At 34.5% G+C, this 136,670-nt stretch overlaps 4 protein-coding genes across 5 annotated transcripts; all 4 read left to right on the forward strand.

Annotated features, from left to right (window-relative positions):
* Positions 1–26,924: 26,924 nt before the first annotated feature.
* Positions 26,925–66,636, forward strand: Rbp (RIMS binding protein). Of its 2 annotated transcripts, none has more exons than XM_089588587.1 (17): positions 26,925–26,984; positions 29,637–29,980; positions 32,084–32,249; positions 34,806–35,417; positions 37,416–37,764; positions 39,399–39,970; positions 40,381–40,504; positions 41,480–41,688; positions 41,771–42,175; positions 48,248–48,509; positions 50,535–50,924; positions 52,878–53,396; positions 55,541–55,746; positions 57,991–58,236; positions 58,312–58,552; positions 63,125–63,390; positions 65,155–66,636. In XM_089588587.1, exons 1-17 carry the CDS (start codon positions 26,952–26,954, stop codon positions 65,815–65,817), a joined length of 5,607 nt encoding a protein of 1,868 aa, XP_089444713.1. In that variant the 5' UTR covers positions 26,925–26,951; the 3' UTR covers positions 65,818–66,636. The 2 variants fall into 2 exon arrangements, with proteins under 2 accessions (XP_089444713.1, XP_014213549.2); XM_014358063.3 differs by having other exon boundaries at positions 41,504–41,688; positions 48,230–48,509.
* Positions 66,637–73,308: 6,672 nt separating this feature from the next.
* LOC106643079 (uncharacterized) lies at positions 73,309–76,497 on the forward strand. Its single transcript, XM_014358056.2, has 6 exons — positions 73,309–73,349; positions 73,418–73,568; positions 74,291–74,594; positions 74,895–75,056; positions 75,735–76,140; positions 76,218–76,497. Exons 2-6 carry the CDS (start codon positions 73,453–73,455, stop codon positions 76,316–76,318), a joined length of 1,089 nt encoding a protein of 362 aa, XP_014213542.2. The 5' UTR covers positions 73,309–73,349; positions 73,418–73,452; the 3' UTR covers positions 76,319–76,497.
* A 31,557-nt stretch (positions 76,498–108,054) lies between these two features.
* On the forward strand, positions 108,055–109,311 carry LOC149375431 (uncharacterized). Its single transcript, XM_089589107.1, has one exon. The coding sequence runs from the start codon at positions 108,055–108,057 to the stop codon at positions 109,309–109,311; it is 1,257 nt and encodes a 418-aa protein (XP_089445233.1).
* A 54-nt stretch (positions 109,312–109,365) lies between these two features.
* Positions 109,366–112,959, forward strand: LOC149375432 (uncharacterized). The gene is made up of 2 exons (XM_089589109.1): positions 109,366–111,684; positions 111,865–112,959. Exons 1-2 carry the CDS (start codon positions 109,366–109,368, stop codon positions 112,957–112,959), a joined length of 3,414 nt encoding a protein of 1,137 aa, XP_089445235.1.
* Positions 112,960–136,670: the final 23,711 nt, after the last annotated feature.

A 136,670-nucleotide genomic window follows, 5' to 3' on the forward strand; every position in this document is an offset into this window, starting at 1 on the left:
ATGAAAATCCATAAAGTGCACACCTTTTTTATTGCTCCTCTCCTCTGGTTTAAAAAAGTATAAAACTTCTTGGAATGGTTTGTCGCGCTGCTAATAGATTCTCGAACCGATACTTTGCGCCGACGCGCGACGATTTTGTTGAATATCGAGCCAAACTGTATACGGTGTAAGCGGCAAGTTATAGCAATATACGTAATGGATAAAAAAAAAAGCCAAGACGAAGCGGGTAGAGGAATAAAGTGTATTTAGTGTACCCAAGGGGGCCCAAAAACGTAGCATAGAGAATTTCCTGGGGACAGCCGGTGCGGATTACGCCACACGCGTTGTACAGCGAGCCCCGTGTAGCCACCGCCGCTGTCGGTGTTGCGTCATTTCAGAAACTATGGGAGAGCGGTAAGTTGTACCGACCCGTGTGCATTACACGTATACATACAAACCCGATCTGTCGCAACTGGGAAGCTGATGTGGTTTTTCGCGCGCGCGCGCGTGTGTGTGTGTGTATGGGTACACATCTAATGGAGATGAGTATCGGCGAGTACTTACAAGAGGGAGAAAGAGAAATAAGATGGACATATTGTGTAAGCTCGTGAGAAAACTATCTTTGTCTAGAATCCTTGGCTATTTTCGTTATTTTTTTCTCCAATTACACATTTTTAGCACTTTTAGCCGTTTGGCAATAAAGTCAAGATTATCGAGACTGGCATTTGTTTTATGTGAGTTTTTTTGCTAAAGAGTAGCCCAAAAATGGATTTCATGACAAACATGCGGATACGTCTATGATAAAGGATGTAGTCAATTATGAAGATGCTATGAAAAAAAGTTTACGTTGAGATTTTCCACCATATCAGTGACATAAATTCCAAGTTACTTTATTTTTGTATCAATAAAATATAAGAATTTCATGCGTAAAAATAATTTTATCACCTATGCAGCATACGTATGGACTAAGAAGTAGCCAAAAATTTCAAGGGTATCTGTTATAGCGATTTTTTATTAAAAAATTCACATACACTTTATAGGTCCAAATATTATGCAGACTAAACAAACGTCAAATTCTAGATCTCAAAAAGTTATTAAAGAGAAAAAAAAACGATTGCTTCAATGAAAAATGTTTAGATAATCACGAGTTTCATCCATGAGGTTAAAGCAGTTACAACGAAAAAATATGGCTGTACAATTTTTCAGACGTGGAAAAAAAATGAGTAGAGCAATCGTATGAATACAATTACAAGATGATTAATAAAATTAATTCAATATTATTGAAGTCAGTTGTTAAATATAATAACATGAATTACTTATGGAATCACGTCAGTATTGAAGTGAAATGTCCCATCACTTCGAAATATTTCAAATGACCGAACTTTCCCTTTTCTCGAAAATGATAATGTGCAATTTGTAAAAGCTCCTGTCTACGCATCAAAACTAGACAATGCTGTGCACAGTCATTCACCCAGAGCTTTTGGAAGTTCCAAACAATCCACACAAGTTTGTACATTAATTTTCAAACTCATCGTGTAGTCAAGAAACGATGCACGTGCGTGGCTTGAGAAAAACCGCGGGGTAGTTGTACAGGTAGGTAGTGTTATAATATATACTAGCAGGTAAAGTGAGACACCTAACGAGCTAAGTAGATGCACTTAGTATAAACTCGTTTCGTACGTAGATCGAAAAAAGTGGTGGTCGATAAACTACACCGTGAAATAATACGATAAACATAGGACTGTTACATTTCCTATAGGACATTGCAAATAACAACAAAACACTAGTACTGCTCTCAGTTCACCTTTTTATTGTGTATCATCATATGAATATTTTTTTTTTTTTTTTTATAATAAATAAATTGATGTGACGCACTTTAATGATTTTTCACAATACAAAATAAATATTAAAAAATTACTTCATATATTATTAAAAACAAACTTTCAGAAGAATTTGTAATTGCCTAATCCAGGCAAAAAAATTTTTTTTTTCATAAATAACTCACTGTGAACTCTACAACTTGACATAGGTTTCACCACTATAACAAATGGAAGTTAAAATTATGTAAACTTTGCTACAAAAACTTCATGAACTTTTATCATTTTTTATTTAGTGAATAATTTTTTTGATCCATAAAATTTTTAATTCCACAGTTTGACGTAGGTTATCACTATGACATAAGCAGACTTGGGGTTTCTTAATTTTTTAAACAATTTTCTTTGTTTTTGTTAAAAATTTAGTGCATTATTTGTACTAAAAAAGTTTTTTCGTCACCTCTTATTAAATGGTACCTCACAAAATTTTGCCTAGTCAAATCAATCCATTAAAATTTAAGAGAAACAACAATATAGACCAAGAAAATAGTCAAAGTAGTTGGAAAAGGAATTAAATATTTAATCTGATTGGAAAATTTTTTTCTGTATCTTATTGTAAAAAGGAATTTATAAGTAAATAATTAATCAAGCAAACACAAATCATTTTATCTCACAGAAAATTTTTTTTTTTAACTGTTCAGAAATCGATAAAATAATAGTGCCCAAGCCTTGAACATATGGATCTACACAATGTATTGGAATAAAAAATAAAGTTTAGAAATTTGCTCCTCTCTGGTGATACAGAATCCAGGTAATCATAACAAAAAATAACACAAAAATTACTTCTTTAGATAAGTAAGTAGTATACCATGATTTCAAATATTTCAAATAAAAAAATTTTTCAATATTATTTGTAAACATGTATTTACCTTCAGTAACTGAATAAAATACACTGTGTTCGTTTTTCGTTCAATCGTTTTTTTTTTCTTTTCAATTTTGTTTTCAATTTTTTAATAAATTTTTAATTCTAATTGTACCTATTGAGAGTTATAAAAGTTATATATTACTATTATCCATGACAATATAAAAACTGACTACTAGAGAATATACATTATAATATAATCGTACTATTATCTAATGTACATATATAATTATATTATTAAATATTGTAACATTAGACCTTTCAATTCTCATACCAACATTTATTACGTTAATTTGACATTGAATTCATCAGTTTATTGACACACGTTTACAAGAGAAACGTCAATTATAGTGAATTTATAATACTCCTTTGTTTGACATTATTGTACACTGCGTAACATATTGACCTTTGAATAAAGCTGTGGTGGAATTCGTTGGTATGTTTTTTATATTAGCAACCCAATTTTTCTTGTACCCAAGCTTCATATAAGTACATTATGGAGCAAAAAACGTGTAATTCTAAAACTCATCATTCGGATTGTAGTACCAGGAAGTAATTCGGGGAAAGAAGGAGAGATATGGGCTATGCAAAAAAAAAGAGGCAAAAGCAGCGGTTGAAACTGCTATACTTACTGACCGTGGCGTTGCAGTCGTCGTGAGAGTACGTTCATTGATAAGCGCTCATACGTACGTACCAATACCACGAGTACGCGTTTTCATTTGTATACCTATAGCAGGCATTATGGGTATATAGGCAGTGGACTGGAGAGGAAGATATATATATATATATATATAGAGACTACCTTCATGAACGCGCATGACGTCATTTGCGACCAGCGGCTCCTCCTCCTTTTTTCCCAACTCAGACCTGACACATGCAGCATATCGGGGAGGGAAGAGAGATACGCGAGGACGACAATGGGCACGTATAGGTACGTATGGACGTTTGTCTGCTACTGTATTACCGCTTCCGTTTAACCCGTTTGTTTGCTCGACTTTTACCGATAGTTTTTGCCGGCGAGAGATCGGGTTTTTCCAGAGATCGACTCTTTCCGATTCGATTTCTTTTTTTAGTGGCACTTTTTTTTCTTAAACGTTTACTTTTTCAATTTCGTATGAGTTTTTCCTTCAGAATTAAATGATCCCTGGGAAATAATGTTGGGGGCTTACGTGTACATTTCCCGAATGCATTTTTATTGGCTTTTAGCGCATAGTACGTGACGCACATCAAATTGATGGAGTTTGATCTCATTTGGATCACCTGTCTCTCGGCTCGTAGCAAAAAGTCTGTTACAGTCTCTTACTGTCCGTACACTCACGAGGAAATGTACGGGTTGTACCGTCATACCTACCTACGAGCCAATTGGACTCATGTTTGCTCACAACTTTGTGATCCAAACTAAAAATTAAGGGAGTAAATTTGTTTCGAGATCACGGATTACTCACGTAAATTTTCTTACAAAACAAGTTTTTTCTAATATCTCCATCGAAGGGTGCAATCGATGTTTATTTATTTATGATATTGGTACACAAAAATCTTTCATGAACTTCCAAAAGGCTGAGGTTGTGTTAAATCCCCCGTATCGACTTAAAACTCTACCTAAAGAAAAAGGAAAACAAATTAAGAGCTCAAAGGAAGAAAAAAGGGACTACATAATATTTACGAAGTCAATTTAAAAATCTGTATGGAAGGGATTTGGTTACGACAGTGATACACAAAAACAAAACCTATTGTAGCAAATATACGTGGTGGATAACACAGATAAAAAAATCCTAATTTATTTTTTGGCGACTCTTAAATTTCTTTACCGTATAAAATCTCGAAAGGATAATTCTCGTTGCTTTCATAAAGAGACTCAAATTCAAGACTCTGTGAGTCTTACAAACTAACATGCGTTTATCCAATAAACGTCGATTACCCCTTTTATACTCAAAAGTATTTCAGACTATGGGATTGGTGTAAATTAAAACAATCACAATTTATGCAACACTTTTTCAAATTCGGAAAAAAAATTTGGAAAAAAAATTGTTTTATTAATTAAATAAGTAACTACTTGAAATTTTAACAACAGTATTTCAAATTGTTTTAACAAATACTGATGGGGTTTTAATTGAAAAATTTCAAATAAATTAAACAAAATTTTAGAAATATAAATACTTTATTTCAAGTATAATGTTTTAAACATAAAAAACTTGAAATACAATTATATTTAGTCAATGAATTTTAAATAATGTATTTGAAGAAAGTATTTGAAGTTAATCAAATACACATGTATTTCAAAGAATTCACTCCAGATACAATTGTATTTACAATTTTTTATTTCAAATACTTAATTAGTTAATTATAATTCACATATTTTATACTAAATACTGACTAAATGCATTTGTATTTGATTAAGTAATGGAAATAATTGAGTTAAATATAAAAAATAATTTCAATTGAAAACATAACTGTCCACGACAAAAAACGTTATCATGAAATTCAAAGTTTACATTTTTTGTCTTATTCCACGGCCATATCTAAACGTAATACTTATAAAATTTTTCAAAGCAAAGTCAGCACTATTATGTCATGTCTATTATAGTGTTATCACAAGATATATGTTGTATATGTGTGCCGTGTGTAGTTTTTCTGTACTCGTCATTATGATTTCATACATTCGTATTTGAAATACAATATTTCAATACATTTTTAAATACAATTGTATTTTATCAAGGTATTTGAAATAATTTAGTGATATAAAAATATATTTAAGCAAATTATTTCAAATACCGCATCAAATACAATTGCACCTGAAACAATGTATTTCAATAAAAATGCATTTTGTATAATTTATTTGAAATAAAGTATTTGAACTACTTTCTATTTAAATATCGTATTTAATATTCATCGTATACAACAAAATACAAATCCGTTTAAAATACATAGTATTTTAAATAAAAATAATAAATATTCTTTTAAACAATATTTAATGATTGAAATATTTTATTTCAAACAAAATATTCATTTAAGTATTTTATTTGAATTACTATTTTAAATATAATAATAAATACAGTATTTAGTAGTTAAGATATTTAATTTAAATAAAGTAATTAAGTATTTCGATAGCTTGAAATAAAGCTGAAATAAAGTATTTCATTGTATTTTAACTCTGTCAAATACTGCCCATCTCAGCCTGCAGATGAATCTTCCAAAAAGGGTGCGTACTATAGAAGTTTGTGAAAAAGTACTATGAAAGTATTTAAAAAAATACTTGAAAAGTTCCATGAAGTTCACACAAATGATTTAGAGTCTTTTGAAGTCGACATTAATGTCACACAAATATCTTGTATTCCAAGGAATCTGAAGCCATTAAAAGTGATGAAATGCTTTTAAAGTCCTTTGAAACCCTTCCAACCCTTTGGAGATGTGTTCGAGACTTTCGATGAGTTCAAAGTACTTCTAAATCTCTCGACCGCTTTAAAAGTCTTTAATTCCCTCGGAGTCTCAAAACGACTATGCAACTTTCATCGAGATTTCCAAAAGCTCCTTGGAATATTTTGTCCCAGTAAATGAAAATTAAAGAGAAAAACCTCTCAAAGTGATGGACTAGTCTCTATCTCTTTCTCTCCTCACTCCATTCAACGAAATACTCAAGTACAGCACCACGGAGCAAAGACTTTCTCACGCTTTGAGGGATTTCCGTCTAGTTCGCGGCCAGGGGGGAAGGGGCGCCTTTTCATTCAGTAAGAAAAAAGTGAGTAAATTCCCATCCACGTACTCAGAAAGTGTCACTGTACGATTCTTCAAGTCCTAATCCAATACGTTCCCTTTGACGGTGCTAATGATGATGAAACATCAGCCAAGCGTAACCGTGGATGGAGACAACAATGTAATTGTTCTCGCGATCTTTTGACCCTTGCACCCAACGTTTCGACCCTCTTAGCGCACCAAACAACCCATTGATAGGATGCGAAGAAAAAAAAAAAAAAAAAAAAAGAAAAAAGGTCCACACCAAAAGAGATACTATATACATATTTCCGTAGGTGGTTCAGATTAAACGCGACAAAGCATTTGAATTCCGTGAAAGGCGAGCTCGCAAACTGGTCGGGAAGTGCGTTTGGGGGTGGGTGGCGAGAAAAATACGCAGACAGGGAAGCAACGCTGGATAAATAGGTACACCTGAGGGAGGGGTGGTCAAAGTTATGTATACACACACATACACACACAAAGTTCGGGGAGGAAAGAGAGAGAGAGAGAGATATCGGAGATTCGCCTGTGCGCATATTGATTGGTCTTTCGCTCGAGCGGTACACAAAATCCTCCTCCTCTTGGCTGGCCGCGTGAGAGTCACCGTCCCGAAAAGAGAGACACAAACGCTTCACACTCGACGCGTACACACACCCATGCACGTGTAATATATATGTATACATTATACACCCAGGCCGAGGAAAAGCGGAGATACCGAAGCTCGCCGATATAACAGTGGGGGAGGGGGGGGGTGAGCCTCACGCCCATACAGGTACATACACATCCGTCAAAACGGCGAGCGTGCGAAATTCGAGAGGCTATACGAGGGTATAGGTTAGAGGGGCGAAAAAGCGAGCCGTAGGGTAGGGGGAGGGTGGCAGAGCCCCCGCGCGCTCCTATCGATCGCGGACTGACCCACATCCAGAGACAGTCACAGGCAGGGGCGCCTCCTCCTCCCCCGGCCCCTATATACTATTACTACAACTACTACTCGCTATCAGCGAGCCAGCCGGCCAGTCCCTCCACCCCCTGTTGGTATACATATATACACACACGCAGGGGGGAGTAAGAGGGCGAGCTCGGGTGCTGGGCTAGGGCGTCCCCTCGCGGGAAAACGACCGAACCACCCCGCCAGGCTCTTTTCCCCCTTTTTGAGCTTGCGCGTGCGAGTGAGAGGGAGCTCGGCTTGCGGGTGCTCACCAGTCGGTCCCGAGGCAGAGCAACGACACGGACTGATTGTCGAACGAGGGGGAGAGAGAAAGGGGAAAAAAAAAAAAAAAAAAAAAAAGAAAAAGGGGAGAGGAGGTAAAAGGTCGTGCACGTACCCAGGAACAACAAGCTCTCCCGTGTGTCCCTTCGAGACCTCCTCCTCGTTGATCAGAGTGCGTGTATCGCGACGACGTCCGAGTGCGGGTGGATGGGGTCGAGTCGAGTCGTGTTCGGCTCATCAGGCGGGATGGTGACGCCGTTCCCTGGGTGAGCTACCCTCGGCCCCCCGTTGGCCGTATATTTGGATCTTTGGTGGTAAATCTGTCGAGGCGATGATCCGTGCAGGTGTTGGCAGTGCCGGTATGAGTGCTCTCGGTGGTGGTGCTACTGGTGGTGCCCACAGTTGAGAATAAAGGGCGAGTTGGGGGGGGGGCGCACGCGCGCCCTCTCTCCGGTGTTCCTTCGAGCGGGCGAGCGTCGGCGGCAGCATTGGCACTGAGAGGACCCGGAGGCGGTGGGGTAGGAGGGGGAGCGCTTCTTCGCCTTTCGCACACACGCACCCGCAACCCTGGCCTGCCACAATCCCTTCGACTCGGTCACCGTAAGTTGATTTCTTTTTTTTTTTTTTTTTTTTTTTTTGTTGTGTGAATGAATACCTTACTGTAACATTTGCTAGCGTCTGACCAATATCGTCCGTTTCTACTTGCCTGTCTTCTAGCCAGTGGACCAAACTCACCCCGTAGGTTCTCGATCCCAGGTTGACCAACTCGTGGGGGTACGTCCATCTCGGATTCGTGATGCTTTTTTTTCCTCGTTTTTCCGTCTACTCTCTCTCTCTCTCGCACACGCCTCATCGATTTCCCCGACCGAGCCGTACGGCCGCGTTCCTCCATACATTTTCCCTCCCTCGCAGTGTATACGCGGCAGCGGTACAAAAGCAGCTCCGCTTCCGGCCCCCCCCCCCTTGTTTTCAGCCGTGAGGTATACGCGCGTGACTTTTTACTAGCTTCCGCGTAATCAGAAGGGGGGAGGGGCGTAGCGTGTACAATTGTCAGTGGTACAACAACGGGGTATGCCGTCCGGCGCAAAATGCTCCAAAGAGCCGGTGCGGATGGTTCGCTCGAATGAGAAAAACGAGAGGAAGAAAAGGAAATGCCCTCGCGCGTGCCATTCGAGCCAAAGTAGATACGGCCGAGTGTTGGTCGGGCACCGCTCGTAGTATGGTTATGTAGTATCAGTAGCGTAGGCGAGTCGGCGGGGCGCCCCCCGGGGCTGAAAAATCGGTGTCTCTCGATTGACTTTTTACTCTTGCTCGTCCCCGACGACCAAACAACTATTTCTCTCGTTGGCCAGGCTTGTGGTTGTCCACGGGTTATTCCGTCAAAACTAGCAATAAATCACGTACAGGTTGTTGGTGGGTGGCTCAACTACTCAACAGCTTTTCCTTGCATTCGACGATAAATTTTGTGATCCATCTAAAAGTGCTCGCGAAACACGCGGATCCAACGCCGTAACATAACCTCAAAGAACAACTGAGATCCACCCCTCAGCCCTGCGTAGAAGTGTTTGGTTGTTTGAACTTTGTTGAACTACTTTGTTTTACAATTCTATCAATCGTTACCTAAAAATACTCAACGATTGATTCGAAAGGACGGGCACATTGGGCTGAAAAACCACATGATTCACATTGGTGGTGCTTCACCACCACCAGTATAGTACGAACGAGCATATAAATATACAGCTATAGCGTACATACGTAACAATCATCAAGTGAAGTAATCGCGACCGACCGACGTGACGTGCCGTATCTCCCTCTATGTATAGTTGCACAGACTTATCGAACGCTCGCGTAGGTGTACGAATTCACGTATCGTGTTTGTATATTAAAATATACACACATGCCTTACCCCTCTAGCAGCGGTGACGTGTTCGGGTGCCTACGTGTATAGGTGAATGCATACCTCGAGCGTGTGGCGAGACTCATCGTAAGGGGGGGATCAATAAGCAGTGCCGTATACACGTCGTCGCGCGCCGGCCGCGAGAGGAAGAGCCCCAAGTGATGCACAGCAAGCGGAGCGGGGCAGTACACTACCACCGCCTCCTCGTTGGGGTGCCTCGACTACCCTCCCCCTTCCGCTCTCTGTCTCTTGCTCCCGTGGTGGATGATACTCTGCACGCGTATGGCGAATTCCACGCTACTCCTCGTACTTACCCCTTTTTCTTATTTCTTCGTCTTTATCATGCACTGGCTTTCTTGCTCCCGCGTGTGACGGCGCGACAGACTTTACACTACTGTCTGTACTCCCGAGGGGCCAATTGTACTTCGCGCAGACGAGTTATGCATCCACGAAGCGTGCCCTATAGTGTTTTATAAGGATAAAAGTCAAGTGCGCCACGATTAGGATCATCAAAGTGAAAGTGAAGTGGCACTTAACGAGTGAAGTGAAATTTTTTTTTTTTTTTTTTACTATAGCTAAAGTGAAGTTGCTTTCGTAGCCATGTTTGAATAAAGCGCCAGCAGCTGAGCAACAACTGCTGAAGGATGAATGTAAGTGTAATGGGTGGTGCTGGTGGGTTTGGCCCTTTAATCATTGGGGATTAAAAGGAATTTCATCAATTAATATCCTTGAGAAGCTGCAAATTTAAAAATAGTGTCAATACAAAAGATCGCAGTTGTATTAAAATAAAATCAGTTTTCCTACAAAAATTTTACTTGTCAAGTTACGATTGTTTTGTTGATTACAATTTACCGAAATGCAAGAATCTCATTTTGAAAAATCCACACACGAAGTTTAAATATTACGGTGCATCCAAAAATCATCGAAACTTCCGCGTTTACGCGATCCTCCTTCTCCGTTTCGTCGGAGAAAACACCCCAAAGTTCACCACCGGCGAAATTCCAATCCAACCCCCTCCTGCCAGTCTAAATGCGTGAAAATCACAGTCAAGTCAATGTCCGCGCTGGTCGACTGATTGAAACAATATTTGGCAGTCTCAACATCCGAAAGATCAGCACATCCTTTATACATATATATATATATATACCAATGAGGCGAGGTCACGAGTAGTTCACCTATAGGTCGTTCTCACTTCCCCCGTCCGATTCCGCGCCGCAATCTCGGGCGCGCACTCGGGCAAGAAAGGGCTATTAAGACAAAAGGAGGCCAGAAATTAAACTCCCTCCGCCTTGCTCCTTCGTCCTGGTGATTTTACCTTGTCCTATAGGATATCGCCTCCTTTTATTAGTCGCGAAATTTCGATGAGAAACTCCAGGAGAGGAGATTCGATTGGACGCTTTGGATTTTCGAGTGGTGGTCCTCGAGTCGAATCTCGAGACTATAAGTCTCTTTTTTGTTTTTCCCGTGCTCCTCCTTTTTTTTTTTCGATGATCCATAAGGGCATTATTAGGTGGTGAGGGTTGAAGTAATCAGGGAAGACAGGCAGGATCGATCTACTGTGTACTATATAGTTAAAAAAAAAAAAAGTCAATTATCTGTTTGCCGATGGTGTTTATTGATGGTCACGTGTGTGACATTCTTTTTCGAGTCTCTTGTGATCGATATCGAGCTTATTTATAATCGCTTTGGATGGCTTTTCTGATATGAATTTTATGTACTTTAGGTATCGACGTAATTAATTATCATCTTTTACGTTTTTTTTTTTTGCGGTAAAAAGTTTCATCCAACAAAAATATGTACGCATGAGTAATAAAATGATGAAATTCTGATTAAATAGTTAAACAATAAAATTTGGTATTGCGCAGATGAAAAAAAAAAATTTATCTAAGGTGATACTTGTTATTTACGGGTGAAAAAATACCTACTATCGCAAAAAATTAATGCTTAAGCCCAGTATTACTGGATGACACACCCGTTTTTCTACAACTTGCCTTTCCGGACGGATTATACGAAATTATCAGCAAAAAACGAAATGTCTTTAGGTGATAAAATGTGTGACTTTCTTTTCTATTACTATCATAATTTTTTTTTTTTTTTTTTTAAATATTTTTATTATTATATTTCACACTGCGCGTGATGCCATATTCTCTTTTCCGCATACCTTTTATTACCGATACCATATAATTGTCTCTGACCAAAGTTATTCTACTTCCATTTAAGTTTACAAATGTGCTGAGTAATAATTAAAGGACTGCATAGTTATTAGAAACTTGAATATTACTTTAATAAAATCCCAGCCGTTATTATTAATAGGACGTGTAAAAGTATGGATGATTGTCTGTTTTATTCTATGCAAATCAATAAAATTTAACCCCTATTGATTAAACATTACTTCACCAACTGAAATACTAAAAAAAAGAAATTTGTGAACAACAGTAGATTTTTCCAATATTATCGTACCTTTATTTTTCACTTTTAATTTAAAAAACACAATAAATAGTGTCAACGTGTTTATTTTGGCGTAGAGATCATTTTGGTATAGTATCTCTATATCGGCTTGAGATAGTACTAAAAAATCATGACATAAACATCTTTTTTATTTTAATTAGGGGCTTATAATTTTATTTTATTTTTTTTGATTACTAGTCATTTTCAACGGGCTTTGATTGATTTCATTACTGTGATCACATTTATCATTTAAAAATTTGTTTCATGATATAATTATTTATTTACTTAGGAAAAAAAATAAATAGCAAAACTTGAGATTATTTTTACATTATCAACTTATTTCATTTCAAAATATCAAATATGACGGCAATGGAACTGGATGAAACCGCCTTACAATATATACGATATACATGAATAATCTAAACAACGGAAATCATTTCAAAATGTCCAGAAAATTCTTTCAAAGAATCTTGATTTTTTATCAAAAATTTTGAATTATGTTTTTACATGATTTAATATCAAAATTATCATGTGATTTGATTATCTTCATTAAATTTACATTAATTACGTAAAAAATGTTTTTTTTTTAAATTCCGTATATTTAGTATTTGTTGAGCAACGAATATTTTAATGCTGACCGCACATGTACGGCCTCACAATGAAAGTTTATGATTATTCAGGAAATCGGGAGCATTAACATTTTTGGCTTCCTTTCAAATTCTCGGAGTACTTATGAAAAGAAGTCCATGACTGTTTCCTTAATATTCTTTTTTTTGCTGCCTGCCATATTGATCATTTGGATTGAAAACTACTGCACGCTATCTTTTCATTTACGTTTTATTTGTATAAAAATAAAATTCATAATAATACGATGTCATGTACTGAGAGAAGGATTTGTTTATTATCAACTATAATTACGTTAACAGAAAATTAGTTTACGTGTTCTTTGTAACTTTTTAAATTTTAACTGACGCAGACGGCATGTTAATAGTTAACATGCCATATTTACGTTGAACACGTCACCACGTGGAATATATATTATACGTGAGTTAATAGGTAACATATGAAGTCAACTACTAACTAGTCCTTTTCTCTGTGTGGATTTGTAATATTACACACGTATTGTGAGTTATAAATTAAATATGTTAAGAATAAGGTGGATAATTTTAATCTAACATTTACAACTGATGACAATTATTAATAAAGCTGATTTTTTGGCACTGAACTACTCACCCATGGTTAACGTAGGCATATAATTCTTACTACTAATGACAATAATATTAATTAATAAGAATTATTGTAGTCATTCATTAAAATTAAAAGAAAAAAAGAGTCATGTTGTAAAACAGTTGTTTTTAGAAATATAATCCTTTATTTTTATTTTAGGATTTAGTAAAGCTTCCAAGCACTTATTTGTAGTACGGTAGAAATAACACTAAATTATTTCGAAACAACATTCCAATTAAAATAAAAATATTTAAACAACACAATAGACTTGTATACAATTACTTTGTTTTACTTATGGACGCATTATTGAATCCAACAAGAAAACTGAACATTCATTGTACGTAACATTAGATCTTAATATTGATAAGATTCCGTTTCTCTCTATACTATGACGACAATGGCTTACTCTGTCGTTTGCCCATCTCACTCTCTTTTGAAAATATGACTCTTTGAATAGTTTCTATTTGTTTATTCATTTATTTCTCATTCCACAAACAACCTTGCCATCCTTTATGAAGGTGACGGGTATTTTGTTACAACTTGTAAATAAGATTAACTCAATAAAAGTACTCAAAAGTACTATACCTTAAAAACTGACTAGTGAAATCCAGCTATATACTAGTTAATCGGCTTTTTACTCCGCATGTCAGTATCTTGGAGGTTTTGCTCATAGCCTTTTCTCGAGGTTTCCAGTAATCCTTAACTGGTTTTAAAAGATAGGCATGGTCAATAGCTAACTTTTTAGTACTGTCAATTATTATTATTATTGATATTAACCATCGAAATTTGTCATGGAAAATACTAAATTAAAAAAAAAACTCATGCTAACAATTTTTTTATACTTTAACTAGAGTCTGAACGAGTTACAAATTATTTATAGCTACTATGTAGGACCTTACAGTCAATTATAAATCATATTAAATTTTGGTTCACCAAAAAAAAAGGTTTCATTTTCGTGTTGATGTTACTATTAAGGGCAAATGTCGAGTTGTGTCATATGTAGATGAAAAGAGTAAAGTTACGTCCACGTTTAATTTAGACTATTTTTATTACGAATAATTGAAAGAAACAAATTTTCATCCAGATATCATCCTTATTAAAACAACTTCAAACAATTAAAAATACAAGTCCATAATTACGATGGTCTATCAAATGAAAAAAAAAATAAAAAAACGTTGCATCTCAGCAATGAAACTGCGTCCTGAGCGACAGCGCATTACGCCAATCGACATCTTTTTTTAAAACCCATCGCCAGAAAATTGCTCGATCCACACGACACAGCCAACCCAAACAGTGGCTCAAATAGCGACAACTTGACACATGCACTTTTACTTCCGATGGGAACAGAGACAGATCCGAAACACATACAGGCCAGAGAAAAATAGAGAAACACGAGGGGTGAGAAGCCCCCACGCGCGCCCGAACGCATCTGCAAACGCAAAATCGCAAATCATCCGAGGGAATCCACACACCTATCGACCCCCTGTTCCGGCTCCTACCCTCAAAAATTGAAATTCATCTCTCCACCCATCAACTCCTCCCGCAAACGATCGCGCCAGTGTTTTTTCACCCTCGCCCCTGTACAACGTATTCTAACACACATGCACACTGATCGAGTCCTATATACACGTGATAGGTGGGTACGCTATACGGCACACACATGGGGGGTAAATCGATCGGAATAATCGCGTGCCTCGCGCTCGTCAATGCATTTCTGGGTATGTGTCTCTGTTTCTCGGGAAAAACATTTATACACACGTGCACGTACATAATACACCTGAGCTCGGCCCGGCTCCCGGCGTAACTACACCCTTGTACTGAAAAAAAAAAAAAAAAAAAAAAAGACACACTAGCGTGCATTACCCAGAAAGGAGGTATATACGTGGAGGGGGGTGTGCAACGTACGTGTGCAACATATAGGGGGGCGCTCCATGTGTTGGTACGGTATCGCGTGTATATATGTAATGTATATAGTTTCTCTTCGTCGTCACGAGCTATTCTTAGAAGAGTCTCCCGGGGCGCTTTTGCTGCCGCTCGCGATGCTCTCTGTGCTCTGTTGAGGTATACCTATATATGTATGTATATTCTCCGCTATGTATTTAGGGGTAGCCACCCAAAGCAAAGGCCCTTCCTATGTGTGTCGGTATTCCTCGAGCCTCGGTCGAAAAAAAAACTGTCTTGAACCCTTTTTCTCGGCTGTATTTTTGTACTTTTCAGTTGAAACACATACGCCGAACTTGGGTGGGTAATCAAATTTTGTAAATAGTATACAATGGGTACAATTACAATTAGATCTCAATCCAGAGGTACGGGTATTATTAGTTTATTTGTCGGGCTGTTGAGCTAATAAGGCAGGAGAGAGAGAGAGAGAGAGAGAGAGAGAGAGAGAGAGAGAGAGAGAGACAGACAGAGACAAGAACAATATAAATATAAAGGCTTTAGGACAAAGCAAGTATTTGCTAGAGAAAGTTGGAAATTCATGTACAATTGGGAAAGCTGTACCACTAGATGACATGTAGTATTAACCCTTTTTGACACACGTATCACAAATTCTTAATTATACCATCATTTGTACAGAGACTTCGAAGCCTTATCTCTGGGTCGTAACTAATCTCATACATATGTACATAGTGACTTAGTATAAAAAAAGTTTAAATACCTTTGAAAATTATTTAACCATGAAACTGGACTGTGACCGTTATTTTCAAGTAATGATTTGTCAAAGAATATCCTAATAGCTTTTTCTAAGTAAAAAAAGTCGGTACCATTTGGAATGGTTAAAAAAAAATTAAAAACATTTTCATGCTCCATAAATAGAAATTATATTGTAAATCAATTTAAAAAAACTTATTTACACAACTTACGAGGAATTACATTTTAAAAATCGAAAAATCGTTACCATATCCATAATAAGGTACAAAAGTACATTTTGAATTACTACAAAAATAAAAAAAAAAGCTGAAATTCCTTGATGATTGAAATCGATTAAAAGGTTCCTCAAACTTGACTCATTAAATATACAAACACACACATATTGTCACCAAATAATTTATTTTGATTAATCTACATTATAATAAATATTTCTCATATGTTTTTTTCTCAAGTTCCACTTTCGATAGATACAAAATTTCCCTTATGAGAAAGAGAAATGACAAACATTTAAAAAAAAGAGACAAATAAGATGTTCAAAGAATAAAATAAAGGTAACATAATTACAATGTCATAAACCTAAAGGCTGATAGCCAAAAATTTAATCGGATAACTAAACAAGTTAAATATGATTTAATTTGTGTAATTTTGTAATATTCTGTGAGAAATTTTTAAATTAAGTATATCTTATGTGCATAGGATACTGTATTGTTAAATGATAATATGGTTAATAAAAAAAGATAAAAATATACATATAAAAAAAAAAAAAAAATCATCATTGTAAAAGTGGTAAAAGTGGATTGAAAATTAGAAACATTAAAAGACATGACTAAACCATGAAATAAATATAAGGATACATGTACTGTAAACTTATTTTAAAGTTTTTGCACAAAAATTACGAGGTGAAGAGTTTAGAAGGACATGAGACTTGATAATACATCGTAAAATTCATCTGCTGGTATCGTTAAAAGTTGAAAGTTATTACAGGGTGACTAGACCATACGAACTGACTTGCATTCAAATTTTCCACAACGTCTCCGAACTTTGAGGCCAGGACTATAAAATGAGGGAGGATAGGTCAAGTCGAAAAATTATGCATTCGACGTGTATCACCTTGGCTCATTGAATTTAAATATTTTACCAATACTTTGTTAGCTGCACGAAAATAAATTAATCATACAAGAGAAAAGATATTCAAAACCGCAAAAAAAAAAAAACCAAAGAAAACCATGTTTCAGTTTAAACATATGGTTTTTTGTAAGCTCATTCATAGAAATGAAAAAAATTCACGAATCAACATATTGACATAATCCCGGCAGGTTTACTACCAACTGACTTACAGCACCCAATGCCCACGCAACGCTTTCCTTTCTGCCTCTCGGTTAAGCTGCACTTAATTAGTCTCGACACCGCTCGGCTCGGCTGCTTTTCTCTTTGTCTTTCTCACTCGCTGGAGTTTGACAGCCGTCAAATATCCAGAAACTGATCGCTTTAGCGCGCCACCACGGCTTTTAACTCGATTTAGCCGTGACCTTTGTTTTCCGTCTCGCTTACTTTACTCCCCATTATCTCACTGTGCCTCGCGTTCCTCCTTCGCAGCAGTACTACGCGCGTTCAAATACGGATTTTTTATTATTATTTTTTTTTTGCTTCACACAAAACATCGTCCCATTACCTTTTTCTTTTCTATTTTGTTACTTGTTTATCGTAGCTTCTTGGTTTTGCATTTCTGGATATTTTGGTCTTGGTTTGAGGTGGTTTTTGCACCATATTTATTACATATAATCGAGAGGGTTGCTTTGTACAAACAAAAAATCTCGAAATCCCTAGGAAATTCAATATGAACCAACAATTTTATCCAGAGTAACGTATTTAATTACAGGTGATTTTTAAACATTGAATTGTAAGTTGAATAACGTCCATAGGTTGTTTACGTAAATCGAAAGCATTACTTCATTTTAAATTGAGCTTTTTTTTTTAAAAAATCAACATGAAAGATTACGTGAGCAAAATTTTGATCAAGTAATTTTTGTGAATGATCATGGCGTATCTACTTTGTTACGTGATTTATGAGACACAAGATGAAGCCCATTTATTCGCTATTTCATTGGCTCTTGGAGATGTACGGAACTCCGATGTGCCACGTTCAAATAATTGTCCATGTAATCACAATTTTTCGAGACTTTTTTGAACTTCAATATGGGGATTGCTCAAGTCTCCTTGAACGAGGTCTAGCGCCAGCCAAGGATCAATCTCGAACTTCACTTGTTAGAGTTTTGGTATTGGCCAAGATGGAAACCAAGTTCAAACTAAATTTCTTTTAGCCGAGAGCTTACATACTTGGGATGTGATTAGTTCAGACTGATCACTTGGTTTGTCTTTGCCAGGTGATTTTAAAATTTTTTCAACGCATTTTTAATAATAATAATAGAAAAAACAAGAGTCGAGATAGATATTCAAGTGCAAAATTGAAATTAAAGAAAGTAAGATTTCCATAATGCTTGTACTGAAGAAAATATTTGATACCAATGAAATGATAATTGCATCAAAAATAATAACGAAAACACGAATAACGCGCGAAGCGCTTTAGTAGTTCATAGTTTTACCAAGGGATGCCTTCAGTATTTTAAGAAACAAAATCCACTCGTCATATTTTTAGTATCACTGGAACTGTTTCGTGACATTACGGAATGTGCAACTTCCCGATAAAAACTTGCATTTCCTCGTAATCGTCCTTTTTTGACAGAAGCGCAATAACGCGTTTACACGCAGTATTTTACGCTTGAATTTCGCTGCAGTGTAAATAAGTACTTGCTTTATTGGACCAGTTTGTGACCATTAAAGGGCCACGCCTCCCCTTTTTTTTAACTGAGCGCCGTTTACATCTGTTCGCACCTTTCTCTTCGTTTTTTACTGCTCAACGTGCCATTATGGAGGCATTTTTTATATTGTGTTAAAAATCGCACATACTAGAATCACTTTTTTTTTTTACATACATAATACGATGAAAAACTTGGGACGATAACTTTGTAATATTAATTAATAGCCATCGTAAAAAAGTTTCCAACAAGTGGAGCTCATAGATTCGGCGGTAAAAAACTTTTTACTGCTTCGTACGTGGGCATATATATAACTCAGTTAGTGCTGAAATTTTCTCTATTCATTCGTGAAAAAAACGGCTCTTTGGTCTCCGAAACATTCGCGTTTTTAGTTTTATTTAGCTTGACAAAAGTTAAATTTCATCGTAAAACCGTTCAAGTAGTACAGCCCACGGTTTAGTCAGACGCTCTTCCGTCCTGCGGCGTTTGTTTATCGTTCCATCCACGACCATCAATCTTTTTTCATTATCATTTTTTTTCTTCTATAATACAGTTTTACAATCGGACATGAGATTTTCCTCATAAAATAAAAAAGAGGCACGCAAAAATAAAATAAGACATTCTCAGGTATTACAATTACTTGGAAGACAATGAATATTGACTTTATCCGAATGACCATAAATATTTTGCTCAAAATCACCTCTTACTCTTAAAATCGAAAAATTGTAAACAAATAATGTCAATTGACATTGATGATAGATGCAGTATAAAATAAGCGATGCAAAAAGGAAAGTCACCAAGTACCTATTACCTGCCTGCATCTGCACGTGCAACACAGGGCTCACATATTTCAGTCGAAGCGTTCATCACTGGATTCGCGAAGGAAATAGCGATAATCTCGGCGCAGTCTTACCTGCAAGTAAAAAGTGGAAAGAAGAAGAACAAAGCAATTAGATAGCCTCCGAATTTCTCCAATAAAAGGAAAGATGCACTTTTGGCGAGCCTCAGCACTCGTCCAAAAACTTTTCCTTTCGGAAGAGAGAGTAGTACGGGAGTGAGAGGGAGAGCAGGGATACAATACAAGCGGAAAAAGCTTGGCTGGAGAGAGGCTGTATACGTACGGAGATGTTATGACAAGTCGTCTCGGAATGAAACTTACACAGATTATTTATCATTTTGCAATGATATAATTTACTATTTCCTCGTACGGATTGCAAGTGGGACAGGATTCTTAGAACTGTTCACCACATTTGAATTAAATTTTTTTAAGGTAAAATAATAATAAAAAAAGGGAGAATAAAAATAAAGGACAAGACTCAACGCTGAAAGGCTCTTGATCTCTCATCCGCATGCAGTCTTAGGCAAAAAAAAGAGAAAAAGGAGAAGACGGGGTTGCATTACAGTATCACGATAGCTTTTTTGTTCTTTGATCCTACTTTTTTTTCCATCTTTCTCTTTCTCTGTGTATGCGAGCACAGTTGCAATTTTTATGGATGCTATCCTTTGTGCCGCTGCTTTTTCTTCCCTTTGTAAAATCGAGATATTCCTTCTTCGATGTCATCGACTTTTTTTTTTTCCTTTCAAAGATTGCTTCTGGAAAATATCTAGCAAGACTTCGAAGGGATCCTCCTCTGGAGTTTGAGCTTATTAGGCTCACATTGATGGTCCAGAAGTGGAACACTGATAAGCTTGAAGGTCATAAGCGACAAAAATAAAAAAAAATAACACATAATACTGTAGTTTTGATAAAATATAATCAACAACTTGGAGTAAGGATAACACACAAGAAAATTTAGTCAAAGTGGGAGACATCTCTACCTCGAGAGAAAAATATCTTTGAACTTTAAGAAACATCCGATACTATTTTACTTGTGAGCTACCCATAAATTTATATGCTTAAATCAAATCATACGAATATGAAATATTAAACTTAGATGTCTAGTAAAAAAGCATAGCTGTCAACTAACGAGTCAAATAGTAATCGGAATTGATTTTTCCTCGCCAAGGACCATAAGCGGCATCCCTAATGCACAGAGGCTGCGAGTTGTACTTTTGGTTGTTTTTCACTAAGTAATTTTCACTTTCGTCGAAATATTTTAATTTCAACTGGCTTTTAACAAACCTCCCTATACTCGAGTTACACCTACTTCACACTACATATATTACATATCTCGCCTGTCTCTCCCAGGCGATTCCGTACAAATTTTTAATACCCCCACACTCTTCGTATAACGTTCATTCTATTTTTCTCTGGTTCTTGACACACATTTCCCCCAACTTTGTTTCTTCTTCGTTTTCCAGCAGCGTCCATGCATCTCCTCTGTCTCTCCTCTGGCAGTCGGCATCTTGCAATTTCACATAGTTCTCGTTTAATGAGCGCAAAGAGATGCAAACTCGACAAATATTACGTGAGGTTTTGCAAGAGCACGCCAAGGATGACGACGACGATTAATTTGTCGTGGCTGACTTTTCATTTGTTTCTCGTATATTCCGCTGAGTGGAATTATATTTTTCCTCAACCGTTGGAAATTGAAATCGCACTCGTTGTCTGCTGCGTGTGGGGTTCTGTACGTGAATCATTTTAATAAATATGCATCTGGAAGACAAAAATTCCACTAGAATTTGTATTTTTATTCATTTGCCAATGGGTACAAGTGTGTTGCTTTTGCTTTTTAAACATTTGTTGTTTGTTTTAGATTATTTTATTTTATTATATTCAAGCAGTTTCGGCTGCCTTAAATTACTAACGAGGTAGTCTTGAAAAAAAAAAAAAAAATAACCGCAAACAATTTTTTTTTTAATGGTTTTTCTGCCCTATGGGTTAGGTAAGAAGTATGTCTCGACTTACTTGGCATTTTATTGTAGTACCCTAAAAGAAGTAATTTATCATTATATTTTTTATATTCAGGCTTAAAAAAATAATAGTAGAGCCAAAAGAATGAATAGTATAAAAAAAATCACGCTTACTGATTTGAATCTAGCTTTTCTCATTGAAAATACTGCAACTGTTCTCCGTAAATTGCAGATTTCTCAGAAAGACTTTAATCTCTCAGAAATTTTATTCACAATTTTTTCAAAATACGCATGAAATAGTAATAATAATATTCTTCAGTCCATATGGTAAGGATAACATTAATAGTTATCTTAAATTATATTATTTTAACCACTGTTGGTCCATCGGATACGAATCATTCGACCATTACATTTAGTAAATAAATCATAAAATGCAGTTGATAAAGTGTTATTAAGGTGGCTCCCTACCATTATGTAGTACAAATAGCTGTCTGTTGTAATATAGTAGTAAATAGATAGTGTAGTACGAGAAAGGAATACTTTATAAAATTTTTTTATAAAATTTACTATTTTTTGCATTTGTGTATAATTATAAATTTTATAATTGGAAAAATGCCGGAATCTTTTTGATTTTTCATCCAATTTTATTTTCTCAAAGATTCTTGTACTCTTTAGATGATTTCATAAAGTTTCACTGTGGTAATTTTTTCCAAAATATTTAATGTTTAATAACATAGCTGCAATTGCTTACTGCAAGGAGTCCTCAAATCGTGAAAAGCCATTATTTTCTTATAAACTGTTGCACCTAACTTATTATGCATCAAATATTTTTAAAAATTTTCTGAATTAATCTTATGTTAAATCATCCAAAGAATAGAAATAAGCTTAAAAAACTGAAATCGGATAACAAAAACCAAAAAGATTCGTGTCTTTTGTAAGTGTGATTCGAAAATTAAGCATCATATTCAAATGCGATATAATAAATTTTATATAATACTTTTTTTCTGTTTCTCATAATAATACAATGGCATATCATGTGATTTTCTTATGAGACATTTTTAGATGAACGAAAGCGTCGTGTGTAGATAACTATTAACTGTACTGAATAATTTCTGCAATAAAAAAAAGCGATTGCGCGAGGAAAACCATCCATTTCCATTGAAGTTTCCAAAAAAACGTTGGTAATGTGTTTTTATGAATCCGAAAAAATGTTCAAATCAATAACATGTAATGTAATACCATCTTCTGGTTTAATTGAAAAGCTACTGACCCAGAATTCCCAATAAATTCCAATTCGAATTCAATATTCTCAATACTTTTCTCCCACACCCACGAGTAATCCACGCAACAATTCTCTGATACTATTCCATTGGTACAGTATAGGATCGATCGGTAGATGCAGGGATTCGACGAGTCGAGGGTCTTTTTGCATCATCGTCCAAATTAAAACCCCTCGGAGGTGAAATACACGACCCCCAACAGTATATTCACCACAGTAGGATTTATATTTCGTTTATTTTAATCAGCCAATGTCCACAAGCAGTTCGATGGTGTAAAGTCCCATAACACACCTACAGTGTGATGAGCAAGAAAAATTATCCCTGAAAATCGATGCTCGGCTGTATACTTCAAGCGTCGCAGGTAGCAGCCCCGATGCACGTCGATTATAATTAGTGTCCTTGTCAGTTCGTTGTCTCTCTGGTCTTTCATCTTACTCGCCGATCAAGGGGGCCACGAGGGCTCTTTTGTCCTTCGGAACAAAACTCGCCTATCTCGTTTCTCACTTCTGCGCCGTTCATTTTTTCTTTTCGCTCGAAAAAAGACCGAGAGTCAATCTGTGGAGGAAAACTGGGTGAAGCTGTACATCTGGGGTAATAGGGCAAACGCATGCACAATCCAAATATACCGTCTGGACACGCTGTTTGGCCAAATGAGGTGAATTAATTCTTGGATATGAGTGTGACTTTAAATGCATATGCCACTAAAGTGCATCAATGTACGTACACCCTGTGTAGCTTTTAGCACTAATGCGTCCACTGGGTGTAGTGGTGGTAAATAAAATAGTCATTGGGATTGAATTCACGGTAAAGCTATTTTTACTCATTTTTAAAATAATGTTATTTAATTGGGATTTCCTACACCTCATTGGTACATTGTTGTAACTGTATGACATTAGTTGATGAAACAAGCACTTGTAAAGAAAAAATGTGCATTACCATTTGGGAAGCAAAATGGTGGTTTTCATTTGTTTTTACGATTTCCAATCGATTCACCTCAACTTGGGTTTTATGTATATTCTTTGTAACGTACGTTAACTTTTTCCGAGAAAATAAAATCATTTAATAGAGAAATAATGTTATAAAGTTATTAAACAAAAACAAAATAGTATGTATAATTGAAAACTTCCATTACTTACGGACTTTACTAAATAAGAAATAATCCTCTTGATGAGATAAAAAAAACTTTTATTCAAACTAAGCTACGCCAGTTTGTATTTGTACCCCGTTTCGGGGCAGATGTAAATAGAATGGATTAACTTGTTATGGAAGCAAAAATCTTTCTCCCAGTTTTTGGCCACTTTCGTGGAAATATGTTTAGAGGAAACATTATAAAAATTACTGAGTAAGCACCGTTATCCAAGGGCTTGTTATATGAGAAAACAGTGAAAAAAAGGGTACTTTAGATGATAAATTGTACAGGTGTTTCTTAACCACAGATAAGCCAAAAGATTGAAAACAAACATTTCAGTAACCGCAATAATAATTACTTATCGTGTAAAAGCTTCCATAAACAAACACTGTAGCCACAGCCTCAATCGCCCCTCAAAAACGTTCGTGAAAAAAAAAAAAAATAATAAAGAAATCACACCAAAATTATACGATTCACCCCCTTTTGTATTGTATTATAGACATTAACGGTTAAAAATACGTCACAGATCGATCAGCCTCCTCTGTCCTCCCAACCAAGGCAAAAGCAAGTACACGCGCATCGGCGCACAAAGGGAGGCTGCGCACATTGGATATGGTGGCACCATTATAATCACCAGTCGATTGAATTATTGAATCGCGCCGAAGAAAAGCCGTACAAATTGGAGACTGGATGCATCGAAGCCGGCAGCGGTCTCTACTTCTTTTTTTTTTTTTTCTTTCTTCCTCCACTCGCTCGTTTGTACTTTTTCAACCTTCCTTTTTCTCGCTCTAGAAATATATCCACGGCTCCTGCGGTGCGCCCCAATAACGGCGATATAATAAACGCGAGGACAAACCGATACCCCAAAGGGGAGATCGAAACGAGGTGGGAGAAAATTCCACCACAGTGACGAAAAAAAGCTGAGGCAACGCATGCATCCTCCACCGAGGAAGGCTAAAGAATTCCAAGGAAGAGCTCCTCAGGACGACGGTATAGAGGCATAAATTTAAAGGGGGAGGATAACAAAGGTGTAGACGCGCCGGGAGAGGAAGCCGAGAGTGATACACACGGTGGGTGGGTCAAGCAAGGTGCCTGTAACTCTCTGCCCACGTGTATATGTGCGAGGGTGGGCTCCTAAAATAACACCTCTCCACCCACGGCTCCACTTCTTTTTCTTCCGTTCCTTTTCGCGTGGGTGCATGCATGTCGAGTGTAGATGCAGGTGGTGGTGCATGTGTACCTGCTGCCGTTACGGAGGGGGGAATCGAGCGCAACCCACCTCGTTTGCTTGCAGGCTCCGTCTCTCTTTGGCTTTTCGTTTTCTCGTGACTGTCCGCTGTCCCTATGTGCTCTCATCGTTCGTGGTCTCGACCATTTCAATAGAATTTTTTTCGTGTCTCGACTCCAAGGGACGAGGAAATTTTGATGAAGGTCATAGGCGTGCAGTGCTTGATTTTGGTACACCTATACACTCGGAAATAAATTGCAGTCACTTTGCTTTGAAAACTTTAGTTTTTGGAGAAAAAGAAAAAAGCGGATGGTTATGGATGTACAATGTTTAAAGATAATTTTTCTAAATGATTTTTGACCGGTAAGATTAGACAGTTCCGATGAAAGTACTCCGTACTGTTGGCACCCCGTATAATTTTGCGAAAGTTGATACTTTGTCACATCAAGTGGCGGCTCGTTTATTGAGCTTACTTTTACGACATCTAAAAAATGGGTATATACCGATGTGAAGTTTAAAAACTCGAAATTTGTGGTATCGCGAAGAAAATAGGTATAGCCATAATAGCATGCAACGGCCGTCTTGCGTGTGCGCTCGAATATGTATGGATACAAGCGTAAGGGAGTGCAAAGAAGCATCCACGTGCTGCTGTGGTCCAGATATTATGCTGGGATATACACGTATACTGGGGCACTTTCGAGTATACCAGTGGCCATCGCACCGCCAATTAATTAAGATAGCCCGAGCAGATAACGAGGCGTGGGGGAAAGTGCACGTATATACGTATACGTGCAGGTCCGGATTGACGTATGCGGTCGGGGAAAATTGATTCAAGTGAAGGTAGTTAAACACTAACGACGGACTTTTGCGTCCCATCAGACTTCCACTGCTGGATGGTATTTTATTGGCTCGAATGAGAAGTTCTGGGTAGGATAAAAAAAACTGAGATTTTTGTTTGATTTTTGGCACTCATTTGTACCATGTGTAAGAATTTTTTTTTTTTTTAGTTTCACATGAGTTCACATATTCTTTCCATCTTTATTATTAAATGAAAATAGATTTAATACGAATGCTGGATTAGATAAAGTAGTAAACATTAAATATGAGGGGAGAAGTGCGAGTGGAAAGACCGAAACAATTTTTTTTTGAATCTTACGTAAATTACTGTTAATAACATTTATTTAGCCTATATTCATAGTGATTTTTTTTTTTAGAGTTAAAATTAAAAAAATTGTTTTGAAACACTTGTCATCCGTAGGTTTTTCTGAGAAATTTAATACGCTTTCCTGTATTACTTTTGACATTAAAAATTTTTTTTCGTAAAGTATTAAAACAAAACTTCGTTTCCTTATTGAACCATGACATTAAAATCTTAAATATTCTTTAAAAAATTAATGCAAAAAAAAATCTATTGGGTCATAATTTTTGCTAGAGTTGATGATTTTACAAAAAAAAATAGTACCCATACTAAATGAAAAATGTTTTTTGTATCTGTCAATGGCTTAAGTCAACATTACTCAGAATATTTTATATTTGTTTCACATTAATTAGATATTAAAAAATTAATGCAGATAATACATGCAAATTTTTGTAATGAGAATGTATGATTTGGAAGAGTTGAATATCATTGTATAAAATTATTTATGAATAACCAATGAATGTCTCGTGGAGAAGTACTGCTAGATAATGTGGCATCGTGATGGATATGTTAATTTTTTGTCTTTCTACTTGCAGTGCTGTGGCGTCGGAGGTGGTGCTTCCACGGCACCGCAGGTCCCCCAGCTTCTGGGAGCTGGAACTGCTGTCGGAGCCATCAACTCCAGCAGCATGCAGGACCCGGTGCTGGAAAATATTCTCAAGGTATGCACTCGCTGAGTGAATCTTATCTTTAGTTTATTCATTAGTTTGTGTATCGATTTATACATTTTTTTTTTCTGTAAAGAAAATCCTTCAAATAATCATCATTCGAGTGATTTCAGTTTAATGCCGTAAATCAATGATGTGTTATTGCAGCCATGGATTTCATATCCAAGAGATTGAAAGAAAAAAACAAACACTGTAGAAATGAGAAGTTTTCATTAAAGATTCACAAAACCTTACTATTTTTTCTGAGAGAAATTGGGATGATTTTTTATAGTGATTTTTTTTCCAACAAGAAAAAATGTATGTTTGATCATCGGGCTGCAGTTAAACCTTAAGAAATTGCTTTATTGTCGGGTAAAACAAAGAAACCATGGCCAATAAATCAGCATAAAAATTCCGCGAGATCATTTAATCGCTATTATTAAAAGTTGTTTCTCATCGATACTTTAATTTATTAATAATTTATTAATAATAATTTTTTTCTTTTCCTTGTTGACAAGTTGTCATCATTTTCGCTGTTAGTGGGGAATGTTTTTTTTTTTTGTTTACATCCAGACTAATTTAAAAATTTTTTTTATAAGATTTCAACTATTAAATAGTAATCTAATGATTATTTTACTTAAATTTTCAAGTTAATACTATGGTTTATCGGACACAGCTTTTTTTTTTTTCAATTTTCTTGATAAAACATGGATGGACTTGGTTAAAATTTTATTAAAATGAATTTCATGATATTGTAAAATCTGAAAATAAAAAATTTTATTTAAATTTGTTACTAAAACAAAAAGAAATTCAATATTGTGAATAATTAAAATTTAGTTTAATAAGTTTTTACTATTCATAAACTACAGTAAGCATTTGTTTGTGTCACTTGCATACGATAAATACGATGGTATAAAATAAACTATGATAAAAAAAATTTTTTTTTTAATTAAAAAAGTTCAATTTAATCAATTAGACTGAAAAATATTTTGTTTTAAAGTCATCATGAAAATTTAAAAGAAAAAAAATTTTTATTTTGCACTATAAGAATTAGTGGATGGAATTCAAGATATGGCTGATGTAACATACACACTCAGATACACACCTATACATACATCCAATAAATGCCCGCGCACTCGACCGACCGACCGACCCTTTGTCCTGAGTCATGTGCTGCTAACTTTATACTCAATATACTTTCAACATAGTTTGTTACCTGTCAGGGTTATTGGAAACTCGAGCACTACAGTAGAGTACCAAGCAGAGCCTGCAATCTAAACATGTTCAAGTTTTCCATTTTTGTAATCAATAGCCAAGTTTTATTCTCACTAAATGAGATGTGTCAAGAAAAGTTCTTAGTAGTGTAAAAAAATACAAAAATCATGAGTAGTTCATCTTGCTTTAAATTGTCCGAAAACATAATTGAATTTATTTTTAAATTATTTTGATCATTTAAAAGAAGTTGGTACGTTTAATAATCGTGAAATTATTAAATTATTTATTAATTAGAAGCAAACCCAGATTAATAAATTATGATTTTTATAGAGTTCATGAAAACTTTGAGTTTATTATAGGAAGATATTAGTATAGCCTGTTGAGTTGATTGAGAGTGTATCAGTAGATACAAACCAGTTTAGTCAGCCATTTTCTCTTTAGCGCAGTAGAAAAAAACGAGTTTAGTTAAGCATCTGATTTCGGTGAAAAATTATAACTCAATTTAGTAATGTCTTTTTATAATTTGACGATTCTCCATCAAATGATTTTTGATCGAAATTGTATTTAAAAAACGTTTTATGAGACATTTTGTTATTACTCTCACGTCAATATTTTTAATAAATCAAAATCAGAACAAATTTTAGTCGTGAAAACTTGGACACATCTATTTCGCACATTCACCACATAAATATACAATTATTTACTAAGAATGATTCTATTTTTACTGACACGTTGATTGCCATTTGTATTTACCTTCTATTGTTTGGAAACAATATAAAATTTTTCTTTCTATTCAAATACAATTCTAAATGAGCTATTCATCGATTTTATTTTGAAAGTAATTAGCTTGTACTCCATTCACATCGTTTATTAATAGCACCATAATTATAACTGTAGTCTTCTTTCTTTTATAATCAAAAATCAATTTTAAATTAGCATCAATAGTATTGCCATCGATCTACAGAAGCCAATACAGGTTAACAGGTATAAACACGATAAATGGCTTGAAAATTTCGGTTTCAAAATGTTATTGTGAAAAGCAGTATTTTACAAACTTTTTCACAAATAATAAATAATATTACGAAAAAAAAAAAAAAAAAGAAATCGAGAAGCTCATGCAATTTCAAACACACCATTTACTCCAAAAATACATGTCACATTTGATTTAACCAAGATGATAGTTAGAGCCTCGATTGCACATATATTTTGAGGTCGAACGTAACTTTGCAAAGATATTTGTGGAAATTTTTCTACGAAATATCCCGACCAAAAGTTTCATAAAAGTACTATTACTGATTCATTAAACAAAACCAATTAATGGTTGTGTAAATCCAATAAATATTGACAAAGATCTATTTTTAAAACGCCCCTTCGACTTGAAAGTTATGCGCGAAATCCCCCTAAAAAAAAAAAAAATCCAGTCTTACATCACAGGGTCACGTATTGTTCCAGCAAATGCACGAGACGGAGGCTCGTCGAGCTGACCTCGAGCGGCAACACGCGGAGGCGCAGGCCCACCTGCGCGATAAGTTGGCGGGCCGGTACCAGGGCGCCGAGTCGATCGAGGCGCTCCAGTCGAAGATCCGCGAGCTCGAGAAGAAAACCGAGTTGCAGATCGTGAGGCACGAGGAGCTCAGTCTCGAGCTGACGAGTTTGAAGCACACCCGGAGTCGAGGTCCCAGCGCCATGGGTGGCACCAGCGCTATGTCGGGTATGTCGACGAGCATGTCCACGGCTACGTGGCCGCCGGCCGGCTCGGAGATTGATCGGCTCATGGCCAAACTCGAGCTGGACAGGTATCGCACGTACGATATTTATTTTCTTCCAATGTCGTTATTAATTCGTTTTGTTTTTTCCCCCTCCCCAATTGAGGTATCGTTAACGCACGCGTAAATCTTTTTTGAGACGCGCACGACGACTACTTCGTGTTTTATTAACCAGAAAATCTGGTCATGTTGGTCGTTGGAATATGTGAGTAATCCTCCACGTGGTAGGGATCGATGATGAAAAGGTGGAGAGTCAATGTGTGATCTACTATAATATTTTATATTTATCTGTTGTGCGTATTTTTTGTTGTCATGTATGTGGTGAGTAGGAAAAATAAGTAGCCGTTTGAAGAACAAGCTCAAAAATGTTGAAAATAATTGGTGCGGATCATTAGATTATTGTTAGATTGTAAAAAGACTAGTGGATGGATATTTTTTCAAATTCTTAGTATCAAAACTATTTTTTCCGAAAGTATCAATTATTTCTGCTGAAAAATTTGTTTTTCATACGATTTATGTACTTGTGATACAAAAATTAACAAAATTCTTCTTAACAAAATTAATGAAATTTTTGTTGAATATGTTTAGTATAAGAAGTAATAAAAATTGATTTTTTTAGCAGAAATAATACACTATTCAGTAGAGTTTTGAGCTTAAATATTTTATAAATTAGTTCTTCTCAAGCCTGGTCATCAAAATGATGCTAAAATTTCAATATTTTTAGAAAATAGAGAGTGTATCTTACGTAAATAGTTTATTTTCATACGGTTGTACAGGGAAAACCCATTAAGTTTTTTAACCTTATCGGAAGAAGCATGTATAAAAATCGACTGAAAAGTAATTACATCATTAATTATTTGTGCTTGATACTATAAAATTATTAGTTTCTACTAGATGGGTAAACGAAGCAAGAAAAATCGATGCTTGGTGCTTGCAAGGTGTACTATATTTTCTAATTCTTTGTCGTCTTATAGATGCTTTTCAAAGTTAAAACACTCTTTATTAAACATATTTATTTTGGGCATATTTTATTCCATTTGAATGCAAAAGAGTGTACGCTTTCATATTATTATCTTTATTCTTTCCAAACAAGATGTACTTTCTTTAAAATGACAATTGATTAGTTTATATTGTACACATCAACTTTGAAATCCTAAAAATTTTTTTGAGTTTGAGTGTTGTAGTGCATCCACCCAAAAAATAAAGCTAAAAAATAAATTATAGAAAAAACCTATTTTGTAGGTTAGGGACGAGCTAAATATACCTAAACAGTGTGTATTTCTTCTCAATCCACATATTATGCCTACTAATTTTCTTAGACGTAAATTACTGGAGGACAAATTCATTTTCTTAACTAGATTTCAGTCTTTACAATTTATTACACTCGTTAATTGATTTATAAATCAATTACTAGTTACAAAATACTGTGATTTGTATTCAACATAAACAGTTTTTCGATCATTTAACATGAAGCAGATTAGATGGAGAAATCCATACTGAGTCAAAATTTTTAAATACTTCAGTCCATTTGAATAGAAATTTTAAATTCAAAATTAATTGAATGGATTATGATAAATAAGTGAAAAAGTTGCTATACAATTACTTGCAATTGTAATTATGTCCAAATGTTGAAAGAAATACATTTTCAGAACAATTTTAGGTTTTTTTCATGTACTTTGTAACTATAAAAGTAAACCAGTAGATTAGTGCGAGTTTGGTCAAACATCTGTTTCTTGAATCAGTAGCTAAGTGCGAGTGTAGTCAGACATTCCTTTGCTGTTACAGTAGATAAACACGAGTTTAGCCAGACAGCCGTAAATAAAAAAAACAACTTTTTGTCTTTCATGTATCTAATAACTGTTACAAAACCTCGGGTAATGCCTTTCTTCACATAAAAAATTAGATTGTAGTGTTGTGTTTCACAAATAAATACTTTTCTTTTGTTAAACATCAAAACCTTTGTTAGAGATGCCAGTTCAGTAGAAAACTAAATATTTAAGCTTGATGGCGTGAAAAAGTAAAAAATTTAGACCTATAGCATATTATCATGTCAATTAAAATCGTTGACCACGGGTACAATGACAAAAATGCACGAGCGTACCTGACGTATAACGTACGTGTGGGATGTTTCAGCAGTGGTCGGCTAATGCACGAGTTGGAGCACACGCGAGGCGCAGTGACGACACAACAGCCATCGATGAGCCAAAGCCTGCTGCGCTCGAGCGCTGAAAACCTACCGAACTTGGGTCATCAGCATCCACACGCCCTCAGCCTCGGCATGCCTTCGACACACACCCACGTGAGTCTACTTTTCATTATGTGATTTTTTTTTTTTTTTTTTTTTTTTTCTATTCAATATTATTTCCCCCCTTTTTTAATGGTGCTTGCGGTGTGTTTCATCTTTCTTTTGTCGGGCCGTTTAGATATTATACACTTCACGTGCTGTTTCTTTAATTATTTGTATACACATTGGATTTATTTGCTCGTTAAGCTGTGTGATGTTTGATGTTATTTATCATCCATCACTGTTTTTTTGGGGTGTTTATTGCTGATTCCATTATTTCTGTGGCGTGTGTGTGTGTGTGCGTGTGCGTGCGTGTGTGCGCGTATGTGTAACATGTGCACACGTAAAAGAGTATGCATGGGTGGGTAAGCGGCGTATACTGATAAAGCTTCAGCGCGTGCGTGTCTCGCATGTTTAGCGAGTCATACAGTGAGACATGAGGTTTTTTCGAGCGACAATGCGGCAGTTCACCTCTTCGTTTGAATGCGGTCAAGCGTGGTGTAGGGTAATTAACTTCTTTTTTTTTTTTACTTCCGATTTCATGATGAAAATAATTTTTCAAACTTGCTCTATAGTCTTGGCTGTGAGATTTTTTTTTTATTCACACGCTTGGGCTTCCGTGCAATTAGATTTTGGGGTGCAAAAAAATGTAGCAAGCTCAATAAGTTATCAGTCGTTAATGAAGTGAAGCTGGTAATGTGAGCTAATTTTTTTTTTCTAAAAAACATAATTTTATAATTTTCATTACTAAGTTTGAATTACATTTCTCAGTTTCACATCCCTTATAGTTGTGTTTTTTAAGATGAGTAATCTTTTCAAATTTTATGATAATTTATAGTGTTTTTTGAAAATTACTCCAACTTGTATTACACATTTTTTTCTTCAAATTTTTCGATTGATTGGGGTCTAAAATGTAGCAAACCTGACGAAGAATTTTTTGTATAAAAAAGTAAGGCTGAAAATGATCCTAAGAAATAAATACAACTTTTTTAATATTGAATAGTTATAAAAATTATGTTGATTATTCATTGAAAAAGACAATTTTTTTTCTTAAAATAGTTCCAGATTTTGATGCCCTAACAATATTAAAGTGTAAAAAAACTTTTTTGTAAAAAAAACAAACTGTTTTTTGATATATCTTCTTTATTACATTAAAAAAAAAATCGCTATGCATATCTGCTACAGATTAAAGCTTGAACGAGATGGGAAATTATAATAATTTGTTGAGTAAAACTTTTCCAAAAAATACAAGAAATATTACTTTCAATACTAAAAAAAAAAATTTGTCATTATTTTGTCTAAAATACATTATTTTAAAGAGAATTATGCAGTTGTGAAATCATATCAGATTAACGGTTATTTTATATTAAAATGACATATTATAATTAAATGATGTATAATTATAAAAATACATTAAAATTATATTTTACGTTATGTCTTTTAATTTCATTATAGTTATATTTAAGGAATGAAGAATTAAGATTATATTAAAACTGATTTTAAAACAGCTCAAGTTAGAAAAATACTCATGCAAAGTTTAAAAAACATCATTGACAAAAATTACCAAGCATAAAATTATAGATCCAAAACATTTAACTAGTAAAAAATACTACCATTGCCGTATAATATAACATATTCTACCATCTTTGATTTTATAACCCATCATTTACACGAGATATTTTTAAAAAAATTTTCGCCTTTTTACTACATGAAATTAAATTTATTTTAAATTGAAACGTATATTTTTTTGTATGTATTACTTTTTAAATAGCATTTGTCAAAGATTGTTAAATTTTACGCAAATTCTATTTTTTCTGAAGATGGATCCTTTTAATATTAATTGTTAATATTGATTCAATATACATTCTATTCTTAAAACTTTTGTCAGCTCGAATTTTGAGGTTATGGATACGAAAATACATGAGAGTATTTTTATACACTACCCTTAATTTTTACGGATTTTCATAAATAACGCGACTCAGAAGAAGAATCCAACAATTATTTCACGCAAATTGTAGACGAGTCTTTTGTACTGATTTCAATAAATAAGTGGGTATATGATAATACAATTATATATGATGCTAAGAGGGAAACTGGAGGATTAACTGCTAATCATTCGTGACTTTGTTAGCAAATACGTCAAATCATGTGTAACAAGCAAGAAACCACTTACTACTATGTGTTTGGAATCCAAATTGCTTCAAAGACACACTTAAAAGACGCGCATTAAAATCCAAAGCACAGTTTTTATAAATAATTAAAAGTGAAAGCAAGCAACAATTGAAACCATGAAAAAATGGCACACGCAAGCATCACCTCAGCACCAAACCAACGAAGTGGGCAACGAACAAAAACAAAAAAAAAAAAACAAAAAAAAAACAATCTTTAGTCATGTAGCAAAACTCCAACGAGCCACTCTTTATTATATGTACATACTCGTCACCCAATTATTTATGTAAATACACGCACGAATCACGCGAACCCCGTGCACGAACACTTGAATATATGATGGTACAATAACCACCACCACCACCACCACCGCCACTACAAAAATCACGATTGCGAGATCAGTACGCGGGCTCGCCGATGCCCCTGACGCCGATGATGCCGGGCTGCTCGGTTCTGACGCCAAACGGGCCCCCGTACCACTACAACGAGCCGATCCCGCCGGCACCCTCGTCCTCCCTCTCGACCAGCCAATCACAGCCCGCCTTCCAGCAGAAGCTCTCGACGTACCACCAGCAACATCACCTCCACCACCACCACCACCACCAGCAGCAACACCACCTTCAACAGCAACCCTCGTCGGCGCACATGGACATGCACGCCACGTCGCACGCGCAGAGCGCCGCAATGCAGAAGCCAGTAGCACAGACGCACAGCCAACACCAGCAGCAGCAGCAGCACCACTTTGCCAGCAGCGGCAGCCAGTACCAAGAGAGCTACCCCCACACGCAGACGTACCAGCACCAGTCGTCGGCCGCGTCGTCACAGCAGCCGGTCCTCCACCAGCAGCAGCTACCGGTCGCCTCCTCGTCGGCGACCCCGTTCCTCGCGACCGCCAGCCAAAGCCAGCAGGTGCCCCACTACGGCCAAACCGGCTCGGCTATTGTTGCCCCCACTGCTGCTAGCACTGGGCTGTCGGGAGCTCAGAGTTACCAGCTCAATGGGACGCAACAACAGGTGAGAGAATATACGCCACAGAACACGATCACTGTGACTGGCCTTCGATTCCCTTCTTCTCGCTGTCTGTTTGTGTGTGTGTATACATATATGTACATGTATAATTACGTGTACTTGCGGCTGCTTGTTTTTGTGTTTTGATTATTGTGTGTACCTTTACGCGTGCGGGCATAGCTCTTTGGTGTTTTCCGACCACCCAAAACCGAGGAGTGTTTGTACTTACCTGCATTTTTTTTGTTTTTTTTTTTCCCCTCTTTGCTCAACCTTTTTGGCGCGTGTCGCATGAATATATACGTAGGAGGGGGGGGGTAAACACGAGATGAAAAAACGTACATAACGAGCCGGGAGGTGTGAGGGAGGGGAGGGATAGTGTCTTTGTTGGGCTTTTTTTTTTTTTTTTTCGCGGTTCGACCTTGCGAGGAGGTGCTATTGATTTTCGAGCGGGAGGACAGAGCTGCTTTTGTCAAGGTTTTTCGTATCAACTCCACGCGCGTCTTCCTCCTTCTTTTCTGGTCCCTCGCTCCCACCCCTTTTTTTTTGGGTGACGCGAGTCGCGAAGCGTTGCACACGCGTGTTGCTCCCAATTGGGTTTTACCGTGTCGGACAACTTATTGGTACTTTGAGTCTGTGGCGTTTGCGTGGCTTGATCGGTGATCATTTCATCCGTTTTTCGCTTTCTCCCTCCCCCCCCCCTTTTTTTACTATTACTGCGCGTAGTGTACTTTTATCGACTCGATCGCCTAGCTGCTCTCGGAGTAAAAGTATTAATTTCCGAGCTCTCGCCGAGATCCCGCTCGATAAGCGCACGAAAGGTTGTGGAAAATTCACGCGAAGTTTGCCTTGACGGTGCGTCGAGCTCGAAAACGGCATGGAATTAGAGCAGAGCTGACATTGGTGGATAATGACGGATTTTAATCGCTGGTTTTATGCCGTTTAATTGGTGCGGGTTTTGGCGCGTGTTTTTGTTGCTTTCTTGGGTAAGTGGGCGAAAATGATAAATGGCCCCGAGTGAGTTGTTTTTCCAGAGCGTTGTGACATGTCTGCGGATATTTTATTAGATTTCCGATGAACAAAAGGGTCACTTTGTGTAATTAATTTCAATAATCCCTAACTGTGACACTTGGTACGTGAATCATAAAGTATTGGGTACGCGGATATGGAGATGAATTTGTTAACAAAAAAAAAAAGGGAAATAAAACTGTATCTACTTGTAGAAATTTGTTTTGTGAAAAAGAGTGTCGTGTCTGCAGAATCATGTACATACATACAAATTGCATCTGTAGTGCGTGGCACGCTCCTGCATGGCAAAATTATTTCGTTCGCATAGTTGGCTGCACGTATTTATGTTCGCCTAATTAATTTTAGCTATTTACTACGGAAGTTACATAAAAACAAAAGCAATTCATTTTGGCCCCCAGTTTTTAATACGTTACTCATTTGAATGTCATGTATTAATACTTTTGGACTGGAAACGATTTTTTTTCCCGTTTTATAAATTATTAATCGCTATTAATAGTTAATGATTAAATAAAAACAAAACGACTATTTTTTTTAAGCTCATATTTTTTACGTTATCATCTCTAGACCTTATTCCATACCGTGTGGACATTATTGCAAAGGATAACAATAAATTTTATTTTTATCAATATTTATCTTCCAGTTTACATTACTCGCTAACTTCTTAACGATTTCAATGGGTTTTCTTGCAGCTGATATGCATAAAAAAAAGTACGCTGACATTGAACCCCTTCCGTATTTATCTATTTTACGGATGGGAGCTTTTGCCGCTCAATTTCACTTGATCGTAAAAACTTGTTGTGTAAAAACACCACTTGGCTCGAGAATCGAGTACTCGAATAAAAAAAGTCCCTACCAATCGCTTGGTTATCCATATTTGAACCAAAACTACTGCTTAAGTAGTAAACCACAAAAAAAAAAAAAAAAAAAAAAAAAAAAAAAAAATAGGGGTAATTGGCATAAAATAAGCAACGATTGCAGAGCACAACGTTTCCAAGTCTCCCGATGACGTCCCTGCCGAGCAGCACGTACAGCTCGGTACAGCAGCCGGCGAGCTACACGAGCCAGTTGGGCCACCCGACGTTCTCGGTGGGCCAGACGAGCTTGGGCCATCAGAGCGTCGCCGGGGTGAGTTCGGCCCTCCAGCCCGCAAGCCTCGTCCCGTTCTCCACGCCCTCGTACCACTCGACGCTGACGGGTCTCACTACGGGCGTCACGCAGTCGTCGGTGCTGCCGTTTTCCACGGCCACGAGCACCTTCTCGACCGCTGGCCCTGCCACCTCGTTCACCGGGACCAATGCCTTCGGCACATCTGGTATCACGAGCACGGGTACGTTGAATCACCTTTTTTTCATCCAGGGATGTTTCTTGACAATTCGATTATACGTGTGGGTATAAGGAAGAATTTCACAGAGGCAGTAATAATTTTAACTGTTTCGTTGTTACTTGTTTTGGCATAAAGACAAAGGTTATTCCTTGTGGTGAATGTGTGATTCGAGTTTATGACAAAATCCCTTTGGTTGAAATTAAATTGGAGTTATTGATGGTTATTATACCTAGAAGAACAATATTTTTTTGTTCAAACATACCAGATTGAAGATTTTTAATTTTTTAAGTGATATTTGTAAAGGATTATCTACTGCATAATGACTGAATTTTTATGAATGAAAACAAAAAATTACTTATTTTTTTAAATACCAATTTTTCAAAACTCTAGAAGTATGTTAAAAACCGAAAACGTTTATGCAAGAAAAAACACACAGAATATAAAAATTGCATCTTTCATGGATTTCATAGAGAATAAAAATTTTTACTGTATTCTAAGAAGGTCGTTCAGGCATTCTTTTAGTTACCAACAAAAACCATTGTTAAAACCCCAGCATTTGTAAAAAGTCCTTATAAAGTTACGACTGTAGATGAAAAGTTACCGTTATGTATTTCATCAGACATGTTTAATTATATTCTCAAATAATTTTATACATACTTATGTTTGTCTAGCTTCATATTTTATTTTTTTTAAATAAAAGCAATTTACAATCATTCTTATCGAGAAATTTTATTAATTTTCACTGTAACAATGTGTCCTTTTTTCAAAAACAATTTGAAATTAATTTTTACAAAACGATACCCTTATCTTTATTATTATCATTATTATCATCAATCTTTTTATGACTATGATTATTGTTATGAACAGTAATATTTTTCAATTAGTAAGAATAAATAATAATTAAATTAAATAAAATCAATAAATCTAATAGAAATAAATTAAAATGATTTCATTAAACACTGTGGAATTTCTTTTAAATCTCATCATGATTTATCTACGTTTATTTCATCTGACTATACAAAATATTTAACACATGAAACAGGATTTGTTTATTACAGTCAACATGCATTAAAAATACATAAATTAAAAATATGTGCCTTATAAATTAGTGAAAAAAATAATTAATTCAGTTTACCTTCTTTAATCAAATATAAATTGCAGTCACATTTTTTTTTTTAATAGTTACAAATAATATTTGTATGGTTATTGATAAAAATAAAGCCTTCTACATAAACTGTCCTAGTCTGTGCCGTGTTTAGTAATTAATAAATTATTTTAAAAAAATACATAATATCTTTATATTTGTTTATTCAGTTATTTATTTTAAAAAAACCTGAGATAGTGTCCGTTCACAAGCGAAAGAAAGTAGTAAATGTACAAAAAAGACAATGATTGCGATGAAAAATAAAAAATCTCATCAAAATTTTATCTCGCGATGAATCATTTATATTGAAGTCCTCAGTTTTGCAGTCACACATGAAGAAAAAAATTAGATATAGTTAAATGTAGTTTTCACAAGACTGGCCCCCTGCCCAATATTACATGATTAGCCAGGGGCTAAATTAGAGCCTCCTATCCCATAACATCACGCTCAAGAACCATCAATCTCACCCTTCTTCGTGTGCAAAACGTTCTAGGCTCGACGAGTCTTCTCGACCCACTGCAGGCGATGCAGCAGCTGTCCGTGCAGTCCCAGGCGAACCAGCTACACCAGCAAGCGATAATCCAGCAAATCCAACAGAGCTTGCGCTCGAGCTCGCCAACACCCACGAGCGCCACAGCGGCGGGCCATTACCTCGGACCCCGCCAAATGCCCAAGATACCCACGAGCATACTGACCAACCCCCTGGACCGGCTGACCGGGACGGACTCGAGCCTCGCCTTGCCCGAGGGCCAGCTCGACATGCTTGACATCCCGGGCAAGGGCCGCTGCTACGTGTACATCGCGCGTTTCACCTACGAGCCGTTCCAGCACTCGCCAAACGAAAACCCCGAGGCCGAGTTGCCGGTCTCTGGCGGAGATTACCTGCTCGTCTGGGGCCAGCCCGACGAGGATGGCTTCCTCGACGCGGAGACCCTCGACGGCCGCCGGGGCCTCGTGCCCGCCAACTTTGTTCAGAAGGTCGTGGGCGACGACTTGCTCGAGTTCCATCAAGCGGTGCTCGGGCTCAGGGACGTGGACGACGCCGTATCCACCAACATTCCACAGGTACCGGTAGGCTCCCCTCTGGGGCGGCACGACTCGTGACTATTACGGGCTGACGAATAGCCGAAGCAGCCTCTCTCTTTGCGGTTACCCGTACTTCTATATCTCTCTTATGCTTTTTTCTTCCTTTCTCTCTCAAGCTTCCTTTTTTTTTTCTTTTTTTTTTCAATCACTGCAAGCACCAAAGCGTTCAGTGATACTCTTTTAAAACTCTTTTTTTCAAACTGGGATACTTATCTAGGTATCGACGTCTCTGTATAATACCTATTTGTAACTCTAACTGGCCAAGGTATTTATGGTTATTATGACTTTTTCATTTCGACCATTAACGTGATTAGTTTGTACAATAACGATAAGGAACAAAATCCATTGGGCTGTTTAACCAGATATTGAAACGTCCGTTTGGACATTAGTGTTACTTGCAGGACATCGACTTAGAATTGGCAGCGTTGGAGGAGGGCAATCGTAGCCGACAGGCCGAGCTTTCGGCGTACGCCGAACTGGATAGTCTCGACGAGGACGAGCAGGAACCGCCAGGTATGCGTTTCGTAAATTGTTTTTCCAATGTTGACTAATTTCTTTTTTTTTTTTTTTTTCACTAACCCTTTGCCAAAAAGCTTCGTAGAAAAAGCTTAAGTACGTCTCCTAGATGCTTTATGTGTTCGTCCAGTTATTTTTGGGATGATTTAGTAAATCTTACGTTGTCCTTGTACTTAAATGATCCCAATCATATCTCGCAACCGGCTGCAGGGCGCTTGTTTTGGCTTGATAAGCTTTTATATGAAAATAGAAAACTTTTTTCCATCTACAACATCCTGCAATCGCTCGTAGACTCGGTAACCTAGAGGAGCTTATAAGTGTTTACATTAGGAGGTACTCTGTACAATCATTCTATGTAGTGCTTAGAATTCGCATGAAAAACCTTGTGCTTTACATGATCATAGAAGACAATTCGGTTCGATTTGAAATTTGATGCAAGATATTACTTTTGTAAAATTAGACGCACCATAAGAGTCTACCGAACTTAAATCCATTAGACAAAGACTACTCACGCTGCTGCATTCTCATAGATTGTATTCTCACATTTAACCAACCCTTATATATGCCTGAAAAAGTCGACATATTACACTGTTTGCAAACAGGAATACATTTTCAAAAGTAACACATCAAGTACTAAACTCAACTGTGACCTGTCAATTCGTAAGTAATTACACATACACACACTTACATATACTGTCGCAAATCAATAAACACAAAGAATTACCAGTACATGTCGGGCATGTCGCACTTTCCTGTAAAATATCCATCAGAGCCCACAAACGACAAATGGAATACATCTATGATCCCAACAACTGTTGCATCTATCGATCCTACCCAAACCGTACCGTTCCGTCCATCACGCAGCATCCAAAATCTGGCTTCGTTATCTAAGAGTACAGTAGGCAACTAGTTGCAAGTACTTTAGAGCTACAGCTAGGCTTTGTCCTCTGTTCTCTCTCTTTCCCTCTGAAGAAGTCTACATGTTTTCGGACCTAGTTCCGGCGCCCCAGCACCTCACCCTCGAGCGCCAGCTCAACAAGAGCGTCCTCATCGGCTGGACGCCACCGGACAATCCACAACAGATCGAGTGCTACCACGTCTACGTGGATGGAGTGCTCAAGGTTACAGTCAAAGCGACTGACAGGACGCGCGCTCTCGTCGAAGGCGTCGACTCCACGAGGGTGAGTCCACACGATCCATTATGAACCGACAATTGACGAAAGCACGAATGGTGATGGGTAATTGGTGATTCTCGTTGTCCAGCCACACCGAATAAGCGTGCGATCGGTGACGCACACGAGGCGGACGTCGCGAGACGCTGCCTGCACAATGGTGATTGGCAAGGACGTGGCGCTGGGTCCCACGGCGGTGAAGGCGTCGCGCGTGACGGCGACGAGCGCCGTGATATCGTGGCTGCCGAGCAACAGCAACCACCAGCACGTCGTTTGCGTGAACAACGTCGAGGTCCGGACGGTCAAGCCGGGCGTTTACAGGCACACGATAACGGGCCTGGCCCCATCCACCGTCTATCGGGTGACGGTCAAGGCGAAAAACTTGAGGGCCACCCACTTCGAGGACCAGAATGTCGCTCTGATGAACAACCAAGCCTGCCACGTCCACTTCAAGACGCTGCCCAAGGGACTTCCTGATCCTCCGGTCGATATCCAGGTTTGCATCTAATTTCCTTCGCTTTTACGCCGGCTTCTGTGCGATCGAGGCCCACACTCAACACTATCCCCACCCAACTGTTGTCGTTTCGGAAATCGGTTACTGATTGGTCATAGCCGTGCAGGACATTGGGGACGCATACCTTGTCAGACATTATAATGTACGTTCATTTTGGTCTGTAACTGACCGCGTTGATAAGACGGAGACTGGGTGTTTCTTAATACAACGTTGACGACTATTAAAATCATGAATTTGTTGTTTGGAAGGCTCAATTTCATTTTTTGGTGTTCGATTAGTTATTACCATAGAAACTGTGGAATTACATAGAAACTGTAGGTCTAAGCAATAGAAATTGTAGTCTGGGTAATGCACATATTCCATATAATTAATCACGTTGAGTTATAAAACCCTTAACGTACCTGGATAAGATTGTGAATTCCAAACAATTTCTATATTGATCGGTACGGTACATACTGTCAAAGTCGACATTTCTGGATGAGACCAATATAATTTGAAAGACAACTAAATATTACTTATTATTAACACATCTACGGACAACTGAGCAGACATACGTAACATAAATAGTAGCAAATCATTTAAAACCACAAAGGTTTGAAGACTAAAAAGATCAGCAATCGAAGAAGACAACAGTTTACGCATAATGGCAGCGAGCTCAGCTAATTGTTATTTATATGTTAGTCTTAAAGACATGATGTGCACCACATTTTCAGCTTATCATTTTTTTTCTGTTACTACATGTATGTACTTTTTGTAGTACATCTGGGGGCACACACTACAAAGATTAAAAACCAATGACATGACACCTTAAATTTATGTAAATTGATGTGTTCACCTTTAATAAATTCATTTTTGCATTAAAAGATATGTTTCAACGCCATGTACAAAGAGTCGTACGATTCGTAGATGAAAATCATTAGATACATTATATTCAAAGAGTAGCACTGTTTGTAGAAAGGTGGTAGTATCTGTTCTTTGTAAATCGTATGAATTGATTGAGTAATAAGTTATTAATCTCATTTGACATATGTGGCTTTTGTTTCAATGGAATAAAGATAAACTTACAAAATGTTTCCAAAAAGATGAATCAAAATTAAACTTAAACAGGAAAAAAAAAAAAAAAAAAAAAACAGTAGTTCAAGTGACAGACGTATGGATTAGAATATCTTAGAGACTCAGTAGGTAGAAGTGCAACTTTCATGTTGGATTGAAATATAAACAGATAGTCCGAATTAAACAAGCTCTAGACTACTATATCCTTGGGGCATATCCGTCTCACAATAGGAGGATAGGGAGAAGTGTTCAAGGAGCTTGTGTCTTCCTAAGTAAAAATTTCAGGAATTAATATATAAATTAGTTGTAAAGGCCAGGACATTTGATAGAAACGGTTACAATTTTTTTAATTAAAAAGCATTCGTAGGAGTAAAGATAGTTAATTCACATCGGCGAAAAGCGGAAGGTGCGGAAATCATTGTCATGATTTAGTCTTGATATACTGGTTGTGAGGTTTAATAGAAGGTACAATCCAGATCTTCACGAAAATTCTTTTCTTTTGTAACTACAAACTTGTTATCTAATTGTAGGAAAACCGAACTACAGAGCCACACGTAAGTGTGAAATGTATAAGGGTTTTAAACGGGTGTATGAGTAGTTCAGGTTTACGAAATGTATAAAAGTGAATAAGCGAAATGATTTTGAAGTTGTACTTGTGATATGATAGCTAATCATGAAACAAGAGTCACATATATACAATGCTTGGATCTTCATTTCTTTATTCAAAGTAGATTTTACTGGTCTATTGGTAGTATTCTATTGGTCAGTTTATAGTATATAATAGCTTTGATATTGGAGGATTGGAAGACAGAGTAAGGATTTTTGAACCCTGAAATGTATCAAGTAATTAGTACATCACATGATACGTACAAACTTCATTGGTTTCATCTTAAGGATCAACCTCAGCCTTAGGGATCACTGTTCCATTAAAGAGTCATATTCGGTACTTATGCTTTACAAAATACTGTTATTTCTGCGAGTTTGTAGGTTTCATTAAAATCACTGTAGCTCAAGTTCTTTTTAATACATATCACAGTTTATTTTTTGCCATGATAAAAACCATTGGAATATTGTATAACGAATTTTAATATTGCACCAAGTACTATACTATCCATTATCGGAGTATCATGAACAGTGCTCCTCTTTGTCAGAGAATTAGTGATAATGTTGCAGAGAACTGCTAGTCTTTGTTACATGTCTAGAACATTACTCGAAAGGCTACAATTCTTTGTATTATGCGTTGACTTATTTTTAGTTACATGGATTCATTAAGTTTTATTTCTCAAAGCTTAATAGTAATAAGAATAGTTTTTAGACTATTACAAACACATATTACTACGAATTTTTTTTTTCTCCTGTTACATGTAAAATAACTATCATAAATAGTATATGTAAATTTATAAGATTTATTATGATACGTAAAGATTTCAGATAAGAAGTTGACAAAAATAAATTATAGGTTCAAACAGGATTTAATACTCTGACAACTAACACTATTAGTAACTCCAATTTATTTTACTCTACAAAGGATTGGGTAAAGACATTGCATGTATATTTTTCTATTTTTTCTCTTTGATCTTTTTATTTAAAACTTATGAATAAAAATCTGCAAAATTGTGTCGATAAAGTTAACTTTATAAATTAAGTAACTATAAAGATGACAAATCTTGGACTGCAGATCTTTATTTGTATTTTTATTAGCAAGCTTTTGATACAAGATTAGTAGGATTTTTATAACTAATTATCAAGTCAATAAAGTGCAGTGAAAAATATTTTCGGTTCAATCAACCCTTCTTTTATTTTTAACATGGCTCACCGAAAGTAATAATGTCTTACTCTTCTACTATTCATCGCTCGTTCTGCCAGAAAAAATTTTTCTCAGTTCTACATTGTTTTTCGTAGCTTAAAACTAAAGTTCTAAAAAATGAATTCATACCTTTGTATAGATGTTACGAAAGTTTTAGTAACCTTTAATTATAAAATTTTTTGAATGATAAAAAAAAAATTATCATGAAATTTTCTTGCAAATTAATTTAAAAAAAAATGCCCATTTTTTGGCATGTGCGTTGATTCAATACAAAAAAAATCTTTTAGAACTACAAAGTAAGAAAGTTACTTTTAAAGTTATAAGCTTAAACTGAAAATTTTAAATTTACGAATATTACAACTAGTTTTTTGTTGTATCTTTAGTATATAAAATACAAAGGGTAAAAAAAATTTCGTACAATCTTTGAGAAAAAAAAGATTTTTGAAGAGTAAAAAAAATTTGTTTAAATGTATTTTTTTAAACTCTAGTTATATTTTTCGAGGTATAAGTTAATTTATGAATTTAGATATCTCAGTCTTATGCTAAACAAAAGCCGTTTTAAGGGAGGTAGCTGAGAAAAATTGAATTTGGAAAGTGACAAACACCTTTATGTACATTATATATTTTATGCAATGCTGTACATATAATGTATGAACATAAGCGTGGAAAAATCATGAGAGTGGAATGTGATGGAATACGTGATGCGACACTACTCGAGTGTCGTATACTCCTGCATAGCTACGTAATGCATACATGTAAATGATACATTGTGTGTACTTACGCTAGACGGGCAAGGATGTAGGAAAATGAGCATTATCCTCTGGTGTTCATTTTTGCTACTCCCCGATTGGACGTGTGTTGATATAAAAGCAGTTTTTTCTCAGAACATGGTAGATTGCTATTATACTCAGTAAAGTAATATCGTACTAATATTTTTTATATCTCTGAATACCATTAAGGCATTGGGTTTAAATATACACAAAATAAATTTCATAAAATATTGCACTATCTATTTACATTTTGAATGAAACATCATCATGAATGAAAAAATCTTTAATGTTAAAAATGTTGAAAAGGAAAGTTAACAAGTTCTTATCCAACATTGTGAGAATAGTTACTTTTGATTGTAAAATACCCTATAATGGGACCAAAATTAATGTTTAGAGGGTTTTATGAGGACATTCACCATGTACTACTTGTAAAGTAAACAAAAAGGATCAAAAACTTCTAAAGTTTCGTATTACATATTACGCCCTTGGAAAATCCGTAAAACTATCTCTGAAAATGCTAAAAAAGTTATAAGACATTTTATTTACGGCGTATTAAAACCTAACTTTTGTATGCTTTAAAAAAAGCTTATTTATATTCCAAATTTGTAAAATTTATGAATATCCTGAGTGAAAAGAAAATTCTTTCTTACACCCAGCGCCGTGCCGTCTTGATGCATTAGTAATACTCAGGGAGATCAGGGATTTTCGATACATTATTATTTCATACAGAGTATAGTGGCCAAGTTTACTAAGTTCAAAAGAAAAAATACTTTTGTTTCTGCTCACGTAAAATCTCCCACCAGTATGCGTTTAACAGAATAAATTTAAAATGTTCAAAATTTTTCCAAAGCAAAAATCCAAAGTTAAATAGAGATTTAGCTTACTATTGAAATAATAATATTATTCCACATTAAATTCGGAACACAATGTTTTTCGCTGAATAAGACATGAATTTTTTGGCTTAAGTTTGGCTTTTTATAACAATGCAGCAGTAACAACTAAATTTTGCACTATTTTGACTTATAATTTTTTTCACTAGCACTATTGAATTTTTCGTGTGAAATGGTTGAAAATTGAATCGCACTTCTACAAGTACACTGGTATAGGATATTAATTCGTTAAACGGGAAATTGGAATTCTTAATTAAATTGTTTAATTTTTAACCACTATACAAACGGTCCTCAATTTATTTAAAGGTTTTTCATGCTACGGTTGTTCTTATTATATCATTACTTAACTTTTATAATTATTTTTAATCTATTAATATCACAAATAATTGTAAGCATTTGAATTTTGCGCTTAAAGAATTGATATCTTGGATATAAATTGGGTAGGCGGACTTACCAAGCTTACCCAAGTTTGGTCTGTCTACTTTTCCGGTTGGACAGGCTATCCAAAGGTGTAAAAGCGGCAGCCCCAAGTACACATAGATCGCTTATAGAGCTACTGTTTTTCCATCTTGAAAGGTTTACCTGTCCAACGTAGGAGAGCCGATGGACCAATCAGTTGGCCTCTGCTCACAATAATTTTGACGAGCCTGCCTTTCCAAATTTTTGGGTATTCTATACTGATTACAAATATACTAAAACATTACCAAAGAAAAAAAAAAAAAATTTGGCTGTAACGGTTACTCAATAATGGAGAGCCATCTCATTTTTCTGTATTTGAAAAAATATCAGCTAACAGTAAAATCATTACAACTTTAATTAAAGGAAACTTGGCAATCAACATTACTTTATAGCAGAGATATAACGCAGAAGCAAATAGATCAAACTGTAATAGAGATTATCACAACATTAACAACATTTTGATTAACGTTAAAAATCCATGAATGAAAAATCATTACTTTCGGATGTCAAAGTAAGCAAGCTATTTTAATGTAATAGAATAAAATTTTGACTTGTTAACAATCTGGTGCCATTCTACTTGAATGAATGATTCTACATTACTCATCACGTAATAAAACCAATGAAAAAAAAACTTACTTATTGGTGTGAAATTCTTTTAAATATCTTGTGCCAATAAAGTCATTGAAAATATTTCATACTAACTGAGTAATCAATTTTCTTGGTTTAAGTAGTAAAGGGATACTTTCGAAAATCAATTTTAGGTATTAATTAAAAAATTTTGAACAACTAAATTAAAACATCAATTTATCCTATACAGTAGTTTTTGAAAAACGCTTGCAATAGTAAAGAAGCACCTAACGAAAGCAAAATAGTAAAGCCAAAGGAGAGAGAGAGAGAGAAAGAAGGAAAGAGAGATGTAGTTGCAATAAGCAAAAAAAAAAAAAAAAAAAAAACAAAGAAACAAACAAAACCAAACAAACAAAAGCGAGCTTGAGTTCGCAATTCACTGAAGAGATCTGGGACCCGAGCAAGAGCGCGCGGGGCTCACTCATTTGAGCGGGTTTATGTGCGCCAGGTGGAGGCTGGACCGCAGGACGGCACTTTGCTAGTCACCTGGCAGCCTGTTGCCCTAAACGGTTCGGCAGTCACCGGTTACGCGGTTTACGCCGACGGCAAGAAAGTCACCGACGTCGACAGTCCCACGGGCGATCACGCGCTCGTCGACATACACAAGCTCATGGGCCTCAATCCCAAGCACATCACCGTAAGGACCAAGAGCCGCGAGAGCCAGTCCGGGGACAGCTGCGCCACTGCTATACCGTGCTCCGTACTCAGAGGTAAAGTACTTTTTTTCGTACATGGTATACATACTTTTTTACAATCGTATAACCGGTAGTAAGTATATATTACGCCAAAGCAGATCTTTGTCACAGGAGAGTGATAATCATTGCAAGCTCGAATCGCGTGTGCTATTTTTCCAACTGGGGATCTTTCCATTGTGTTACAGTAGAAGGGCATTTTTCTTTACTTTAAATTATCTACAACTTCTCCGTAGTGACTGCCAATTATGAGAAAGTAATGAAAAATATCGAGACAAGTTTATTTTGAAATGGTAAAACAAAGATAACATATATTCACGTGCCTTGGCGAAAATATTTTAAAAAAGAATTAGAGCACGAGCTTTCGAAGATACGAACTGCACGGGTGGCCGTAAATCTTTACGTACAGACGTGCGCTTATCACCTCGAGTTACGCTGATAGCGCACTAACGACTAAATTACGGAGTACGAGTCACAAGATTTCGTTGTTGAATTGGATTAGATTATCCATGGGTGCATTAATTTGATAAATTAAAGTACACGTTAAGGTTACTGCGGTTTTTTAAAATTTTTATTTTATACCGTTTAATAGGAGGTTCTCAAAAATACGAAATTGTACATCTTTCATTCGAAATTTAATGGAAAATTTCCACGTTGAATAAGATTATTGGACTCGTCTGATTTTTATTCTCGTCACCATTTCTTGATCTACACTCTATAATGTTTTAAAATAAATTAACAAATTGGTTTTTGAAAGAAATTCAAGGACATTCTTTCTACGCTACCTCACGATAAATATGAACTTTAAAATTTAAATTATTACATCACATTATTAACATTATATGTATTTTGAATGACCGTTAAAACTTTCGTAAAAAAAACTTGCTTAAGCTTTAAGCCAACGCTTTGCAAAAATAAGAAATTTATTGTATAGTGTATTTATTGTATCACTGTTTATAGAAATACTATATAAATAACAAAATATTCTAAATTACCACATTTCATCGGTCTGCTCAATTTTTTTTCTGTTTTATCGTACGATATTTTTATAAACTCTACACAAAATTTCAACGTTACTTTACATGAAAATTTTAATTTTTTAAAAGACTGTTAAAATTATAATTTTTTTAATTAAGTAATTCAATATTCACATAGTTATTAATTAGACACTTTTTGAAAGCAATTTCACTGAAATTGATGCTCTTTTTAAATACTATAATTTAAGACACTCCAAAGTATGTTTAATCGGGCAGAAATAAAAAAAAATTTTGTTACACAATAAAAATTGTAATTTACAACTTTTTCCATTATATGAAGTGTGTTAAAATGAACAAGAATTCAAAATTCAAAATTCAAAATTGTGATACGATATGGTTTTTTTACATTAAAAAAATATACGTGTAAAATTTCAAATTTTATATTTAGTAAAAAAAGTATAAAAAATAACTTAGTGAAGAAGCAGCTTGTTGGAACGGGCATTAACTCTGTTTTTTACTTTTCTACTGTTATATAAATATTACATTTATACGTTCCCGTCATTTTTTTAAAATCTGAGTGGTAGTTTTAGTTTCATTTTGAAAAACATACAATTTATCGTCCCAAAAAATATACATTACTTTTTTCATACATACTTTGTCTCACTTCAATTTGAGGGTTTTTTTTTACATTAAAATTTATGATGAATAAAATATCTGTGATATCCGAACAGCTGTTCAAGTGCAGCCATACCTATTTTAATAATATTTTTCCATCATCCTGTAATCGTTAAATGGCTTTAAAATATCAAACTAGTTCATACCAACAGGAATATCTACGAATCCCACAGACGATGTTAATGAAAACAATAAAAACCACAAATAAGCGTAAAAACTTTGAAGCCATAAAGATTACTTTTTCTATAATTCGTATCGTTTTTAGTGGTATTTAGCTCGACGCAATGAACTGTTGTGATGAAGCATCATAAATTGAACTTTGGAGTTAAATAGTTAACCAATGTAGATTAGAGTCCTTGAAACTCTGTTCATGCATATTCATTGTACGCAGGTGGTGTCGTCCAGATGCAGCATCAGCAAATGCAGCAGATGCAGCATCAACAGCAAATGCAACACCAACAGCAGATGCAGCACCAACAGCAGATGCAACATCAGCAAATGCATCCACAAGATCAATCGCAGATGCATCCACAGATGCAGGACCAGACGAGCATGGGCATGATGGGCCCAGTCGGGCAAATGGATCCTAACCAGCAACAAGGTATGGGTGGAATGATGGGCCCCCAGAGGTACGGTCCTCAGAACTCGCAGTTGCCACCGCACATGAGGCAACGGCAAGGGGTTACGCGGCACGATGCCCACGGCCAAGTGATCATTGAGACCGACGAGAACCTGTCTGACAAGGAGATCTACCCCGGCCACAGCATGGGCCAGACAATGGGTGAGTGATCTTTTTGAGCTAGTTAACTTTTGATATCATATATTTATGTTTTCTGTGTACATCTGGAATTATAAGAGTGTGTCTCAATGGTGGTGGTCCCCGAGTATAGATTAAATTACAATGTGCAGAGCTTTGGATTTGACCTAGAGAGATCAAAAGGTAGAGCATATCCAATGTACAGGCAGGTAAATAGAAACGGATATAAATGATAAAAACTGTAGAAAAAGAAACAGGCAAGTGTAGAAATATAAAATAAAAAAGGGAGATGCTGAACATTAAATGGTACAAAAACAGAGACAAGTCCATACAAATGATATCGTGAAATAGAAGGAGTCAAAGGATAAAATCTAGAGATGTAGACTCGTCAACAAATAAATAATTGTATGCAAAATTCAAAACGTACAAATATCATTACTGAGAAATATACCACAAAAAAATAAATAATCTTAAAAATGATAAAACACAATACATAGTATGAGAGATAAAAAAAGGTAAATAATTAGAAACAAAGAAACAGTAGCATACCCTAGTTACAGAAATGTACAGACGAAACATGGAAACAGTGTAGCTATATTTCTATATAAACTTACGAACAGTGCCGCAAAAATAAAAACAAAGAAATCACTAAAAGGTACAAAAAGAATAACATAGATAAAAAATAAAAATTGAGAGGTTAAAAATAACATAATGAATGTAACGAAAAAAAATAGATACTGATATGGAGACATAAACGTAGATATCAATTTGAAAGTACAGAGTCAAAACCTAAAAAAACAGATAGGTACTAAAACATAGGTTCAGATAAGAGCATAGGTACAAACGTCAATCAATAATTAATGGTATAAAAATATTTAGGGTAAGAAATAACGAGTAGAAGATATGATTACAGGAACTAAAACATTTACATAATAAGAGATTTTTGTCTTAATACTGTAACTAATCACAGAAATTAGAAATCACTGTAACAGAGCTAGAAAAACAAAAGCATTGACATCGGAACAAATGTCTTTTTCAAAATTTGAAGATAGTTCTGAAAAAATAAATAAACAAATTTTTTAAATGTATTTTTTTAAATTGTACAACTTTTTTTTGTCACTAAATGTCCAGCTATTTGATATTTTAAGATACACCGAAAAAACTGATCATTTTAACCTGTAAAATTACATATTATTACTATAAAGGCATGGAAATACTTTTTTTTGAGTCAAAATAAGTAGTTAGAGGTTTTTTTTATCTACTTTTTTTCTTGACTGCGTATGGATCTGAAATATCTACTTGGAAAATTACATGCAAAAAATTGATGTTAATTTTTTTATAGTTGTGCAATCTTGGGTCTTATTAATCTTTTTCATTCGATGTAAATTTCTGGTATCAAAATTATCAGGTTGTGATAGGAAAACAAGAGTTAACTCGGATGAAAAGTTTTCAATGTAGTCGATTGATATGACTACATAAGTGGTGGTTAAACTTTTTACTCTAGTGAAAATGTAAGGTATTCCTGTAAAGCTGTCGTACCTAAAAACGGAACTATAAGTATAAACAGTCATTAACAAAAAAAAAAAAAAAAAAAAATTAATCTCAAATACAGAGCCTTACAAGTAAAAAAACCAAGAATTAAAAACTAAAAGTAATACCAAACTGATCTAGACATAATTCAAAAGTATGAAAATCCTCAATGAAAAGCCAGAGTAGTAACCATGCGGAGGACGGGAAACACGTTCTTGTGAGTGATGAATGTAATGTTTAGCCATGGATAGAATAAAATCCTTTTTGTCTCTGAAATCAGGGATAAAAAGTATTTTTGGCGAGGATGTTAAAAGAAAAGTGTTCTAAACATCGATAATAAAATTCTGATAATCACGGCAACAATATGGGGAATAGAAAGGCACGATAAACGAGGTAAAGAAACTATCCATGATATGTAAAACCCCGGTGCCAATAACACTCGTACAGGTGAACGAGACTCGGCAAGCGAGGCAAACTATAGCGAAGACGAAGCGGATGGCCCACCGCGTGGAAGAGTCGTTGGTCCTGGCGGTGGTATGAATAACTCTGGTGCTCGCGTAATGTTACATCACGAACAACAACAACAACAACAACATCAACAACAACCAGGTGCTTCAGGCCCTATGCAACACCCCCAGCAGCACCATCAGCAACATCCACAGCAGCACCCCCAGCAACACCCCCAGCAACACCCTCAGCAACATCTTCCTCATCAGCAACAACAGATGCAGCATCAGATGCAGCAACAGATGCAGCAACAGATGCAGCGTTACGGTCCGCAACAGGGGGGTCCACCAGGAGGACCTGGAACTGGTCCACAGGTTCATCGACAGATGGTCCGACCACCTCAGCCGGGCCAACATAGAGGTCCTCCACCACCCCCGCAGGAGCAGTATTATGAGCAACAACAACAGCAACAGCAACAGCAACAACAGCAGCAGCAGCAGCAACAACAGCCACCACCAGGTACAGGAAGAGGCCGACTCGAGCTAGTGCCAAAATGGCGTTCTACTTTCAAGTCGATTGTACTTGTGCATTGTTATTTATGTGTCTACACGAATATATATATATATATATATATAAATGTACAGACAGACATTCATTTTCTTTCTATCTTGATTGTGTGCTTGATGTTTATACTTATACTTTTACGTACTGTGATTTTTATTCATAATGAAACTTTCGATTTACGTGGGAATACAAATCCAATTATGTTTATTTTTGATAATGATGCCTTCAATGAAGTGCATCATCTGCTTCGTCATCTTTTTGTCTTGTGTGCGTGTAAAACAAAAATAAGCATGATTTGATCCTTCCAATAACTATTTAGTCTAACAACACAACTTGATTTTTAATTATTTTTTCATGCAATGTGCTGGATCATTTCTACTCTATTGTTACGCTACAAAAATGTAATCAATGGATTTATGACAAAACACTGCACTCTCTCGATTGTATAAAACTACTGATACAAATTGCAAAAATAACTATTGGTCTCATTCTCCTTCAATAACACAGAACCACAACAAAAAATTTAATACACACATAATGGCCCAAAATGCACTAAATGTTTTTCGGGTTGCTGAACACGACTGTGTACCAAAATTGATGTACTTAAGGTCAGAATTTTTTTTTCTAACATGTAAATTTATCTAATAGTGGCAATAACTTTTCATAAATATGGTCTTCTTGTTGTTTCCTTTTTTACATTGTTCTAAGTGTCAAGAAAAATTTAAGCCATATTTTACCACATCTTGTAAATACATAATTATATCCACAAAAGTGTGTATGTCTGTGTACATAATATTTACTTTTTCAGGCATTATCTTTTAACTACACGACTTTCTACATTATTACTTTACATTGAATGCTCTATAAAAAGAAGTTTGCTTTAATATTATGTTTACTTTTCACAACACACTGAAGCTTTGCTGAAATATTTTTTTTGCACGAGCCTTAATGTTTTTGTATACTGTCAAAATAAATTAACGGTATAAAAAAATGTGGACAACTGTTTATAAAGACTTTTTTTTTACATCTAATGTGAGTCTATTAAATTGAAAATTTATTTGTGTGAATCTTGGACAATTTCTCTCTGAATTCCTAATGGTATTACCAAAAAATTATTAATATTGTATGCATAAGTTATACTTATTCATGTTATTCATGTTTCAGTTACGTGTTTCCAAACAATACCCTCAATTTAATAACCATTTATATCTCTTTTACGATAATCTTGCTACATGAAATTATTCTGAATGTGCGTTGTCTGTTTAGTGTGTTTTCTAAGAATATCGTCGTTTTATGTGATGTAAATATTGTACAAAAATGAATCCGTACACTTGAATGTTGTTTTCGCTGTATTTTTTGTCACGATTATTTATGAATACTTCAACACAAATTGATGTAAAGTCTCTAGCACGATTTGAGAAAAAATATGCAGAACCCAGAAAAATTAAAATACTACGTATTTAATATACATTACATAAATGTGTTAAGTAAATAGAAATTTTATGTCGTACGACCTTGCGCAACACGTATAAATCATTGAGATAATACAGTAATAAATAAAAATATTTTAGTGAAAGTATCCTAAGGGTCCATTACAACTAAATCAGCCTTTGATCAACAATATGTAACTTTTACTAGCGAACATTTTGCACCTCGTACTACATTTTGAGTTTTCTGAAATTAGGGTATCATGATTTATTTATCGCTATTTCTATAGAGCTGATTATTTATTAGTTACGGCAATATGAAAATTTGTTACATAAATTGACATTGAACTAAAATGATTACTTGCTCACTACAAAGTAATTAATTTTTCTAAAGCATTTCCCAGAGAGTTGTTTAGGTACCTCTTTAAAAATAGATTATTTAATATCAATGATGTACTATTAGATTTAATCTGTATTAAAAACATAAGCATAATCTTGTATTTTCTGAGTGGTAGGCTTCATTCTCAGTTTTAGGCTAAAAGGAGATAATTTAAGGGTTAGAGATAAGATATTAATACAGTGCGTTGCAACGTGTATTATTAAAAATACTCTTACAAATTAAATCAAGAAAAAAAATTGGCATGTAAACAATTTTTTTGTTCTTACTAACAGGTGGCCAAAGAGGACGAGGAATGATGTACGGAAGGGGAGGCCAGATGAGGCAAGTAGGACCATACCGTTCACCCGGCGCTCACCAGATGAACAAACAGAGGCCCCGATACTTTGTCGCCTTGTTTGATTATGATCCCAAAACAATGTCACCCAATCCGGACGCGGGCACGTACGAGCTTGCTTTCTGCGAGGGTGATGTGATTCAGGTTGGGATTTGTCTTCTAATGTTTAAAAAAAATTACTTTAATTTGAATGGTGAAAGGAACAAAAATTAAGATAATAATGGTGAACAATAATAATATTATTAGTATCAATTACAATGCGCTTGTGTAATTAATTAATTAATTATTTAATTCTTGGTTTTTCATGAAAATTAAGATCGTTCACTTAATATAGCAGTAAAACATTATTAAAATCAGGCTTATATTCCAAAACTTTACGGAACAAATAGTAACAAAGACTTATATATAAATTAAAAAGGTTCTGGCAAAAAATAAAAGAAACCATAGACAATGCTGAAAAGTTATTTTATTCTTCATAAAAACATAGTTTGTGCTAACGAATTTTTTCAACATTTTTCCCAGACGCGTTTTCAAGAAAAAAACATCAATTAATTCCACAATTTAACGTACACTCTTAGTGGGGTCAGTATTTAAATTGTAATCAAATCACCATTCAAATTAATCAAAACTTTCTAAAAAAATTTCTCCTAGTTAGAAATAAGTTGGTTAAAAATAAGCTGTTTTTTAAGAAAGAATGAACGAATAAAAAAAATCACACAAAAAATCTTTAAAGAAGTTACATTTAACAAAATTCAATCTGTGACCTCAATAACAGCCCATGTTAAATTGTGCAGTTGAATGATTTTTTTTCTCGAAAATACATCTGGAAAAAAATGTTGAAAAAATTCATACATACATATTATTCTTAAAAAAAAACGTATTATTTTTCAGTATGACCTAAAACTTTTTAATTTTAGCCAGAACCTCCTTAAACAGTTGTCAATTTAAAAGAGCAAAATATAAACCTTCAGACTTCATTATCTCTTTTTAAGTGAGCAGTGAAAGATATTTTTTTTAATTTAATACTATAATAAATTGAGTTCTAATTTATTTATGATACAATATTAATTACTTAGCTTTATTTATTTTAGCTAAATATTTATTTAACAATCACTCGTAGTATGGATCATACCAAAAGATTAGTTAAGAGTTAAACAATATACACAGAATGTAGAAAAGGGAGGGTGACAAGGTGTGTCTGTGAGTTATACCATACCACACGATATATTACTATGTCACTTAAGGATTTTGGTAGAGAGGCGTGAGGTATGGGGAGACATGTGACTACGGTCAAAATGTAGGGAGTTACAGAGTGCTTCCAAGGAGCAAAACATTTTTTGTTACAAAAAAAAAAAACACTTTTTACTTTATTTTGCGGGGGGCTGCGGGGAGATATGGAAAAAGTAGGGGACGTGGGGGAAGGGGGGTAATAATATAAAAAAGCAAGAAAAAAGCATATTAAGCATATTATTATTTTAGTTTATTATTACTTTTGATTGGAGAAAAAAACGTGTGGTAGAGCGAGGGGAGCTATTACTTCTGACTGAAAAATTAGCTGTATAATATACGAAGATGTATATACAAGTACAGAGTTTATGTGAAATCACTAGAGACATAAATTTAAACAAGTCTATTTGTCTTTATTAAAAATTATAATTTTTTGTAGGCTGACCTTTTTATAACAAATGTGAGATTGATTGATATTGATAATCAACATACTTGTTGCAAAGATGCTTTAAAATATAATTTTTTCATAGAGTGACCAATACGGTTTTATTTACGAGAAAACGAAATTGAAAATCAGCAATTGTTGAAGACGGCAAAATTTTTTATATCTTATCTTTTTTGCTACAAACTTAAATTCACCAAGTTGATCTTTTGAAATTTGATACTACACAGACCTTCAAAACCTTTGACTAGCTGATTTCAAGAAGAAAAGATTCCTCTCTTTTTTTAGACTGCCATATTCGATTTGCTATTTTTAATTAATCAATTCTGTGTGGAACTAGAAAGTTAGAAGTATGGCATAAGATCACTCACCCTTGCGCATAGATGGTAATTTTTTCCAGTGAACCAAGATAAGTAAATATGTTAAGTAAACTTCGCAGTACAACTAATCTTTATAAAAGTATTTTTCGATTTTCTTTTTCTGTCGATTCCGTAATTATTAGTACTATATATTCCGTGAGTTCTTTGTTGTCTGAAACTACCTTAGTTAATAAAAAAAGGTGCCCCAAGGAAAATAATAATATTAGTGATAATCCTTATAATCATAACTACCAGTAATATTGTGTTATAACAATAATAATAATAATAATAATAATAATAATAATAAAATAATAACACTAACAAATAATAAAGATAATACTAATCCAAACTTGTTTGTAGGTGACAGGTGACAAGGATCCCGACGGATTCTACTGGGGTAGCCTAGGTAATAAGACTGGCTACGTACCTCACAATATGGTAGAGGAGGTAACGGACCCAAATCAGCTAGCCCAGGTGCACGGTATGAGACGGGGTCAGGTGACAAACGATCGTTGGGGCGATACATACGCAAGTATGCCTGTAAAAAAGATGATTGCTCTATACGACTACGATCCACACGAGCTGTCACCCAACGTGGACGCAGAGGTAGGATGTCAAGTTACCCCAGTTTCTGCCAAAGCAGTATTGATCTAAAACAACGCTAATCTTGCTCTTTTGCAGCAGGTCGAGCTCAGCTTCCGCACTGGAAATGAGATCTATGTTTACGGTGAAATGGACGACGATGGCTTCTACATGGGCGAGCTCAATGGAATGCGGGGCTTAGTGCCGAGTAATTTCCTCACCGAGGCCCAGGATCAGGGACCACCAGGCAGCAGGAGACCCCCAGGACCAGGACAAGGCCCAGGTGCCCGTGGACCACCACCACCGCCCCGCGAGGTACCTGGTCACCGACGTAACAAAGGTAACGTAGATGAAAGCCTCGGCTGATCTGTGTCCCAGTTATTGTGAATTTTTCTGGGTTGAATTGCAAGTCTGACTATGATAGGCTCAATTCCCCACCTTACGCTCGACGTTCGCGGTTGGTTGGTCCGCGACGTTTGGCTCAAAGACGTGACATTCCATTTGTGTTTAAATCGTGGTACATAAAAACTGAAGCATATCTTTTGTGTTACAAAAAAACAAATATTGCAAATTTTGGATGAGCAAAAACTTTTCCTTAACAAGAGTAAGGTAAATCAGAAAGAATATTTATATTTAACACGTATTTTCTACGTGTGTGCTGATCTATCTTTTGTTTTTTGAGTGTCAATCCGTATAACAGCATGTTTTAATATACGTATTTATTTATTTATTTACATACATATATAACTTCAATTACGGTGTACTGACGAGATATTACTGAGCAAGTCTTTTGTGCTCTGTCTGGTTCGACTTGGTTCCGTTAGTCTGTACACATTATTGCATTGCGTGCTTAGGCTAGCATTGGATAATTGTAATATTCTGAAACAACACTATATTTGATATTGCTTTCAAATATTATAATTTTTTTGCAACACAACATTGGTCAACAAAATTTTGAGATTTTGACAGAGTTACTTTCATACAAAAATCCTTAAGTTGATTATGTTTTGTTAATAATTTAAACGATAAATCTTATACCAATAAAACTATCTAAAAAATGTATTAAGGGTAAGGCTTGAGTAATAGTTGGAAAGTGTATTTTAGTATCCAATGATAAGCAATGACTCATCACAAGTTCATCGCAAACCCTCATGACTCATTGTAGGCAATCATTGGATGTTAAAATTTATTAATTGATATCATGAGTTATCAAAAGATTTCAAACGCTAGCTTAAGAGTCCGTCCTTTTTTTAAGTACTCACACATTCTTATCGTTTACGTTTTACACGTAACTGAAGATGAATGATTTCTAAACAAAAACTTGAGCAGCTTAACTATTGTAAGTACCACGTAATGATATTTATTTTCAATTCTTCTTTTAATATGAACTCGTTATGTTATTATCACAGAACCCGATGCAAAAGTGTAAACATTTTTATTTTGTTATAAAGTTTATGATTGGAAAATTAATGTCCATTATTATTGCAAATGGAATGTAACGCTATTAAAATATTGCCATGAGTCTCGATGTGCCAGACAGGGAGTGGTGGGTTGCAGAAGAAACAAATGGTGTTTCCAAAAATACTGTGGACCTGCTGAAAAATGAATGCAATGAAAAAAGTTTAGCGTAAGTGTATCTGTTTCCCCCATCACCATCACATAACACAATGCAATCATCGAACCCAAAAAGAAGCAACAGCGTGTTTTTTTTATTTGATACGTCGGGTTGGACGAGCCATAAAGTAACAAAACCGAGATATTTAGGCCTACATTTTTATTAAAAATACTTACACTAAAGAAATGAAAAAAAAAAAAAAAAAAAATACTCAAGAGTAAGGTGATGTTTATTACTGGCCATCGACTGGTGACCAAAGAGCGGCGAGTCCTGTGTTGCAGATTACCATTTCAGGTTATGTAATTATAGAAAACAGCTTACGAGTTACTTGAATTTTTTTTTTTTTTTTTTTTAATCACTACAGTAAACGAGAAATACTCTATACTATGAAATACCATGACCAAATATTCACGCGTTTTGTCACTAAAGTTTGAAACACATATAAAAAGAAAGAACACTTGCTGTGTTTTATTGACATATATTTTTTTTTCAATGTATTATGTGTATAAGTTAGGCGAACACACGACTATTTGCAATAAACACCAAGCTCTGCTTTCAGTGTACTCTATTAAATATATTATATACATATATATTTAAACATATATTTTTGTTCTGTCTCTTTCTATCTATCTCTGTCTACTTCTGCGAGTGCTATCGGCTCCATGACTTTTTTATAAATATACATATTCGTATTTGTCTTTTTCTATATAGTTTTTTTGATATATATATATATATATATATATATATATATATATATATATATATATATATATATATATATATATATATATATAAATATATATATATATATTATATGTATAAAATGCGTGCCTTTATAAACGTGCAAGTATGAATATATATATACATACACTGTGTTTTATATATTTAGCGATCAAACAGTTTTTATCCTAACCATGCATATGTTATTTTTTTTCTGATCATTACTAAACTTTCCGTGCCTTTTTATGAAGAATCTATGGCAAAAAGATAATGTACAGTGGTGCACTGGGCCCCAAGATTTAACAACTTAGTGATCTTCTATTGGATCTTGAAAAAGGTTTAGCCAGTGTATATATATGTAAATAAAGTTTAAAAGCTGGAATAGTTGAGAAAGTTGTAGGTGTTGTTTTAAGAGTAGTCAAACTTTTTTCTTGTGGAAATCGATAAATCACGAAAGCAATAACTTTTCCAAATCACTGTTAATACTAGCTGCTTAACTCCACAATAAAAACCCACGTGAAATTTTATATAAAGTTTTGAAGTAGGAATCGAGGTGGAAACAGTTTAATGTGAAATTTCATGACATAAGTAATGTATTGTTTTGTTAATTCAGAAAGTGATTGACCAGCATTGCAGGAAATAAGTTCCTTTTAGGAATTCAATCTAGAATAGCTTGATATTCCAAACTAGTTTGGAATACGGAGTTATACTTAATCTGGAATTAAGGTTTTAGTGCTTCATAGTCCATAAAGAAATTAGGAATTAAGCTACAATCTTAAAAATTTGCCTCTTTGATAGAACTTAAAACTTGAAGCAAAGAAAAAATTAATGTTCAATCCAACTTTAATTAGGTTTGAAGTGCTCCGTACCACAATACAAAACCAGAAATAATACATGGATTACTTTGAAGTTAAATTCGGAATTAAGCTTGGAATACTCTGTACTTTAATATAGAACTACGACTAACAAAGCAAATTGATTCCTAAACGGGCAGCCCTGTCATTTATGGCACAAAGATCTTATAATACTTATAAATTTATTGTTGTGACCAATACTGTTTAAGGTACCTAACTCATACGCTATACCCTTCATGAAAATAGCTGTATAGCGTATGAGTTAGGTACCTTAAACAGTAACCCCACGTATTACTGGGTATGTTATTTAATACCGGCTATTGTATGTGAGTAAGGAATTAAAACCACATGACTATTGGTTTATAAGATCTCTACGAATTTCCTTATAATTTACGAAAATCTAGAACGATTCTACTTAGAATCCATTTAGAATCTCCATAAAATCCACTTACAATTACCAAGAGGATTTTTAGTAGATCTTTGAAAGAATTGCAGTATACTATTTACCGAGGGAATTATCTCACTGAATGATATGTTGCGCTATACTTGTGTGGTTTTTTGATACGTATTTCGCATTCAAGTAACCAAGAAAGACATTGGAGTAGTGTCGTTCTAAGTCAATTCTTTATTATTGTCATGGTTAAAGCTCCTTGCTATTACAGTAAAGCTTTTGTGTGAACTGATTTAAGAAAATTCCTAAGTTTGGAGCTCTGAAAATTAACGAAATAATGTAAAATTGATGATACGTATACTAAACTAATCAAACCAACAATCTTTATAAATTACCAATTTTATTACTACCAAAGAGATCAAGGGTTGGACCTAGTAATCGTGTGCCATGTACGTTATCTTTACATCGTAGATTCTTCGTATCATGTATAATAAAACAATGCTATACAGTGATTTGTGTATACTATATATACTATTATACTTACTATTTACTCTCTCTATATATATACGGACATGATTTGTCGTCTCTGTGTGCCTGAACTGGTCGATGGTCTTCGTGTCACATGATTGTCGTACGTGTCGTGTTGTCATGCTGGCCATCCATAAATAAATTATTATGGCTATTCTTTTTTTTCTAAATCAAAAACTGTTACTATTTTTGATATTAAAGTTAGATACTTCATCCAAGGAATTCTTCGTACATTGATTTTTCTTCACTTTATGTATGATAATAAACGCAATCTTGATAAATGGAATAAGACTGCACCAAACGTATGACTCTCTTGAAGCTATTAAATGCATATCAGTTGGTTTTCAAAGCTTACTCGACTCGGTACATCTCTAACATGCATTTTAAAATCAGGTTTAAGTAATAAAACTTGTACATTTCAAGTGCAATATATTGATTTTGGCAAACATTAAAAACTTATGGAGATAAGTCAGAACGCTATATCACAGAACTGTGGATTAGACGCAACCATGACAATGTGACTAGCACAGCTTAGAAATGTAACTAAACGTCCAATAGTCATGGGTTGTAAAGGAATCGGTAAAGTACTCGATGAATAACAGAAAGTATAGTAAAAGAGAAGCATACGCTTGGAGTGTAATGTTCGATTTAAGTTAATGTAATTGACGAAGAATCAACAGGCACAAGAATGTGGATGAAAAAAACAGTTTAAGGGAAGAAGGGTGGGCGAACTTAGCCGCGAAAGAAGAGGGGAGGGAGGGCTTTTGTATGACAACACGGTTCTGTTCTCTTCTCTGTTGCTAGATGCCTGCATTGTGCCTGTGTCTGTCCCTGTCTGTCACTTAGACTCTAGACAACAACTACAACAACCACCACCACTAATGAACAAGCAACAACAACCACATCAACTACAACAATACAATCGATCGCATCTAGCGTACCAACAAGCGAATCACCACAGCTACACTAGCGGCCTAGGCCCCAACCAACTTGGGCCAGGCATGGGTCCAGGGATGAGTCCCCATAATCCCCTTCAGTCCGGCCAAATGCCGCCCCACATGCAACAGCAGGTGAGTGCACTTAATTGACCTGAAACCTCTTTCTTTCTATTTCTTTTTCCTCTCCTGTTTCGATTTTTCCTCCATACTTCACGAAAATACAATTCATTTAATGATCATGTACTTGTGGTGACTTTTTCAAATGTAATGCCATGTTTACGTATAAAAAACTCATCAAACGAGAGGTGAAAAAATATACTTCATACCAAACGACGTGAACTTCAATAAGTGGAGAATTATTCAAAATTTTCACTTGTTATCTTAAACATAACAAGTGAAAATGACAAAAATAATAAGTTACGGGTATGAAGTATATAAAAGTGCTGATGTTCACATTACTAAATGGCTCGGACACTCATTTTTCATCCACCAAAGTTTGAACTTCAGTTTGTAAAGAGCGTACATCTGCATGTGACATAATTTTCAGTCTATTTCCATCATGTCGATATTGATTTTTCTTGTCTGTGTTTGTACTTTTATTGTTTGTGGGTATGATTGAAATAAAGCACATTTTTATTATTTTGCTTGATGTCTATGTCGCTTTTTGCTAAATGATGTTTTTTTTTTATGATTTCTTGAGGTTTTGTGCATAAGCACACGATCAGTAAGAGCTAATTTAGAAGTGAGAATAAAAACTCCAAAGTCAGGTGTTAGTTTGAGCAACGTTTCGTTGGTCTTAACGCCAACCTCATCAGGCTCAGTCTATATCGTTACGACGATCGTTACAGACTGTAACGATCGTCGTAACGATATAGACTGAGCCTGATGAGGTTGGCGTTAAGACCAACGAAACGTTGCTCAAACTAACACCTGACTTTGGAGTTTTTATTCTACTCCTAAATTAGCTCTTACTGATCGTGTGCTTATGCACAAAACCTCAAGAAATCATGGAAACAATTGGGAGCAGAACGGCACGTTCAACAAACACCGTAATGTTTTTTTTTTATTTGACACGATTGATTCTAATCATACATAAGGTTGTCCCTTCATGATAAATCATAAAAAAAATCAATTTCGTTTAATTGTTTTGATGTGATTTTCAAAACTAAAATGTTATGATACTGTTGATTGATAATGCCAACATTTAGAAAAATGTTAACTCTAATGCTGTAACATTTTTCAATGAAGCTATGTAAATACCGCTTAACTTTTTGCATACTATTACGGAAAAAAAACTTTGTTACTTGCTTTCTTGTGAAAAAAAATGCTGGCACTTTTACGCAATCCACAAATAAACGTTTTCTTGCTGTAATGCTGTAATTATGATTTATTATAATCACACTAAAAATACTGCATCAACAGCAAACAAGTATATTTAGAATAGTTCGAAGTACGATAAAGGTTTTTAAAAAATCATTAAGCTTTCGAAAAAAGAACGTTTTTGACTGTAACAATCACACAAACCTGAACAAGACCATTTTTACTATAGATACATATAGTTACCCAAACATCAATAGCTCATTTTGTGTAAACACTTGCCAAAAATAAAATCACCATAACGTTTTACCATGTATTTCCAGAAATCCAAAAAAAGCAGACAACCAAACGAAAGTGTTAATCTTCATTTAGTAGGCTGTAGTTACACAACGTATCCGTCAATGACCCTCATTGTCCACGGGACATTCATCAGAACAATTGTCTCTGCCCCACGATAACCCTTTCAAGTCAACCTCTTGCCAACGATATAAAAAAAATTTTTTTAATAGAATAGTAACAATAATAAGGAGAATCCAAAAACAAAAACAGATCTAATTTATTGGGTCCCACGTTTTTCAGGGGAGGGGGAGAGGCGTGGTCAATCAAGCCGGTGGTAGTAACATGCCGAGGGGCCCGGGTATGTCGGGCCAAATGCAGCCTGGCCAACCGGGCCAGCCGAGCCAAATGGGGCCTGGTCAAATGGGCCCAGGAGGCTACCAGCAGCAACAACAGGGCCCGGGTGGTTTCGGGCCCCAGGGCCAGCAGCAACAGTCGCAGCACCAACAGTTTGGGCCCCAAGGCCCCCAGCAATTTGGTCCACAAGGCCAGCAGCTCCAGTACGGGCCCCAGGGCCAGCAGCAGCAACAATTTGGACTCCAAGGCCCGCAGGGCCATCAGCAACAGTTCGGGCCCCAAGGCCCCCAACAACAGGGCCAGCCTGGCCAAATGGGCCCCCAGGGCCAACAAATGGGGGGACCCCAAGGCCCAGGGGGCATGATGTCAGGCCCGCAGAGCAGTAGGCCCATGCGGGGCGTACCTACCGTGATACCGACGGTTACCCAGCCACAGCCCCCAATGTCGCAGCAACAACAGCAGCAACAACAGCAGCAGCAGCAGCAACAAGCGGGCGCTGGGGCTAACCTCATGTCCAAGTTCACGGAGATGACTGGGGCGAGCGCCGGTGGGGACATACTGTCCAAGGGCAAGGAGCTCATATTCATGAAGTTCGGGCTAGGCAAGTGAGTGCGAGCCCCTAGTGATGGCTCACGTAAGCTGGGCCCGATCGCCGGACTGTTACTACCGCTGCCATCGCTAATGACCGGCACCAAGATCAACAGTGATCCCAAAAGGCGATCCGAAAAAACGGGGGTGGAAACGGGACTCGCGACGTGCGCGTGGCGGACGATGGCCGGGTTAATCGAAGCTTTGCCAATCAGTATTAATCGTATCGTTGTACACATTGCACAGTACCACCGTTACTATTACTACTCTGTTTACCGCTACTACTGTCACAACTATTACTATTACTGCAAATATCCCTGCTATTACTACTGCTACTACTTACATTTCTACTTCTACTGCTACTGCTATAATTACTATTGTAACTTCTCGGAGACATATCGTGGATGTCCCGGTCGCGTTTGTCGTGGCTCCGGGAGATAATAGATGCCACATAGAAATGGGCTATTGGGTGCCGTGTGTGCGTGTGTTGCGTGAAGTAAATATGCATCTGAAAAAGTTTTCGGGGGAGAACCTGAATGAACGACTGGAGCAAAGTATGTTGGAGTCTTACATGGGCGACGGCAAATTGTGGAACTACTGCATGCCCGTGTGTAAAGTATTACTATGTACATTAAATTTGTCGTTTGGTGGCGCCACCCCATGCGTATCAGATCTTAATACAGGTGGTTGTGACGATCGTCAGGTGTGTACTGTTGGATAGTAAATATTAGAAAATTTCGCACCTCGAGGACGATCATCGATGGGTAATTAATTTTTAATTTACAAACGGTGTTCTCTCGACCAAAAAAATATTTACGGAGGGCTGGATCGTAAACTTATAGATAACGTGCATGTAAATACACTTACGCACCGACAAACGAATATTTTATCCCGCTGATATGCTGCTGCTAACTGCCGATGTGATGCTATAAATTAAAAACAAACAGTATGAATAAAAAAATAAATAAACAAAATTGAGCGTTGACTGAAAGAAAAAAAAGAGTTTGATCAAGTGTGTGCGCGTATTTGCACGTTCGTCGACTGAGATTTTTTCCAAAGTGAATTAAACTAACTAAAAAAAAAAAAGTAGAAAACGATTTTACAAACTGACTAGGTCAAGCAAAATTCGTGTATACGCTAAAGTGCTCAGTATCCAAAGAAAAAAAAAGACGATACAAAAAATGTTCAATGCGCCGACACTCAATCATCGGACAAAACAGAAGCAAACGAGATCTTATTCGTGGGGCCGTTTCGTTTCTTGAATATCATTAGATAGTTCACATAATATGAAACGTATATGGTAAAAGAAAATACGTGTATAAATAATTGCGGGCATGAGTAATTTAAGGGGCACGTGATAAGGGCGAAAAGGGGCAGCGGATCACATTCCCTTTTCCCTTGTCACCCCTTTATTTTCCAAACGAAAGCTTGATGGCATTATCATCTTGACGAGAGCGGACGTGTGCGCGACTCATTCCTGGAAATGATTATTACAATAAAATAATAGTGTAATGAGAAAAAAAAATCATGATAATAATAAATTAATATCGACGACTCGCGACTCCATTGTTTTATACGTTACTTGTACGGACTGACTATACATAATACCGATTGACTAAGCAACGTTTAGGAATCACCACACACGTGCTTGGGTGAAAATAATTCATCAATAGTTAAAGAAAAAACAAAAAGAAAGAAAAAATGTACTGTAGACTTGTAGATTTATTAAAAAATCGCTTTGAGGAGTATACAGATCGTAATGTGATTGGAAAAAAACGAAATCGACCGAATGTGACGGTACGATAGTGGAAAGTACAAGCGATCGACTTAGTGACCGAATAGCCAGACGGGAGATGATCAAGTATAGTAAAAGAGTATTATTATTAACAAAAAAAAAAAAAAAAAAATATTGAAGATGAAAAAAAAAACTTATAATAATGAATTATAACGCAAGGGAGATGGGCGTGCCTTGAGATGCCTCAAACCCTGATGACACAAACAATAATCATATCTTAAAGTTTGACGCAGTTATGATTGTTTGAGAGAAACAAACGAAAATTGATATCTTGAGAAAATAAGTAACAATAATTTTAACTTTTAGTCGTAACGTGAGGATACGTATCTTAAGTATGATTAGGTGGGAGGAGTAAAGCGACGTAGAAATCGAAAAAACGTTAAGCATTTAAATGTGAGAGGGAAAGCTTTAAAGTGAAAAATACATATATAAACAGTATGTGGATGTAAACCCTCGTGGATTGAGATGACTGATCGCGATGCGCATGTATTAAAAAAAAAAAAAAAAACATAGATAATTGAATAAAAATAAATAAATAAATAAATAAAGTACTTTAAGCAAACAAGAGTAAGTAAAGGAATATAATATACAAAGTAAGAAAAAAAAAAAAAAAAATCGGGACGTACACGAAGAGAATCAAATACAAAGGATTAATATTATAATAATAATGTCATTGCAAGATAATATTTACCGTTAGACTTGCGAAAGAGAGAAGGACGAGGCTGGCGACGTCGCTCTTCGCATTATTGATTATAAATTCTATAATCGTGTATTCTATTCGACGAAATCCTTGCGTTGTTTTGATGCGTCAACGAAAAGCCTTTTCAATCTAATTCTAATGGCACCAATTTTCATTATGTATCTTGTTTGAATTTTATCATAATTAATAAATGAAGAAGGTACATCCACAAATTTTTTCAATAATTATGGTATGCAGCTATAATACATTAGATTTGATGTTCAATTGTTGGACAATAATCGTTTTATCATCGTACGTGGTGTATTTTTTCAGATCGAATGTGTTGGTATTCAAAGGTAGGGTTTGTTGAATTTTTACATTTGTCAAGTAACTAAGAAATACCTTCTTCTCTTACACAACAATCTGAGTCATAGATGCTCTGTTAAAAAAAAAAAAAAAAGAAAGAAAAACTCGTTTTGTAATGTTGGTGTTAAAGTTCTACGATAACGTTAGTCTACGTCTGTGAAAAAGACTTGGTAAATTTTATTGTTTCGTTAAAAATAAACCATATCGTGTATCGAATTTTTAAATTAAAAGCGAAAGTTTATATTGAAAAATAACTTTTCAAATTAATAATAATACGCGAGTATTACATGTTTCGCGCAACACAAATCTTATCAACTTAAAATCATTGCACCTCAAAATCGAATTGACGATTGTAATACTTAGATAACGAGACCCTTTGCATTTAAATGAAGTGTGCAGTGCGTCATTGTACAAGATTGTCTAGCAACAATAAAATTTCCGGTCGAGTGGATGAAAATATGCGAGTTGACGTGCTCGTGCATCTGTTACACATGTATCGATGGAAAAAAAAATCCAAACCAGCAGAACAATAATCCAAGAATCGATGCTATTTACAAATAATAAAAATCCTGGCATTATACCAATGTTGAAATGTATCGATTGTAAAGCGACTATCATGTGTTATGTGAGTATATTGTATTTGTAACCGGATTACATTTCAATTTCCGATTGTTTGTACAATTGTGAATTTAAACTATGTATACATAATATATCTGCTGTCATCCGCGTGTCAAAAATTCTATATGCAACGTTGAAATAATAATAATGAAAAGTGAAAAAAAAAAAATAAAAAAAATTAATAAAAATAATCATATGGAATATTATAGGAAGTCGTATTTAGTAAATATCAGCAAATGGGAGAAAAAAAGAGACATAAATGTCAAAGTTATTCTGCGAAACGGTTTGATCACCTCGTTGAATATTCAATATGATATAAGTTTAGAAAATCACATATATAAATATATATATATATATATACACATAAGCGTTTGCATCGTAATCACATAGGCGCGTGTGTAATTGATGAGCAAACAGAGAAAAAAAAAGAGAAATTATATGATAATGAAATGACTTATAAATAATATACATATAAACTATACATATATACATAAAAACATATAAATATTATACATACTATAAATATACATATAAATATAAATATATATATATTTAATTATTGCAAATCGTTGTTACATCGCTACTTGTATCGTATTTTGTACAAAGTATCCTCTATATCTTTAGTTCTCTTTTGCCGGTGTCATCCGCAATGAAAAAAAATGGAATGAAGAATTTATATAAATATTAAATAATAATAATAATAATAAAAATGAATTGAGGAGAGTAAATAAATAAACGTAATAAGTGTGAGCAGTAAGAAAAAAAACTGTGCGAGAATGATTGATGCGATAAAACTTTGTTTGTTGACGACACATGCGTAGAAAAAAAATGAAACAATAGGCTTGAATGAAAAATGTCATCTCGCCAAAAGTTTCTGATCTAGAAAAAGTAATCAAAGAGTGTATCTTACGAAAATCATATGACAAGCTGTCATTCATTTAACTGTTGCATGGTATGTGAATTAAGGGTACGCATGAGCTTTTTTTCGAGTGTTTAAAGGAATATCTTGTAGCTGTTAAGTTGGTTAATTAGTAGTCACGGTTTCTATTTACAGATCAAGCTCTGCATCCGCTTTAACGTTGCCCCTAATAATTATAATTTCAGTTCCTCATAGATGTGGAGTACAATACTAAGCGACCAAAGTAGAAAATGTAGTCTTACGTATACAGTTAAACGGAAGCCAAGTATTAGTGGTATATCCAAGTCACAAGCCTTTTTTTCTTCTAAAAACCTTAAAAAACAGTTTTTTAATCTCAAAAAAAGGATTCCTTGATCACAATGTTGAGAAAGATAAATTTTTTTCACAATTTATGACATTGATGAACTAGACTAGATTGTTTAATCCAAAAATAATTTTTTTTACTCTTAGAAAAATAACAAAAACATTTATTAAGGATGCAGAGTTTGAAAAAAAAAGATTCTTTTGATCTTCTTAGAAACTACAAGGGGTTTTTCAAAAAAATTAGTTCAAGTTCGTGGATACTTCTTTCAAGAATGTATATGTTACAAAGCGCGAAAATGTACCAAGAAAAAAAAAGAAAAAAAAAGATATCAACTATAGCTGACGTGAACATTATTCATTTCACGAATGATAAGCCTCGTAAGTTTTCAGAAAAAAACATAATAATAAGACGTTCGATTTTTGCTCGACGCTATATCCATGTATCCAAGTTTTCAAAAACTAATGATGATGAAAAAAAAAAAAAAAAATTATTATTAAATTAAACACTTCCTTGATTATTTTCCAAAAAGGAATATTTAAACACGAGGTTTCGGATGCCGAATTCTCGCAGTGACCATGTATTGTTGACAATGCATTAAAAAAAATAATGAGTAAAAAATGCTAAATTACGTTTCGATTTTTTTTATTTTGATTCTTCTTTTAATTGTCAACTCGAACGAAACGAGTAGCTTTACAACAAATGTTCTGCACTTGAGGTGCAAGCCATTACAACTACATTGTTATCTACCATATCATGAATAAATTTAAAAAATAAAAAAATAATGTGATTACTTATAGAATTATTTTATAATGCCCTTTTTTGTTCTAATAATGCAATCCCTTCACTCCTGGTAGGTTTAATTTTTTTATTTTTGATGTTCAAGAGATATTGTGGCTGTGGATCCATGTTTAGTGATTAAAAAAATATTATGTTTAAGCACTCCTTTTGCGTACTTTAATTGCTATTTTTGTGATCTTCTTCGACACATCGAGTAAAATTTTTATCGTAAAATAACACTTCATTTTTTTATAAATAATTGTATTTAACGAAAAAAATCAAAGCAACTTGCAAATGTCACATTATCAAGTACGAAATGTACAATATAACGTAACAGCTTTATTTATTCTGTAAAATGAATAACCATTTTTTTTTATTATGCTCGAAAATTCTTAGAAAGCGTATAACGTGAGGTTGATAATCATATTGATGAACATTTTTATCAAAAAATTATTTTTTCATAAATTTAACTCACTACTTTTCATGTTTATTATGGAAGTGGACACGTACAGTAATAATACAACTGATACCAATAACGACAATATTATTTATAGCTATGCAATTCAGTTCTAATCAATAAAAGTCAATGCATCTTAAGTACTCCAGAAGGAGATTACAATGCATTGAATATGATCAATTCATTTAAATACAGAAGACGTTAACGTAAAAATTTTTTATTATTAAAAAAAATATATATATATGTATATAGGGTTTGGAACATATTTTATACAGTGCCATAGGTAGAAATAAAAAGTTTTGGACTTAAAGACCAAAACAGATGTAAAAAAATACATGCAAATAAAATTAGAGTCAAGATATATTGGCAAACAAAAATTCAGAGACACACTATCAAATATAATTAATTTTATCTGAAGGCTCAACTTCATATAAGACTTAAAAATATAATGACAGTGACTTCAAAGTAGGTTGAAGAATATAGAGAGTCTAAGTTAATGTAAAAAATGTCCTATTGTTGGCTGCAACCTCGATTTTAAGGATTTGCAAATCTTTTATTTACATTGTTAATGAATTGAATTTTAATTTTCAGATTCATACATTGTTTACTAAATTTTTTTATATTTTATATTTTCAGTTATTCACGTTTTACTAGAACTTTCTCGCTAAAAAAATAACTGAATACCTAAAAATATATATCATGTGAAGTCACAGATTCAATTTTTTAAATTTGGCAACGCAATAATTTAAAAATATGATTTGACGGTCCATGTACTCGTAATCTAAATCCTTTCATGCAATTGATTTTCCATCCCATCTCATACTATTCTGCTTCACTGATTTTGGAGTGATAAAGTATCATTTTTTAAATTATTTTATTAAATTACATAAAACTTATAAATACATAACTTATAGATAGGGGTTTTACTTTCCTATTAATTAGATTAGAATAAGGTTAATTAAAATTTATCTTACACCATCATAAAAAAATTTTCATGTGATTAAATACATATGTTCATCAGAATTTTAAACGATTTATCTGAATGTTATAGGATCACGTAATAAATTTTAATAGATCTATGAGCCGTTTTTTTTTCCCAACTTTTTATTTTTACCAAACTAACACACAGGTTTTATTGTATATTCACAGCATTCCAAGATAGTGTGTTACACCTCAATTGCAGACTGATAAAAATAATCTTGGTCTGAAATTTGAAATGGACTTTGAAAAGCCCAACGTAATAACAAAATAGGAATCTCTCTCAGGATATATATTATATGCTACAAGCCACATCGACTTCTAGACAGCAGTGCGGGGTTTTGTAAATATTTTTTTTATCACACGATTTATTCGAAAGGCTAAATTTTGTACCGAAAAAAATTAATTCGTTACTCCCACCATAACGAGAATAAGCCCATGGATTTTTTTACAAGAAGAACCCGAAGACAGGCATGGAGCGGCGAAAAAAAGCTGTAGAGGTACAAAAAAAATCAGCTGCTCACGGTTGGTGGATGTATCGCCGCGTCCCTTTCCCCAGTAAAAATCAATAGCCACCACCCCATGAAGCTTCGACTCTGCGGCGCGTCGGTCCGTCCGACGCATGCACAGCAGAGATACGCTCGATAAGCGGCACCCCTGGTAAGTGTGCGTCGTCAGCTCACAACCAGCCACCAGAGCTGAAAAAGCTGTTTCCCTTGGTGTCTTAGCTCATCGAAGGAGTGACAGAAGCCAGCCCATCGAGATGTCGGGGAGCAAAGGTGCCAAGCCGTTGAAGAAGCTCGGGCCCAAGGAGCCTCACGAGATGACCCACGCGGAGAAGCTCAGGCTGATCGACGACGAGCTCAACTCTTTCTACAAGTGGGTGTTGTGTGCTTTTGGCGCGAGTCGATTTTTTTCACTGCCAGGGTTACTGATTTCGATTCATGTTGGATGCGAGGATTGGGGCTGGTGCAGAAGCTTAGAGCAGCTTGAGTTTTTTTGCCGGTCGATTGTGGGCTTTGCTTTACTTTCTTGCAACACTGGTTTTCGGTGTAGACACGAGTTTCGTTTAGCAAATGCTTTTAAAGGGTCACAGATTATTTCTCTTGATCAATTTAGAAATCCACGTGCAGTGGAAAAAATGTTCGTCTGTGAGTACAAAATGTGTACACGATGGTCCATACCTTGGAGTCGCGATGAAAAATTCGGATCAAACGAAACTTGCTCTTGATTTCTGTTCTACGTTTTTTTTTTTTTTTTTTAATATTCAGGTTCTCGTCACTGCTGAATACAAAATGTAGAAAACCGTTTTTGTTTTCTCTTGCGTCACAATTTTTAAGAACCAATACATCAGTTTTGTTATCATAAGTGCCTTGTAACAAAAAAATATACTTTGAACAAAGACAAAGAAATTAGTTTCCAGTTTTTCAGTGAGACATCACTATTTTGTTAATAAATTGGCCAATCATTTGAATCCATATTAATTGTACCATTGCCTTTAATTTCCGTACAGTTTATTCGTGAAAATGTTTATGTGCATTTACCATATAGTTCTCGTTAGTTTTACCCGTAAACAAAAAAACCTCCTTGTGTCTGTCCAGATACTGTCAGCAGGCTGGCTTCACCGAGGAGGAAATGGACATAATCTGCCAGCCACTGGTGGCAGCGATGCGCCGGTCTTGGCTGCAATTCCTGTTCCAAGCCACACTCGTCTTCGTCGTCCTCGGCACGCTCATCTGCCTGGCGGCCCAGCTTGACTTCATCGGCACCCACTTCTCGGCCATCGGTAGACTATTGATGATCAAGCTCCTGCCGATCTGGCGCTGGGAATCGCTTTACTACGAGACTTGCATCATGAACAATCCGTTCTACAACGACTACATGTTTTCCGAGCAGGATTGCGTGGTTCGTACGAAGGCTTCTTTTTCAATCTTGATTTTTTTCTTCTTTTTTTTTTTTTTTTTGTTAATATGAATAGTTCACCCGATGTCAACTCCAAAGTATCTTGTTCAATTTTTTTCGTCTCGTCAAGCGTGTAGTGTCTCACTCGAGTTACTCGTGCTTGGAGTAATATGTGTTGCAATTGCAGATACCATGAAAAACTACAATGCTACTGCAATGCGATTGAAAAATTCCAATGCACGTAGTATCCAACTCTAATCGGTAAGGGAAAAATCAATCAAAGCTAAAACTCAATTGTTTCAGACTTGCGAGGCCGTAGATACTATCGATAGATTATCGGACGTTCGTTATCGCCAGCTGGTCGACAATTACCTCAACCGAGATGCACCTGCCATCATCACGGACGCCATGAATTCGTGGAACGCGATGAACACCGACTTTTTCCGTTTCGACAACATTACACACGTTAGTTGAAACAAACATATCCATATCGTATCCAATGAAGCTGAACTGCTGTTAATTTTGTCTCGTTAAGTTTAAAAGGATCGTTATGGAGTTACGTTTGGTTCAAAAGTTCTCGAAAAATTCATCTGGATTACTTACAAAAATGCTGAAATTTCAGACGTATCTTTAAGTTTGCGGTATAGTTTCTGAAAAATTAAGTCTTCAAGTCGTTTGCTCGTACTACGGTTCATCTATAATATTCGCAGCCAAACATGTACAGTTTTTTCCTTTGCTTCGATTATTGAACTAAAATTTTTTTCAAAATCTAAGATAGTTGTTGTTTTAGATCGTAATTAGAATTTAAAATAAAAATTTGAGAAAGCTTGCTCGTACCTTATTTGAAAAGTGGTAACCATATTTTAAATTTGAATACTATGTTAATAGCGTTCGTTATCAAAAAAACCAAAGATTATAGCATACTAATTTGGATATAAGGTATTGATTTGTGATTTTTTCACTTCTCTGTAATCTTTTATAGTATTTGTACACTATGACTTCAATGATGTAATAAAAAAAAAAGTGTTTCTTTCAAGAAAGTTAACTTTTGAAACAGACCTTGCCGTAATGACTTCTTTAAGGAGAGAACTCATTGAACGGGTAAACGAAATTTAAAATTTGTATTATCTTATTTCAAAACAGCTTTATCTGGAAAACGAGCGTCTAATGGAGACAGTACCCTGCGCTCTGACCTCGAATCTGCGTACAGGCTCGTCCGACCTCGCCGCGTTTCTACGCCGGGTGCACTCGCCCGGCGTCGCCAAGTGGTTCGTCCACTGGCAGAACTGCGACATAAACGCGGTGAAAGTCCTTCGGAAGTATTACCAGCGACCCTACTTTTTGTCGAGCACCGTGTCACCGGCCCACTTCAATTGGGTCCTCATGTCCTCGGACTACAACAGTCCCAACTACAAGAGGGTCGAGTTGGACTCGGGCTTGATTGCACTGGCACAATTGCGGGGAGCCACGCAGCTGAGGCTTACGCCCATCAACCCTTGCAACAGTTCCTGTCCTGAGCTCATTGCTGACCTGCATCAAGGCGAGATGCGTGAGTTTTTTTTTTCACTTCAGAATTTTCACATTATAACTCGATGGTTTCGTGATACTGAAGTAAATGTTTTTCAGTCGTATTTACTAATCTGATGTGGAATCTGGAGTATGCGCCTATGCGAGGATTGGACAACATAGCCATCCTCACTGAAACCGTGTGGGAAGAGGATACGTAAAATATACCATCGGAATTGATTTTTCTGCTTTTTCAAAACTGTGATTTCTTACTCAGCATAGCTACGTATTTTCAACAATCGAAACGATATACATATCGAATATAACGAATAGACAGCGAAATATAAAAGTTTTAATTATAATTGTCACATGTACCAATGAATAAGAATAATAAGGATACGCTACCACTCTTTTTCTCTTGAAACACGTTATTTTCTTTCTGAAACCTAAAATTTTTTTATACAGTTAGTACTTAATAATGACAGGTTTTAACAGAAATTTTATCAGTCTTCCTTACTACTAGATAAACAAATGATATTACTACTGCCTAAACTTCTAGTAAGATTATTCACTGACAATTGGTGAAGTTATTGCCTTTATAATGATCATTTGACCACTATATTTAATATATGTTGGATAATATATTTTGAACCAGAATTTCAAATCCACAGATTGTATTATTACCACTATCACAATGTATTAAGGGGGAGGGGGATTACATAAAATTGGAATTTATAAGAAAATGGTCTGTAGAATTCGTCTAACTTTTTTTTTGCATAACGCAATACCATAAAACTAATGTATATCAAATGTTCAGAGGGATTTTTATAATAAAATCTTCTATCTTAAAAGATCGATTGTCACGTGGCTGAAGCCTTTTTATTCGTTCTGTGATTGTTTTAGTAGAAAAAATTATTTTAAATATCAATTCCTTTATCAAAGTAATAATTGGAATAAAGAATTAGTCTGCGATGATAAGATTATTCGGAGTTTAGTACTATTTGATTTGTTTCTATTCTTAAATTCATTTGTCGTTTTAAGAGTTAGTATATTACTTTTCGAAGCTAAGACTTTGAATTATCTGTTATGGTATCTAAAAATTAAACAATTAATACAATTATTAGTTTGAAAAAAGGATTTGAATAACAGATAGTAAAAAAATTAAGTTTTCTTACTTTTGACATGATAGAAAATGCAGGAATAGTATAATAAAATTTAATAGGGAAATATAAAAATATTCGTAAATGTAAATCAAATTCAATAATCGGTTGTATACATATAATTAATATATGATTAGAGGTGTGAGATAAAAGACTATAAAAAATAGTGCCCGTTGTAATTATAAAGCTAAAAAATTTTGTGCCAAGCTTTTTACTGTTAGAAAATACTAGCACCAACCCCTTATCCACTGAAATTCATGATAAATGAAATAAAGCTTTGGCCAAAGCATGTCTCTTTTTTTTCTATCTCTGTATTTTTTTATTTGACAATTTTTTAACGGAAATCATCAGATCAAAATTACATAAACAGTGTCATGCACACAGTTGTCAAAACAATGACAGACATTTCAACGCACGTATATTAAATTGATTCTTGCAAATTTCTTCAGCTCTCTCATACTGAGATACAATAAAATTTTCCACGCAATCGCATCAAGCAGGCATTTGAAATTTGTAATTCTCAGAACGCCCGGAATATACTCATCCAAATAATCTTTGGCAATATCCAGAACTATCCGTTTCTCCATCGCCAGACCAACGCGAAAGTCAACTGCAAACTCGCAATACTTGAAACATTTCTTTCCTCCAAAAGAATCAGTACTGCTTAAATAATAAAGACAATGACAAAATTTTGAGGTCAGAGGATATCAGGTAAGTTCTATTTAATATTTTTAGTCTCTACTTGATAAACAGAAACAATCAAATTGAAAACAAAACAAAAAAATATTTTAAACGCAAAATGATATCGTTTTTGAGTACCAGCACAACAATTTACATTATTTTATTGTCACAAGCTGTCATCTATCATATGAATGAATAATATTTCTTAAGGACAGTGCAAGGTATTTTTAGGAGGTGCTTCGAATCAAATAAATTTGATGGAATTGAATTTTTTAATACGCTGATACTCGTAAAACAAGGAAAGACCGGGGGTAAATTCATTGTTCTAAATGGTATTTTTTTTACCTTTAGTATAAATTACAAACTAAAGTATTGAAATATTTATAATACATTTAAACACATTATCTCAAGTATAAATATGCGTGAACAGGGTAAAACAAGTATAAAGACCATAACCGACTTGGTGGGGTATAATATATTAAATAAATAAATTAATCAATTTAAGAAGAAACAAGATAATTACTGTAAATATGCACTATTGGCAATCTGAGGCAAGAGATTCCTCACCTGAAAAATTCAAATTGAGAAGGGCTCAACGCCAACTACATCATTGTCATCGCCCCTGTACATTGCGTACAACCCGATTCTCGGTATTTGAACTTATATAAAATATTAATTTAGCGATTTGAGGTACTTACAGTCCAAATTATAGTTATTTTCTTTCTCTCGTTCAACAATCTGTTCAGCTGCATGTAGGGCACGTTTGTTTTTTTCTGGAGAACATCGATGGAACTGCCCGAGGTCTACGTGTCAGATAAGTTCAGGGTGTAGTTTTGTGTACCAACTTACGTTCCACAATCAGCTAAAGTGATGTACATAAAATACTGTGTCCCCACACGATTTTCATCAGTGGTAAAATATTATGTACTACGCATATATTTGATTCGTTTAAGGTGCTAGTACTCCTTCTTTTGGCCGTTAATGGACATGTCTTAATGCAAGTAAACGCAATCGACGACAAAATATGGTAAGAAATATTATGAACGACTAAATTATTCATTTTTGTGATGGCTTCTTACAATGTATATTAAATGTACATTTGAAAATGATTACTTTATTTATACAATACTGAATACAACTTTTCAATACCTCGGGCGGTTTTTTTTTTTTTTTTTTTTTTTCAACTTTTGGACGTTTACCGTGGCCTTGGTAGAAAAAATAGCACTCGTGGGAGCCAGGGTATACTTTTCGTAGCCGATCGAGGCTTAATTTTAATTTCAAGTATAACTTATACACATTTTTTATAAACGAATAAGTATGTTTAATTGGCTTGAAAAAAGTTTTGTTTTTGCTTTTGTGGGTAATTTTAAGAGAAAAAGTAGTAATCTTGTCATTTTTTCGTTAAGTCCTTAGTTGTGTACTTAGTAGAAAATTGATAAAGTTTTGAAAAACAGGGCTTTTGACGATATTTATCTAGGCATTACGAGGTCATTATTGCACATTTCTTAATCTAACAAGGCTTAAAATTTTTGTACAATCTAGTACTAAAATAATGTGGAATGAGCAGTTTATGATTTGAATTGAACTTTTTTTATATCAACCCCCTGTTCATGCATTGCTCATTCCACGTTTTTATAGGACTATATTATACGAAAACTTCAAACCTTGTTGGATAAAAAAATGTGCAATAACGACTGCAATGCTTGGACGAATTCCGTGAAATGCCCCTATTTTTCGAAGCTATGTAAATTTTGTAAAATCATCAAAGAATCTACAAAAAATTGTAAGTCGAAAAAACAAAAATTTCTTATTTGTTTATAACAACAAACCAGGGGGTATTAATGGATCATGGGACCCACGGTAAAAACAAAGTTCTTCAAACATGACATGGGTATAGACACAATTTCTCAGGTAACAAGGGGGTCGCCAGACCCACAGGAAGAACGAAGACCTGTAAATGTTAGTACTGCATTCATGTTATTTACTAAAACAAAAACTTGAAAATGAATGAAAAAAAAAAAAAAAAAATAAGTAGTTTAGTACTTACGATGGTTAAACTTCGTGAGTACTGTATTTATGCACGACGTTCTCACGAAGTTCACCCATCGTGAGTACTAAACTACTTATTGTTATTTTTTTTTTTTCATTCATTTTCAAGTTTTTGTTTTAGTAAACAACATGAATGCAGTACTAACGTTTACAGAGCTTCGTTCTTCCTGTGGGTCTAGCGACCCCCTTGTTACCTGAGAAATTGTGTCCATACCCATCTCATATTTAAAGAACTTCGTTCTTACCGTGGGTCCCATGACCGATTAGTACCCCCTGGTTTGTTGTTTTAATTTCCTTTATAATTTTTTCATTTGTTTTTTTTTTCTTTTAATTTCTTGTTTTATTTTTTTCTTTATTTCTTGTTGCATTTTTTTTTTTTTTCATTTCTTGTATTATTTTTTTTCATATTTCATTTTATAACATTTTTTTCATTTTTTTATATTTCCTTTGCTTAATTTCTTTTTCATTTTTATATTTAATCTTTTTTTTTTTCATTCCCTTTTTTATTTCTTTTTTTTCACTCTATTGTATTTATTCATGTCTTTTAAAATTTTATTTTATGTTATATTTATATTTCATTTCATCAATTTAAAAAAAAATTTTTTTTTCACTTATTTTTTTGCGATTTTATAGCCCATTAATACAATTTTTGCTTTATTTTTATATAATTACTCAATGACAATGTGCCACTATTTAATTATCAAATTAAAAATAAGTGCCCATAAAAACCATTAAAATGATATGAAACTCGAAATATATTTATGTAATGATCTTACATAATTCATTTATAATTGATTTAATGAATTACTTAATTTATGTGATTATGTAATAACGAAACATAATTTATTTGTTGAATTCGAAATAAGCGCCTTTAAAAACCATTGATACGTTCTTCAACTCTATTTTACATGTTTATTTTTTTATTTTTATTTTTTTTTTTTTTTAGATGTATTATTTAGAAAACAAATACACATAATTTATGAAACAAATACACAATTGAATGTTTTATCAGTGAACTCATTAAAAAATGGAATGTTATAGTTACGATCCACACCATAAGTACAAAAAACCGAGTTGATGAAGTCGGCAGCGTTCGTAGCAGAGTGGATAAGGTACTAGCCCTCATATGCAGGAAGTCAACGGATCACATCTTTTTATTGGAAAATGTTTTTTTTTTTTTTTTCTTTTTTATTTAGAATTGTAAAAGAAAAAAATTCAAAGTGAAATAAAAACTATTGTGGGAAAATAAAATATAAATTTATTTAAAAATTAATTGCTTGGGAGTGTGAGGGGGAATGGAGAAGAAAGGTGTGCAGAAGAGTAACACGGCACGGTTGGCAGATATATATATATATATATATATATATATATATATATATATATATATAGTGGGGAGAGGAGAAGTGTAAAGAGAACAGTAGGTGAGGGGGACGAGGTGAGGGGATAAACTGGAGAGAAAAAGTAAACCACTTTCGTATCAGGAAAAAAATCTGTCGATTTTAAAATTCCAGCCCCCCCGAGTAACGCAACATAAAGAACTTCGTTCTAAAAAGTTAAGGAGAGCCTCTTATTACTATAAAAATTCAATGCAGTGTCTGTATATCAAAGGAAATTAAGAGATTAAGTGGAAAGTTTGAATCTAGTTGAATAATATTTGAACTTTCATGTAAACGAACTATTTTCGGCTTACGAAAGTAAGAATTTGTATGTATGAAGATGTTTCTTCTACGTGTTTAGTTTATTCAGTATACATGTATACTGATTGTTATTTACGTATGAAAAAATGTGGCAGAAACACTTTTGCATCCACAAAAATTAAAAGATATTTCTGTACAGAGTCACATGGGTGAGAAAATACTACTGTTAGCCAACATAACCTTAGCAGCTTTTTCCGGACCATCATGCCTCTGTTCTTTTACTCTTTGTACTTAATTTCAATAAGAGAGTAAAATGTTATAAAAGTACTTTTTGTTAATGCTAGACAGATCAAGTTCAGTTCACACTTTTATCAAAAATATTCGTATCTTAACAGTTTTTTTAATTTACCAATTGAATTATATTTTTTCATTTTTGTAAGGCATTAATTTTTACTTCACTAAATAATGCTGTCCAACATATTTTACCTATACGTTCTAGACTAACGTTATTTAAACTTTACATTCTACTTTTTTTCCAAGCCAGGAATTATGAAGCCAGACAGGATACTTTTCTCTGTATGCAAAAACTAGTTATACTACAAAATACGTCTGAACTGTTGATTATAGACAATTGAGTGACACACCTTTGTTGTTAAATGTTTTGTTTTTTTAATTAAAAAAAATATGTTATAGTTATCTACATCCACTTATTCTTTTTTTTTTAAGTGCTTTTACCTAAAAGCCACTAATCCATCGTCTCTACCATTATTTCGTCTGTCACGAGTATTAAAATAAGTAAATCTATCTGATGGACCAATAATAAAATTGAATTTTATTATATAACATTTTTGTTTATTTAATTTGTGTTGTAAAAAATATTTTAATTTTTTTTAATTATGAACCAATAAAATTCTTTTTCTGTTCCAGGTTTGCAACGAAAGAGTAGTTTTTTATACAACTGGCTTTATTAAAAAACCAACTACTTACACGTTTCCTTGCAAACTCTTAGCTTTTCCACTTGGTCTATCTAGAAAACTGGTCTTTAGTTTGAAAAAAGGAGATCCACTCTTAAAATTTTTAAACCATCAGTAAGTATTTTTTGATAATTATATATGTTAATTAGAAGTCATACCATTTTTTTTTTCAGCATACAGAAATACAGAGAAAATGGTTTACTATCTTGGGAAAAAAAATCACATTTTTCTATAAAACATACCGAAAAAGATCATTCAAGTCCACAGTTAAGTACTACCGCCGTCATCCCGTTGCAAGTGTTATTGATTAGTGGATTTGTCATAAGCTTCAGAATTTTTTTATTCGAAAAGTATCACAGACACTTAATATTGTATTTAGTAAAAAAACCATGTAAGAAAATCAAAAAAATTAGGAAAACTAAGAAAACCAATACTTTATATAACAATGGCAAAAAGTTTTCAGTTTATTCTCAATACAGGGATGTGTAACCACGCCCTCCGTGGCCTTATACCCCATAAAAAGCATTTTTTGACAAAAATGAGAATAAGTTTTAAATCTAACGCATATGTCATTTATCGCTAGAAATGGAGTAAATCACTATTTTTAGTAGAATTGTAATATTTTATAGTTTATTGAATTTTATAAGAACGTAGCAAATCAAAAACGAATGTATTAAGCTGAGTTCCCTGAAATTGTCTGATAGAAGTACGATGATTTGTATTTATAATTTGCTTGTAGGTGGATTAGTGGTGATACTTGGTGTGGATTCAAGAAAGAAAAAAGGGTTTTGTAGTGGAAATGTAGACATCATATAAAAGTTTTTGTTAATTATGAAGAAACAATAAAAAAAATTTCAAGTATAAATCAGACTTTCATTTATGTCAAATTAGTCAGTATTTTTTAATTCGTAGTTTCTCGTTTTCATCACCGAATTACAAACATTACAACAGTAATCATATTAAAAGAGAATGATCAGACTAGTGTTTTTATATTATTTCATGGAACCATCATCAACTTTTTTCTTTTATATTTATAGACGGCTAACAAAGCATTCCTACTGTCGTTTATCGATTCTTCGAATGATTATAGACATAATAAGTCAGTTTTTGCTTAAAATCTACTTGCAATATATCTCGTGATATAATTTAAATAAGTTGATTAAGAGGCTTAGTGCTACAAAAACTCTAACGAATTTTGTTTATAGTTGTTGATAAAAAATTAAATAAATAATGAAATTAAAGTTCAACCATTATACGTACTGAACTAATTTTTTCAATTTATTTTTTTTCATTCGTTTTTCAAGTATTTGTTTTACTGAGCTATATGGATGCAATACATATTTTTATAGAGCTTCGTTCTTCCTGTGGGTCTCGTAACCCCTTTATTACCTGAAAAATTTTGTTTCTTTATTCTCATCTCATGTTTGAAGAACTTCGTTCTTACCGTGGGTCCCATCACCCATTTATACCCGCTAATTTGTTTCTTTTAATTTTTTTAATTTTTAAAAATTGCCTTTATTTGATAATTTTTTTTATTTAATTTATTATTCAATCTTTTTTATTTGATCTTCTTGTTTTCATTTCTTTATTTAATAATTTTTTTTAATTTCATTGTATTTTTTTATGTCTTCGCACCTTTTTTTGATTTTCATTTTATTTTTTTTCCATTTTTAATTTCATTATTTCTTTAACCTAAATTTTTTCCGTGGCTAACTTTGTTAATGATACTTGCTAGTGTGCGCTCAGGTACGTGCTTTGTTGTAGAAAAATATCTAATACAATTGTCTATTCATTTTTGCTGCTCACTAATACTTTTTCTTTAAAGCCAAAGGTTTATAATATGTTACTCCATTTCGAATCTTTAATAATTACTGTTAGAAGGTATTTGTGTCAAAAGGTACCATGGACATCTCTCACGTACGCGTGAGTGTCAAAATAAGAGTAAATCTCGTTAAAATCACCACCTTCACTAAAAGCCATCTTAGCGCAGTGGGTTGGAAAGTTCTTTGCTATCAAAATTACTTACAAAATCTCTTAAAACTGCTCTACTAACAAGAAATATCATCTTTCGATAGAGATACATTTTTGATGAACGTACACTAACACGATTCTCCAAAGATAACATTGCGAGGGACGTGAAGAAGCTTTATCTCCTTGGCGAAAGGGACCGATGTTTGCGTGTTTACGTGCTACGTAAAAAAAGAAAGAAAGAAGAAAATGTTACACTATAGTCGAGCGAAGCTTGGTTAAAAATTGCTTCAATTTTTGCAACTCTTCAGGTCGGCTCTTTGTGATAGAACCCGCACTTCTTCAGACAAGCTGGAACTCAACGATAAATATTCTTACAAATGAGATAAAATGAGTAACTTTATAGCATTATTTTATAGTTTTACTTGGCAAGAATGAATTTATTAGTATAACAAATCAAATAACAAACTCCATTAAAATGCCATCTTTATGGTGTTGATAAAATTTTGTCCCTACTTTCCATTCCAACAGTGTCAAATTCTGTTGCATACATGCACTGTAAAAAATGCTGTAGTAAAATCACTATGCTTAGCATAGGTAAAATAAAGACCTATGCTCAGTATATGGATTTTACTATCGGTTTGTAAAATGTTTTTCCCGGACAGTAAAATTAAATGTCAAGATAGTAATTTATACCGAAGCCGAAATCTTTAGAAATTTTTTTGCGATCATGTAGTAATTTTACTATCTCAAGCGTACAAGTCATTTCTTCGATATGAGAAGCATGAATTGTAGTAAGAGTGTTGCTGCCCTGTTGGCTGCGTCTATTTTGACGAAGTCAACTAATTTGTTACTTAAAATTAAGGAGGGATCGCGGCACAAAAAAACTACTCAATTTACAAATGATTAATTAAAATCCACCTAAAAAAAGACATATTTGCTGAATTTTTCGGAACGGAGGATGGGAATGAACTAGGTGAAATAAATTCAAATGCACTGATTATGAGCCACGAACGAAGATATATTTCGTGGCTCAAGGGAAAAACTCCGAAGAGAAAAACCCAAGAAAAGAAAAATTAATGAAAACACAAACGAGTGAGGTTGAACAATAAATTTAAGATAAACTTTCTGCAATGAAGAGTGTGTACTTGTGTATTGTGTGTAGAAAACGTATACGTGCGCGTCCGCACGTGTCTCGAAAAACTCACGAATCGATAAACGTTGCACGGTCCGTGAAGCGGATTTTCGCCGCGCTTTAGTCGCAGCACGCCGAGCTTCTCGTAAATGATGCAGATGTTGATGATGATAAAAAAAGGAAAGCGTGAGAGAAATTAACCCTAAAAAGGTGACCCCCAGATACACGTGTGCGTGATGATGATGAGGAAAGATGTAGAAACCAGTAGGAAAAATATAATACCCAACTATGCCAGATACTCGAGATCGCAGTTGACAACTGAACACCGCTCTGTATAGACAGATAGTTCAGAACTGACCCGGCACGCCCACCCAAAGTAGTCGCAAGACCCCCCTTCCCTTTTTAATTCTCCCACCCGCTGCAGTCGTCAGGACCCATCAATCCCTTACACCTTATGTAAAAAGCCGGGAAAGGAGAGAGAGAGAATGATGTAAGCAATTAAGAGAGGGGGAGAAACCTATGACCCGAGGACACTTAATGAGAGCAAAGGAGATGGAGATGTAGGTGCATGATAGAGAAGGAGAGAAAAGTCTAGCTAATGAAAGTATAGCGAGAGAGACATAATGAGAGATGGCGCGAGAGCGATTAATTGTACCGACTGAAACAAAAGGAGAAAAAGGATGAAGGTAAGAAAGAAATTGACCGGCGCTTGCATATGTGAATATGTGATGAATTTTGTGTGAACTCGGTGTGCTGCCACCTTCGGCGTGCTGCGAGGTTTATCCTCCACTGCTCACGAGGCGGTCTACGAATTTTAGTCGCTTCGACTAAACAAAGCACTACCGTACTGTTCGTAGTTCCTTTTTTACTAAAAGGGTTATGTTCTTATTTCTTCACATTACAGACACATCGTCACACACAATTGAGAAAAGTGATGATTTGTAGAGATCCGAAATATTTAGCTATTGGTCTACTAAGGTGTATACCCACGATGTCATGAAATCATACATAACCTGAAAAGTGTTTAATTTCCAGAATGCTTTCGCTATAAATAAAATATACCTAATAATTACTGATTACAAATTTGTAAGAGCACTGATGATAAATTTACTTTTAATCCTTATCACAATTATTCATTATAGTGCGAGAGCGCGAAGTACGAACCGTAAATTAGGTAGAAATATACATGTATTAAATGAAAAAGTAGACTTATTATGTCATAATAAGTCTACTTTTTCATTTAATCTGATATGGATCTTCATCAAGTGACGACCGATGATATAGAATAATATACATGTACATTAATGTAGTCCATGCGAGATTCCCTTACCCCCATGAAGAGTAATAGCTGCATGTAACTTTAATAATAGATAATACTTTTATTATCTCGTGTAATTTGGATCAATGTACTTTTACCATCGGAGTGCAATATTATTATTATCTCGTATTTTTCCGAGGGATGTTAAACGTATTTTTACTATCGGAACGTAAAATCTTTATCGTCTTGTAATTTAAATTGCCGATTGTTTTTATCATGCAGCTAATAAAATTGACATGCTTAGCAAAGGACTTACTGTTACCTATGCTGAGCATTTTGATTTTAATAGCGGATAGTAATATCAATACATTGCTTGTGAAATTACGGTGCTCATGACATAGTTTTCGCTATCAGATATCAAAATCACTGTGCTCACGATAGTAAAGAAAGTTACTATCCACTAGTGATTTTACTACAGCATTTTTTACAGTGTAGGCTCTGAGTACATATCTTATTTATTTACCTTGTCTAAGCTACCTAGTAAATTGCAAACTCTTTTACAATAGAGCACAAAATATACCCCTTCTACGGATAAACGATCAAACTTATCTAGTCACTTACCGCTTGAGTTGTCATTGAATGAACACGCTACACGAAGTCATTGTCACAATAAAGACTAGTCATGTGCATTTTTACTTCTGCCTTTAGGTACTAACAGTTACATGCAAACAACTTCAAAATCACCAAATCACAATTGATTCAGTCGCTTTGTTATTTGCACATCCCATTTTTTCACAATGCACTACCTACTTCTTACTTTCCTAGCCAAATATTTCCTCCTTTTAACCTTAAAATAAAAAATAACTTGCTGCAAGACGGTAAACAGTGATCAATATTACTCGGAAGCAAATGATTCTCCACTTGTAACATTGAGTAGTTCTATGCAATAAGAAAGTAATGCTTTATTTTTTTTTTTAAGCATGTTTATCTTGTTTCCGAAACAGTCTTCTAGTATGCTAGAATAATGGCTGGTTTAATTGTTTCGTCTATTTTTGATGGGACTGTGCAAATGTTTGCAACGATTGAATTTAAGTTTTTCTCGAACTTTGAGTGCAAAACTACATGCGAAAAATTTACTATTCTGGCTGCATAGTTTAAAAAATATCTTTTAATGTTTAGTTAATCAAAGAACTTTAAAAAAAATCACTCGTCTAGTTAACATCATTAGAAATGACAAGTCCAGAAGTTGTCACGACCAAAAGCTTAGAGTTACTTGAATAAAAAGGATGCTAACGAAGAGTTTAGTTAAGAGTTGTAGTGTCAAATATATCTGTGAGTCTACTTTTTAGTCTAAATTTTAAAAGCTAGCCTGTTTATCCGACATTAAAGCATGTCTGATATTTTTTTTTCTGACACCATATTAGGTCCCGAATGTAAGGCATACATACATTTGAATTAGGACATGCCCGAGGACATGCTTTGTATTACGTCTCCACTCTAATTATTTAGAGCCTCATGCCATATATTCGAAAAATGTCTTATTGTAAGAAAATCCAGTAAAAGTAATGTCACACATATGTATGGAGGACTTACGTAATGAAAGTGCAGTTGTCACAGCTTTCGTTTCTGGTTTATTGTAAACGCATACCTCAGTTTACTAAGAAAATTTAAAAGAGCTCTTGATTTTCTATTTTATTTCCACTTTTTCTGCAAGTGTGGGCTCTCGAATAACAGTTGTCATACCTTTATAGAATTTTCAATACGTTTTTGGAAATAGGAGACGATTGTGTCCTCTGAAACCTATCTTGTACGTAAAACTGAAAGATTATATATAGCTACAGGCTGCAGGGTCACGTTGGCTGGATGGGAAAGCCGAGCACCTGATCAGTTGTCTGCTAAAGCGCGGACTAACCTACAAATTGGAGACCTGTGTGGATATTTGCATTAATAGAATTGGTACTTAATGCACTTAAGGATTTGTTGGACACATGATGCAGTACTCCTTCGCTTATAGCCATTCATAAAAAATTCCCGTACTTTCATCTATACGTTGATTTCGGTAATACAGATGTTACGTCTATCTCGTTCTCTCATACGGGTTATATAGCCCACTACAACAGAGACATCTGGTCAGCCCTTCTCTACAGCCCACGTGACCCTGCAGCCTATAGCTATATTCACTTTCAGGGGAAATTTTACCGTTGCCGTAGAGTAAAAATCATAGTAAATTTTGGATAAATTTTACAGTTACCATAAAAATTACTGTAAACTACCGTTAAAATTTATAAACATCTACGGTAAAAATTTACGTAATGACAAATTATCACAGGATTACCGTTGCTTTTACGGTAAAAATTCCTGTAATTCTTTTCTGCGTGTATAAAAAAAGTTACCATGGGTTATCTCACGTACGTGTGAAAGTCGAAATAAAGGGGAATCTCGTTCAAATCGTCAAATTGACCAAAAGCTACCTCAGCGTAATAGTTACGGATGTTCTTTGCTATCAAATTTATTTGAAATATCTCCTGAAACTGCTCCGGCAACGAGAAATCTGATCTTAGCAGTAGAGATAAATTTTCGATGGACGTAGAGTATCTGAATTCTCCTAAGATTGCATTGTGAAAGACAAGAACAAGCTTTATCTCCTTGATGAAAGTGACCAATGTCAGGGTGCCTATACTATACATAAAAAAAAGGGAGATAAAAGTGTCACGCTCTAATATAGTGAAGCTTGGTAAGAAATTGCTTCAATTTTCGCAACTCTTAAGGTCAGCTCTTCGTGCTCCACTAATATCTTTATACTCTAAAAATGTTGATCAAAACAGTTAAAATAATTAAGAAGCAGATGTAAGCGTGTTTTTTGCATGCATTTCATATAAAAATTCTTCTAGCTGTTGACTTATAACCAATATAATACCCAACAGTGCAAGAAGAATTAAATCAGATGCCATAACGCGTAGGTATGTCTACATGTCTTTATAAAATGCTAATTTTCTATAAATTCTATGTATAGTTAGAACACTCGTAAATAAAATATTACAAGAAGCCAAAAATATCTAAAGCTTGCTGGTGTAGGGGAAAAAGGCACGTGGTCGAGCTTGCGTTAACCCAAGTGAGGTAGGAGAAAAAAAGCTCGTGAGTCAAAGTAGATTGGTCATCGAATTTGAAGAGTAGCATCAAAAGTAGCTCTTATTTGCTGCGAGTGGATACGTGGCTTTAATAAACATTGTAATTGGTGGGAGCAATGGACTTCAATACTCGATTAGTTTGGAGTGGTGGTTGTGGTGATGGTGGTTACGATGTCAAGGTCAAGGATACTTCAATGTGTTGTTCACTTTGTGTTGTAGTATTGATATTAAAAACCTCTAACGCATGTATTTGTTCATTTTATGGAACCTTTTTTGTAGTGCGCAGAGAATCATAAAGAAGTTGAAGCAGCAAAAGAAAAATACAATGATTTTTTTCAATTTTATTTCAGAGAATTTCAAATAGTGCTTGTATATATGTACTCGCAATTAGTAGTTCTTTGCAAAAAAACTATAATATTATATACTTTATCCTAAGAATTTATCGGATTACGCATACTTGTGACCTTAAAAATGGTTAAATTTGTTATTACAACTACAATTACATAAAAATTTTGACTTGATCAATATTGTATATCTCATTAATAATTTGGTAGACATGAAATATAAGTTTGTTATTATGTTAGTTGATGGCGATACTTTTTAATAAGCATATCTAACAATTTATGACAAGTACAAGATCCTACAGGATTTCGGTTCTTTCCGTCTATCGGTTTAAGGTGATACATTTTTTATATTTTCTATTAAATTTTAGGGGCTTTAAAATAAGGTGATGGCCAGTAACGCATTTGACTACTACGGTTATGTGTTTTTTTTCTGAATGAGTGGAGAATATTATAAGAGCAAATAACACTTTTTAAACAAAAATACAGATTACAGCATTTTACCCTCCAAAAAAATATTGAATAAATAAATGTACATTTCTTAAATCTGATGTTCACGTTGGGTAAATATTAACATTACTACTTTGATGCTGCTCGAGATGATAACTAAAAATCTACACCCTTAATTTAATTTTCGAATTTATCAATCACTTCTTCAAAGGTGATCCAAGGAAAAAAGAAATGAACGATAATCTTAAAAATAATTTTTTTTTTAATTCAAAGTAAATTGTCTTTAATTTTTTGATTACCTTATAATTATTTTAATAGTTTTACTACAACGGAGTTTGAAACAATAGAAAGAAGTATCGAGAAAAAAGCGTATCAATTAATTATTTACTAAATCGTAAGAGTAAAAAACTTCTAAGACCATTGTTTAGGTCCTAGTGAAACTATTTAGTTCTTGTACTTGGGTCATTCTTCTACAAACCGAACGAATTTTGCTAAAAATTAATCGTCACCTCTCCGATTCAGCTAAAAATTTCTTTCCAGATTCTGTATTGAAAAATAAGAGATACGTGTCCCAGAAATTTATTTTATCACCTATTTTCAATTTTATGAGTTATAACAAATTTTATAATAGTAGTTGGAGACTCATTGTAAACAATGTATAGCTCTGAATTCTTGAGAGCTACAAAATTCTCACCAATGGCACTTTTGTAGCTAAAGAGTTAAACTAAAAAAAAAAAGTTATCAACAAACTAATATAGTTATTAACAATTTTATTTTTTAAATCGATGTTCAACAATTGCCCCCAAAATTAAATGAGTTTTTATTATAACAATCGTATTCTGCGTCAAATTTTACGTGATAATCATGTTTTTTAGATATGGAGACTTTTTAATTGTTATTGGTAAAATATTAATTTATGTAGCGCGTAATGGTAAAAAAGAACTGTTTTTCAAGTAGGAAATAATAAATGTACCTCGTATCAAAAAAAGTTAAATGTAACATTTGTAAATAATAGAAGATCTACAACTTTTGTATTTACCATTCGTCAGTATAACCTCAAAATTTTGTATTATCATGCAAAAAAGCAAGGAATCACTATTTTATCATTTAGTAAGTATAAATTTTCATTAAAATTTAATCATGAGTGATATGAGTGATTTGTTTTCCAATCTTATCTCCTGAATGATAAAAAACGAATTTTCATTGAAGAAAAAAAAACATATTAAACCACTTGACAAAAAAATTGTAATAACAATGCTTGACGCAACATCAACACGTAAAGTGTTTTTTGTTCTTTAGATTTTTTCATTACTACTTGGTTTTTTATTGTTTTAATAATTGTCTGCTTATATATGAAAAACAGATTTTTTATCTCTTTCATGTTTTGGAATTTTAAAATTTCGCGGAAGCCTGCCTACAGTACAATCTGTGATTCAAAGTGTTACCCGCACTACTTGCGTACACTTTGCTCAAGCACTACTGCGCTTACCCGCACTTCACCGTACTACAAATTCGTTGACTTTCAAATCAGCTGGCAAAGAATTGGCTTTGTGGTGTAAAATGTTGATAACATAGATTAATTAATCATAGTCCGTGTTAATTGATGCCAACTAGTTGGAAAGACCATATAGATAAGATGTCTTGAATGCTCCAATCACATGTAACATTAGTAACTTATTTAAAAAATTATTAAAATTAGGTGTTAGTTAATTTTCTCAGTTTCTGTTATACCAAGCTTAATATCATGTGAGTTGGAAGTTTCACTTCTGCCGGGGGTCCTGAGACCCACATCTGGTTTGCTTTTGGATCTCTTCTCAAGAGTACGGGTAATGTCTACATGCTTTGAAGTTAATGAAAGTATCGTCTAATAAGGGCATTTTGTGTTTGACAATGTTTCTTTGATACAATTTCTTAAGAGTTAAGTGAAGCAAGTGGAACTGATAATAAAATTGTGCAATAAACTATATAATTTTTTCTTCTTCTATTTATATTTTCAATATTTTATTGACTTCAAATGGTGATTGTTCTTTCCTTCTGTATTTTATCAAATTTTCGATAAATTACGCCTTTTATAGACGTCATTTAATTGTGCTGCAAATCACATAGCCCTTGTCCTTTAAAAGCATGTTATGACACAGTGACTAGTACGGAATATTATACGATATGAGCCATCATAAGGTTCACGATGGGTTGGTCATTATGTGGATCTCATGGATAAGTTATGGGGTAGTCATTTGCCAAAAAATCGTGAAGGTAGTATGTAAGTCATGCAAATCATGCGTGTATATCCTATATTGAATCTTTGTTCAGACGATGTCCTAAGTTCAATCATCTAAAACTTAGAAAAATCATCTTCTGATTTCACAAACAAATCCTGTAGCTATCAAAAGCTCCAAAATCATTATTATTAACATTATCATTTCTGTTATTGTTGGCATAAATTTTATAACTATCCGCATTGTTATTATAATTAGTATTACCATGACGATTATTATTATTATTATAATTATTGTCACCACTTAGAATAATAACGATTAAATCAGAATTTTTGAAAGAGGATGCAAACATTTTTTGTGTAAATAATTTAATTTTTAATGCAAAAAAAATATCCTTTGGTTAATTCTAGTTTTTCTTACTAAATATTTTTATGATGTTATTGCGCGTAATAAGGAAAAACAATAATTGTTGATGCGTGAGCAAATATTCAATAAGTACGTATTTTTGTTACTTGAAAACTAATGATATAAATGAATTTTAACAATAAGAATGAAACGGTCGTAGAATAGTTTTTTTCTTAAATGTAATTTTATTAATAGCTTATTTTTACACAAGTCATAATATCCCTGGTACAAACAGTTACAGTTTAATTATTAAGAAGTTAAATGTTCAGTTAACAAATAATATGATACATGTGACATTATTGCGATTATAACTTTTTTTTTATGTAAAGTGTTACATTCTTTGTTATCAAATCTTTAAAGTAATAATTCAATTGATTAATAGATAATAGTTTTCATTGAGAAAATGATACTAAAGGCCATAAGTAAAACCTAATTAGTAATAACAATTTCAAACAAATTATTTAATGTGACATAGAAATACTAAATAAGTAAAATCAATTGCATACAATAATAAGCAGAAGTGAAAAACGATTATGTAATTATGTTTAACAGATAGATAATTTGCTACTATGCATCAACACAATGTAACTGTTGAATACCAAACTAATTTTAATTAATTTTTTGAAAGTAACAAAATTCGTGTTAGCAACGTCTTGAATCATTTCAGAATATATAGTTTAGTATTCAAATAGAAACTATTACATATTTTTTTTTTAAAAATTGTCATTGTGCAGAATAATAAAAAAGTTAGTTTCTATTGTTTATGTACATCCGTATAATAGGTACAAAAATAAATGTAAGAAGCATGATTTGCAAATTTTACATATTATTTCTGCGTAAGCTAGAAGTTTAATCCTAATAAGAAATGTATAATCTTGTATAATATTTTAAATTCCATAAAGACTATAAAAATATGATATGTCGATTACGGTTGAGATGATATAAAAGCCAAAAAAGTGAATGGCCTACTTTGTATCTTGAAAATCCATGTAGCTTAAGAACTTTTAAAGAGTTGGAGACACACTGGAAAGGAAACTACTGCAGACCATAAAATTTTTACAAATTGTTTTAGTTATATTATCTTAAGCATGTATGTACATATTTAAGTGAGGCTCTACGACACGCGCACTCCTCGAGCCGACCCCCTGCTCTATCTTAAAATAAGGGTCTTCGAATTTAATATACGAAATAGTAACTTATATATCATTTGAATTTTTGTATTGCTATATGCCTTACGAGTCAATATAAATGTATTTTAATAGTTTAAAGTTTGTTGAGTTCTTTCTAGTAAACACAGTGCATACAATAAATGTAAATCAGAATATGTTTTTCACATTTATGATATTCAAAAGTGTTTTCAGTCCTACCTAGATATTCCAAAGAAAACACTAACAAATATTTACCATTAGGTCTACAAATTATGATAACTTATCCAATTATGTATGATCTGGAATGTTATTTCACTCATCTTTTGAAGAACTACAAATGTCATAATTTTTAGTCGTTATAGATTTTGATACTGATGTTGCATTTCATTTAATTGCCATTCTGCTTTTTTTTTTTACGTAGAAAACTATGTATATTAGTAATTAAACAAATTTGTTGTTCCGGTAATTGGCTAATAAACCTTTCGTTTATTTTAATTTTGTGTAATCCCTGTCGGCGTTTTCACGTTGACAAGAACCTGTCCCCATCTCCATAAAACGCACTTAAAAACCTTAAAACGCATATAATATCTATAACGCCAATATTATCCAACCCAACACACCTTCCAATACTTCTGCTTGGATCAGCTCTACACTTTCGACATAAACTCTTCACCGAGACGAGGACCCACAAGGCTGAGGGAAATGACCAGGACACACATTTTAGACACGTCCAAATAAATACACGTACCACATAATTCACTTTAAACAACTCTTTATTTAACTTACAATAGATGAACACTTCAAGAGAATGACGCTATTTCTGATGCTCCCAATCGCGACCTGGAGAACGGCTACCACCGAGATTACGACAACCCGGTTTGATCACAAGTACAGTCAGTCACCATGCAACACCTTCGATTACGAGCTACCTCATGAGAGCACACATTACACATTCTCTCTTTCAGTGGGGACATCTACAACCATCACCCTCAGCAGCTGGTCTCGTGGTCTGCCAAGTCTCAAACGACGCTGCGAACGCACACACACATATACACTCCCTAATACGTACTATTGCAGCGGACAGACCGCTAACTGCTGAGGTTCAGCCGACTGTTTGGATAGACACACACTTTTTGTCATATTACAATGGACAGACGGCCCCTCGCCGACTGCCGAGGCTCAGCCGGTTTTTCGAATACCTCGATTACACACACATACAAGGTACGTACCCCTCAACTACAGCAGCGCTGTAACTCTTGATCCTCCCGGATACATCGGCTCGACCGCGATTCGAGTCATTATACGTCCGCCTAACTGTTTCCCAAGCCAGACGACTTCCTCTCGGACAACCTGATCCACGCTTTCATGCACGTGACTTTTTCTTCTTTCGACTTTATTCTCTCTCTCTGTCTCTCTGAGCGATCTTATCCCCCCGTTTACACTCATCACTCTTATTCTCAACAGAAGAAAATTCACGCATGCCTTAATCACATATGCTCATCTACACGCCAGCCTTTTACCCTCATCCTCTACACAAAGGCTACACACGAACAATCTCTTACCGGTGCCATAAACGAAGTGCCTCTCACGCACTTTCTTGGCAGCCACTACCCTTACCTCACACAACGTTAATATACCTTCAAATTTCATAAATATTCCACCAACCCCCCCCCCCCTTCCCCCAACAAACAATCTCTCGGGTAAATATCTGAGTCATGTCCTGGCAGTGTCGCCCATTGCTCTTAAGCCTCTAGTGACTACACAGTCTCCAGCGAGGCTGCAGGCTCAAAGTTCGCTATGTGCTTGGAAAAATGTAGCCAAAATTCCAATCTACTTTTGAACGGAAAAAACTCAAAAAATTGTTTAGTACGGAAATACAGGGATGAGAAAACCTTACTGTTGGCCAACATAATCTAAGCAGCCTTTCCTGAAATACTAAGCCTCAGTTATTTCATTCATTGTACTCAACTTTAACAAGAAAGTAAGTATTTAGAAAAGTACATTTCGCTAATGCTAGACAGATCAAGTTCGCTTCGCACTTTTATAATATTTATACCTAAATAGCTTTTCAAATATACGAATGTCATTAGCTAATTAAATTTTATGTTTTTTTACTGTACAATATATATATATATATATATATATATATATATATATATATATATATTTTACTCACAAAAACTTTTTGACGTGTTTTTCCTACACGTTCTATCATTACTAACGTCATCCAAACTTTATGCGTTACTTATCGTGTTAACCAAGGATGAAGACTGATGGTATACTTTTCTCTGTATGCAAAAATTTATTATATTACTGTCAATAGAAATATTTTCTAACTTTTTATGAAAGACTATTGAGTAATACACTATTCTCACCAAATGTTTTTTTTTTTTTGTTTAAAAATGCTTTTACTTCCAAGGGTTTAATTTGTTGCCTCTATCATACATCCACTTGTTACGTGTATTAAAAATAACAGTTTTATTTAATAAATCTATTTTCAACTCAAATTTTTTTTAACATGTTTGTTTATCGTACCTGTGTTGGGAAACATATGTATTATTTTTTTTATATGAATCATGTTTCAGGTTTGCAAAAAAAAAGTAGTTTTCTACACAACTGGCTTTAGTATAAAACCAAATACTCACATGTCCCCTTGCAAACTCTTAGCTTTTCCACTTGGTGCATCCAAAAAAGTAGCTATAAGTTTAAAAAAGGAGATCCCCTTCTTAAATTCTTGAACCATCAGTAAGTATGTACTAACAAAAATTAATCAATCAGAACTCATAAGACTAATTTTTTTCAGCATTCAAAAATACAGAGAAAATAGTGTACTTTCCCGAGAAAAAAAATTAAATCTGTCGAAAAAAAAATTTATAAAAGGAACTTCTTCTGCACAATTTAGTTTTTCTGACGTCACCCCGTTGCTCGTATTCTTAACTAGCAGCCCCCCGTCTCGGCTTCGCCCGAGACTTACTAAATAAAACACCGTAGTGTGTTGACATGTAATGTAAAACATTTTTAGTTAGAAAATTTTACGCATATTCCCGATACATCTTAGAACAAAAATCTTCTTATTAAAAACATATTTTTTTGGAATCCATGTAGTTTATTTGGTCAAATAATAAGGTGTAAAAATTCAAAAAAATAATTATGCTGAAAAGTACCGTGCGTTTTTTATGCCATAAAATAATCGATGGCTATAAGAAGTTGTTGATTTACAGTTTTTTCTGTGTAATTCACAAAAAGGGCTATTTTTTAAAGCTGTTAAAATTTTAAACCCCCAAAAAATTTATATTAAATAAAAATTTTTTCTCTCATATCTCACAATTTTATTACCAGAGCAACAAAGTCCTGGACCTTAAACCCAACATTTTTATTGCCACAAAAACAGAAATACATTTTCTACTTATTTAAAAATCTGAAGTAGGATCTTTAAAGATTTCAGAGATCGCTGTGAGGGTACAATGAAAATCTGATCTCTCACGTAATGGATTCTTAAGTTGTCGATTTTGACGCTGCTGTTTCAATCTCGATAAATTTTCTACGTCAGTTTCTTGACGCCTCAAATTGTATTCATTAGATACATTTGAAGTTTTCTTTCCAATATACCCTTTTGCGACTATTGGCATGCTTACGACTTTTATGACCCCTAAAGGCTATTTTCAGTCAACTTTGTTAATTTTAATACATTTGTTGGCAAAGTAGTTCGACGTCCGATGGCCCTAAAAAAGACTGGTGAGCTTCTTAAGTTAACTCTTTCTTGACTGCAGTAAACAGCAATTGTGACTGCCTGGATACCTCAGGGTGATCTTCTCTGGCTTACTGTTGAAGACCCAGACTGATTGGGAGAAAAATTACAAAGTCCGAAGCTTTGGGGCTAGTTGTAGTGCTCTTTCCCAACGTCTCCCGGTATAACGTCGAAGACGTTGGTGTCTAAAGCACCTTTTTTATTCGCAGATTCAGTTTTTTTGGTGATCTTAGATGGGGAGATTGTTTAGTAATACTTGTCCAGTGGAGGCTGTCCCGTTGGCTCAAATTTTTTTTTCCTTCATAGCTGTTATAGGTTTGCCCAACGCAGACTTTGGAGAGGATCAGTGATTCCTGGTTAAATGCTTAGAGTCAAGAGGTTAATATAGAGTCGTCGGTCACCGGGTTTTCCAGCCTTGCGAAGAACAACTCCGTAGGTGACGTCTGCCAGTGAATAGCTGACTTGGTTTAATAGTGCCCGTCTTTAGTTAATATAGTCTTTTAGTCGACGAATCGCTTCCGGAAATGGTAATAAAAATGTATTTGTTGGCAAGGTAGTTTACACTTAGGTGGCCCCTAAAAAGAACCGATGAAATTGATGGTTAAGTAGGGAACGTAAATACTTATAACGGCCCTAAAAAGCGCCAGTGGTGAAACTTCCAGGCTATTCTTTATCATTATTCCTGATGATGAAGAGCTGGCTACGGGTTGCTTGATTCTTACCCTGGGAGTCTCGATGTACGGAGACTGTGATGGAGGGAGGTACGCCGCTGACCAAAGAATATCTCGTCTCGGGTCGTTCCCCGGATAACCAACTGCTCATCTTTAGACGGGAACATGTGGGTAAGCACGTTGGGGACGCGACGACCAAGAAAGTAGCCGTTATGGCTTCCCGTGCCCCTCAGAGCTGTTTTTCCTTGCTTAAATTTGTAGCTACAAATTTTCTAACTATACCTGGTGGAATGGTGGGACTGCCACATAACTCTTAAGAGTTGGTGCAGATTGTGCTCTTGCTAGATATGTCTTCTGGTATTCTGGCAGACGTCATCGGTAGAATTAATATTTTGTTTCTTTGATCGCACTCGTCGAGATTCAGGGTGAAGGGACACTTAGGTCCCTTTCCCTTAGAGAAGAGTGTTGTCCGTAACCGGGATACCCAGCTGCAGGACTATCACCAGCATTCTCTGCACAGTTTGTTGAGCTGCCGAAGCTCGACTGTACAACTTTTGATACGCTCCGGCCTATTATAACCACACTTATTTAATTATGTTGCAGGTAGCTTCGATTTTATGTCGACGCCACCTAGCGGATTTTACTGAACTAAAGTGAAAAGCTGGCGTATTTTTGAAAAACTTTGAGCTCATTTATTGCTATTGTTATTAAATTTTTTAAGATAAAAACTATACTAAAACCATCTAGGAAGTATCATGAATCAGTGTGCAAGATTTCAGCAAAATCGGTTCAGTAGTTTTCGCGGTTAGCGATTACAACGGTTTTAGCGCTTCTGCTTTATATATTAGTAAGATGTTTCATTGACTTAAAATGGTGATTGTTCTTTCCTTCTGTATTTTATCAAATTCTCGATAAATTACGCCTTCTATAGATTATACTAACTTTTATAGAAGCCATTTTAGTGTGCTGCAAATTACATAGCCCTTGTCCTTAATAAGCATGTTATAACGCAGTAACTAGTACGAATTATTATGATATGAACCATTGTGAGGTTTACGCTGGGTTGGTCATTGTGTGGATCTCACAGATAAGTTATGGGGCAGTCATTTGACAAAAAATCGTGAAGGTAGTATGTAAGTTATGTAAATCATGCGTGTATATCCTGTATTATATCTTTGTCCAGACGATGTCCTCAGTTCAATCATCTAAAACTTAGAAAAATCGTCTTCTGATTTCACAATTTCACTTAGAATAATAACGATTAAATCAGAATTTTTAAAAGAGGATGCAAACATTTTTTGAACAACTAATTTAATTTTGATTGCAAATAAAATATCCTTTGGTTAATTCTAGTTTTTTTTACTAAATATTTTTATGATGTTATTGCGCGTAATAAGGAAAAATGATTGTTGATGCATACGCAAATATTTAATAAGTACGTATTTTCGTTACTTGAAAACTAATGATATAAATGAATTTTAACAATAAGAATGAAACGGTTGTAAAATAGTTTTGTTCTTGAAAGTAGCTTTATTGATAGCTTATTTTAACACAAATCATAATATTTCTAGTACAAACAATTACATTTTAATTATTAAGAAGTTAAATCTTTAGTTTACAAATAATATGATACATGTGATATTATTGTGATTATAACTTTTTTTTTCATGTAAAGTGTTACGTTACTTGTTATCAAATCTTTGAAGTAATAATTCAATTGATTAATAGATATTAGTTTCCATTGAGAAAATGATACTAAAGGCCATAAGTAAAACCTGTTTAGTTATAACAATTTCGAACAAATTAATTAATGTGACATATAAATACTAAATAAGTAAAATCAATTTCATACAATAATAAGCAGAAGTGAAAAACGATTATGTAATTATGTTTAAAAGATAGATAATTTGCTACTATGCAACATATTTTAGTAAATCTCTACGACATGCGCACTCCTCGAGCCGACCCTCTGCTCTAACTTAAAATAAGGGTCTTCGAATTTAATATACGAAATAGTAACTTATATATCATCTGAATTTTTGTATTGCTATATGCTTTATGAGTTGATATAAATGTATGTTGATAGTTTAAAGTTTTTTCAGTTCTTACTAGTAAACACAGTGCATACAATAAATGTAAATCAGAATATTTTTTTCACATTTATGATATTCAAAAGTGTTTTCAGTCCTACCTAGATATCCCAAAGAAAACACTAACAAATATATACCATTGGATCTACAAATTATGATAACTTATCCAATTATGTTTGATCTGGAATGTTATTTGACTTATATTTTGAAGAACTACAAATGTAATAATTTTTAGTCGTTATAGATTTTGATACTGATGTTGCATTTTATATAATTGCCGTTCTGTTTGTTTTTACGTAGAAAACTATGTATGTTAGTAATTAAACAAATTTGTTTTTTCGGTATTTGGCTAATAAGCCTTTTGTTTATTTTAATTTTAAGGATTTCAATCATTTGTATGTTCCAAAATAATGTTTTTTTTAATGCCTGTAATATCATTATGTATGTACAAGTGACTTGTTACTTTAAATCACTAAAGTAATGAGATTGGTATGACAACCTTAATCGCGTTATTTTAAACTATGAATATTTTTTTTTCTTCCAATACATTCGTGTTAAATGTTGCAAAACCAAACAATCTATAATGCAACCCGACAAATTGTATAAATTTTCTATCTCAAAATAACAGCTGCCTTGAATGCTTTTTTTTTACTAACCTAAAGGTGACAACATCATATTATCTTTGCAAGAACAATTACTCTTAATTTTTTCCTGACTATAATAAACTGCTGAGTAGTAAGAATTTTGGTACATGGTGAAGCAGAAGAAAGAATATTCATAATTATTATTACTAGAAAACTTAATTGGAAAATTTATTTCTATTCTTAGTAAAGTATGCTTGCATATTTTTATGAACTTTATTAATTGCATTTGAATTATTCTTACATAGTGTCGAATATAAATTATTTTTCTCGAATAGTAATAGGATATCAAAATTAAAGCATCTACTTGTCTCGAAAAATACGGGTTTTAAGTTATACAAACATATTTAAATAACTTTTAACAAAAATCTTAGAGAAAAATAAAAACTTTTGATAAATATCTCGTTAATTTTTTACGAACGTTGCTTCTCTATTGATTCATTAAATAATCTTTTCTTTTTAACCGAAAAACTTATACTCTTATTAGATAATATTTTTGTAAACAAATCTGAGTAAAGCGATGGGACTACATAATAATAATAATTATGTTGACCTTAATGACATAATGAATAGTGATGATGATCATTATGATAATGATAATAATATATGATAGTGATAACGATGATAATAATGATAATAATATTAATAATAATAATAATTATAATAATTACAATAATAATAATAATAATAACAACAATCGTAATAACTATAGTAACGACAATAAAAATAATGATGATGGTAATAATAGTCGGGAGAACGATAATAATTATTATGATAAGAATAATGATGATAACTGTAATAAGAGCAATAATAAGAACTTTGTACATTTGCAAATACCGTAACTATCATTCTTACAGCATACAAGATATTAATTAAAATGTGTTTTGATTTTGAATGATAATTGGCAAGTATCCGACAAGATGCTTACCCCACAGCAATGTACCCCACAAGATAAGTAATTTTTAGTTCTTTTTATATTTTTTATCATCCCAGGACATCTATTGCATAAAAAATACTTGAAATATTCTATTTTTTTTTTGTAAATTTTTAACAAACGTTTATTTGCATTAATTACAAAACAGTACAGAGTAAAAAGATTATTGAATTAAAAAACAATTATGTTAGATTAGCCACGTTTTTTCTTAATAAACAATGTGCTAAAATTAATAAGTCGTATGGAACTGCATATTTTTTTGTGTATTTTAGAAATACATTCATAATTCGATGTTAAAAAATGTTATTTACTACGTTAGTTATATTTAAACATTTTAAATTATATCACACTTTTTTTTGGTTGATTTGCGATATGACTGTTGTCATTAAACTAATGTCAACGTGATTCACATTTGTCAAATAAGGATGAGTAATATTTAATACCAAAATAATTAAATATTTAATATTTTTCTATTACTCAAACTAGCTATGATCTTAGAAATAAGATAGAACTATAAGTTGGTTACTAAAATATTTTTTTTTAAAACCTTTACCAAAAAAAAAACAAAAAAATTATGCTGAGAATGACCCCTTTGATTCGCCACACACTATAGGTAGATATATATATATATATATATATATATATGCACAGATATTTCTTATTTTTAAAGCTTGATTGTTTTAGTCAGTTTAATTCTTAATATTCCGTTAAATTTTTTTATAATTAAAAATGTTATCTTCAGAAATAGTTGAGATGGACTAGAAAAAGATTACTTAAATAAGTGATGGTAGAGGGGAAGGTAGGAGAAGCAAAAGGAGGTTGCTTAAAGTATTCCTACATCAAAAATTACGAAGAAATAAGCAAACAACTATATGCATTGAGAGGTAGCTGAAGGGGAGTGGGGGCAGCGAGGAACTAAATCTCGCTTTTGTCTCTATATATATATAGTATAGAGAGATAATTCTTCATATAAAAAAATATAATAATGCTAGTAACGTTTTTATACCTTTCACAACGAATTTTTGAGATTTTTGGACTTCCCTAAAGTGATTTCTGGCAAGACACGAGTAATTTCCACTGTCACTGTCCAAAAGATATATTATCTTCAATTTTTGATTATTGTCTAATGATCTGAATTGTTCCGATGATTCTAAGGGCTCACTATCCTTGTACCACGTAAAATCAGGTTTTGGTGATCCTTTGGCTTTGCAAAATAGAGTAATAGTATTTGAAGCATCCTTCTACCCCAAGACAATTTCTGTGTCTTTCATATTTGTATCTTTTATGGTAGGTACTTCTGGCACTAATAATTATGTAATAAGGAAGTATTTTTTTGAGACTTGCTGGTATAGTATTACTATTCCTATTATTGTTACTGTTACAGTTATTATTACTATTGTTCTTATTATGATTCTTGGTTATTGTTATTGTTGTTGTTATTATTGTTTTTATTATTCATACCATTACCTTGAATTTTCAGGTCAAAGTTTCTATAGTTATAACGACCGTTTCTGTCCCACGTTTCGCAAGTGTATTCAGCTTGATCGGATTTCTGCATGTTTTCGATCGAGAGAATAGCACGATCAATGTATCTACTGTTGTTTTATGTAATATTTATTATTTCTGGAATAAAATTTTTATTTTAAAAATTTTTTTTGTTCAACTTTAAAACGTTCAAATAAATGTAACAGTAACGTTCTAAAACTATTATCATCGTAAGCTTTTTTTACCCATCTGATCTTAGAGTATACGTAATTAACAACAGTACAGGTTACAGTCACGTTATCACCTACAAAGAGTTCTTCAAAATTCTTGTCAACTTGAAAGATATTTATGATTTCCTTTTTATTTTTACGAAAAAGAAATACAAAAAAAAAAGTAAAATTGCGGAATGAATATTTTTTATAATATTGAAATTAAAATCATAGAGAAAAAATTATGTACCAGTAATACGAATACGTATTGGTTTGGATTTACATTGATGACTAAAAGCTACACATTCCAGTCGACTAAATGCAGATACACTTATCGTTATTTAAGAGCTAGTTACATCATCATTGGGCAAGAAAAATTTTTTTCCCTAAAAATAAAGTAAAACATAATAGTCTGAAGTTAACTTCTCTTACTTAAGAATGTTAAAGAACTTCTTCAAATGATAGGATGTGGAAAAGGGATTAACTCTTTAAGTATAACCTTATGTTTTATATTATACTTAAGATAACATTACTGAACTCTAGATACAATACTAAGTTTAATTGAAACGTTACATTCTATTTTATGTCGCGGAAAAAATAACTATATATAAGCTACGTATATACGTTCATAAGAAAGAGTCAGGCAAATTTTCTAATTTTCTCGTCATTTGTGACTCCGCTTTAACATCCTCAAATAAAAATTACGCGTACTTGTGTATTAAATAATCAAACAAATCCTTTAAATCAAGCAAAAATGACCTCAAACTCAGAGTCCTTGCAACCCTTATCAGAATAATATGTTGGGCATTCTCGGTACAACCACGTTACATTAGGCTTAGAGGGACAATGGCTAGTACACCTGAAAGTTGCATTTTTATTCATTTCATAAAAAGGTTTAGTGCCATCAACATCGGAAATATAGATAGTTGGCTAGCAATTTGGCTCTGAAATTTATTTTTTAGTGATTAGTATATTACGACCCAAGGCCATAAAAGTAAAAAAGTCTTAGATCGTCCGAGTATGGTGAACAGATCATGCAAGGCTTTTAAAGAATCGAAATTACTGTAAATTTTAAGACTAAAACTAAAGGATCGCACTCCAGCACTGTTGCTTTCCCTCAAAGTATAAGTGCCTTGGTTAATCTTGGTCAGTTTTATTATTATAAAACTGCTCGTGGATGTTGTATGCGATATGATAAAATCTTTTTTCGATTCCATAACAATTCTTCGTGGCCGTTGCCTGCAAATAATTTCTATACAAACTCTTGTTCAGTTAATTCCTTGCATGGAATATATTTTTTATGCAGCTGGAAAATTAAACACTAAAATAATTTGTTACCACTTAAGAATTGGCTTTGGAAATTCATCTATGTCAGCAATAAAATTTACGGGATTGCCAGATTCTACTGAAAATTATCTTTTCCTGTTGTTGTACGTTAAATTAAAGTTTGTATAATAATGATCTGCAACAAAACGAATGAAAAATATTCAGGTTTTAATCTACATATTCAAATAATAATATCAATTGAAATAAATCAATTTAGAAAAAAAACTGTTAATCGAATGAATAATTTAATAATTATTATAGTAAATTATTGAATAAAACCAATTAATATTTAAATTTAAATTCAGTTTCAAACTACCTTATACGTAGAGAAAATCGGATCCTCTTAGCAGGAGCGCTCGTAGCAGAGTGGGTAAGGTACTTGGCTCGTATGCAGAAGATCGAGGATGTTATTACCTTAGAAAGTTTTTTTTTTTTTTTTTTTTTTTTTCTAGAATTGTAGAAGAAAAAAATTTAAAGTTAAAAAAAATTATTGTGGGGAAAAAAATTATGATTGAATAAAACATTAATTGCTTGGTGTATGTAAATTAATGGGAATGGCAGGGTGTGGCAAAACGGGGAGTGATGAGAGGTGATGAGAGTGATTTCTTACGTAATCTTTTCTTTCACTGAGGAAACGAATTATTCAAAATTTAAAACACTTTTAAGAGTCTATACTTTAACATCTGGCTCGTTTCTTGAAAAATAACGAATATATAAAACGTTGTCGGAGCGGAATCCTGCCTCGACTCTATCTAAATCACACTGATCTGGGATGTCAAACGTCATAGTGGCTTCGTTTAGTTGATTTTTCTTGGTCCCCTAATACCGATTTCCCTCTGACCTACAAAATAAAAGCATTGTATTGACTAACAAGTAAGGACAGGGAAATGGAGAACGTGTTCCGTCTCGAACCGATATAGGTATACGCTAGCCTCTCTCGATCGTGCACACTCCGCTCGGCTCACATCGTAAAAATCCTGCATTCATGCGCGGGCGTGTCTATTACATATCGTTTGCTAATTGGTGTGCTTTCGGACCGGAGGGAGAGAGAAAAGGATAATGCGGGAGAGCTACCGAATCTTCAGGAAAGTGCCGCGCGCATTCGTTCACTCTGTTCTTGCTCCTCGCTGACGACAGTCCTCTGCCGATGCCACTTGGTGAGATCAGTACTTTACTTGTTTGTACCATTGATTCCGTTTTGGGTTAATGTTAAACATTCAATCAATCCGTGAACAACATTTTTTGATCGCGAATAATAGTTTTGTCGTGTACGCGGAGCACGCGTAAATTGCTCGCGAGCGCGGGCTCGCCACGTGCCGCGGATTACGCCACACACGTGTGTCCGGCGACTTCACTTCGCCGCGATTACCACCGACCGGGCACGTCATCATCGTCGCCCTTAATTGTGCGACCGCGCTTGGCCAGCCGGTCCGTAGAGTGTGAGAGCTTCTCTCCACTCTTACCTACCTCCTTGGACGTCCACCAGCTCGAGTGACACGTGGAATCGACGTCTTCGTCTTCCCGGTCTCTCAGACTCAGCACCACGTGCCGACCCATTCGTACTCTACTTCTACTGACCGTCTTTCTGATCTTTCTACACACGCATACACACGCTGCTCACACCTCCATTATTTTGTTTTACTTACATTACAGTATATTTAATTTGTCCGCTTTTTTCTAATAAATTGGGTTTTTTATGCTTCTCTGCTTTTTCTCACAATTCTGTTTATTTATTTAGTATTTACCCGACCAGATCTATCCTGTCCTTTATTTTATTTAATGTAGATACTTTAGTACATTTGAGAAAATTCAAATAATTCAGTTCGCTTATTATTATTGAGTTAACGTAAATTCCCTTATTGAACACGAGGCCTCTTCAACAGCGAAGAGACCCTCACATATACGTACATTTTTTGGTGCCTCCTGTGAGGTGTGAACACGCGTATACACGTTTCTTTTCTTCTCCTACACACACATAAAGTGCAAGGAAGAAGAACAACGGCATCTGTTATTTGCCTGCACGCAACATCATCAACTCGGCCGTCGCTCCCGTCAAGGATACCTCGCTCTCCAGCAGCTGTAGCCGAGCCAGCAGATAAGTACCTGTGTTAGTTTTACTCTCCTACTATATAAGAGTGACTTTTCCACCTATTGCCGTTCGTGCATTCACGTGCTTAACGCCACGTGTAACTCATCGCTTATCTGATCGTGCCACCGCGACGTGTTTGAGCCAGCGTAACGCTTCCGAGTTTTAACGTTAATTTGTACTGAATTATTTCTCTCGCCCTCGCTACTGAGACATTATGGCGGGCACGGCTCAACGTATAGCCAACATCGCGAAAAAGCGCTCGACTCTTAAAGGGAAGATTATGACCTTGTCGAAGTTACTCGATCAGCAGAAGCTCGATAAAACTAACGCGAAATTGCGCCTCGCGAACCTGACCACGCTGTTTCACGAGTATGAAGCTTTACACTGCGAACTTGAAGAACTGGATTCCGAGAATACCGAATTGGCGACAATTTTCACTAGTATCGAGGACGATTTTTACAGCGTGTCAAGCACGGTTGAGGACATGCCAGGCTCCACGTCGCTGGATAACCCGGCTACCCTTCCAGGCGGTCATTCAACGCTGCTCGATAAACCGCGTCCACCGAAACTTCCCGTGCCTGAGCTCCCAACGTTCGACGGCAATCACAGCGAGTGGCTGTCGTATCGTAATACCTTCACCAACATGATTGATTCGCGCACTGATATCGATGACTTCAATAAATTCATGTACCTAAAGAATTCCCTGCGAGGAGCCGCTCTGAGTAAAATCGCGGTTTATGAGACGAGTGCGGAAAACTACAAGCCGGCTTGGAAACTCCTAAATGATAAATACGATAAGAAACGCGTGTTAGTATCGAAACACCTTAACGCCATTATCGATCTGGCAAAGATAACGGCTGCTACTTCCGACGGACTATCAAGGTTGGTCGATGATACGCGCCAACACATTATTCAGCTCGCTTCTCTAGGCGTAAAACCCGATCCTCACCTCACTCTTGCGATTCTTGAGCGCGCGCTCCCTAAGAATATCCTTGACGAGTGGGAAAAAACCGTGAATCTGCAGACGCTGCCCACGCTTGAGCAATTTTATACGTTTATTGAAAATCTCGCGTATCGACTCGAACAATCAGAACAAGCACCCGTGCGCCAGGGGAACGGTTTCGCCGGAAAGCGTCGTGCAGATCAATCAGGTCCGTCAAAAATGCGGAAGAACGAAGCTGGAGCCCGTGTGCTTGTAACTAACACGACCACCGCTACAGTCGCTTGCGCTAAGTGCGGAGACAATCACGCGCTCTTTAAATGCCCGGCTTATGATAAATTAACTGTCCAACAGCGTTGGGACTTCGTGAAAACGACAAGCTTATGCCGTAATTGTCTCCGTACTCACCTCGGAAAGTGCCCCTCTATGCACTGCAGACGATGCACTCGCCATCATCACACTTCGTTGCATGCTGACCCCAAATCGAAGGGCAACCCCAAACTCGAGCCAGCCCATAAACCAGCCGCTTGACTAAGCGTGGATGCTTTAAGCACGACTTCTCGTACGTCACAACACCAGCTCATGATGAGCGCGGTAGTTGACGTGCAGGGTGGGGATGGTACATGTATCGAAGCCCGCATGCTACTCGACACTTGTTCGACCGCGCATTTTATTACGGAGAGCTTTGCGCGAAAACTTCAACTACCCATGCAGCCGTGTGTAGTACCTATCAACGCAATGGACGCTATGCAATCGACGTCGAAGAACAGTCTCAATCTTACCTTTTTTTCGCGTACTTGTCAGTTTAAAAGAGCATTAACGTTTCTCACGGTAGAGAGGATTGCCGACCTCGTCCCGAGCGAGCCGTTTCCACGATGTGAAATCAAAATTCCTGCGAACGTGAGATTAGCCGATCCGTGCTTCCACCTTCCTCGGGCCGTAGATTTATTGATTGGCGCAGGCGCCACCCTCTCCTTGTTTTCGATAGGCCAAATAAATTTGTCACGGGACAACTGCGACTTATTTTTACAAAAAACGCGATTGGGCTGGACCATTGTTGGGGGTATAAATAACGACGTAGAAGCGCGCTCGATTTCTTGTAATCTAACCGAATTAGCTGACCAACTAACCAAATTCTGGGCAATAGAGGATGCGACCGATAAATCTACCAGATCGCTCGAAGAAACGCTGTGTGAAAGTCACTACGTCCAACACACGAAACGCGTCTCGAGTGGGAAATATATAGTGCGCCTTCCGTTTCGTACATGTGATCCTTCATTCGGTGATACTCGGTTACACGCGTTGCGCCGCTTTTTTTCTCTTCAACGTAAATTTAATGCCGACCCGGGATATCAAGCGCATTACACAAAGGTTATGCAAGAGTACATCGATTTGGGACACATGACGCTGATGGAGCAGGAAACGTCAGGAGGCTATTATATTCCTCATCACGCCGTTTTGAAGCCCTCGAGCGCCACGACAAAATTGCGAGTAGTTTTTGACGCGTCGGCGAAGGTAAACAAAGGCTGCTCGCTAAACGATGCGTTAATGGTCGGACCCACTATACAGCCTAAGCTATTCGAGCACTTGTTAAGGTTTCGTCTACCCGTCTACGCTCTCACCGCCGATATCGAGGCTATGTACAGGCAGGTTTTGATACATCCGGACGATCGAAAATATCAGCGAATCTTGTGGTATAGTCAAGGGGAGATTCGAGCATATGAGCTCAATACCGTGACGTTCGGTGTATCATCCGCGCCGTTCCTGGCCATACGCACCCTCCAACAGCTCGCCGACGATGAGAGCGCTAAGTTTCCCCGGGCTAGTGAAATTCTGAAGCGCGATTTTTACGTGGATGATCTCATAACGGGTACGGATTCGTTCGATGAGTGTTTCAAAATACGCGACGAGCTGATTAAAGTATTACAAAGGGGTGGATTTAATATACGTCAATGGGCCTCCAATAATTTGCGTTTGTCGAATGAATCAGATAATAAAGTAATTGATTTATTCCGGGCTACTAAGGAAAGCGAATTAAAGAAGACCTTAGGCGTATTTTGGGACACTCAATCCGATAACCTCAAATATTCTGTGCAACCCATTGATAAATCCGTCAAATTAACAAAGCGCTACATTCTTTCCGAAACTGCGAAAATTTTCGACCCTCTCGGTTTGCTAGGCCCAGTAATTTTATCCGCGCGTCTGATTATGCAGGAATGTTGGAAGGCCGAAATTAAATGGGATGAGTCGGTACCGCAGGCTCTATATACCAAATGGAACTTGCTTGCGAGTCAAATCGGTTGCCTGCGCGAATTGTCCATCGAGCGACGAGTGATAATAAGCAACCCGACGCATATACAAATCCATGGTTTTTCCGACGCGAGTAAGGCGGGGTACGGGGCATGTTTATATGTGCGATCAAGCGATAGTAGCGGCCGCGTACGTGTTAGATTAGTTTGTTCTAAATACCGAGTAGCCCCCCTCAAAGCTATGACAATTCCGCGCCTCGAGTTATGCGGCGCTTTGACCTTAGCGCGCCTGTATCAGGAGTCACATGCGATACTGAATCTGCCGGTAGATCAGGTAGTTTTTTGGTCGGATTCAATGATCGTGCTGCAGTGGCTCAAAAAATCCCCTCAAGCACTTCAAGTATTCGAAGGGAATCGCGTTGCCGAAATTCAAGCCCTCAGTGATAATGTAGAATGGCGACACATAAGCGGAAAGGATAATCCGGCTGATGCGTTATCGAGAGGGCAGTTTCCAACAGAATTTTTGCGGAACGCCAATTGGTTTTCGGGACCCGTTTGGCTGAGAAGGGCCGTTGACACTTGGCCCGCGAGTAAAGAAATTATGGTCTCTGAACTGCCCGGATTGCGAAAAAATCTTTGCCTTATTTTACAGCCCGTTATTTGCACTTTATTTAATCGTTTTTCATCTTATTCCACTTTGCTTAATTCAATTTCCTATTGTTTACGTTTGCGTCCGTCACGTTTGTGACTCAGTCGTTATACCGAAAGGGAAATCAGTACGCGCGAAAGAACAGAAACCGAACGAAAAATACTCTCTTTAATTCAGCATGAGCAGTTTAGCCAAGAGATAAAGCGCATATCGGGGACCGGCAGCGAAAATACTAAATTGGCCGCCTTGAATCCGTTTTTAGACGAACATGGTCTAATACGCGTCGGTGGTCGATTGCGCAACGCGAATATTCCCGAGCAACAGAAATACCCTATACTTTTACCGTCATATCATCACGTTTCGAAACTTATTATTACTGAAATCCACCGTGATCATCACCACACCGGCATTCAAACCACTTTATCTAATATACGGCAGCGTTTTTGGTTACTGGACGGAAAATCCCAAGTCCGAAAAATCGTCCGAAAGTGCGTCACTTGTATCCGACACAAAACCATTCCGCTGCAGGCAAAAATGGGCAATTTACCGAAATCGCGCGTTAACCAAGCGGCGACCTTTGATAATGTTGGTGTAGATTATTTCGGCCCCCTTTATATCAAAGAGAAAAAATTTTGTAATCGGAATAAAATCAAGGCGTATGGATGTGTGTTTGTCTGCATGACGACAAAGGCGATACACATAGAAATAGTTAGCGATATAACGACCGACGGGTTTCTGGGCGCATTCAGGCGTTTTTGCGGGCGCCGTGGAATTCCCTCTCACGTATACTCCGACAATGGGACTAATTTTGTAGGTGCGAATAATCAGCTACGGGAGCTGTATGCTACGTTTAATTCTGAAAATTTTCGCGAAGAAATCCACCATCAAGCCGTACGAAAAAACATTCAGTGGCATTTCAATCCGCCATTATCGCCCCATTTCGGGGGTATATGGGAAGCGGCGGTGAAATCATTCAAGCATCATTTTAAACGCGTAATCGGTGGACAACTTTTGACTTTTGAAGCGCTCAACACCTTCGCCATAGAAGTCGAGAGTATTTTAAATTCCAGGCCCCTTTGCACTCTTTCTACCGATCCAAACGACCCCTCCGCGCTTACACCTGCTCATTTTTTAATTGGTCGCCCTCTCACGATGCTGCCCGAGGATAATCTCCTTTCTGTTCCAGCGAACCGTCTATCCGTGTGGCGCTTTATCTCGCGAGCGCGTCAAGATTTCTGGAGAAGGTGGCATTTGGAATATCTCAGCGAGCTCCAAAGGTGACAGAAGTGGCTCGCGTCCAAGGGTGAAATAAAGGTCGGCTCAGTTGCCTCATCCTCATCGACAAGAAGCCGTGTGCTCAGTGGCTGCTGGGAGTAGTCCTCAAGGTTCATCCTGGGAGCGACGGAATCACCCGAGTTGCATCAATCAAAACCGCTCAAGGAGAATACACACGAAATATTACACAACTCTGTCCATTACCAATAGAAACATAGTCACACAAATTTTATTGTAAACTTTACATCACGCTCAGACACATCAGCTCTATCTATCTGTCATTTTGCTCGCATTTCCTCGCAACGGGGGGAGCGTGTTCCGTCTCGAACCGATATAGGTATACGCTAGCCTCTCTCGATCGTGCACACTCCGCTCGGCTCACATCGTAAAAATCCTGCACACATGCGCGGGCGTGTCTATTACATATCGTTTGCTAATTGGTGTGCTTTCGGACCGGAGGGAGAGAGAAAAGGATAATGCGGGAGAGCTACCGAATCTTCAGGAAAGTGCCGCGCGCATTCGTTCACTCTGTTCTTGCTCCTCGCTGACGACAGTCCTCTGCCGATGCCACTTGGTGAGATCAGTACTTTACTTGTTTGTACCATCGATTCCGTTTTGGGTTAATGTTAAACATTCAATCAATCCGTGAACAACATTTTTTGATCGCGAATAATAGTTTTGTCGTGTACGCGGAGCACGCGTAAATTGCTCGCGAGCGCGGGCTCGCCACGTGCCGCGGATTACGCCACACACGTGTGTCCGGCGACTTCACTTCGCCGCGATTACCACCGACCGGGCACGTCATCATCGTCGCCCTTAATTGTGCGACCGCGCTTGGCCAGCCGGTCCGTAGAGTGTGAGAGCTTCTCTCCACTCTTACCTACCTCCTTGGACGTCCACCAGCTCGAGTGACACGTGGAATCGACGTCTTCGTCTTCCCGGTCTCTCAGACTCAGCACCACGTGCCGACCCATTCGTACTCTTCTTCTACTGACCGTCTTTCTGATCTTTCTACACACGCATACACACGCTGCTCACACCTCCATTATTTTGTTTTACTTACATTACAGTTTATTTAATTTGTCCGCTTTTTTCTAATAAATTGGGTTTTTTATGCTTCTCTGCTTTTTCCCACAATTCTGTTTATTTATTTAGTATTTACCCGACCAGATCCATCCTGTCCTTTATTTTATTTAATGTAGATACTTTAGTACATTTGAGAAAATTCAAATAATTCAGTTCGCTTATTATTATTGAGTTAACGTAAATTCCCTTATTGAACACGAGGCCTCTTCAACAGCGAAGAGACCCTCACATATACGTACAGAACGAGATATAAAATTTTTTGTTAACGACGACAAAACTTGATGAAATGGTTGAAGTTGCTTTCTATTCTGACCAGATTACGTAGAAAGATAGGTTAGAGAATAAACGCACCAGCTCTGTTTGTTACTAAACAAATGTTAAAAATTAATTAGATTTTCTCTTTTAACTTTGAGTGTATCTTTTTTTGGTACCATATTAAAAAATATCTAACCATAATTTGTTTGTTATTTGATATTTACCAAAGGATGTGAAATTAAAATTTCAAAAAGCGATTTTCGTACTTTTCTGCTGTATAACTTTCCGAAAAGTAGGTTTGATATGATTTTACCAGCATGAATTAAAAGATAATCACATATTCAACAAATTATCTCCAGCTATGTTTGCGACTCGAAGATCAAAAAAAAATTATTAACGAGACTGTTTTTTTAAGAGTTTATCCACATATTAAATAGTGTTTGAATAACATCAACTTAATACACATTTACCATTTTTTATAACAAAAAATTAATTGTTTTAATGTTTTTTCTACTCCCTGAAAATCTTCATAGACTTTTTTACTTAATTTTAGGATAACCCATTCAAAACATAATTGCTTAAAAAGTTATTAAAGAAAAAAACAAAGAAAATACAGTGGACAGTGGGTGCTTGGGTACTCGAGTATAAAGTTATACTTCCATTAAATTGTGTGGAAAACACTACAATTTTAAGTATAAAAATACCTTCTATGAATCAATATTGTGTTCATCACTGGTTCAATTATCGTATAGATGAGTTTACCAATAATGATTGAGTATGGGTTCAATTAATATTTTGAAATTTGATAAAATAACGATTATAAACAATAAATTAGAGCACAATACAATATTAATAATATGTAGGCTGGCCAGTACAAGACTGTACTCTTTCATCACCTGGAGGGCTCAGGATTGAGACTCCGTTCAGTCACGTCCTCCCGGGTAACAAGGTGGTGTTATTAATATGAACTAATCACTAGGATATCATATAAATATGCTACTTGTATATAGCATTTCACCGTGGCATGCAAATGTGCAGTTTATACATAGGAATACGCAACGATGCCTCAGAAGAGGGAGCTGGTGCATATGACACACTCGTAGTAAAATTAATCCTCTAAATGATCAATAATACAAATAATGAGATATATGTGGCAAATCGAGGTCAAATGAATATTTGCGCACTTATCAGAATGTAAAACGTATCCAGCCATGCAAACAACGACTGACAAGATGAGGTGTTGTTAAGATAGGACACCTACCATGGGAAAATTTTGAAAACGAATAAAAATGTAAATATCAAGAATACTATAATATCCTATTTATCCTAACACTGAATTTTGTGTGTCTTAAATGCGAACACGTTAATTTTAGTATCTAAATTAAAATTTGAAATAAATTGATTTAAAGCACTAAATTTTAATATTTGTTTAGTATACTTTTTTTAGCAATTCAAATTGAATCGTGGATTAGATTGGAAACTCTTATAATTTCCCAGAGTGCCCTAAATAACAATCTGTAAAACTAAGCCTTATTTGATTTAGTGATTTGGATCGTAAATAATCATAAATTATTAATCAATTTTTTAAATACTATTTAAATAGTTAATGATTTAATAAAAACAATTCTTTTAGTAACTTAGATACCACTTGTACGATTTTCGTTTGTATTTTCGTGATAAATAATAATTTACTGTTAGAGAACCTCTGGTATTGAGTAACTGTAATTTAGAATATTTGGGTTTTAATCATTACATAAAAAAAAATAATAATTAAAGGTAGTAGAACAAATGACAAATTTAGGATTTTTGATGTTTATAATTACTAAGTATTTTCTCTAAAAAATTTGTTAAAAAAAGTAATTGAATGTATGTAGTAAGATTAATGAAAAATTGCTAAGAATGATATGATAAAGTAGTTTAGTAACAAAAAGAAAAAGAAAAGAGCATCTTAGATAAAAATCCTGAAACTGTATTTTTTGAGACAATTTATTTTATTTGGCGAATCAAGAAACTGTTTCTAAAAATTAACTGCATTCAAATATACTTGAAACATCTTTAAATGCGCAAACTTTAGTAGAAATTGAGTGGGACTGTTGTAGATCACCGTAGCTACGTTTTACAGACTATGTTTCAACCCAGTACTTTCTAATATGAGCGACATTTAATATTATTAGGTTTTTCAAATTAAACATTTACAAATGGTATTTTTCTGAAAAGTTATGATATCCCCTTAAAAATAGTTTTGGACAAAACTTAAATGTTAGGTGAGTTTGATGTATTTTGTTCATATTTTGTAAGGAATTTCTGAACCTTTATACACACTGGCAATAATCAGTATTCTTCCTAATGAATCTGTAGCCTTACTTTACAAATTCTGAAATCACGATATAAAAATGATCAAGCTTTTTTTTGCGCAGCATACATTTTGTATCACATTCGAAGTATAATACTGTCAAGTTCTCGTACTTAAACAAAATCATACAAAGTAATATTAACTTTTGACTGTTATTTCATGCAAACCTCACATAAGATACATTCATGCCTTGCTTTGTAGAAAGTATATAAAAATGTTAAGGCAAAAGGCAACATTACTTAGTTTGATTTTGTTATAGTACGAGTACTAAACAGTATTATACTACGAATATCATACAAAATGTATACTGCGCAAAAAAAAACTTGACCGTTTTTATATCTTGATTTCAGATTTTGTTAAGGCTACAGATTTATTAGAAAGAATAGTACTTATTGCCAGTGTGTATTGTAACGATGCCCCACCGTTAGGCCACGTTAGTAGGCTAGGGCAGGTAGAAAAAGGGGGAAAAAGAGTTCAAGGGACCTAAGTGAAAAAGCGGGATGGAAAAGTAGGGGTAAGGGAAAAGAGAGGAAAGCCAGGAAAGGAAACGAGGAGAGACAGATTAGCTTGGGCAAGCGAGCGCGCGAGAAGCGTTTAATTTTGGAGTATTACTCTTGTGATCGGTTTGTTTTCTTTTTGCGCGATAAGTTTTGACACGCGAAAAGTGCTTTCTTTGGTGTCTTTGGGTGCAACGTCCAGAGAATACCAGGCGTGTGCTGGAGGCTGCTGAGAAAGCAGGCGACCCCGAGTTCCACAAGAGGCGGAAGGTTCCCCCAGCCAGAGGGTTAACGCGAGGCTAGCGTCAGCGACCTCGACCTCCAGACGCTACCAGTAGGGATGCCTTCTGGCCCCAGCGTTGGCACGACAGCTCCTTCGAGACTGAGAGAGTCGTCACTACCTGCGACCGTGAGTACTGGTCCTTAGGCGACCGTTTCATTGTAAAGGGCAGCGGCCCTCGTTTAGCCCGCGTAAGTCTTCCCGGTCTGCGTTTTCGCGTCGCGGGCTCGTCGAGCAATCGCGCTCGACGAGCGAGATCTCACACATACACACATACACTACACCCCGCGGATACCTTTTTTGTAATTATTGCATATTCACTGAATATATATTTTAATTTAAAAATACCCGCGAGTGCTACTTCTTTTGGTGTGCCTAAATTTCCCCTTATAAAATAATTATAAGCGATCGTCACAAAAAGCGACGACAGACACCTTGAAGCCACGATACCTGATTCCGCAGCGGTGTCTCGGCGAACGAGACCCGCAAAATATTTTACAGGGAGTGTCACCGTTGGGTATCCGGGCAACACAGGCCCGGTCGAAGTGGAGAGACTCCGCCTCGTTGATCCGCATTGTACACCCCGTAACAGTATAAAGTTCCAGAAATTTCTTACGAAATATGAACTCAATACATCAAACTTACCTAACATTTAAAAATTGTAAAAAAATATTGTTAAGAGGTAAAAAATACCTAAAAAAATGGCTGATCTTCTAACTTTATTCTTTATTCTAGGTGTAGTTTTAAAAAATCGCATTTTAACATGTAATCTTTTGAAGAAATTACGTAAAGATGCATTAATGCGATCTTTAAGAATCTCCTTATTTATTTCGGTATGAAAAATTACTTTAAGATAAACTTATCCAATTACTAAATGGATCCACAAGTTGATTTCTAAATTAACTTAAAAGGGAGGGATCAAGTGTGAGAAAAACAATGGCCAGGTTAGCTGCTCAAAGTCTTAAAACTGGGACCGCTTGCAGCAAAGTGGGTAAGGGCCTTTTTGTTTCAATTGGTTAGAAGGAAAAAAAAACAATTGATAACATTTTTAATGTGTGGTATAGTGTGGTTACGTTAAGTGGTGTATAGTGTCCTTGTCTAATTACGTGAAGTCCAACTCCTTCTGATGGACCCTCTTTTAAAAAAAGAAAATTTCATTTAATTTTGAAAAAAATCTTACAGAACTCCAGGTATGTAAATACAATTTTAAAATAGACATACCTTATCGCCAACAGATAAAGGGCAATAATCTTTGCTGGATATCAGGTCCAATTGTCTTGACTCTCTGGTAGCGTTCCTGGAAGACATAATCAGACAAGCCTTACGGCCGGAATAAGAAAGGCCAGCCTTCTTAAGATCTTCTTGAGTTTTGTCATGAACGTCAAGTATTATCTGTTCCTCCACATCATCGAACATTTTCTACTAATACTGTGATATAACTGCTTAGGTGCTAGACGAGAAAAGTCTTACAAGCAACTAACAAACAATGAAATGGTTTCCAGTGTTGTTACTCGTGTCGCGTTCATGACATCACTGTCGTTCATAATTGATACCTGTTATGTTGCTTACTCAAAATTTCTGTGGCCAACTTTTTTAATAATACCTGCTAGTGTGCGCTTAGGTAGGTGCTTTGTTAAAGAAAAATATCTAATACAATTGTCTACTTATTTTTGCTGCTTACTAAAACTTTTTCTTTAAAGCCAAAAGTTTATAATACGTTACTCCATTTCGAACCTTTACTAATTACTGTTAGAAGGTATGTGTGTAAAAAGGTAACATGGACATCTCACGTACGCGTGAATGTCAAAATAAGAGTAAATCTCGTAAAAATCGTCACCTTCACTAAAAGCCATCTCAGCGCAGTGGGTTGGAAAGTTCTTTGCTATCAAATTTATTTACAAAAATCCCTTAAAACTGCTCCAACAACAATAAATGTCATCTTTTGATAGTGATACATTTTTTAAGAACGTACACTAACACGATTCTACAAAGATAACATTGCGAGAGACGTGAACAAGCTTTATCTCCTTGGCGAAAGGGACCGATGTTTGCGTGCTCACGTTCTACGTAAAAAAGGAAAGAAGAAAATGTTACACTATAGTCGAGCAAAGCTTGGTTAGAAATTGCTTTAATTTTTTCGACTCTTCAGGTTGGTTCTTTGTGATAAAACTCTTACTCTTTTAGACAAGCTAGAACTCAACAATAAAAATTTTTACAAACGAGATAAAATATATAACCTTAGAGAATTATTTTATAAAATTACTTGGCAAAAACAAATTTGTTTGGATAACAAACAAAACAAAAACTTGATAAAAATTATATATTTACGGTGTTAGTAAAATTTTGTCCCTACTTTCTATTTCAACAGTGTCAAATTCTGTTGCATACATGCATGGGCTCTGAGTACATGTCTTTATTAACCTCGTCTAGGCTACCCTGTAGATTGCAAACTCTTTTACAATAAAGCACAAAATACACTTCTTCTACAGATAAGCGATCAAGCTTATCTAGTCACTTACGGCTTGAGTTGTTATTAAATGCACATGCTACAAGAAGTCGTTGTCACAATAAGGACTAGTCATGTGCATTTTTACTTCTGCCTTTAGGTACTAACAGTTACATGCAAAAAACTTTAAAATCACCAAATCACAATTGATTCAGTCGCCTTGTTAATTGCAAATCATAATTTTTCACAATGCACTACCTACTTATTACTTTTATAGCCAAATATTTTCTACTTTCTACCATAAAATAAGAAATAACTTGCTGCAAGACAGTAAACAGTGATCATTATTACTCGAAAGCAAATAATTCTCCACTTCTAACATTGAGTAGTTCTATGCATTAAAAAAACAATGCTTTATTCTTTTTTTCAAGCATGTTCATCTTGTATCAGGAACAGTCTTCTATGATGCTAGAATCATCGCTGGTTTAATTGTTTCGTCTATTTTCGACGGGACTGTGCAAATGTTTGTAACAATGAATCTAAGGCTTTTCTCAAACTTAAAGTGTAAAACTACATGCAAAAAATTAGGTATTCTGGCTGCATAGTTATAAAAAATAGCTTTCCATGTTTAGACAATCGGAGAACCTCGAAAAAAATCGCTCGTCTAGAAAAAATAATTAACACTATTAGAAATGAAAAGTCCAGGAGTTGTTACGACCAAAAACTTAGAGTTACTTGAATAAAGAGGATACTATACGAAGAGTTTAGTTAGGAGTTGTAGTGTGAAATATGTCTGTGAGTCTACGTTATCGTCTAAATTTTTATAGCTATCGTGTTTTTTTGACATTCAGGCATGTCTGATATTTTTTTTTCTTACACTATATTGGGTCCCGAATGTAAGACATTCGTACCTTTAAATTAGGACATGTCCGAGGACATGCCCTGTATTACGACTCCTCTCTAATTATTTAGGGACTCATGCCATATACTCGAAACAGGTCTTATTGTAAAAAAATCCAGTAAAAGTTATGTCACACATATGTATGGAGGATTTACATAACGAGTGTGCAGTTGTCACAGCTTTTGTTTCCGGTTTGTTGTAAACGCATACCTCAGTTTATTAAGAAAAATTAAAAGAGCTCTCGATTTTCTATTCTATTTCCACTTTTTTTGCAAGTGTGGACTGTTGAATAACAGTTGTCATACCTATATAAAATTTCAAATACGTTTTTGAAAATAGGAGACGATTGTGTACCTCTGGAACCTATCTTGTACGTAAAACTGCGGCATTAAAATCTCTCGTTGTCTACGCTTATATCGTATTTTCATCGTAATACCCAGTCAAATAAGGCAGGATGTCGCAGCTCGACATTTTGCATTAACAATAACAACATTATTATACTTATATAAATATTGTATTCATACCGAAAAACTCATGGGGAATACTTAAGAAGGCTCTTGCAATCTGCTAAAATCTATATTCTGGTAAGTTTGATCAATACGGTTGAAATCATCAAGTAAGAGACGACAGCGTGTTTTCTTCATGAATTTGAGACAAAGACGTTTATAGCAACTGACTACCAACTTAAATTTTTTGACATAATCTTTATTGTTCTTAATATAATTTAAAAACTAAGAGCATAATGTTACACGTGGATTACAGGCAATACGTTATGTCTCAAAGTACGGCTCCCTGATAGAAATATGACGGTAAGCAAACTTTGGCATTGACTATCTTAAAAGTTTTCTTAAGAGCAGATAGAAATGTGGGTGCCGTCAGGTTAATCATATTTTTCCCTTTAAAGAAATCACTTTTCAATTATGCAATACTTATGCAAGAAATCAATTCAGATTTCTGACTTATCGAAAAAAAGGCACACCCTTTCCATAAAAATAGAACATGTACGTCCCAAAAAAAAAGTAGAAATCCATCGATTAACGTATTTCTCGTGAAAAACAAAGTCATCATAAAAATTATTTTGTGACTCTTTACCATTCTTAACAGCTACAAATAAAAATTCCTAATAACAATTCGAAACCTTTTATTTTCCCCAAATAGTTGCTGTTCCTGAGAGTTTTCAGTTTGTACAAAATAGAAACATTAGGTGTTCTATTATTTTAACTAGACTTTCTCTTTCATAACTATATCAATCTTCAGTAGTGCAAAGTAAATTAAATCAGATTTTATAACTCATAGGTAAGTCAACTTGTCTTTACTAATAATAATTTCCCGTAAACCATCTGCAAAAAAATCATTGTATTATAAGCATATCGACATACTACATACGAAAGATTATAGTTCGAACACTTATGAATGAAATATCAAGACACCCAAAATATCGAAAACTTAGGGAAAAAGCATTTTGTCGAGCTTGCGTTAACCAAAGTAGGGTAGAAGAAAAAAAGCTCACGAGTCGAAGTTGATTGGCCGTTGAATTTGGAGAGTAGGAAAAAAAGTAGCTCGTATTTGCTGCGAGTGGATACGTGGCCTCACCAAACACTGTAATTGGTGGGAGCAGTGGACGTCAACGATCGATTAGTTTAGCGTTGTGGTGGTGGTGTTAGTCACGATTTCGGGGATGGCTCAATGAATTTTTCACTTTGTGCTGTAGTATTGATATTAAAATCCTCTGACGCATGTGTTGGTTCATTTAATAGAACGTTTCTCGCAGTGCGCAGAAAATCATATAGAAGTATGAGTAGCAACGGAAAAATACAATAATTTTTCTCAATTTCGTTCTAAAAAGTGTATGCAGATAGGTTTTACATTTTTGTTTACGACTTGTACTACTCAGATATACAATCCTACTTATAAATTACAGGAGTATTATCTTTTTCTGCAAAAAACGTAGAAACCAATCTGGTTCTGCTAGAAAAAGTCGATATTTTTTATTGCAATCACAGTTTTTGATTGTATCTAAATAATCAATTCAGATACATGTAGCGCTGTAAAAGTGACAAGAACTATTTGAATAAAGTTTACTGATTCTCTTCGAGATTTTGTCTTAACAAATTGTTTTCATAAAATTGTTGTCTTAAAAAAAGTTTTTTTACAAAAACTAATATTACATGTAACTTTTAATTTTATTAATATTTCAAACCAGACTAACAAAATAACAAAAATAAGCTTTAATACTCTGTAAATTATTATTTAAGTAGACAGTGGAAAATTTGTATACGCCTATCTAACAATGCATAAGAAGTGCATAACTCAATATTATTTTAGTTCTGTCTGTCTATTACTTTTTCGATATGTATTTTTTCTACCCGAAATTAAATGTTTGTCCCTTCAAAATTGAATGGTAGTTAGTAAAACTATCGATTCTTATATTTTCAAGTTCTCATTCTAAATGTTTCAAAAAATATTGTAAGAACAAATGAGTTTTTTTCCAAAGAAATACAGTATTTTTTACAAAACAAAAAGAAAAAGGTAGATTTATTAAATCTGATTTGTTTATTACGTAAACAATAACATTACTATTTCAATACAGCTTTAAAATATGATCCAAAATTAATACCTACATTAATCTTTCAGTTTAAGCAATAACTACAATAAAAGTAGTGGTGATCTGAAGAAGAAAATAATGTACTATAGTACAAAAAACAATTTTTTTTCAATTTTAAGTAGAAGGTAGCGAAATCTATCAAAGTCAAGATTATTATAAACACAGCTACATACTTTTTTATTAAAAGGCGGGTTATTGGACATCAATTATTTAACTTGAACTTAATAAGATAAAAAACTTACAATTAACGACAGTATTATTGTTACCATGTACAAAACAGTGCTTTTGAATGCAGATAAAATAACAAAGGGGCTGATAATAAGAGAATCACTAAACTATTTCAGATACTTCTTGTAATTTTCAATACCTCATTGTTAACCTTATAATTTAAGTGAAACGAAATTTTGAACAATAAAAAAAAATATCAAAAAAGAGAGTGTAACCATACGTTGATTAGTAATTTATACAAACAAAAAATTTTAAAATAACATACTGCTTATTTGCCAGTAAAACTGTAGTATAGTTCAAAACATACTTAGATAATTAAACAATATAAGTTCAATACGTTATTGATCGTGTTAAACTTAAAATTGTGTTACGTTTCAGATTTATTAAATTATTAAATGAACATAATACGTTTAAAACTACTCAATAATATAGTAAACTGCGTAAATGCAACTCTGTGCACAGTCAAATTCTTACCTAAAGAAAAATTGTTTGATAAACGTTGTAATTGTAACAAAAAATGTTCTTTTTCCAACTTTGATCAGCATGTGTCGCGTAACATGTACAGGTGTTTTATTACTCATTCTTAGCTTGTGGTTAATATCGAATTATGATTTTTGTTTTTTTTTGTTGCCAAAGAAATGGCCTCGTATTTATCAAAACATTATCACGTTGGCGTAAAATATTAAAACTTATATTCACGTACAATTCGGTGGCTTGTGATTTCTCATATAAACCCAAAAAAGTGCGTTCGATCAATAAAATGATGTACTTACCATCGGGGCAGTGCCGGATACACAGGACAGATTATAGGAAAGATAAGCGTGGAACAAAAACACCTGCAGGACACGTACCGATTATTGTTAATATATTATGAGCAGAGCTGCGTAGTAGAAGGTGGTAAAAGTGAATAGTCATACTCATTGAACGCATTAGTACTGACACACGACATTCAAGGAAATCGAGTATTTTTCCTCGGCTGAACAGCGTAGCTACTTTGTCGTGTGCCAGAAAATACAGATAAGCTATCGATAACTGAGGGAGTGGAAAGGGAAAAGCTTAGGAAAAATCGTAAAAGCATTGGGGCTTCTATGACTGTATAATTATGTCCTCAACCGCAGTTGCGAAGGGGACGGGTTTATTAAAGGAGGGTCCTATGTATTTACGTTTACAATAAAGCCTTATTTTGGCATTTAGTACTGTTTTATCAAACCACCTGCCGTTGGCACATTTTTTTACGTTCAAAGAATGTTGCTTAAAAGACCTATGCAATGATTAGTTTAAAATAAATACAATGGAAAAAAGGTGTTAAGAAAAGTATTATACCCGTACTAAGAATAACTACATTTTTCATGAAATCTTAGACATACTCACCTACTGACGTAATTATGACATTTAATATGATTTTCATTATATTTTAAGCATTTTTTATTATGTAGCAGCCCTCAAAAAAATTATTACGCAGCATAATAAAAATTACCATGTCTAACACAGTAACGAATGTGATAGTATATAGTTTTTGTTATTTAACACCGTAAGTTTTATTGTCATCGATTTAAAATGTCCCACATTTAGAAGTAGAATTTGCTATGTGACATAGTAAAATTTCTCATTTTACTGAATTGCTAGGAACGTTGATACTTACGAGTATTCAGAGGAACAAAAAAAATTTAAGGAAGAGAGAAATCAAGAGTGATTGTATGGTAAATAAGATCTGCTGCTATTCATGTGTTAATTCATTGTTTTTAAATTTAGTAAACGTTAATTTTTACTTACTTATTTTATAATACATTTTCTTGGACGATGAAAATTTCACGTCTAACAGTATTCGTAAAATAGTATTTGTAAAATCGATGAAAAATTTAAGAACTTCTGTACTTATCAGATTTTAGCATTTCTTTAATTTCACTTTTATCGAAAAGCTATTACACCAAGCATAAAAAGCATACGGTTAAGGGAATAATGAAGACAACATCCTAACGTTATCTATCAAAAATCTTCACACTTTAATTTATGTTAAAACATGAAATCGTAAGAGCTACTTAAGTACACTAAACCCTTCTCCGTCGTAACGGATTACAAACTTAACGTATTCCTAAACGTTGAGTCGTTATGTTTATTATTTCCTAAAGCATCATTTAAAATTAGGTCTTTGTTAAGTACAGACCACAATAATCAATAGTTTGACAAAAGCGGATACTAGCTTTTTGGTCAAGTAGTATTTGAAACTATTACTACGAGTCTAATTATGCACAGACTATCTTGTTTTACAACATCTGCATCAAAGAAGAACACCTCACCACATTTACATGAGAACAAATTTAGACAAATTTTTGACTTAAAAGAAAACAAAGTAGTAGTCAAATTGTGTCTAGAACTGGAGAAAAATATTACCTGTAGAAAAAAAGATATTAAAAGTTTTTACTAAAAAGTGATACTCAGAACTTACTTTGAGAATAAATAAACTTTAGTTGGATACTATAAATTAAAATACAAGACAAAAAGTAAATAAGTAAGATAATAGAAATAGAATATCAAGAAAAAGTTCTAGAAATTTAAAACGCAATAGACTTCCAATTTAACAGACGCTTAGAAAAATAATAGCAATTATCATAATAACATCAGCGTATATAAGAGCAGAGATAAAACTACATACGCATACAAATTCTTCAATCAGTTTATTGATTTATTAAATTTTGATTTTTATAACAGAAAAATTAAAATTTTGGAATTAGGTTTTTAATTTAATGTCAACATACAAGGAATTAACAATGTAAAAGAGGTCATAAGGGCCAATTATGTGTAACAAGATACTTGTACAAGAAATACAGATGATTTATAATATTATGGAAAAATTTTTTTTTTAATTCTGTAAGTTGACGAAGAGCTCGTATCGGACCCTAATTTTAAATATTGAAAAAAAATTAAAGGAAAACAGTATTATTATAACGAGAGCAGACAAAAAAACAGCTTACAGTAGCTAAATGAAGAAATGTATGTTTCTTAAGAAATTTGAAAAACAATCTAACTGACGAATTCCAGTGAGTCATAATTTAAGTATACAAAAATAGTCTTATAACTAAAAGAGTGCCGTATTATTCAGTCATACTAACAAACCCGCAACGTTTTAAACCATATGAGTTTCCTAAATCACATAGACAAAATCATATTAGACTAATGGTGTTGATTATATCTGCTCCTTCTTACAAAAGTCCCAAAAAATTAATCAATATTGTAAGCTACAGCAGTAAATTAATGCACATACAGTATTTAAAGATTAAAATATTTAATTAAAAAAGTTGAAAACTTTAAAATTAGTGAGGATAGTAATATGATTTTTTTCCGATCTGAGGAAATCGTTTTCTAGTATTTTATTCTACGAGGAACATAGAATTATCAAAGAGTTTAAAGTAAAAAAAAAGCTGACGTGTGTATAATGAATGACACTACGAAGATTTTACTGTGCTACTTAAGCCAGAACTATTTTGGATTAAATAATAGTATATCGACTGCAATAAAAGAATTAAAAATGGTCAATCCACTTAGCCCACTTTTGTAAGACGATTTTATGAGTAACTTAAATAATTACATAATAGATTATCAATTAAGCCACAACCTATCACGCTGACACGGATATTTATATAATTTTATTAACATTTTCAAAAGCTTACAAAGACAATAGTCAAAATTGGTAAAATTTTTTAACAGCCTTCATTATAATATTGAATTCACAGTCAAAAAAAAAAGAAAACAACGTTTATTTGCGTAAAATCTGCGACATTCTTAACCTCGCTTACTAGGTGCGTAATATACTAATACGTGTTTGCATTATATGGATGACATATAAAGCTGAATACGATTAGTTTGTGACTAAGGAAGTATACAGTGTTCTGGAATAGCTGTTATGTGTTTATATTTTTATATGAATGGAACTGTGATAACTTTTTAATAATAATAAACTTTTTGTTACTGTGAACAAGTTTCTTTACTATTAATAGAAACATAAATCTTGATTAAGAGGATACCAAAATAATTAATCACTAAGATGTATGGTAGACATTATTTTGTTTTTTTAAGAATATTTGTATATCAAGGTGTTTGAAATAATGTAATAAATTAACAACGCTTGTAAAACTTATATAAAAAAAAAATAAGAAAAATATTAATATATATGGCTATATATTTATTAATATATATAAATAAACAAGTCAATTGTTTGATAAGTAATTTTAGGTAGTCCCTTATTTTTTTTTATTTACATATTTGAATAATTAATTATATTAAAAAATAAAAAACTTTGTTATAAAAAACATAATGGTTGTGAGTATTAAATCCAAAATGAAAAGTAGCTTTAAGTCAACTATGCATTACTTTGAAGTTTTGTCGTAATTTTGATTCTTTGCAACCTGGCCTATATGGATTGGCTCCTGGTCTGTTTGAAAATATAGACAAAACTAGGGGAAATTAGGAAGGGGTTGACTATTTTTATGGGCGTGACTTTTTTCCTATTCGATGGCCAGAAAATTTTGGTAGTGGGGAACATGATTCCTTACCCTTAACCCTTAAATGTACAGCGCTAGCACGACACTGTCTCACAGTGCGTCAGCTAGACAACACCTCAACTCAAAGTGATCACTCCAATACGCTGATTTCGATCTAGTTCGACGGAGGAGCCCAGTGTTTAATCGGTGTTTATCAGTGAAAAGTGACCCGTGAAGTTCGAAATATCAAAATTTACAGCGTCCAAAGAGAGTAAATTCCAGCTGTGCTGAGCTGAATAAAAGAAATTTTGGGAGTAATTTCTTGCTTCACAAGTATTGATTTATTTAGTAAGTACTTGCCTAAGTCCTGTCTCTTACAGAAATATATTCATTTTACTCTTGACGAAAAAATACTTGGTTTTTTATCAGGAAGCGTACTCGTTTGATCAAAATAATTAAAACGTGTGAAATTTTTTAACTAAATACTTTTGTTAGCTTTGGACGGCAAAGATAATGAGGATTATTGATTACTTTTCATACTTTCATTTTATCTTATTTTTTTTAATTATCTTATTTTTTTAGTAAATACAAATAAAATTTTCTTCTGTGTTAATGGTACTTAAGTGATAAATTTTTATAAAAACAGCGCTGTCTTGACGTAACGTAACGTATCCCTCAGAGGCAAGTTTTTTTTTAATAATGATGACCTCGAAAAACACTTTCATTAAAATTAGTAGTTTTTTTATGTCCAAGTGTTCACTGCTCTTTTAGCAGAACAAGTAAAGTTTTTCCCTGGTACACATTTAACTACGGCAAGCACAAGAAGTCCCGTGGTTTTAGTGCTTGTCTTGGCAACATACTTAATTAGTTACGAAGGATACTATTTTTTGCATGCCATTCTTACATTAAATTTCCTTAAAATTTTATCGTTTTGCTATTTCGTTCATTTTATTTTTTAATATCCTCAAAATATTATAGTTATTTTTCAAAAAGATTAAATTAAAAAATTTAAAAGAAAATCAGTTTTACTAAACGGTACTCAACATTATTAATAGAATTCATAAGCATTCAATTTCAAAATAACCTAAAAATTCAGCCTAATTATAAAAATTTGTTCAAATTTAAAGTTTTGAGTGCATATAAATTTGTACACTGAAATTTTTCTAGTGCTTACAAAAAGTTGAAGCTTATTTATAACCCTTTTGCTATATCGAAAAAAAATTGTATCGATTACCACTAACCCTCTGAAAAAGTATCAAGGATCGCAGCACGTTCGCATTCAACACTTCGATGAAAAAATATTTTGTCTTACGATGCGGGGTTATGTGAAAAGTGTTTATAACTCACAGAAGACAAACAAAATTCCTTAGATCACGAGCATTTGACCCGTAAGGTGAAGCCAAAAGCATACGTAACATAAACAGATACTATTTCCCAAAAATTCGGATACGTGCATTTTCTTATAATTTAATGTGAGCCTCCTAAGTTCATTTTCTAATAACCGCTTCGCTCAGCTTCCATAGTTTTTTTGTGACCCAACATCTGATCGACAAACATGTCTGCTGAACGGCGCGCATCAATATTAAGGGCAGGAGATGTGGGTCAAGGGAAAAAAAAAAAAAAAATACATTATTAAAACAATTTATCTAACTATGTGAATAATATCTAGGTTTTCTTTACTTCTTTTTAGATCAAAATGATAAAGTTACCCGGTCTTGTGGTGTTTTTCGCCATTGTTCCATTCATACTGTCTTATTCAACTCAAAGTATAGAAAATCATGTGCCTTTAATGATTGACGTACAAAAGCTGTATAAAACCACTAGTGTAGGAATTGTATATAAGGGAAACGAAGGTGAGAAGTGTTTAATCACGAATTAAAAAGGTAAATATTGAAAATTAATAATTATGTTTTAAAACTACAGATATACATTCAGTTGTGAAAATTGTTCGAGAACTGTCACGTCATTTCGTTTACTCGGTGGCCGTTGCCATCCCAGACCTTCCGACAAAGTACCCAAAAATAAAAAATTACTCAAAAACGCTTTTTGTTGCGTTTATTAATACTGACGACGATTTCAAGAAGTTCTCAAACTTTACGAGGGATAATAATCTATCACCTCACGTGTGGCTGCTGATATTGCAGCCAGCAACTACTGAAGAGATTTATAGTATCTGCCAAGATCCGAAAGAAAATCATCTCCACTTGAATCTGGCCAGCGAAGTACTGGTTAAATGTGGTAAAAATAAAGAGATCAAGGAGTGGTACGCTGTCAGTACTGCAACTGGTATTCGAGTTGAGGAGTTTCTGGAGTGGAAGAAAGGGACTGGGCTAATTGTAAAAGAGAGTCTAAATTTATTAGAGAGACGGAAAAATTTCACCGGTGCTTCGATTACAATATATACGAAGGTAAAGAATTTTTTGCGTTAAAAAGTTACTTATTAAAAAAGAAAAAATCGATTAACTTTGCAAAAATACTGTATTCTACTGCATTATTTATAGCTTTCTCCTTTTTATGCTGAAATAATTGAAGACCTCAAATTAAAGACAGGATTATCTGTCAATTATAAGAATACCTCCCACATTACTAAGGACGACAATAAAACAACAAGTAATTCTACCGAAACATCAAATGATAGTAGCATCCTCAAAATGACATTTATAACCAAAGAAAAACTAGATCGTAAGGATGTAACATTTGAAATCACAGATATGCAAGAAGTGTTGGTTTATAAGTTACCGGATACCATGGAAATCCCATGGCATGCTTATTTGGAGGTAAAAAACTTTTCAATTTTCAATAGTTATGACTTTATGCATTTACAGCGCTGAAAAGTACTTAATTTTAAAAAGGTTTTCAATAAGAATATCTGGATTTACTTGATTGTTGTCATCATTGTTTCATCAATATTATGTACTTTAATTATAACAATGAATAATGATAGAAGAAGTTTTGTACATAAACTGTCAGATGGTTTTATAATAATATGGCGGATTTTCTGTCATCAGGAATTTGAAGGTAAACTACTGAGAAATTTTTTCCGTAAAATTAAAATGTGTGTATTTTTTTGTTGATTTATATTACGTTATCTAAAGTTATTATGATTCAAAATCACAACATGCAATAACATTAGGTTACGGTAGAGTTATTCTAAGAGGGCGTGACTCAATCAATTAATTCATTACAAAAGTAACATTAAATGAACGAAGGGGTGAATGGCATATTTACTAATTTATTTTACATATGAATAATTTATCTGACGAACAACAGAATTTTACAGGGCCTAGTAAATTAAAATACCATTTATTGAAATTTGGTGTTACTATTGTTTCGAACAATAAAAAAGTATTGTTTTGCTAAAGTTACAATATGCATTAGATTATACGCCGCTACAGCTTCTGTTTAAACGGGAAAAAGGGGGCCAAATTGGCATTACTGATTTGTATAAAATTCAAAATTTCTTAATTTCAACGACGACTTTCATAAAATTGTGGCTTGTGACTTTTTTTGTCGCCACTAAAATTTTTAAGTTCTGAATAATAACTTTGACATTTGACTTCTAACGTAACTGTATATTTTACTCCATGACAAGTTTTGCTTAAATGTAAAGGATTGACAGTAAATTAATTGATGTGCTGTACCCCGTGAATAAAAATTGGCTATTTTTTAAATCCTCCAACAAACTTTGATTGACTGAAACTTTTTATCAAAAGTAGAAATAAATTTTTTACAGTTTATTAGTTTAGTCTGAAGGTAAACGCACTCAAAATAAAAGTGTCTACCACGCCTCTGAATAGCTAAGTTAAGATTTGCTTGCTGTTACAAAGCTGAACAAATTATTTTGCTTTAAAATTGTCCATATAAACCGTAACAGGATAACTCTACCTAGTTAGCTATTTAGATTCTTACTATTTAAAAAAAACTTATAATCAAAGTATTGGAAAACATTGAATACTTATGAATGAATATGGATCGACTCCTTCTATATTTTTTACAAAATTTTCAGATGTACAACTGAGTTCCCTTTCATTAAAGATTGTTAAGATATCGCTATATCTCACATCATTCATTGTCATTTCAATGTATGCGGGCTGTTTTACCAGCTTCGTTACGGTGTCGATTCCCACGATCCCTTTCAATGATACGACTGGTCTCCTCAAAGACGGAACTTATGAATTGATTGCTGTGAAAGGATTAAACCTTTCAAAATATTTATTGGTAAATTTTGAACCTTAACTAATTATAAACAATTTACCAAATATAAGACAACTTATTTCATAAAATTTTTTAAGATCTCGGAAGATGATGTTCTTAAAAACTTGAGCTTGTTTGTAAGGAAAGACGGTAATATGCCAATAAATGATACAGAAGGATTACATCAGGTAATTATTTTATGCGTATAATTTTCTAGTGATTGTTTAAAAAATAATAATAAGTGCATTTTCGATTATGCTTATGTGCAAAAAGATTTTTTCTACTGTTTATTTTTGAATGTTTTGGTTGTTTTGTACGGTAGATGAAACTGCGTAACTAGTTAACATTTTCAGCCCAGTCCCGTTGTAAAATAGTAAAGTTTGGCCTTAATGTAATCGAGTTTGATATTAAAATAATTTTAGAATAAAGTTACAAACAATATGTTTGGTAACGCCAACTCAGTTTCGCACGGAAAATTTTAAGGAATTAAAAAATGCAAAGTTTTAAAAAAATTCGGTGTTTTCGGACATATTTTGACAAATATCTAAATATCTGAAGCCATATAAAAAATGTAGCAAAGGATATTTTTTTATCGATAGATTACCTTCATTATAAAACTCATAATAGTTATGAAAATTTTATTTCTTATGCCAAATAAGATAAAACTGAAAAAAAAAAATTCTTAGACTTGAACGCTTTGAAAAGAGAGAAAAAATGATGTTTGTTTTTTTTATAAATCTATTACCAAGTAGTCTAAGGTACGTCAATTTGCGTTAATTGCAAACTACTGAAATTCATCATTTAATTAACGATTTAAAAAAAATATACTTTATGTAGGTCCTGATCTTTTACATTAGTTGTATAACCTCTGTAGTACTTTGGTATCATTAATCACTTTTTTTTTATGTTATAAAAATTGGTTTTTTTAGAATTCATAGTTTATCTGCAAATAATGTTACTTTGTGCATTCAAGCAATACATTGAACGATTACAAGCAATTCAAGTGTTTGTGATTTCCACCATCATTATCAGAAGCCTAACTATTAACCTTTGAAATCTATAAGTGCTTGAAACAAGTAATTCTATAGTATTACAAAATAATAATATAGCTAACAAAATCAGCTTCGCGCAAAAAAAGAAACATCTTTGGGTAATTATCGAATTTTAAGGATATATTTTGCTGCCAAACAAAAATGTGACTTAGAGTCATTGAAGTTTCCGGAAAAACTGAACGTTTTTTAACAAAAATTAACAACATCTTTTTTTGTATGACAACGCTCGTCATTTCCATTCGAACACATTTTTCTTACTTCACTACACATACATGACAGACAAACTTTCACATATTTCACTTTAAAAATATAAGTTCGATTTATCTGGAACAAATAATATTATCCATATTCTTAATACTTATATAACGTTGCATTTGGCCAGCCCTGTCGGCATTTTCACGTTGACAAGAACCTGTCCCGATCCTTATAAAATGCACTAAAACACCTTAAAACGCATATAACATCTATAACGCCAATATTATCCAACCCAACACACCTTCCAATACTTCTGCTTGGATCAGCTCTACACTTTCGACATAAACTCTTCACCGAGACGAGGACCCACAAGGCTAAGGGAAATGACCAGGACACACATTTTAGACACGTCCAAATAAATACACGTACCACATAATTCACTTTAAACAACTCTTTATTTTATTGACGATAGATGAACACTTCAAGAGAATGACGCTATTTCTGATGCTCCCAATCGTGACCTGGAGAACGGCTACCGTCGAGATTACGACAACCCGGTTCGATCACGAGAATAGTCGGTCACTATGCAACACCTTCGATTACGAGCTACCTCACGAGAGCACACATTACACATTCTCTCTTACAGTGGGTACATCTACAACCATCACCCTCAGCAGCTGGTCTCGTGGTCTGCCGAGTCTTAAACGACGCTGCGAACGCACACACACATATACACTCTCTAATACGTACTATTGCAGCGGACAGACCGCTAACTGCTGAGGTTCAGACGACTGTTTGGATAGACACACACTTTTTGTCATATTACAATGGACAGACGACCCCTCGCCGACTGCCAAGGCTCAGACGGTTTTTCGAATACCTCGATTACCCACACATGCAAGGTACGTACCCCTCAACTACAGCGGCGCTGTAACTCTCGATCGTCCCGGATACATCAGCTCGACCGCGATTCGAGTCATTATACGTCCGCCTAACTGTTTCCCAAGCCAGACGACGTCCGCTCGGACAACCTGATCTACGATTTCACGCACGGGACTTTTTCTTCTTTTGACTTTATTCTCTCTCTCTCTGTCTCTCTTAGCGATCATGACCTCCCGTTTACACTCATCACTCTTATTCTCAACAGAAGGAAATTCACGCATGCCTCAATCACATATGCTCATCTACACGCCAGCCTTTTACCCTCATCCTCTACACAAAGGCTACACACGAACAATCTCTCACCGGTGCCATAAACGAAGTACCTCTCACGCACTTTCTTGGCAGCCGCTACCCCTACCTCATACAACGTTAATATACCTTAAAATTAATTTCATCAATATTCCACCCCCCCCCCCAAACAATCTCTTGGGTAGATACCTGAGTCATGCCCTGGCAGTGTCGCCCATTGCTCTTAAGCCTCTAGTGACTACACAGTCTCCAGCGAGGCTGCAGGCTCGTAGTTTGCTATGTGCTTAGAAAAATGTAGCCAAAATTCTAATCTACTTTTGAACGGAAAAAGCTCAAAAAATTGTTTAGTACGGAAATACAGGGATGAGAAAACCTTATAAAACCTTACTGGTGGCAAACATAATCGAAGCAGCCTTTCCTGAAATACTAAGCCTCAGTTCTTTCATTCATTGTACTCAACTTTAACAAGAAAGTAAGTTTTTAGAAAAGTACATTTCGCTAATGCTAGACAGATCAAGTTCGCTTCGCACTTTTGTAATATTTATACCTAAATAGCTTTTTAAATATACGAATGTCATTAGCTAATTAAATGTCATGTTTTTTTACTGTACAATATATATATTTGTTTTACTCACAAAAACTTTTTGACGTGTTTTTCCTACACGTTCTATCATTACTAACGTCATCCATACTTTATGCGTTACTTTTTGTGTTAACCAAGGATTAAAACTAATGGTATACTTTTCTCTGTATGCAAAAAGTTATTATATTACTGACAATAGAAATATTTTCTAACTTTTTATGAAAGACTATTGAGTAATACACTATTCTCACCAAATGTTTTTTTTTTTTTTAAATGCTTTTACTTCCAAGGGTTTAATTTGTTGCCTCCACCATACATCCACTTGTTACGTTTATTAAAAATAACAGTTTTATTTAATAAATCTATTTTCAACTTAAACTTTTTTTAACATGTTTTTCTATCGTACCTGTGTTGGGAAACATATGTATTATTTTTTTTATATGAATCATGTTTCAGGTTTGCAAGGAAAAAGTAGTTTTCTACACAACTGGCCTTAGTATAAAACTAAATACTCACATGTCCCCTTGCAAACTCTTAGCTTTTCCACTTGGTGCATCCAAAAAAGTAGCTATAAGTTTAAAAAAAGGAGATCCCCTTCTTAAATTCTTGAACCATCAGTAAGTATGTACTAACATTAATTAATGAATCAGAACTCATGAAAATAATTTTTTTCAGCATTCAAAAATACAGAGAAAATGGTATACTTTTCCGAAAAAAAAAATTAAATGTGCCGAAAAAAAAATTTAATAAAGGAACTTCATCTACACAATTAAGTTTTACTGACGTCACCCCGTTGCTCGTATTCTTAATGAGTGGATTTGTCTTAAGCTTAATCATATTCCTATTCGAAAAGTATCACAGACGCCTATTATTACATTTTGTAAGAAAACCATGCAAGAAGATGAAAAAAATTAGAAAAACTAAGAAAACCAATACTTTATACAATAATGGCAAAAAATTTTCGGTTTACTCTCAATACAGAAATGCGCAAACACGCCCTCCGTGGCCTTATACCCCATAAGAACAGCGTTGGCTGCGATGGTTAAAAGTACAAATTGTGTGAATAAGACATTAATATGACGCATACTTATATCATTTATCGCAAAAAAAGTGTGGCATTAATTATGAAATGATTGTAATATTCCATACGATTAATCTGTTTAGAACATAGTAAATAAAAAGAAAACTTCACTCAATTGAAAGAGAAAAGCTGAGAACCCAGTAGTTGTCATATTGATATACGATAATTAAATATATTTCGATTTTAAGTGCAAATAAAAAAGTTGTGATATTTAGTGTAAAGTAAAAAAAAAAGTTTTTTGTACTAGAAATGTATAAGACTGTTCTATAATCTTAGAATAAAAACAAAATTT

Source organism: Copidosoma floridanum, unplaced genomic scaffold (genome assembly GCF_036245765.1).
Source record: "Copidosoma floridanum isolate Cflo_tuat_1 unplaced genomic scaffold, Cflo_Japanese_pri ptg000007l, whole genome shotgun sequence".
NCBI lineage: Eukaryota > Metazoa > Arthropoda > Insecta > Hymenoptera > Encyrtidae > Copidosoma > Copidosoma floridanum.

Bases quoted from the DNA above. Each gene is read 5' to 3' on its own strand.
- LOC106643079 (XM_014358056.2), top strand. From the start codon at position 73,453: ATGTCGGGGAGCAAAGGTGCCAAGCCGTTGAAGAAGCTCGGGCCCAAG. The intron at 73,569-74,290 runs GTGGGTGTTGTG...GTGTCTGTCCAG, and splicing joins GAGCTCAACTCTTTCTACAA to ATACTGTCAGCAGGCTGGCT. The intron at 76,141-76,217 runs GTGAGTTTTTTT...AATGTTTTTCAG, and splicing joins CCTGCATCAAGGCGAGATGC to TCGTATTTACTAATCTGATG.
- LOC149375431 (XM_089589107.1), top strand. From the start codon at position 108,055: ATGGCGGGCACGGCTCAACGTATAGCCAACATCGCGAAAAAGCGCTCG.
- Rbp (XM_089588587.1), top strand. From the start codon at position 26,952: ATGCAGGACCCGGTGCTGGAAAATATTCTCAAG. The intron at 42,176-48,247 runs GTTTGCATCTAA...TATGTGCGCCAG, and splicing joins ATCCTCCGGTCGATATCCAG to GTGGAGGCTGGACCGCAGGA. The intron at 50,925-52,877 runs GTGAGTGATCTT...ACACTCGTACAG, and splicing joins CAGCATGGGCCAGACAATGG to GTGAACGAGACTCGGCAAGC.
- LOC149375432 (XM_089589109.1), top strand. From the start codon at position 109,366: ATGAGCGCGGTAGTTGACGTGCAGGGTGGGGATGGTACATGTATCGAA. The intron at 111,685-111,864 runs GTTATTTGCACT...CAGCATGAGCAG, and splicing joins TTTGCCTTATTTTACAGCCC to TTTAGCCAAGAGATAAAGCG.